General features: G+C 36.0%; 1 protein-coding gene across 5 annotated transcripts; it reads left to right on the forward strand.

Moving 5' to 3' along the window:
• Window positions 1-48,142: 48,142 nt before the first annotated feature.
• Window positions 48,143-87,196, forward strand: CDK5RAP1 (CDK5RAP1 mitochondrial tRNA methylthiotransferase). Of its 5 annotated transcripts, none has more exons than XM_074292720.1 (14): window positions 48,143-48,522; window positions 50,061-50,397; window positions 51,332-51,435; window positions 53,965-53,999; window positions 54,881-54,981; window positions 56,836-57,046; window positions 57,318-57,438; window positions 62,903-63,133; window positions 66,346-66,443; window positions 67,102-67,157; window positions 69,267-69,397; window positions 69,573-69,722; window positions 85,923-86,048; window positions 86,795-87,196. In XM_074292720.1, exons 2-14 carry the CDS (start codon window positions 50,082-50,084, stop codon window positions 86,873-86,875), a joined length of 1,761 nt encoding a protein of 586 aa, XP_074148821.1. In that variant the 5' UTR covers window positions 48,143-48,522; window positions 50,061-50,081; the 3' UTR covers window positions 86,876-87,196. The 5 variants fall into 5 exon arrangements, with proteins under 5 accessions (XP_074148821.1, XP_074148820.1, XP_074148822.1 ...); XM_074292719.1 differs by having other exon boundaries at window positions 48,170-48,840; XM_074292721.1 differs by having other exon boundaries at window positions 48,206-48,493.
• The last annotated feature ends 56,983 nt before the right edge of the window (window positions 87,197-144,179 follow it).

Genomic DNA, 144,179 nt, shown 5'->3' on the forward strand with positions numbered 1-144,179 from the left:
GATTATCATTTCCACCCTAGGCAATACCTTCAGGACAAGTGAGATCTACCCATTTAGTATTAGGCTGGAGATGGGGAGTGTCTATTCAAAATGTTTTCCCTTGTCTTTCCCGAGGGAAAAAAACTTATTTTCCTCATCTTGGGCTCTACTCTGTCCAATAGTCTCCAAGACTGGGGCATCAATCTAGTCTGTATTTGGAACACTGATTCAACCAGGATGAATGGGAATTGGCTGCTTAGATCTTGCTTCCTTAAATAGGTTCAAAACAGTTCCTTGTTGTTCTAGAAAGATAGTTCAAGATAGTAAGTCTTGGGTACTGATGGCTTCTTAGCAGTCACCAAAGGGTGAGTGGGGTCTTTTCCTTTCTATTCCCATGCCTTAAGGAGCATTTATTCAGTATCCTTTCTCAAGAGTTCCACTGAGCAGCCTGCACTGCTTTCTAGAGGTGCTAAAAATCCTGGTCTTAGAAGCACACCAGAGCCAGGTCTACACAAAGTGGTTGGTAATCATGTAGGGCACTGATGATGATGACTGGCTGCTGCACCTTTTAGTTATGTGTGACTCCACAGATTGTCCCTTGAAGGACAAAGTCAATGGTGCATGAAAATGCATGAGGAACTCAATACTCAACAAGTCCCTCTATCCTGAGATTGTGGGTGAGCAGAGGAAGGTCTGGGAGCAGTCAGGCCTTTTGAAGTTGTTGATGAAAAGCAGCTACTATTTGGTGACAGATGATCCACCAATTGTGAGTTAAACTGGAGAAGTGCTGCAATGTTATCCACTCCTGTGATTGACAATGAATACGGGTTCTTAGGCCTTAGGCAATCATATTCCTCCACTTTTGTTTCCTCAAACCCTTTCAAGGCCCTCCCTAGACTTGATGCATTATAATGTGCCTGAGATTCCCAGTAAGGATCAGAATTGCCTATGGGAGAAAAAGAGGAGGAAAAATAAATTTGGAGAATCCAAACAGGCTCTTCAGAGTCTAGGGCAGATAGGAAAAGAGGGGATTTCCTCCCTCTCCCATTCAGATTGTACCCATGCTGACCATTTTTTAAATTAATTTCAACCTTTATAGGGTTGTTAAAAGCTTGCCTTTTTTTAAAATTTTTTTATTTTTTCGAGGTGAGGGGACTTTTGTATTGTCATTATTTTTAAAAATCTGCGATAAAGAGAAACTAAGGCACAACGTTCTAATCATGATAAATTTATTAGCAAGGTTAGCAATTGGCAATAAAAGAAGATTCAAGGTCCCTCAATAGCCAAGGATTTGCTTGACAGCCACAACAGATCTTTTGTATAGTTGTACATAAAGTCTAGTCATGTAAACTAAGTTAAGACTATTATTGATCTGACACAGAGATAAGGAAAAAAACACTCATCTAATTTCATTGAACTTCCAATTCTCTAAGTAAGGAGGGGCTTTAGGAGGCTTTTAGGATTGCCTCTACCATAAGGAGAATCTCCCCTACATGATCTCTGACGAGTAGTCACCCAAACTCTGCTTAAAGTGTGTCAGTGATGGGCAACTCCCCACTCCCTGAGATGGCCTTGTGACTTATGGACAACTTTGTTTTGGGTCAATTTAATTTTTTTAGCTTTCCTTTAACTTCTACCCATTGCTTTTAATTCTGTTCTCTGGATCTAAGCAGCACCTAGCTAATTCTTCTTCCACATGGTAACTCTCCAAATGCTTAAGGATAGCTATCATGACATCTTCTTTCTGAAATCCATGGCTAAGTCTTCTCCTCTTCAGTCTAAACATCCTCAGTTCCCATAATCAACCCAATAAAGAATACTTTCTAATAAAGGCAAGCACTTTACTTTTATAGAGATAAAAACCAGCTATATTCACAGAGTGACTTTTGTGAAGATCCTGACCAGGAACTCTGATTTCCTGATTGAGCCCAGTGTTGTATCAATCAACTTGATAAAATGGAAATAGAAATCCCACAAAACTGAGACTCAGGAAAGCTAGTTCTAATCCTGACTCTGCTACCACCTCATCTTTTGACAAGATACTTCCCCTTTCTGAGCTTCAGTTCTATTTTCTGCAAAAGGAAGAAATTGGATGTAACTTGAAAATTCCTTTGACCTTAGGACCAATTTAGCAAAGAGATTTTAGCCATTCCCTAAGGCAAGAGTCCTTCTGGAGGGTAGAGAAACTACTGTGTCTGCCCCAAGGTCTGGCTTGAACAGTAGCATACTGGTGTCCTAGAGGTCAGGGAAGCATCTTTGACCTGGTTCCATACTTGTCATCATACTGGCTATCTGATCTAGGAAGTTCGTATTCAGGGTATTAGGAAACTGCCATTTTTTATTTCAGAAGAGATTTTGCCTGCTTTGGCAAAATCTAGTAGCCCTAGTTTACCAGTTCTGGGATGTACCCAATTCTATTAATGTTTCATTAATTCATTTCACATTATTGATCATACCTTAGCTCTATGCTAATGGTTGGCAGGCTAATCATATAGCTGCCCAAACTTCTTATTCTTGAGAATAAGTTCATAAGGGTGGATGTTTATATCAAACATAAAATAGAGCTATTTATATAAACCCAGGCTTATGGATTAGTTCTAGGAAGCAAAATTAAACTCAGTATTTTTGAGTGTTATAGAGAGGCTTTGATTCAGGTCCTACTATATCTGGAGGACATGATTTTGAATGCTGCCTCAGATTCTTTTTAACTGTGAGAGAAATACACAGGGAAACCATTTAACTTGTCCAAGCCTACATTTCTTACCTGTGAAATGAAGAAGTTAGACTTGATCACCTCTAAGGTCATTCAACACTTAGCACAGTACCTGATACATAATAAATAATGTTTATTGATTATAGATTGATTGAGCCATCTCAAATACATAATCCTATGACTTTTTGACCCTATGATTGAAGTGAGGCATAAAAGAAGAATTGTCAGAGGTATTTGCCTTGTTATGAAGGAAGTCTAGTGTGTAATTCAAATAAAGGAATCATTTCTTATGGTTAGTGAGGTAAGAAACTTCTGCTTTAAGATGATATTGAACTGATCACATGAATCCCCAGAGCATTTCAGAGTGTCCTAAATGAGATTTATGACTGCTCAAAAAGTTAAACCTAATTCCTCACAGGAAAACCCAAGTGAATGAGAGGCAGCATCATAAAACAAATACAACAATGGATTTAGAACTAGGGAAACTGGGTTCAGATCCCATCTATTACACTTAATTGCTGTGTCACCATATAACCTTTCTAAGCCTCAGTTTCCTCATCAGCAAAACTAGAAAACTAGTACTGATAGTACCTGATACTATCAGATATTAAACTGATAGTATATGAAATTTAAATGAAATATGTGTATCTCAAATATTTTGCAAACTTTAAAAATACTACCTAAATATGAATTATGGTTTCTTGAGGTTTGATGGACATTAAGCAATTATTTCTCTTGTCCAGACGCTGATCATAGACAATGAAATAGCATCAAGTGAGTTTAATAGCAGGAAGAGAATATGGTAAATGACACTTGGGAAATTGCAGAGCACTTTCAATGGCTCAGAGATTTTTCCTGAAATTATCCTTCTACCCATTCATCTAATGATACTTTAAGGATTAGAATTATGGTAGAGTATAAGCTTGAAAATCAAAATTGTGGGTCACCCACAAAATTGTGGATCAGCTGTATTATGCTCATAAATTGACTATACCACATTATATTACCAATATGGAAATTCACACAAGAAGCAGTGTAAAGTATAATTTAAACAGGATAGAAGACTGGAAAAAGAGGATAAACTAGTCAGAGTGAAGATAACAGTGGAACTATCCAGGTGCTGAACTGGTACTCCATAATGTTGAAAGACAAACAATGATCTCCTGTCAAGTATACATATTGAGAGAGTTGTGAGGGTGAGGGTCAGGGTGAGTAGGAAAATTTGGACAATAGTGGAATAGATTGAGAAGACATAGATAGATTTTAAACTGTGACATTAGAGGAAGTATCCTCAATAATAAGATGACAGAATTTTATTAGTTGCTTTTTAGAAAATCAACTGTTTCATTGATTAATTTCATTGTTCTTTTCTTTTCTTTTTTTTGATTTTCTCATTTCCTCTTTAATTCTGGTGATATGTTTTTCTGAACTAGTTTCTGCTCCATTATTTTCATTGCTATTCCATTTTCTTTTATTATAAACTCTAACTCCTCACTTTTAAAAATTCTTCTTACTGTTCTTACCCATATTTGAACCATTTCCAAGGTTTGCTAATTTTACTTTTGTGACATTTCTCATACTCAAGCCTTTCTCTCCTCTGAATGGCATTCAGGTGTTCATTGCATCATATCTGGACTATTGCAATATCTTACTATTTGGACTGCCTGTCAAAACCTTTTCTCATCTTAGTCTACCCTTCACTTATCTGTCAAAGTGATTTTCCTAAAGCACCATCTTACCCCTTCTCCTCAATAAACTCTAGTGGCTTTGTATCATATCTAAGATTCAATATAAAATCCTCTTTTTACTATACAAAGACCTTTATAACCACCTCCACTTTGAAGTCTCCTTAAAACTTACACCTCTACTCCAACATACTCTGTAATTCCAGGACACTGATCTCCTTGCTGTTAGTCAAGATACTCAATCTCTCAATTCTAGGCATCTTCACTGGCTATCTAGCATACCTAAAATACTGTCCCTGGATTATCTTTGACTCCTGGATGCCCTGACTTCTTTCAAGTTCCAGCTAAAATCCTAATTTTCACAGGAAGCTTTTCCAAATTCCCTTCACTCTAGTGTCTTCCCTCTGTTAATTATTTCCACTTTATCCTATATTTTGTTTGTATATAGTTACTTATATGTTGCTTCTCCATCAACATGAGAACTGCCTTGAAAACAGTGACTTTGTTTTAGCAGTCCCTTAGTGTATGTTAAGCAAACACTTAGTATAGTGTCTGACACATAGGAGATACTTAATAAATGTTTATTGACTGATTATTCTTTAGTGTCACAACTATTGCTATGAATGTCTCAGGAAGGGTTAAGTTACTTGAAGCAGAATAGGAAAGATTCTTGCACAATGTTGAGAGGGATCAAAATAGAGAAGTGTTTGTCAACAATAAATTGACAAGTTAGAGTTAGAAATAAGTTTCATGATCATCAATTTCAAGGAGAGTAACATAAAAATCTATCTTTCCCAACTTCTGGTTAGTTGACTTCATACTCCTTAGAGTCATAACCCTAATATCCCCCCTTCCCCTATAGCTTCTACTTGTTTCTTCTTTAATCATCCTGTTCTTTCCTGAGCCTTTTAAAATTTCTTCATTGTTGTTGCTTTATTTCTATCATTATCACTATCTTTTCTGTTATTTAACAAAATAAGAACCCTTCTCTTGTACAAGTTAAAATAGTCATTCAAAACAGATACATATACTATGTATATCTGCACTTTCCATTTTGCACTTCTGATTCAGCTTTTCTTTGTCAAGAGCTGGAAAGCAAGATGAGAGTGAGATGGAATTTCAGAATTGTTTTAATTGACATACTGTATTATAGGATATTCTCTTCTTTAGATGATTGTAGTGAAGTCTTTATGCAGTCTTCACTGTGATTTTAAGATACTTTGACTCTTTCTTTCTGGCTGCTTTTAATTTTTTTTCTTTTATATGAAAGCTCTGGGAGATTTCATTTTGGGATCTCTTTCAGGTAGTGATCAATAGATTCCATCATTTTCTATTTTGCCCTTTGGTTCTAATATATCAGGGCAGTTGTTTTTTTTTTTTTTTTTTTGATATTTTCTTGAAAGATGCTGTCCAGCATTTTTCTTGTTGTCCTCTTCTGAGTTTATTTCCTAAATCAGTTTTTTTCTAATGAGAAAGTTCATAATTTTGCTGCCTTCTTGTTTTAACATTCATTTTGTTTTATTGAATCCTGATATCACATGTAATTATTAGTTTCTGTTTATTCAATTTTAATTTTTAAAGAATTATTTTCTTCAGTGAGCACTTATAATTTCTTTTTCATTTGGCCAATTTTATATTTTAGGGAGTTATTTTTCTCAGTAAATTTTTGCATATCTTTCCCCATGCTACTGACTTTCTTTTTCATAATTCTGTTGCACTACTCTCAGTTCTTTTATTTCTTTTTTATTTTACATCTCAAATTTGCTTTTTAAAATAATTTTTAAGCCTTTTCAGGAATTCTTTTTATGTCTGATACAAAATTACACTTTTCTCTGAGTCTTCATTTTGTAGGCATTTTAACACTATTGTTTTCATCTAAGTAATTTTCTAAATTTCAACCTCTCTGTGTGTCTGTCTCTGTCTCTTTCTTTTACTTTTTTTTTTGGGGGGGTTGCCCATTTTTTATGATTTTTTTGGTGACTTGGTGTTTTAATGTGAGAGTTGGGTTCTAGCTCTGCATTGTTCTAAGCTTTTTGTTTTTGAGCTCTGGGTCTTATTGCTGGTTTTCAGTGGGCTTCAGGGCTTAGATGATAGCTTTCTCTGGAAGATAGACTTCCCTCCTTCCTTGTACTAGGGGGTTGGACCTCCCTACTGGCTTCCCCTGAGTGTGGTTTTAGCTACTGATGTTCTCCAGCGATGGGGCCTTCTTGCTGGGTTTCTTTTTTGAAATTTATTTAATATTTTCCTGCCAGTTATAGTCAAAACAATTTTTTTGCATTTGTTTCTAAAATTTTTCACCAGGGATACAGTATAAGAGATATACACAAACACAATAACAATGATCAGGAATAGAATTTATTAGAAAAAAAGTAGGACCAGTAATCCTTGATCTCAAAGTCAAACAAAGATGCAATCAAGAGAAAATCTACATTATATGTCAACCACATTAATATTGTTTTAGATGCATGTCTATATATATGTATCTGCATATGTATGTATATTTATATGTATGTGTGTAACTCTAGCCTGCTTGAGGGAGGTAGGGAAAATGAAGGGGAAAAAAAGAATTAAAGTAAAAAGTACACAGCAGAGAACAAATGAATTACCTGTAAGGAAGCAAAGAAAAGATGGATAGTCATGAATATAATGTCTTCTATTATTAAATATGCTTTCTTGAAATGAAAATTTATTGTTATATATTTTGAATTCTCCCTGATGTTCTTTTGGACACATGACAATTTTTTGGTCCTTTTTCTGTCTTTCTTTTTCTACTTTGCTTTTTTAAAAATTTCATATTTAAGTTTTAAATAAATTTAAATTTCTCAGTGAGGGAAGGGAATAGAAGCGAGAGATTTTGGAATTCATAATTAAAAAATAGAAATTAATTTTAATAAATTTTAAGAGAGAAAAAAACAAAATATAGAAATATAAGGGCTTATTGTTCTTAGCTGGCCCCTTTCCTCCTTTTTGGTTTTAAGCTCTTTCAATCAGATAAAACCATATTAATTAGATCAAATGTTTTAGCTCCTTTCCTGGTCTGACCTGAAGTTTACCTTTCAACCACTTTTGAAGAAAGTTTGTTTTATGAGACCTGAGGTGCAACCAAGATTGCAGGGGAGGACCTATAAATTTGTAAAAATAAATTATTTTCTAATTCTGTCCTTTAGGGCATTTGCATGTTATAGACAAACTATGCCACAGACTCCACATGGCTAGCTTCTGAAGTTTAAGTAACTCCACCCTTCTCTTCAAGCCAGAAACAACTCATGAAAGGCTCAAGTTAACTGGTAGAACCTTCTCTTCTCTTTTTTGAAGGAATCACTAGGATCTGGGAGGCATCTACTACCAAGACTTATGGTTTTGTACTTACAAAAACTCCACCCTCCAGTCTGGTAAGTACTTTCATGACAATGAATTATATGACATAATTCCTACCCTCACTATCTACTTTCTTATGACTCCCTAAGATCACTTAAAGTCCAGATGCAGGTCTCCCAGCTGTATATCTCCTCTTGCTCCATATAGCTCACTATTTAAATTTGATGATATTAAGCAACATTCTGTGAGCCTTGGTTTCTATATCTATAAGACAAAAGGTGATCTAAAAGGCTTTTAATAGGTTTTTCTACATTCTAAGGCTTCTTACAGCTCTAACTTTCCATCTCATATTCTAGTGTCCATTTCAGATCTAATAATCTATGTTGAAAGGTCTCTTTCACTTTTGACATCTTGTATTCTATATTCTAATTTCCAAGGGGGTTGTGGATGGATTGGATGGTACAGTAGCAAGTGATGAGGAGTAAACTGAGGTCTAAACCGAGATGGGTCAGTTCCTTTTCTCTCTCTCCTTCCTTCCCCAAAGTAACCAAGGGTGGGGTCAGCAGCAAAGGAATTTGCTACTTAATGCTGTATGGAAACATAGTCTTTATTGATTAGAATGGGAACACCGGAGAGCTGGTAGGCAAAATGGCTGCATGGTACAAGGCCAATTTTGCAAAGAGTAGATTTTTGAGTTCTCTCTTTTATACAAGAGCACAATCATTCAGATGCAGTGATGTAAGGAGGTTCCTGAGAGTGATGTAAATAAGATAAGGATTCTCTTGTTATCTTTTGGGGACAGACAGAAGTCTCTTCCCAAAAAGGAATTTCCTGATGGCATTTGGTCTATCTGAGCAGATTAGAATGGGGAGCTGTAAAACCCTGGCCACCTCAGATAACCCAAACTAGTTTGACCAGATCTTACATCAAAGGTCCAAGTCCCAAAGGAAGTTGGAGATCAAACAAGGAATACCAAGGGGCTACCGCCCTCAACAGCAAGGACTATGGAAATGGTAGATAATGACTTCTAATATTTGAAGGGCTGCCATGTGAAAGAGGGATCAAATTTCTTTTATTTAGCTCATTAAGGAACAACCAGGAATAATGAGTAGAAATTAAAAGGAAAGCAAATTCAAACTTGATGTCCGGAAAAACCTTCTAACAATAAGATCTATCTAAGAGTGGAGTGAGTTACTTTGGGAAGGGGTAGTCATTGAAGGTTTCCATGTCAGGTCTGTTCATCAACCTTCATGTATGCTTAGTAGATTTCTTACTGTAGAGGTGTCTGCTGAATTCCCTTTCAATAATGAAATCCTATTTTTCTATGCTCCTATACTTTGGGGATTCTGCAATTCCATTCAGCTCATTTTCACAAACATTTCTAAAATCTCTGTTATGTACAATTCTACTTTCTTTGTTCTAAGATCATTTAAATTTTTGATATTTTATGTTTTAAGGTCCTTACTCATTTTGACAATTCATGTTTTATGGTTCTTTCTTATTGTAACTTTCTGTCTTGAGTATTCTAAGGTGACTTCCAGTATATGTTCTAGAGTTTCTTCCAACTCCAAAATTGTTTGTGTTCTAGGGTCCCTTTTAAGAAAAATGTTTCATGTTCTTGGTTTTAATAACCTTTCTAGCTTTGAAACACAATTGAAGGTTCTGATATAGTAATTCTTGTTTCTGTCCCAGCCTGTCTACTGAAACTCTTCTTTCCTAAGTTACCAGTAATTTTAAATTGATAGATAAAATGTTCTTTTCTCAACCAACTTCTACAATACCATCCTATACACACACACACACACACACACACACACACACACACACACACAGTGGCAAGAGAGACATTAAAGAGAGTATCCAATTTCCTTTTGCACAAGGAATGTACTGGGGATGAGGATGATGGACAAGATCTGGGCATTCGCATCTCTGCTGCTGCTGATCCTCAGCTCTGGGATTGCCACCACCAACCCAGGACTAGTAGCCAGGATCACTCAGAAGGGCCTGGATTATGGTAAGAGAATACATTCTTTTGCTCAAGGTCTTCTATTTTTAACTTTCAATTGTTCACTTTCCATAAGTAATGCATTAGTTATCAATTGACATCTTTATAAAGTAACAAATTTTATTGGATTTTATTTACCTGACCAAACACTCCTAACATCCTTTAATGTCCAAAAAGACTCAAACATTCAAAAATTTATGCCAATTTTTCCTGTCCTCTCTCTTGGATTTTGCATACACACAATGACTTTTCTTCCTTCATACCTACTTTGCTCATGCCCTAGAATCTGGGAGCTGGAAGTCATCCCAGCAGTCATCTATTCTATTCACACAAAAACCGAATCACTATTCTAAAATATCCAACAAATTGTCTTCTAGTCTCTTTTCAAAGACCTCCAAGAAGGGAGAACCATCACTTCTATAATCAATCCATGTCATGTTAGGAAGTGCTAATTGTTAGGAAGGTTCCCTATCCTCATGCTGCCACCCCCCACTCCCACCCACCCTTCAAGCCTAAGATGGCCTCTTTGCAGCTTCACCTATTATTCATGTTCTGCTCTCCAGGGACAAAAAGATCAAGTCTAATCTTCTCTCCAAAAGTTAAGCTTTCAAATAGTTAAAGACAATCATCAGATCCCTCAGATTCCTCTTTTCTTCAAGCTAAATGTCTTCAATTGATCCTCATATGTTAGGCATTCAAAGATCTTCACCAGCCCAATTATAGTCATCTGGATGCTCTTTTAAAAAGTGATATTTAGAAGTGAAAACAGTATTCCAGAACATTGGAAAATGGTAGAGTATGATGTGAATATCATCTCCCTAATCCGGGGATTATTCCCATTTTAAAGTGGTTCAAGAGTGCATTAGCCTGTTTGGCTACTATATTCATCTGCTAAAATGTTTTGAGATTGCAGTCCACCAACGCCCTAAATCTGTTTGAAAAACAATTACTGTCTGAACATGTCTCCCTCATCTACTTTTGAAGCTTTCTCCCCCTCCATTGCAAGACTTCATATTGATTCCAATTAGATTTGTCAACTGTACTGGAACCAGCCTCTAACCTGGGAATGGCTAGAGCTGGATAGAGCAGGCTAGAGACAAAAGATTCAGGACAAATAGAAGTTTAATTAATTCCAAAGTGAGGAAAGTGCTTGCAAGTGGAAATATATTCAGCTAAGAGGGCAGGCTTACATACATAAAAAACTGCAGTGGGCAGCTTAGGTCTGCTTGCAGGGTCTTAGCTCTGAGAAATAAGATATCTCCAAAATATTTTGATAAATTTCATTTAATTAGACCCAGACTATTGATATAACCTGTCAAGATTATTGGAGGGATGCTGATTATATCACTTTTGTTTTAGCTGTCTCTCAGCTTGTCATTATTTATACATTTAATGAACATATCACGTACGCCTTAATACAAGTCATGAATAAGAAAGTTAGATAGTACAAAGTCTAGTAAGGATCTTCATGTTCCTCCCCTGGAAATGTTCTCCCATATTTACGAGAAAATATTAACAATTGTTCTTTGAATCAGGTCATCTAACCAGTCCTCAATCCATTTGATTATATTATTCTCTAAGCTATCTCTCTCCATCTTCTCTCCATGAAATACTTTACCAAAAGCTTTGTTCAAATTCAGATAAATTATATCTATAGTGTTCTCATCTACTAGCTTAATTATTTCTATACAGATGGTTCCCTTCAAGGGCATTGCTAGCCCTCAATACTTTGGGCGTCACCCTCAATTGCTCACTATCACTCACCCCACACATTCAGTTTCCATTTCATACTGATCTTACCTTCATAACATCGCTTTTATACAATTCTCTCTTGATACTCTTATAGCCACCACTCCTAGTTCAAAATCTTCTTACTTTTCTCTTGCAGTATTGCAGTAGCCTTCAATCTGTTCTCCCTGCCTCAAGTCTTTCTCCATTCCAAACCATCTTCCACTTATCTGCTAAGGCACTTATTTATCTGATTGTTTTGGGGAATAAAGCAATTGTGCTTAAGTGACTTGTCTAGGGTCACCCTGCTAGTAAGTGTTAAGTGTCTGAGGTCATATTTGAACTCAGGTCCTCCTGACTTCAGGATAGAACTGGTGCTCTATCTATCCATCATGCCATCTAGCTGCCTACTAGGGCAATTATTTAAAAAGCATTGATTTGAAGAAGTCACTTACCTGCTCAATGAGTCACAATGGCTCTCAATTATATCTAAAACAAAACATAATGTCTTCTGCTTAACATTTAAAATGCTTCAAAATCTGACGTCTTCTAACTTTTCCAGGCTTTTTATAATTTACTCTTTTCCATGTGTTCTGTATTATAAACAATGATCTACATGCCATTCTTCAAATATGATACTTCATTTGTCATCTCTGTGCCTTTTCATTGGCTGTCTCCCATGCCTGGAATGTTTTGCCTCTGACCCACTTCTTAGCCTCCTTCATTTCCTTTAAGTCTTGTCTCAAAACTCATCTCATCTTTGATGTCTTTGTCAGTCCTCCTATCTGCTGCTAATATCAACCCAGTGAGCACTTTCCATTTTGTACATATCTTGTACCTACCCAATTGTTTACATATTCTCTCCCCTGTTAGAATATAAGAGACTGAATTCTTTCCTTTCTTTGCATCCCTAATACTTAAGCAAAATGTGTGGAACAAAGTAAGTATTTGTTAACTCACAAATCTGGTCCAGAAATCCAAACATTATTCTCAGATTACATTTTCTTAAGCAACCTGTTTACTTCCGAAATTAATTTTTCTTCCCTTTATCCCTTTTCTTTACTAGGCAACAGTGAAGAAAACACAAGCTCTGTCCTCATAGTTCTTAACTCCTTGGCCAATGTTGTTGGTGATATTTTGTAGGTTTATTCTCAAAGGTTCATTTGTGCCCATATGTATCACCAGATGTGAGTAGTTGTTATTTGATTTGATAATTCTTGGAAGGTTCTCTGTTATGTCATGGATACCTACCCTGGGAAGACAAGACAACTCTCATGTGTTATCTAGTTATCTTGCTGTTTCATTACTTCTAATCAAGGAATTGCTAATGACTATTACTCTCTTCTTCTCTTTGTTGGATGGTTACTCATGAGATAGTTTCTATACTTCTACCATACCATTCTCAGGAAGATAAACAACTTCTTTCTCAGAGCAGTCACCTCTCTCATCTTTAGAAGTTTCATATCAGTTTCAGAGGTCCCTTTCCTTGCCTTTCTCCTTTGTGTTAAGATTGTACACTTTTTATTGGTCTAGCAAGGGAACTTTCCCCTCCTCTATCATAGATCTCTTTCTTTAAAGCATTATTTCTACTTCCTTTAGTACCATTTCATTCTTCCTATTAATCTGAAATGTGTAAAAGGGTGCTTTGAGTTCCACCACTCCTTTCAAGAGAAAGCTCAGCTTATAGAGATAATAGAGAATTAAGGTAGCTATGACAGAAACATAAACATGGTACTTTCGATAAGAGTCCCTGCATCGTTTCTATTATCTCCATGCTGGGTGAGATTTTTAGATGTGTCTTGGAACTACTTGTGGGTGTTTATACCTTGACCTTATCAAGCACCTCATTAAAATTTGACATCAAGTTATCATTTCTTAATAACTTGACCAACCCTTTTAAATATTGTCTTCACAGTCAATCATATCCACTTCTCTTTCAGACTTGCATCAACTTTTGCTGTTCTCACCAAGTTTCTCTTTGCACCAATATACTGTATCCATAAGCTTCACCCTTCAATTTTTTTATTTACCTTATCTTCTGGACATTTCTTCATCATGCCAATTACCTTCTATTTACTTTTCTTGAGTAATTCTTCCTGTTCAACTCCCCAATCCTCCTTGATCCCCCTTAATCCTTTGATATTTTCCTAAATTGTTCTTTATCCTGCCTCTTTCAATTCAGAAGTAGAAACTGGACTAAAATCTGCATCTTTAGGTTAGGATTCTTCAAATATTCCTCAAGTTCTCAAATTTTCTTTCTCTAATTCGACCTCTGACTATTTTCAATGATCCAAACTCTTCCAATCACAATTTTCTTCTTTTTATTCTGCTCCAGTCATTTTGCCTTCTCCTGTTTCTTTTCTTCTCCCAGATTATCTGGTATTCTTGACATCTCATATCTCTGAAGTGTTTCTCATATCTATCTTTCAGAGAAGAATTGCAACCACAAACATTTCCATAATGCTTTAAGATTTATGAAATCAATGTAACATACTGTACTTAGGTAAAGAGACCTAAAGTCTATTCTTACCTCCATCACTAAATTGGTATGCAAAGTAGATTGGATAATCTTTTCTGATTTTGACTTCTATTTCCTATTTTCCAAGGTCCTTTCCAGGTAAGATATTACATATTTTATATTGCCAAATCATTTCTAGTTCTAACACTCCATGTCATGTGGAATAGCTTTTAAAATTCATGTTAAATAATTCCTTTTAGTTCTGACATTTTATGGTTCTATTAGATGTTTAATAACAATTTTGTTGAATAAATTGATGATCTCACAGAAAGAGTCAGATCCCATTTCCTTTCTCTGTTACTTCAGCCAACTATCATGGAATGGTCATTTTGCAAAGAGAGCTATCAAATATGAAGCTGCAAGATTTCAATGGAGACTATAAAGTTGGAATTTTTGGAAAGGTGAACTATAGTTTTTACAGGTAATTACAATACATTCAAGCAAACATATATTAAACTTTTGCTTTATCTCCTAAAAAGATGCTATGGTAGCCTAAAGATAGTCTCGAAGAAATGATTGGGATATTAATGTTCACAGAAAAAGGGGATCAGAGGGGAAAAAATACAAGTTAGATTCATACTTTGCTGTGACAGCCAGAAAATTATCAAGAAATTAATTTGTTGTCTGTAGAATGAACTTTAAAAGTATGTATAGGCACATTCTCCCTGAGAGACCAATTTCCAAATTGTGAAAGTGGTATTTTAAGGGAAGAATATAAGAATATGAAGAGATCCCTCCATTCTGGTTTCACAGATAAATAATTCCTTCAGTTCAGTATGCTCTCTTTATCAGGTGATAGAGATGGTTTGGCAGAAGCCATCATTGTCATTCTACGTGGATGACTTTTAAAAATTAGGAAATCATTGTAATCGTGGCTGAAGTTTTTTCACCAAATAAGCCTTAGCTTCTTTTTTTTAATGTGGAAATAATACAATGATATTAGTACTTCACATAGATGCTGCAAGTAAAATACTTTATAGCACTTTCCATACAAATATGAACTTTTTTTTTGGTGCAGTCCCAGAGGCTACAAGTCCAAACACCTCAAGACTTCTCTAATTCCTGGTAAGACCCAGACACACTCTGCATGTACTTCCTAAATCCATATCCATGCTCCAGATGTAACTTCTCTTGAGGTTCCACATGTATTTATCCACAAAATAGAAGCTTTTCCGTTCTTGTCTTTCTAGGGTGTTTTATGACTCGATTCCCCACCAGATAATAACAATGCATTTCTCCCTTTTTTCCTTTCTGTTGGATAGTTGTTATTATTATTATTATTATTAATAGTAGTAGTAGTGATGGTGGTGGTGGGGTGATAGTGAAGAAGGAAGAAGAGGAGAAGGAGGAGAAGGAAGAGGAGAAGAAAAGAAGGAGAAGGAAGAAGAGGAAGAAAAGGAAGAGGAGGAGATAGAGAAGGAGAAGGAGAAGGCCTCTCTGACCTGGTTTTAACTGTGTCTTTCTTTATCAGGCTCATAAACAAGGAAATTCACCTTGGTGACTCCTACTTGGACCTGCTTCCTGGGGAAGGTGTCAAAGCCTCCATCTCTAATTCTACTATCTTGATTAGAGGACACTGGAAACTAGAAAAGTTGTTCATGTAAGTTGAACTTTAGTCAGAACTCTGAGTGATTTGCCATATCTATAAGGCTTTCCTTTTCTTACAACAGAAACTAATTCTGTCCTTGACACTAAATCAAAGAATACTACTGTGTCATAGTCAGTGTGAAAGGAATCTTAGAAGACAGGACATACACTATTTAAAACTGAAAGGACGAAAAAAGAATAGAGCTGGATATAAACAATCCATAAATTGTTTGGACTAAGAGAGACCTTTCAACAGAGAACATGTACTTGATAGAAGGAATCTTAAAACATAGAATCCACAGCTCTAGAACAGCAAAAACCCTTAGGCATTGAATATAAATTTATGAAATAGAAGAAACTTTAGAAAACAAAACTTCAGAAGCAAAGTGATTTTAGACACCATCTAATACAATTCACTGCTTTTAGAGCTAAGAATCCAAGGGCCAGAGAGAGGAGGAAATTTAAAGTCTGAACTCACACTTTAACTCAGGCTTCCTTCCTTCCTTGTGGCTCAGGGCTAGACTATACAACCTATAAACGCTCTATGGTATTAATATTCCATGATCCTATAATACAATTGTATTGCCTTGGCCTTTTCAATTAAGTAGGAGATAAGTTATTAACTGAAATTAAGAAGGGAAGGGTGACTTGAAGAGAAAATATTAGGAATAGTCCTGTGCAAATGCAGTAGAGGTGAATAAGAATAACCCAAAGGAGTGAAAGGTTAGAATCAGTCACTATAACATGTTGCAGTTTATATGGGAATTGGGGGGAAGAGGAAGTTCTTGAGGCTTCACTCACATCATAAGCAGGTGGCCACTTACTCTGCTACATAAAAGGCCAGTATTTTATATAGGTGGACTTCAATTGCCAAGATCTCCCATGAGCTAGTCTATGTTGAGGGATGATCAATTAATTCCTGTTGCTGTTTTGATTTGATAGAGTTATAGGAAAGTCTTCCAAGTATATGGCTTTCAATTGTAGTGTTCAACATTCCTATTTTTGTTGTTTAAAGAAGTGACAATCATGATAGAAATTCTAAGTTATTTAGGAGTATTAGGCTCAGTTTCAGATAGGCTGGGCCTTGAGTAGCCCTCCAATAGCATAACGCTTCTCTTTTTCTTTGCCAGCACTCTTCTTGGAACCTTTGATATAAATATTAGGCATATCTCCATTTCAGTATCTCTGAGGTTGGGCAGTGATCATTCAGGAAAACCCATGGTCACCATTGATCACTGTAGAAGCCATATTGGCCATGTGGGGATCAACATTTATGGAGACCTTAGGTAGGTGCCTTTTTGTAATGCCTAGAATTGTCTTCCCATTAAGTGTACCCTGTGATCCACTCATCCAAGTATTTTGTTTCTTATGGGGACATAAGTATGTATATATATATATATATATATATATATATATATATATATATATATATATATATATATATATATATATATATATATCATCCACAGTGTACATAGTAAGCACTTAATAAATGTTTATTGACTGACTGACTGCTACCTTATTTTTTTAGAGCTTGACCCTTGATCTCAACTCTGGGTGAATTTATTGAGAAGGTAAACAAAACCCAGAAATTCTTAATCCCATGAATATAATATTTACAATAAAGTTCACATTACTCCCAAAAAAGTGAAAAATGAATGGTCCTCTTAGGTTGAGCCATAACATTTGCTGGGCTTAACCTCCTATAAGTTTATCTTTCCAGCTGGCTGCTGAACCTGTTTCAGGATAAAATTGGGTCCAGATTGAGTAGTGCTTTGGATGAAAAGGTAAATGAATGAATGAAAGAATGAATTAGTATTACTTTTAATTAGTTAATCAACTGTGCTTACCTAAAATGATATTCATAAAATTCTTGAAAATAGTTTGTTCTCTAAATCGACTTAAAGATTCTCCAAGAAAATTTTGTTCATACTATCCTTTGAAAGATTTATTTACCCCTGGGGAGTGAGGGGTTGCAGGCATGAGTAACAAGAAATAGGAAACCATGTGTTACTCATTCCCCTTGTAGTTACCTATGGGTCTAAGACTGAGTTACTCCCTATATGGATGTCATGCTTCTATCCTCCAGTTTTAGATATAGTATGAGAGGGAGGTGGATGAGTTGCACAAGTTGTTAATTTTATTATCATCTTTACTTCATTTAATCTTTGAAATAGACATTTCCTATAGAGTACAGCAAATTATCTACCCCCCCCCCCAAATGTAATACTAATGTGACAATCATCTGAGGACTGTCTCTGGGCTAGAATAATAATCCAACTTCATGATAACTCAGGATGTGGGCTAGAGTGGCAGGAGCTGGGGCTAGGGCTAAGGCTATTAATGTGGGTGGCAACAATGCCTTGGTCACATTTTTAATAAAGACAAGCCTATTAAACATATTTTATTGATACTTTATTTTTATCATTTTATTTTCCCTATGTATCCCTTTTCCTTTAAAACAAAGAACTTTTTTTTTCTAAAAAAGAAAGAAGAGAATAATTATTCTATAAAACTAATCAATATATTGAAAAGAATCTCACCTCATATGAAATGTTGCATACTTGTGGATCTCTTTTGTAAAGGAGTGAAGAAGGTATAATTTTGCAATATTTGTTTTCAGAATTTAATGTTGTTATTCTTTCCATTTACATCCAATTACATAATGTAATTACATACATTATAAATAGTTTTCTTGGTTCTAAAATACTTCACTGTATCATTTCATTTAAATCTATACTTCTCTATACTTGTCATTTTTGTTATTTCATATAGCATAGTAATGTTGCATTACATTTATTTGCAATTTCCTCGATTGATGAGCATTTACTTTGTTTCTAGTTCTCCACTACCCACAAAAAGGGCCTCTATAAATATTTTGGTGTATAAGGAGACTTTTCTTTTTGTCAATAATTCCCATGGGATAAATACCTAGAATTTTTATATAATTTTCAATAGTTGTAATTCTTCTTTTGAGATTTGTTTATATTATTAACTCAATTAACAAACACCTCCTCCTTAGACATAACAGAGGTAAACTTCAACCCAGATTGAGTCAGGATTATCACCAATTTAGAATCAACCAGTCAATCAGTAAGCATTTATTAAAGATTTACTTTGTACCAAATACTTCTAAAAGCCTGACAAATAAAAACAAAAGCCTCATCTCAGAAGTCCCTTTTCTCAAGAAGCTTCCATTCCAACTGGGGAGACAACATGCAAAAAATGGTACTCAAGATATATATAGTATAAGGGAAGGGAATCTCAAAGAGAAGGCACTAGCATTGAAGGGGGGAGAGAGAACAGGAAAGCTCCTGGAGAAAAATGGGTTTTAGCTTTTCTTGACATAATACAGGTAAACCAAGAGACAGAGTTTAAAGAGAGCAGTCTAGACATAGTGAATAGTTAGTGAATGGAAATAGAACAGAGTGTGTCTTGCATAAGAAATAGTAAGAAGGTGAGTGTCACTGGTTCATACAATACATGAAAAAATAATAAAACTAAATATAGGAAGAAGCTGAGCATAAAGGTTTGAAAAGCCAAAGAGAAGATTTTGTAATTAATCTTGGAAATATTAAGGAGACACAGGACATGATGAGTTGGGGTGTAACTTGGTTATACTAGTGCTTTAAAAAAGCAGCTTGGCAGCTGAATGGAAGGTGGATTTATGTTAGGATTACTAAGTGAGAACTGAGGTTGTCTGGATAGTTACAAGGTGAGAACTCAGGTTTTCTGGACAATTACAAGGTGAGAACTCAGGTTGACTTGATAGAAGGAGCAAGCCCATTGGCTGAAGTGGTTCTTCCCAGAAGCCCTTGCATTATTCCACGCCCATTCTCTGGGATGATAAAGAGGACAGCACTCCAGGAAGAGAGGAAGACTCCAAATGTTGCTGTTAACTCTTGTCCAAAGAAGTGACTTCCCTTCCTGCAGAGAGCCCCGTCAAGCCTGATGCAATTCAGAGTCCTCTCCTCTTCCTGGATTGCTGTCCTCTTTATCCTCCCAGAGAATGGGCGTGGGATAATGCAAGGGCTTCTGGGAAGAACCACTTCAGCCAATGGGCTTGCTCCTTCTACCAAGTCAACCTGAGTTCTCACCTTGTAACTATCCAGACAACCTCAGTTCTCACTTAGTAATCCTAACAGATTTAAGTGGCAAAGATTTTGAGACAAGGAGACCAATTAGAAGGCTATTGGAATAGCCAGGCAAGAGATGATGAGGGTCTGCACCAGGATGGCAACTATGTGAGTAGAAAGAGAGAAACATATAAAAGAGATATCATGAAGGTAGACACTCTGAGATTTGGCAAACAACTGGGTATGTGAATTGTGTAAGAGGAAGGGATTGAAGAAGACACCAAAGTTGTAAGCCTGGATATTACCAATAGCTGAGATTCCTATAAGGAATTTGAATATCCAGGTCCTTTCATATATGATATATGATATATAGTTCTTTCTCATCTGATCTATAGCCCCTCCCTGAAGTTCTCCTATTATGCTATTCCCAGGTATAAAAATCACTCATGTCTCTCCAATATTTTGAAACTCAAACTTTGGACAGTCTAATTGAGATGGGAATTCTTTGATTATAAGTTCAATGACTGAGCATTTATTTGTCTGTCATTTGAGCAGTAACTTAAAATGAATGTACAGAGGCTTATATTCAGAGGGTTAGACATGGGATGTTTTTTCTTTTAGTTTTTTTGTCCACTAAAACTCACTTCTAATCTTTAAAGGAATCAAGTACCAATCTTTAAAAACACCTGTAGAAGGAGGGCAGGGTACTGATAGTTTTGCCCATTTTATGGGAAGATTGGGGCAGCTAGATGGCACAATGGATAGAGCACTGGGTCTGGAGTCAGGAGGACCTGAGTTCAAAGCTGATTTATTCATTTATCACTTACTAGTTATGTGACACCAGGCAAGTCACAATCACAATTGTGGGAGAGAGAGGGGGGGGAGAGAGAGAGAGACAGAGAGAGAGAGAGAGAGAGAGACAGAGAGAGAGAGAGAGAGAGAGAGAGAGAGAGAGAGAGAGAGAGAGACAGAGACAGAGACAGAGACAGAGACAGAGACAGAGAGAGAGAGAGAGAGAGAGAGAGAGAGAGAGAGAGAGAGAGATACAGACAGACACTCAGAGATCACATAACTAATTGAAGGGAACATCTAATCTAGGATTAAATCCAAATCTTCTAAATCTAAGCCAAAGTTATTTGCAATGCAGCATATTAATCTTTGCCAAGACAATTGGCAGACTGTGTAGAATGAGAGGTTGTAATCAGGGAATTTGAGTGGTCTGTAACTCAATTGTCAGATCTCTATGCTACTAAAAAATAGCATGCTGAATTAAAGCCAGATAAGATAACTTAGTCTCAGGATGGCTCTCTGAAATCACTCTTCCAGGCAGCTTTGGGCTATAAAATGAAACAGGTGGGAAACAGGCTGTCCTACATGAGTTCTATGCTAGGGTCCCATTCTGGAAAAAAGCATAAACAGAAACAAAAACCCACAATAAAAATAAAACAGAACTAAAAACTCTAGGGAAAATGAAGGCCTGAAGAAATCTTATTATCCTCCTCTGATTTAATTTTTCCAGATATGTAAGCTGGTCAGAAGTTCAATGGCCTCTTACCTTCAGCCCTATCTCCAGACACTCCAAGGTATGGAACCAATTTGGTATATGTATGGAAAATGCATGCAATCATGCCAGATCTTCAAACCACTCCTTTTTTTTTAATTTTAGCCACATCTGGGGCTAGTCAATAGCAAATTATGATACAGTCATAAATACTCCTAACCCTCATCTGTAATCATCTTTGGAAGACAATCTTTTATTTAATTTTTAGCACTGATTTTACTTTTTTATTTGCTGTTTTCTTGGATCTTGCAATTGATTCTGATTGTGGATATGCAGGTCAGGGGGAATTGTTATGAGATTATAGTGGGAAGGATGTGGGTAAGACTGAAGAATCAAACACCCAGAGCTTCCTGCAATAAGTGTAGCCAATATCATCTTTTTCTCATATGGATTTAGAAGGAAGGCTAATGTCCTTCTGAATTGCGTCTGGAAAATCAAACATTCTTCTTGCTGGCTGGACAAACATGGAAGGGATTTGGGAAAATAAAGAAAGAGGATAGTTATAAAATTGCTGAAGAGAGCCCACAGAGTAGGATGGAGAATTTGCTGAATATTGACAATTTATGCAAGCAGGAGTCAAGCTGAGACGCAGGTAGGGCTAGTAGAGAAGCTTCCCTCAGGGAAGCTCTCCACGGATTAGATTTGGTCTATTCAAGAAACTGGACTAGATCCTAACTCTGCTTCTTTCTTGGTTTGCAGTCACTGTAAAGGTTGATGAGATTTCCAGTTTGGATTACAGTCTATTGGGGCCACCCCACATAACCTGGCAGAATCTGGATGTGATGTTCAAGGTGAAATATTCCTGCCTCAGAGACTATTCTTCCCCTTTGCATACTAACAAATTATGTAGCTAGGGAAGATCAACATAGCCTCTTCTACTCAAGTTATACTTCATTGCCATGCACAAGTAAAGCTTCAGAAGTCTGCAAATGTAGGGATTCAGCCTTAGACTTCAGAAACCTGATCCCAAAGAGGCAGAAGGGAGAGGCTTTTTTTAATGTTTGGTTTTGCCTCATGGTGCTTCTCTCCATCCACAGGGGGAATTCTTCAGTAATATCCACCGTTCTCCTATTCCTTTTGATGCTCCAGTCCTGAATCTTCCTCAGGAAAACAGCCACATGATTTATTTTGGAATCTCAGATTATCTCTTCAATTCAGGCAGCAGGGTTTATCAAGAAGCTGGTCTCATGAACTTCTCCATCACTGATGACATGGTAAGGGAAACCCAAAGGAACCTATTTCTGTTTATGCCTTTTAATAACATTAATAATAGCTTAATATTAAAAATATTGCATACTGAACTTCTGAATATCAGATCTTATTACTATGAGCTTCCAGCAACTGTTCAAATGTTCTTGCTATAATGCAATTTTGCTCTTTTAAAAAATAAATGGATGATAATGTAAGTAGTTAGAAGTATTTTACTATAAAGAGATTTTCTTATAGTGATTTATCTAATAAGTGGTAGGAATGGCCACAAAACCAAGCAGAATGAATTACCATAAATTAGAAATCACAGTCTAACCATTTCATTTTTATTGTTGAGGAAACTGAGAGTTAGAAACATAGATTCTTGCCTAAGTCATCTCTATTTTGATGATAATAAGGATTCCCCAAAGTTATTGATTGATAGAGCTGGAACTTCAGTCTAGCTCTTCAAAATTGAAACCCACAATAGAGGCTTTTTCCATATCGCTTCATTTTCCAAAAGAAGGATGGGAGAATAATAAGATTGTGATATAAAATCCTGTTGGTAGATCAATCATGAAGGATAATAATTTTTAATTTAAGTAAAAAATGTGGGAAAAGTTATCTAAATGTGACATTAGTTTATGTGGCCAAACCTTGTGAATTTGATGCATGATTTGAAATTCAAATCTAGTCCTTGATAGATGAGAGGTCATAGGATCCATAGAACTCTAGAAGTAAGAGAGATCTTACTGACACTGATCCCACCCCACTTATTTTAAAGATAGGGAAACTGAGGGCCAGAAAAGGGAAATGGTTTGGCCAAGTTCATTCACCCAGACAATTACTGGAAGAACTAGGACTTGACTAAGTATCTCCAGACGAGAATTAGCTAAGAGATAGAACAATTTAGTGGAGATAGAACCTTTAGTGATAATTTGGACTCTTACCATTAATTTATCTTGTGTCTCTGAGCAAATTCCTTTTCTATTCTAGGTCTTAGCTTCTTCCTCTATAAAATAGGGCCTTGCCTGAACCTAGCTTACATATTTTACTATTGCTTTCGCTGGTCACAAGAGCAATGCTCAGAATCCAGTGATGATTCCTGCCTTAGTAATCCTGTTCCCATAGTCTTATCCTCATGGTCCCTAACCATCTAGGTTCTGAGTGTGTTTCTCTTACTACAGATTCTCACAGACTTTGGTATCCATCTGAGCACCAAGTTACTCAAAAATCTGATTCCCAGGCTGGCTATAGACTATCCCAATATGCAGATGGAGCTTCAAGTATTTCCTGCTGCATTCCCGATCCTGATCTTCAGTCCTGGGAACGTGACAATTATACTAAAGATACATGTGGAGTTCTTCGTCATTTTACCTGGTGATCTCCTCAAATCTGTCTTCTGGCTTAGTGTGGTCAGTCTGGATCTATCTGGGAAGGATTGCATCATAAATCCAACATGTATAAAACCATAGAATCTATAATTGAAACAAATGTCTCAGTCTAACCCCATAATTTTACAAATGAGCAATTAAGCCCTGAAGTAAGAAGGACCTGAGTTCAAATTGGGTCTCAGACACTTAACACTTCCTAACTGTGTGATCCTGGGCAAGTCACTTAACCCGAATTGTCTCAGCAAAAAACAAAACAAACAAACAAACAAAAAAACATGCATAGTTCCTTATCTCAGTGAGCTTTAATTCATATCAAGCAGAACCTTTCTATGAAGAGCAAATGGGATAAGGGAACAAAACCTGAGCTTTTGTTGTTGTTGTTGTTTTTGTTTTTGTTGTTGCTGTTGTGTTGCTATTTTTACCCAGAAGTCAATTCTTAATGATCAGTCTAGAAGTTGGTGACTTGAGTCACCAATTCTTTCTATCTAAACTATTAAAAATATATGATAGTTGATTTGTTTTCCTTTTTAAAATTTTTCAATAGTATTTTATTTTTGCAGTTACATATAAAGATAGTTTTCAACATTCATTTTTGTTAGATTTTGATTCCAAATTTTTTCTCCCTTCTCCCCTCCTTTACCTCCTCCTTCTCCAAGACATCAAGCAATCTGGTATAGGTTATACATGTGTAATCATTTAAAACATATTTTTACATTAGTTATGTTGTGAAAGAAAAATCAGAGCAAAGGGGAAAACCACAAGGAAAAAAAGCAAGCAAACAGCAAAAAGGGTAAAATAGTATGCTTCAATCAATATTCAGTTTCCAAAATTCTTTCTCTGGATGCATATGACATTTTCTATCCCAAGTGTATCAAATTGTCTTTAATTACTATAGTACTGATAAGAGCTAAGTCTGTTATAGTTGACTATTACATAATCTTGCTGTTTCTGTGTACAATGTTCTCCTGGTTCTGCTCACTTCATTCAGAATCAGTCTGTGTAAGTCTTTCCAGGCTTTTCTGAAATGAGCCTGCTCATGATTTCTAATAGAACAATAATATTCCATTATATTTCTATACTATCACTTACTCAGCCATTCCTCAACTGATGAGCATCCACTCAATTTTCAATTCCATGACATCACAAAAAAGAAAAAAAGTTACTATAAATACTTTTGCATATGTTGCTCCTTTCCCCTCTTTTTTGATCTCCTTGGGATACAGACCCAATAGTGACATTGCTGGATCAAAAGGTATGCATAGTTTTATAGCCCTTTGGACATGGTTTCTAATTGTATTCCAGAATGGCTGGATAAGATCAGAACTCCATTAACAATTAATAATATTTCAATTTTCCCACATTACCTCCAACATTTATCATCTTTTTCTGCCATCTTAGTCAGTCTTATAGGTATAAGGCAATACCTAAAAGTTGTCTTAATCTGCTTTTTGCTAACCAATAGTGTCTTAGTGCATTTTTTTTCATATGAGTAAAAATTACTTTCTTCATCTGAAAACTGTTCATATCCTTTGGCCATTTATTGGGGAAATTGACTTGTATTCTTATAAATTTGACTCAGTTCTTTATATATTTTAGAAATGAAGTCTTTAACACAAACACTGGTTATAAAAATTTGTTTCCTAGCTTTCTGTTTCCCTTTTAAACTTGGCTGCATTGGTTTTGTCTTTACAAACCCTTTTTAATTTAATGTAACGTTGATGCATTTTCTCGAAATCTCCAGGTTCAGAAATTGTTTAGAATATTACTTGGTAACTTCTTGGTGTATTTAATTATTATTAATAGCATATATTAATTATGTAAGTTCTTCCTTACATTTAATCAGATGCTTCTTACAAAAGTGACATTTCCTCTTGCTAATTTAGCTTCCCATACCCAGAAACTGTGATTTTTATGTCTCTGGGCATGGTGTTGAGTGACATGCTCACTTAGTAGGCTACTTCTAAATTCAAATCTAAGTTGCTCCTTCTTATTCCCAGGTACAAATTGCACAAAACATTGAAATGTATGAATTTGGCCCCTGGCTCCTTCAATTCTATTCCTAATCTTGTCAATAAGTAGCTATATGTTCTTGGACCAATTTCCCCAGGCTCCCCCCACTTGGCTCTCTATTTTTTATACTATGTAGAAATAAGGGGATTGGGCCTCTCCAAGTCCAGTTCTGATATTATAGCCCAATATGTTAAGTTGTGTTTTACTCATTGGTGCATCTCCACCCTTTGATTTTCCATGCTCCATTTCTAGGGCAAACATAACAGCTCTCTGTGCCACCATTCCCTGATTCACATGAACCCTGGGTTTCCCTTTCTTTTTCCAGACCACTAACGTCTCAGCCACTGTGAGACTGACATCTGGCAGGATCACTGGATCCATACATTCGAAAATGTAAGAGAGAAAAGCAAGTATTCTCACAGTCCTCCCCATTTAATGTATTTGTCGCTCCCACAACTTTTTATTTAAAAATTGAATCAAACTTTTCAAAAAGGATGCTAGAGAAGCCGATTTTATACTTCCATTTAGGAATTTAACTGAATGTGGAAAGGAATGCTACTCCAGGAAAGCATAGGCTAAAAATGGCCTTAGGTGTCAGACACAATAGCCAGGACTAAAGCTTACTTTTCCTACCATTCTTCCTTCTAATGATGTTGTCCCCCTACAGATGCCCAATCAATTATGCAATAAGGCTTCAGTAAGAGTCCTTGATGGAGCAGGCTCGATGTTAATAGGAATAGACATGGGTATAAAAACCAGAAGTGCAGTAATCTTAAACAAGAGATCTAATTTCCAATCCTGACAACAATATTTACAATGCCAATCCTGTGGCATCATGTTATTTTTTCATGCTGTGGCTGCCTTAAATACTTTGCTATCTAAAACAAAGGATTATGATAGGGAAAGTATTTTATAAACTTTAAAGGGCTACACAAATATGTTTTTTATTATTATCTTTTTATTATTTTTATTTCAATAAATATTTATTTATTATTATAAAAATAAATATATTATTTATAATAATTTTATTATTATCTTTTGTCAGAGGAAGAAATTCTTTAGACCTTTAGGGTTTCCTAGGACACTGAAAGATTAAACGACTTGGTCATGGTCACAGAGTCAGCTCGAATTTAGGGTTCAGAGGCAGGACTTTTATTCTTGTTACTGACTCTGGGATTCATTTTATCACTATTCTTATTATTATTTAAAATGATCAAAGACTGAGTCCAGAAGTAGAGGTCAAGATAATCTTGGAAAGCTTCCCGAAAGAACTGAAACTGGCACTCAAAAAATGGAATAGGATTCAGATAGAAAAGTAGGCAAGGGGAAAGCTCTCTCTTTGCACACTAGTTATTCTGGTGCCAGTACCATCCCATAAATCCTCTGCTGCTTTGATAGTCTCACTATGTCTCCACCCTTCTTGCTCACCCATCCTTTACCAGATCTTTTGAGCATCTTCTCATTTCCAAGACCCACAAACACTATAAGCCTATGAGTTAAAACTCTCTCTTCTTTGTTTCTTTGCATAGTCGGTTGGCTGTGGAACTGAAACACTCTGAAATTGGCCAGTTTGATGTAAGTTTTTTTTTTTTAATCCCTGTGATTCATTCTATTTGTCTTGGCTCTAATTCATCCCTGTTCTGGGCTATGCTATGAGGAAAACAGGAGAAAGAAGGGAAATGGTCACTGTTCTTAGGGAGCTGATAATCTGGTTAGGGAGAAGGGACACATGCAGCAAAGAAAATATGATGTGATTTAGCTCTAAGATAAGTAGAAATTTCTGAATGAAATCCATCTAGATCAGGGGTGGTCTGGGACAATAGTCTCCAAAGTAACATGACCCCAATATTATGTTCTCTCTCTCCCTCCCCGCCCCCAGGCAATTGGGGTTAAGTGACTTGCCCAGGGTCACACAGCCAGGAAGTGTTAAGTGTCTGATTTCATAATTGAACTCGGGTCCTCCTGACTCCAGGTGTGGTGCTCTATCCACTTTGCCACCTAGCTGCCCCCATCTCTCTCTTAAAAAAAAAAACTCCTAGCATATTTTTATTTCTTTAATATTTTCCAGTTACATATAAAAACATTTTTAACAATTGTTTTTAAAACCTTGAACTTATATTGATCAGAAAAATGCAAATTAAGACAATTCTGAGGTACCACTACACATCTCTCAGATTGGCTAAGATGATAAGAAAAGATAATGATGAATGTTGGAGGAGATGTAGGAAATCCGAGATACTAATGCTTTGTTGGTGGAGTTGTGAACTGATCCAACCATTTTGGAGAGCAATTTGGAACTATGCCCAAAGGGCTATCAAACAGTGCATATTCTTTGATCCAGCAATGTTACTACGGGGCTGTATCCCAAGGAGATCATAAAAAAAGTAAAGGACCCATATGTACAAAAATGTTTATAGCATTTCTCTTTATACTGGCAAGGAACTGGAAACTGAGTGGGTGCCCATCAGTTGGAGAATGGCTAACTAAATTGTGGTATATGAATGTTATGGAATATTATTGTTCTTTAAGATTTTAGAAAGGCCTAGAGAGACTTACATGAGCTGATGCTAAGTGAAATGAATAGAACCAGGAGAACATTATACACAGCAACAACAAGAATTTACAATAATCAATTCTGATAGATATGGCTCTTTTCAACAATGAGATGATTGAGACCAGTTCCAATGATCTTGTAATGGAGAGAGCCATCTGTTCCCATAGAGGGGACTGTTGGAACTAAGTGTGGATCACAACATAGTATTTTCACTTTTTTGTTATTGTTTGCTTGCTTTTTGTTTTATTTCTCATTTTTTTCTTTTTGATCAATTTTTCTTGTGCAGCATAATTGTAGAAATATATAGAGAAGCACTGAATATGTTTAACATGTATTGGATTACTTGCTATTTAGGGGAGGATGTGAAGGGAAGGGAGGGAAAATTATTAACAAAAGTTATAAAAAATAACAAAGGTGAATTTTGAAATATCTATGTATATGCTTTGAAAATAAAAAGCTTTAATAGAGTACTAAAAATGAAAAAAACCATTGAGAAGACAAGCAATCCAATATATATTACACATGTATAATCACACACAACATTTCCATAATAATCATGTTGTAAAAGAAAATACAGACCAAAAATATCAAGAAAAATTTAAAAAGTAAAAAAAAAAAAATGCTCAATCTGTATTCAGGCACCGTCAGTCCTTTCTCTGGGGATGTATAGAATTTTTCTTTATAACTTCTTCAGAGTTCTTGGATCATTGTTCTGCTGAGAATAACTAAGTCATTCACAGCTGATCATCCTACAATATTGCTATTACTTTGTGCACAATACATTTCACTTTGTATTTACTCATGGCAGTCTTTCCAGGATTTTCTGAATGCATCCTGCTCATTCTTTCTTATAATATAATAGAATTCCATCATAAATCATATACTACAATATTTTTAGACAATCCCCAATTGATGGGAATTCCCTCAGTTTTCAATTCTTTGTCCTCAGAAAACAGCTGCTATAAATATTTTGGCATATATATGTCCTTTTCCTTTTTTTTTTCTGAGACAATTGAGGTTGTGACTTGCCCAGGATTACACAGCTAGGATTATCTGACCTGTCTGAGGTCAGATTTGAATTCAGGTCCTCCTGACTTCAGGGCTGGTGCTCTATCCACTACATCCATAGCTGTAGCTGCCCCTGTCATTTTTCTTTTTCTTTTTAAGCTTTTGGGATACAGACACACTAGTGGTAGTGGTAGGTCAAAGGGTATGCAAGGTTTTATGGCCCATTAGGCATAGTTTCAAATTATTCTACATAATGGTTGAATCAGTTCGAAATTCCATCAATAATATATTTAATATCATTTTCCTCATATCATCTCCACTATTTGTCATTTCCTTTTCTGTTCTACTGGCCAATCTAATAGGTATGAGGTAGTACCTCAGAATTGTTTTAACTTGCATTTCTCTAATCAATAATGATTTAAAGCATTTTTCACAGGTCTATAAATAACTTTGATTAATCCATTGAAAACTATTCATGATCATTTATCCAACTGGGGAATGGCTCTTTTTAAACATTTGACTCAGTTCTCTAACTATTTGAGAAATGAGACCTATCAGAGAAATTTCCTTCAAAATTCTTTTCACCTACTTCTGCTAATTGTATTGTTTATCTTTCCATATAATAATAAGATAATATGTATCCTAAAAGAACCTCCCCATTATTAGAATAATTAGGAGTTTACACACACACACACACACACACACACACACACACACACACACGCACAGGGCACAGGTATTAGTTGAATGTGATAATTCATAATAATTATGATATGATAATTGATAAATATATAATGATAATAAAGATAATATCTTCAAAAAATAAAGTTAAGAGGTGAAGGAGGAATGTACTAGGAGAAAGGGAAAGAGAAATAGAGTGGGGTAAATTATCTCATATAAAAAGAAGCAAAAAAGCTTTTACAGAAGAGGGGAAGAAGAGAGAGTGAAGGGGGAGTGAGTGAACCTTAACCTCATCAGAATTGGCTCAAAGAGGAAATAACATATATATTTAGTTGGGTGTGGAAATTTATCTTATCTTTCAGGAAAGGGGAAGGGGATAATATAAGGGAGGCAAATGATAGAAAAGAGGGAAGATCAGAAGAGGGTAGTAGAAGCAAAATATTTTTGAGGAGGGATAGGGTGAAAAAAGAAAGAGAATAGAATAAATGGTGTGTGTGGGGGAATAAAATGGAGGGAATGGTGGTTCTTGATTGTAATCCGAGCTCATCTGCCTTCTGGAATATCATATTCCAAGTCTCTGATCCTTTAATGTAGCAATTACTCAATATTGTGTTATCCTGACTGTGAGGTCTATGACACTTGGATTGTTTCTTCCTGGCTGCTTGCAATATTTCCTTCTTGATCTGGGAATATTTCTAAGAGTTTTCATCTGGGGATCTCTTTCAGGGTGTGATCAGTGGATTATTCCAATTTTTATTTTATTCCCTGGTTATAGAATATCAGGGCAGTTTTTTTTTTATAATTAATTGAAAGATGGTTTTTTTGATCATGGCTTTCAAGTAGTCTAATAATCTTAAAATTATCTCTCCGAATTTTTTTCCAGGTTAGTTTTTTTCTCAATAAAATATTTTACATTGTTGTCTATTTTTTCATTCTCTGATTTTGTTTTTTGATGTCTCATAAAGTCATTAGCTTCCACTTATTTAGTTCTAACTTTTTTTAATAATGACTTCTTATTTTCATAATATATGCAAAGACAATTTTCAGCATTCATCCTTGCAAAACTTTATGTTCCAAATTTTTCCCTCTCTTCCATATATCCCTCCCCTATACAGCAAATAATTCAATAAATGTTAGACATATGTAATTCTCTATATTTTTCCACATTTATCATGATGTACAAAAAAATAGATTAAAAAAGGGGGGGAAATGAGAAAAAACAAGCAAACAAGCAACAAGAACAACAAAAAATAGTGAAAATAACTATGTTGTGATATACATTCAGTCTCTATAGTCTTCTTTCTGCATGCAGAAGGCTTTCTTCATTACATGTTTATTGGAATTGGCCTGAATCACTTCAGTGTTGAAAAGAGCCAATTCTATCACAGTTGATCATCACATAACCTTGTTGCTGGGAAAATGTTCTCTTGGTACTACTTTACTTAGCATCACTTCATGTAAGTCTCTCCAAGCCTTTCTGAAATTATCCTTCTGATTGTTTCTCATAGAACAATAATATTCCATATTAGTTCTAACTTTTAAGGAATTATTTTCTTCATTGAGCTTTTGCAATTCCTTTTCCATTTGTCCTATTCTACTTATTAAGGAGTTTTTTCTTTAGTGAATTTTTATACTTCTCTTTCCATTTGTCCAATTCTACTTTTTTATTTTTTTATTTTTAAGTTAAATTAATTTTTTTTACTTTTTATTTTTAAAAATATTTTTAATTAAAGCTTTTTTATTTACAAAGCATATGTATGGGTAATTTTTCAACAGTGACCCTTGCAAAACCTTCTGTTCCAAATTTTCCCCTCATTCCCCTTCCCCCTTCCCCTAAATGGCAGGTAGGTCCAGTACATTAAATATGTTAAAATATATGTTAAATCCAATATATGTATACATATTTATACAGTTATCTTGCTGCACAAGAAAAATCAGATCAAAAAGGAAGAAAAATAACTGCAAAAGAAAACAAAATGCAAGCAAACAACAACAAAGAGAATAAGAATTCTGTATTGTGGTTCACTGTCCTTTCTCTGGGTGTAGATGGCTCTCTTCATCACTGAGCAAGTGGAACTGGTTTGAATCATCTCATTGTTGAAGAGAGCCATGTACTTCTACCCATTAACTTGCTATTACCTTGCTTTACCTAATCTCCCTACTGCCCCCCAACTCCCCATAGATCCCTCTCTTTTCCTCTAACCCTTTCATTCTCTCTTAATTTCATTAATTTACACAGCAATTAACTCTTTTGTGTTATGTAATTTTCATTTATGATTTCTTAAAATATAGCTCTAGGATTCAAGCCTTTTAAACAAAACCATTCTTGCTTTCACTGTTTGGTCAATAATAGACACCATCCCAAGCCTATTTTGCTCATTGTTTGGGTTTTGATGACTCAGAATGAGTGTAAATAGAAATCATTTTGTTCTAGTCAGAAACTCTGAGAGTCTTACTCTTCCTGACTGATTCTTTTATGAAGGTCATCTTTTGCCCTAATTCTTAACTAGTCTTTAATCACTGTACAGATTACCTCAGACAAACTGAGACCTGGGAAAGACTTGAGTTTTAAAAGACCAAGTTCTCCCACTGCATTCTGGGCCATCTCCAGTTGTCCTGACCTATGTCTCACCATTAGGCTCTAAAGACTTTGAAGGAGGCTGATAATTTTATACTGCCCTGCTTCACTTAAATCTAATTCACTTATAAGTCAAACATTCTCCTCCTGATGTCATTAGTCCTCTCTGAAAACAGAGGGATGACAACAACAATAACAACAGAAATTGGGAGAAGTGTCCCCAGAGCCCTTCACTCCTAATTTTCATCTCTCCAGAGATCTTTCTAAGGGGTTAATGTTAAAACAATTTTCATAATAATATTGAGAAATAATTATCAATTAAATAATATTTCTTTCTTTTGTCATTATTTATGTTCTATAGTATTTTAAAATTTTTGTAAAATATTTATCAATTGATTTTTTTTAAATTTAGAAAAAAATTTATTCTCAACTCCAAATTCTCTCCCTCCTTCCCTGCCCATTAAGAAGACAAGAAATACAACATATATTATGCAAATGTATTTCCCCATTAGCCATGTTGAAAAAAACAAATAAAAAAAAAGTGAAGAAGAATATGGTTCATTCTGAACTCAGATTCATCAGTTCTCTCTCTGGAGCTAGATAGTACTTTTTTTTTTTTATCATAAGTCCTTTGGAATTGTCATGCATAATTGTATTGATCAAAGTAATTAAACTTTTTATAGTTAATTATCATTACAATATTGGGGTTTTTTTCTCTCTAATTTCTTTGGGATACAGATCTGGTAGCAGTATTGCTGAGTCCAAAGGTATACACAGTTTTATAGTTTTATGTTTATAGTTGCAAATTGTTCTCCAGAATGATTGGACCAGTTCACAGTGATTAGTGAAACACAGTGTATTAGTGTCTCTATTTTCTACATTCTCTTCAGTATTTATCATTTTCCTTTTCTGCCATGTTAGTCAAGTCAGTAGGTATAAAGTGGTACCTCAGAGTTGTTTTCATTTGCATTTCTCTAATTATTAGTGACTTAAAGTACTTTTTCATGACTATTGATAACTTTGATTTATTCCTCTCAAAGTTGTCTGTTCACATCCTTTGACTATTTCTCAATTAAATAATTGCTGTAAATTTTATAAATTTGGTTTCATTTTCTATATATTTGATAAATAGGGCATTTATCAGAGAAACTTGCTATCAAATTATTTGCCTCCAGTTTTCCCCTTTCCTTTCTCCTTTCCTTCTAATTTTGGTTATTTTGGTTTGATTTTTGCAAATCTGTTTTCATTTAATATAATCAAGGTTATCCATTTTACTTCCTGTTTATCCCTTCTCTCTCTTATTTGTTCATGAATTCTGCTTCCCTTATCTATAGATCTGACAGGTAAAATTTTCCATGCAACCCTAATTTGTTTATCATATCATCCTCTAACTTAATTATGATTTTGACCTTAGCTTAGTATATGATATGAGGTGTTGATTTACACCTGATTCCTACTGCTTTCCCAGTTTTCTCAGCCATTTTTGTTGAATAGTGAGTTCTTGCCCAAATATCTTGGATCTTTGGATTTATCCAACTAGGTTACTGTGGTTATTTACTTCTGTATATTGTGTATGTAATTTATTCCATTGATCAATCACTCTATCTCTTATCTTAAAGCCTCTCAGTTCTAACTATACATCTGTGTGAAGGCAGTTTTTTTTTTTTTGCTGAGGCAATTGGAGTTAAGTGACTGGTCCAGGGTCACACAGCTAGGAATTGTTAAGTGTTTAAGGCCAGATTTGAATTCAGATCCTCCTGACTTCAGGGCTGGTGCTCTATTCACTGCACCACCTAGTTGATAGATAGATATTCTTCATATATTTCAAACAAAATACTTTTCATAATAGAGCGAATGCATAAGCAGACATAAAAATCCATTTACCTCCTATTAAGCTGTATACCAAAGAGATTTGTGACAATAGGTAAAAACAATAGCACTTTTCTCATTTTGGTGGAGAATATATAGTTATTTTCATTGATATATCTTATTTCTAAAAATATATGGTAGGTTTGTTATTTTTAAGTGGATTAATATTTTTAATTATGAGCTTTAAATTCTAATGTGATGAATTTCAGTAAATATAACCCATATAACCAAGCTCTTTCAGGTTATCAATAAATTTTAAGAGTGTAAATCGTGAGACCAAAAAGTTGGAGAACTGCTGCCTTATACCCACCTACATACTTCCTGTACTTTAGTGGAGCTCTGTGAGAGCTCTTTATATAGAGAAGAGAAACCGAAAGATGAGTACTTTCCCCCAAGTGTGAATTTTTTCAGTAGAAGTTTTAAGAATTCTCTGTATGATTTTTCATTATTTTTCAACCTTTCCTGTTAAAAGGCACTTTGTATTCCTTGATTCCTTCTAGGTGATGAGAATAGAGAAAATCCTGAATTTCTTGACAGCTACTCTCTTGATACCATCTGTCAATGGTAAGATGGAATTGCCATCAATGCTTATCAAAGTATAAATAAGCTTATAAAGAAATTTAACAATGTATAATATATAGCAAGTCCTGGTACCATAATCAAAAATCCCAATTCTAGCTCCTTAATATAGTACTCTCTAATCTTGAGCAAGTCATGTCCCTTCAGTGTGCCTCAGTTTCCACTTCTATAAAGTGAAAATCAGAATCTGGTCCATCTTTGTCATAGGGCTGCTTTGAGGGATCAAATGATATTGGATGAGAAAGTTCTTTGAAAAAACATGAAGCTCTGCACAGTCTTGTGTAAGGCAATGGTGGATCCAATGGCTGACAAGCTTGGGCACAGGATCATCTTGCACTTAGTCTCTTTACCTTGGCCTAATGGGAAACAGCCTAATGCAAAGTCAAAGCATCTAGTAGGGTTCCTTCCCAAATCAGCACTGCCTTAATTCTGAGATTTACCTCCAAACTCCAACTGACAAAAGGCAACCTCAGTAATCTAAGGGACAGGAAAATACAATTTGAGCTTTTGGTAATATTTTGATTCCCTGTACAATGATTTTCTCTCTCTCTCTCCTCTCTCCATCTAGAGAAGTTTCAGACAGGCTTACCCCTCCCTCTGCCAAAAGATATTTATTTCTACGATCTTGTTTTACAGCCTTATAAGGTCAGTGAGAAGCCCTGCTCCAAGGAGAAGTATGTGGTGATAGGATGGTTGAGATTACCTGTTACTTTGGTTGGGAGTGACTTTTCATGGATGTGGGAGGGGGGTAGAAGAATTTCTTTGATGGAGGATTAAGCTCAGATTTCATTATGAGAGTGGGAGTAGAGAAAAATGATTGGTAATGGGTAAGAATGAATGAGTTTCCATTATATACAGCTCCAGGGCTGTCTGCCAGTCACTAACAAATGCTGCATCTGCGTTGACCCTGGCAGGTGTATATAAAACAAGATAAATTGATCCTAGCTCCCTCCTCCCCACATATACTTCCCCCCCAAACCAGGAAACTAGACTAGATAGAACTTGTGAACTAGTCCAAGTTTCCAAAACTGATTTGGAGATTCAGGGAGTAAAGGAGAGAGTGGCCTTATAGCTCTCCTAAAGATGGTTTCAAGACAGGAATCCTGTATACTTGCACAAGGAGAGTAAGATTCAAGATGGATGGAGAAAGTCATGCCTTATAAATGGAAATTTCTATATCTAACATTCCAAAAGGGACCTCACCAAATACTGCTCAATTTTTTATTTTGCAAACATCAATGGAGAGAGGCAATAAAAACACATTAAAGACTGGATCATTTGAAAGTCATTTGCAGAAGTCTGGGTACCTAGTGTCAATATGAGACTCAGGAAGCAAACAAAAATAGCCTCAGAGTCTCTATAATAAATGGGATAAAGTTTATAATTTTAAGCTACTTCTCAGGTACTCAATCCTAGAAAATTCACTCTTAATTTTTATATAATTCTAATGAGTTAGACTCTAATTTAATCTTCCAGCATATAGGACATTAGGAAGAAAAAAAATTATAAGGAGTGAAAGAATAAGAAACAACAGCTTATAGTTGGGGAAAAGACAGTATCATTATGAATATAGAACTTATTTTAAAAATCAAAAGTCTACCTCTGAATTTTATTTTTTTTCTCATTTTTTCCAGTTTGATTTGATTTTTCTTGTGTAGCAAGAAAATGTGTAAATATATATGCATATATTGGAATTTAACATATATTTCTACCATGTTTAACTTATATTGGACTACTTGCCATCTAGGGGAGGGGATAGGGAAAGTAGAGGGAAAATTGGAACACAAGATTTTGCAAGGGTTAATGTCTCAGAATTATCCATGCATATGCTTTGAAAAATAAAAAGCTTTAATAAAAAATTAAATTTTAAAAAGTCTAAGCTCATTAATAAAGAAGTTAAATCACATTCCTTAGTCACAAAAGGCACAAAATGTATAATATAATTTAGGTTTTCCTACCAAAATAATTCAAAAGGAGAGAAAAAGAATGTTTTACTTATGTGTTTCACTTTGTATGAAAAGAAGAGGACTAAGTGTTTTAGAAGCTAGAAACTCTAGGTTCAAATCCCAACTCTATTATTAACCTGTTTTTTGAGGATGAGAAAAAATTTTCCCCTTCCCTAGGCCCCAGTTCACATCTCTTTATAGGCAATTACCTGACATAATGAATGGAGTGCTGGGCCTAGAGTCAGAAGGCTTGATTTCAAATCAGGCCTCAGACATTTTACTGCTCCTGGGGAAGTCAATTAACTTCTGTTTGCCTCAGTTTCCTAATCTGTAAAATGGCTATAACAATAGCACCTCCCCTTCAGAGTTGTTGTGAGTTTCAAATGAGATCATTGTAAAGCACTCAGCACAGTGCCTGGTACCTGGCAAGTGCTCTATAAATACTAGCTGTCATTATTCATCTCTGTGTTATGAAAAGATTGAATTATATGACCTCTAAGATCCCCTCTTTAAGAACAGTTTGCTCCAACTCACGAGATGAATGAAGTGCTTCTTTCTGTTCCAAACTAAGGGCAAACTTGCTGCAATGGTGATGATGGTAGAGATCTCCATTTGCTGTTTATCCTTCCTCAGTAGAATCCTCTGTCTGTTCTTCAGTGAGAAGCAATGAGAAAGGATCTGGCATTTCCTGAAGCTTTGGAAATATCTTCTTTGGCTGATAGGAAATATAACATGGGGCAGAAGAGTAGCACAAGGTAGCCATAGTGTTCTTTTTATTATTATTAAAGCTTTTTATTTACAAGATATATGCATGGTTAATTTTTCTTTTTTTATTAATTTTATAATTAATAAAATTTTTTGACAGTATATATGCATGAGTAATTTTTTTTATAACATTATCCCTTGTATTCATTTTTCCAAGTTTTCCCCTCCCTCTACTCTCTCCCCTAGATGACAGGCAATCCCATACATTTTACATGTGTTACAGTATAACCTAGATACAATATATGTGTGTAAATCCACTTTTCTTGTTGCATGTTAAGTATTGGATTCTGAAGGCATAAGTAACCTGGGTAAATAGACAGTAGTGCTAACAATTTACATTCACTTCCCAGTGTTCCTTCTCTGGGTGTAGTTGTTTCTGTCCATCATTGATCAAAGGGAAGTGAGTTGGATCTTCTTTATGTTGAAGATTTCCACTTCCATCATAATATATCTTCATACAGCATTGTTGTTGAAGTGTACAGTGATCTTCTGGTTCTATTCATTTCACTCAGCTTCAGTTCATGTAAGTCTCTCCAGGCCTCTCTGTATTCCTCCTTACAGAGCAATAATATTCCATAACATTCACATACCATAATTTACCCAACCATTCTTCAATTGATGGACATCCATTCATTTTCCAGTTTCTAGCTACAACAAAAAGAGCTGCCACAAACATTTTGGCATATACATGTCCCTTTCCCTTCTTTAGTATTTCCTTGGGATATAAGCCCAGTAGTAGCACTGCTGGATCAAAGGGTATGCACAGTTTGATAACTTTTTGGGCATAGTTCCAGATTGCTCTCCAGAATGGCCAGATTATTTCACAACTCCACATGGTTAATTTTTCAACACTAATCCTTGTAAAACCTTCTATTCCCACTTTTCCTCTCCTCCCCACCCCTCCCCTAGATGGCAGGTAGTCCAGTACATGTTAAATATGTTAAAGTATATGTTAAATCCAATATATCTATACATGTCCATACAGTTATCTTGCTGCACAAGAGAAATTGGATCTAGAAAAAAAAAGATGAAAAAAAACAACCTGAGAAGGAAAACGCAAACAATAACAGGAAGAGTGGAAATGTTATGTGCCACAGCTTTCTTGCATGCACTCAACACACAGAATTTACAAGGAATTTTTCTGTGTCTTCTAGAAAATAAACTATCAATTTAGATGATTTAGAAATTATAGATGGGGCTCAAGAATCAAGCTCAGGTTGATATTGTTTCAGGTCATTTCCATGAAAGATGTCTCTTCCTAGTCCCACCTCCCCAAATTAGAGAGATGCCTTTTGTGAAGAAAAGATGACCTTTCTTGTTTGTCCTCTTCTGACCCTCCCCTAGAATTTTCTGCTGTTAGGAGTCAACATGCAGTAGACCAGAGTGAAGACTGGCTGTGGAACATTGAAGACATGTCTGGAAATGAAAAGGTCACATCCCCATTTCTGTGGAATTGAGTAGTGTTTCTTCTTTCATCTGCTTTGGTGGATACTGAACACTGTAATTCCTGCTAAATAGCTTTTGAATATAGCACAGGATAACTTTCCAGAGTATACTTTTTCTTTCTCATCCCACCTTTTCCTTTCCTCAAGGTCTAAACCACCCATCAACATCCCTGAAAGGGGAGCTCACGAGGTTTAAAGAGGTTGTTAAAGAGGTTAAAGAGGTTGCTTATTATTTCCAGATAAAAACCATTAAATATTTGTTGCATCAACTTTGGTGTCAATTGATTTTGATAAGAAATATTTTTTGCATATTTGCTCAAACTTTGGAAGATTTCATAGAATTATAACTACTAAATTATAATTAAATAAATTCAGTTTGGTAAAGTTCATAGGGGAAATCTGCCCAGGTCATGTTCTCACTAGGCAATGGGCAGGAGAGATAGGACCATAATGACATGGTACGAGACCAGTGAAATATCATGATATATGTGGATGCTGGGTCAGATGAATGCTATAGAGGTATGTTCACACTAAGATATTGGCACACTGGGAGATATCGATTTTTTTTTTCCAAGAGTGTGCTAGAGCCAGATCAAATTAGCTTATAAGCTAATTATTAAATTTTAATTGACTTATTTATTTTTAATACACATTGCTTTATGAATCATATTGTGAGAGAAAAATCAAGAACAAAAAGGAAAAAAACATGGGAGAGGAAAAAAAAAACATAGAAAAAAAGAGGTGAATACATCATGTGCTGACTTACATTCAATCTCCATAGTTTTTTTCCTGTACGTGGATGGCATTTTCTGTCCAAAGTCTACAAGGATTGCCTTGGATCACTGAACTACTGAGAAGAACCAAGTCTTTCATAGTTGATCATCACACATTCTTGTTGTTATTGTGTACAATGTATTCCTGGCTCCGCTTGTTTTATTCAGCATTGATTTGTGTATATCTTTCTAGATCTTTCTAAAAACATCTTGTTCATCATTTTATAGAATAATAACATTCCATTACCTTCAATTACCACAACTTATTAAGCCATTCTCCAATTGATGGGCATCTATTCATTTTCCAATTCTTTGTTACCACAAGATCTGCTACAAACATTTTTGCACATCTGGGTCCTTTCTCCTCCTTTATGATTTCCTTGGGATACAGACCCAGTACTAGTATTGCTTGGTCTAAGGGTGTGCAAACTGTGCATTTTGAGCATAATTCCAAATTGCTCTCCAGAATGATTGAATCATTGTCACAACTTCACCAAAAATGCATTAGTGTCCAAATTTTCCCACATCCCCTCCAACATTTATCATTATCTTTTCCTGTTAGAGGAGTGTGAGGTACTAACACAGAGTTATTTTAATTTGTATTTCTCTAATCCATAATGATTTAAAGCATTTTTACATGATTATAGATGGCTTTAATTTCATCATTTGAAAATTAACTTTTCATATCCTTTGACCATCATTTACTCTTCAGAACTCATCAAGCCACAAATCAGGGCTTGAATTATTCTTTTGTTTTTTGTCTAGTCTTAAGAATATGATGGAAAAAGGGTGTAGTCATCTTTGCTATTGGGATACCAGCTTTCTTGCATGCATTTTTTGCATGCATTATTCTAAATTGTCTAAACATATTAGGATTGAAATATTGCCATAAAAGTAGCTTCAGGGATCATTCAGGGACCAGGGAATGAGTTTTCATTCATTTATTCAACATTTACTGAGTTCTCACTTTACAGTGGGGTTGGCTTTGCTATGGGGAAAATAAAGATACAGAGGTGAGTAAGGCAAAGCCTTTCCCTTCAAGCAATTCACAGTTCATTCAGAGGTGTAGTATATAATATTTCTTCCAAGGAACCCTACCCTCACAGTCCTATGTCTTCCTTTACTTTTGTCATATTTGTTATTACATCCTTCATTTTCATCATTTGGTTAATAAATTAAAAAATTAGAGCTAGAAGAGACCTTAGAAATCATCTAATTCAATCCGTCCTTTAATACAAAGATTCAGAGATGCTAAGTTATTTGCCTGAGTTCTGAAAGATAATTAATGATATTTATTCCAGGGAACAGCTGGACATAGTCACCTAACCACAAACACAGAATTCTCCTTGAAGGCAAAGTCTTTGTCATCTTCATCTCTGCTTCCCTTACAGCATAGCTTTTCATAGAACATAAAGAGAAATCAACAATTTTTTCTTGAATGAATTATTTCATATCCAACTAAATATCAGGACATAAGTGATTGAATATGTCATAGGACATAAGTCCCACAGCCAATTAAATTACAAGATATAGGTCATGAGGTTTTAAATGTCCAATGAAGGGTGTACATAATAAAGGATATTGGGGAAAGCAAGGTCAAAAAATATATTGATAATAGCTGCAGTAGCTAATGGAGCTCTCATGGAGGAGAATAGACTACAAACTAAGTTTTGAAGTATGCATAGATTATTTAGAAAAAGTCAGAATCTTGGAAGATTTGGCTTCTATCTTCCCATTTATAACTCAGATTTTATGCCATAGAGAAAGTAAACTATGTAGACTTTTCTTTTCCTAACACTCCATTTTGGTAAGGCTAGGGGAAAAAGTGGCTCTAAGTTCCCCATTATGATTTCCCCTTGTATTTCTGTTTGGATGGTGATAACTATTCACATGGGTAACATTGATCTCTGTTCAACACATAAAATTATTAGATTTGAAGAGGATCTTCAGAATTTATCTAGTACTCTAGTTCCTCATTTTATGGAGAAGGCAGTTGAGACCCATAAATGGAAGATAGAAAGTAGCCATTCTCCTTTCTTCTAACAACTATATACATTGTATACATATATGTATAAAACTAAATATACATTTGTTATATATATGTGTGTAAATGTACATAGACAAGTATATATATATATATATATGTCTTGTTTCAAGTAAATTTATATGTGACTATCTACATTTTTATGGATGCTAATCATTATCTCATATCTTCATCTCATTTTAGACTGGGAATTATATTACCTAATTGAGATAATAATGTTAGAAGGGCTAAAAGAATTCAAACACATTTTAAAATGTTGTTGGTTTTAAAATTGCATATAATCTGTGAAACAATGAGATGTTATCCTGAGAAAGTAACTAAGACTTCCTTAGTAATGGTGAAGATCCCAATCTATATATGTATCCCAAAGAAGTCAAAGATAGAAAGATAGATTCTCCCTACCCTCACCATATATCCAGAGTAGCACTATTGTGGTACCTAAGGAATGGGAAAAAAGTAGATGTCCATCAATTGAGAAATGACTCAACAAATTGTGTATGTGAAAAAAATGTTTAAAAAAATACTGTGACATAAGGAATGATTAGCATGAAGAATTCAGAAAACATGGAAATACATGATCTAATGCAGAATGAAGTAAATATAAATCAGGAACATTATGCAAATGATGGCTACAGTAATGTAAATAGAAAGAACAAAAAAATCCCAAATCAAATATTATATAATTATAATAACAAAGCTCAATGGGGACTTTGAGATTATGTCATCCAAACATCATTTTACAGATGACAAAACAGAAACACAGAGAGTCCTTTTTCACTTTATAGGTGAATTTATCCAAGTCATATTCTTATTTAGTTCTTTCCACTTACTTAAGTGTATTTACTTTTTTTATATGTCTCTTGGTTTCTATGGTTTCATTTCATTTTCTATTCAGTTAAAGGTTTTTCAAGAATATTTATATAATGGGATACTATTGGATAGTAAAAGTCTAACCTTTATTAGGATATTCATATGAACACATTTTCATATAAATTAGACTAGTATATAGTAGAAGCTCTGCCAAATTCTTCCCTCTTGCAGCTTTCTCTGCCCTTGTTTTCATTTTTCCTCTCTCAACATTCCCCACCCTAGTGCTTATGTGTGCTTGGGAGAACAGAAAGCAAAGGCACCCATAAGGATTAGTTCATGGGTTCTCCTACCACACTGGATTGCTTGTTGCCTCTGAGGATCCATATAGTCCTTCTTGTGAGTAGGATTAAGTTATGAGAATTTTTTTTCTTACATTTCCAAGTTTATTTCCCTGGCAAGGACCTCCTAGAGATTGAGGCAAACCTGAAAATCTGTATTCTCTAGTATAAATTATTCTCCTAATTCTCTTCACTCTGCTTTATATAAATCTTCCTAAGTTTATCTGAATCTGTCCTTTTATCACTTCTTAAAGCACATCTCATAATTTCTTCAGCTACTTTTCCAATTACTGGACACTTACTTTGTTTCTCTTTCTTTGCTACAACAAAAATTGTTGGAATAAATATTTTTGCACATTGGTATCATTTATGTCTGCCTTTGATCTCTTTGAGGGTGTATATCTTATTAGTGGAATGGTAATCAGAGGTTATGCATATTTCAGTGAATTTTTGTTATAATTACAAGTTGCTTTCCAGAAAATTTAAACTACTTCATAGTTCCACTATGAATTACATACATTAATATGATTATCATTCCGAAGTCCTGCTAATAATTATTTTCCTTTTTAAAAATCAAATCATTTTTTGTCAATTTGATGGAGATGAGGAAGAATCTCAGAGTTGTTTCAATTTTAACTTCTTTTGTTAGCATTTTGAAGCATTTTCCCACATGGCTATTAATAGCTTGCTTCTTTTCTTTTGAGAACTAAAATTATTTAGTAACCAGATCTCTAATAAATACAACATACTTGTAAATTTAATCTGCATTATTAACTTTTTTCCATCATTTTCTTAAGTCTAGAGTAAATTAAGGCCTAATTCATCGATTTTGGAGGAGTAAATGTTCATGCTGAAGATTTAGAGATTCGCTCTGGCCAGTTGATATGAGCTGGTTCCAACATATATCTTATTCTACATTACATTATTTGTAGCTATAGCCCACCTCAAGGTTCTGCTTTCAGCAAATCCACAGAAAAGAGTGTAGTATGCATATTGGTCACCAGATGGCTCCATCTTCAAATCTCAAACCTTAAACCACTAGTTAAATTCAGAGGGTTCTCTTGCACATGATTTTATCAAAGGAAGAATTCTTGATCTCAACAGAGACCATTCATCTATAAACTCATAGACTACTCTCTTTCACATCATAAAGATAGCTGGGCAGTTTTAGTCACATTCACTTACTAGCTAGCTTTGAATTTTAGTTTAGGGGAAAGAAAAGCAATATTCTGAATCTGAAATATTAAAATCATGAATTCTCTCATCCCACATCAACTCTGGGAAATCTACTGCTTTTTGTTGATCAGTCTCATTCACAAGATAATTGGTTTGTCAAAAGACACTTGGTTTGTTAAACCTGTAAAATAATACAAGTAAAGTTATATATGAGCATATAGCAAAACTAAAAATAATTCCTTCTCCAATAATCTCTGCTTTCCAAATCTCAATCGATGATAGAGACTAAAGAAAAAATTGGAATTTGAAACTTGCAAAAACTAGATTTGCCAAAAAAAAATATAGAGGGTTAGAGGATGGAATAAGATTAGTCTACCACCCTGATCTTGCCAACAACTTAAAGCAAATTTTAAAAAGTTTTTTTCTTAAGGTTTTTTTTTTGAGGGGGGAGGGGAATCTTTTCTTTTGCTACATGACTTTTATGGAAATGTTTTGCATAACTTCACATCTGTCTTCTCAATAGGGGCAAGGGAGGAAGAGAGGAAGGGAGAGAATCTGGAAGTCAAAGTTTTAAAAACAAATGTAAAAAAAAAAGTCTTACATAAAAAACTGGAAATATATACACACATATATGTATCAAAAAATGAAAGAATTTCTATTTTTCCTTATTGGGTATTTGTCCTTTCTGTAGTTTCTACAAAGTATATTCAAATCACAATTTAAAGATATTCCTTTCCAATAAATTAGGCGGTACTTCCTGAGACCTGACCGAAATTGTCTCTATTGCTTGCCTCAGGGCAAATCTTGCAGCCTAAGCCCATATCTCTGTTAGGACAAGGTCATTGTAGGGTAGGACACCATCCTCTTTGTTCATCTAGGAATCCTGGCAGCCACAGGATACATATCATGTCTGTTCCTACACTGAGGTGTCCTTATGGTAATATAGTTTTCCTGTTCTCTTTGTCTCAGAGGATTGGTAGTTTTACTTCGAGGTATCTTACAAATTATGGTTCAGCTGTCTGTCTCTTTGGAAATTTCCAGGCACTGTCAGCGGATAAAAATACAGAGGTTATTTCTCTGCTCAAAAGTCTCTGATGGCTCCCATTTTCTTCTAAGGAAACATGCAAATCCTCAGTTTGACATCAAATTCCTTAAAAATCTCTCTTCCACTTTTAGATTATTTTTGCTTTGTGCCCTGAAAAATTCTAATCATACTAGCCACACTTGCCATTCTGTCTCCCATCTCTGAGCCTTTGCTCAGACTATCTTTTGAACCTGTAACATATTCCAATCCTAAAATTCATGGAGTAACATCTTTGTGAAGCTTTCCCTGATCTTCCTGTGGCAATGCTCTTTCCATCCTCAAATCAGCTTTAATTTACTCATCTGCATATGTGACATATCATCCCCTCATAAATATAAGGCTCTGTTTTTGTCTCTAAACCCTTTGGTTTTTAGCACTAAATCCTTCAGATTATGGGTACTTAACAAATGTTTGGGCAGTGGATAGAGTGGATAGAGTACTGAGCTTGGAATCAGGAAAACTCATCTTCCTGAGCTGAAATCTGGTTGCAGACTCTTACTAGCTATGTGTCCCTGGACAAATCATTAATACCATTTGCCTCAGTTTCCTCATCTGTAAAATGAGCTAGATAAGGAAATAGCAAACTACTCCAATATATTTGCTAAGAAAACCCCAAATGAGGCCACGAAGTCTGACATAACTGAAACTATTGAACAAAAATAATGAAATGTTTGCAACAAAATGTTGCAGAGTGCTGTCATAATTCATTGCCCCAGTCTGTTGGTGTAGCTCTTTCAAAGGCTACTTCAGACTGTCTAATAAATCTAAAAACAATAAACCTTCTTTATTTTAGTTCCCAGAGGAAAACACATAAGATTCAAAATAAGATATACAGGGCAGCTAGGCGGCATAGTGGATAGAGAGCACCAGCCCTGAAGTCAGGAGGAACTGAGTTCAAATGTGACCTCAGACACTTAACACTTCCTGGGTGTGTGACCCTGGGCAAGTCATTTAACCCCAATTGCCTCAGCAAAAAATTAAGCCCCAGATCTTAGTTAATTAGACAAAGATGCAAATAGGTGAGATACACATCAGAGTACAGTTTATCATATCATTGTCTCAAGTATCTTTCTCCCAATGCTTTTAGTCTCTATTGTGGGCCCTTTTTCCTGTCCTAAGTTCAAAGGTTTGCCTTTAATCCAAAAAATGGTGTTTGTAATTTGCTTCAGTCACTAGATTATTAATTTATTATATTGACAAGCAGTCTCTGCTACTTCAATAAGAAAAGGGAGTTTTGGTGAGACAAGTTATTATAAGATTCAAGACCTGGAATGGATTCTTACCTCCTGGCCCTTTGCAGATTCATTCATTCATTCAGTGATAATTATTAAGCCCTTACAATATGCTAGATACTATGATAAATGCTAAAGATGCAAAAACCCTAGAAAAAGATGACTCTATTATTCATTCCATCCTCTGGAATGCTGATAGTGTCTTCTCTTTGTTTATATGTATACATCCTGTTTGTACATATTTCTTTGTAAATTGTCTCCATTAGACTGTGAGGTCCTTGATGAAGGGAATGGCTTTATATCCCTAGCAATTAGCTCAGTGCCTAACACATATTGGATGCTTAAAGTATGTTTTTTGAGTGACCACTTTCTCACTTTACTCTAACTTCTCAATCCCTTACAATCCAGTTTTCCTCACCATTCAAGTGGGAGTGCTCCAAAAAGGTTACCAATGATCTCTTGATTGCCAAACCTTGTCCATTCTGCCTCCATAATGTATTTTGCATCTGTTATTCATACTACAATCACCCTGATTCAGGCTTTTTATCACTTCTCACTTCTAGTACTTCAGTAGCTTCCTAATTGAGCTCCCTGATCTTTCCTCTCTGGATCCAGAGAAATGACAAATTGATATTGCTAAAGTCCAAGTCTAATTATTTCACTTCCTTACTCAAGAAGCCCTAGTGTTTCAATCTTACCTCTTGGAATATTTCTGTGGTATTTAAAGCTCTTTCATATAACTCTGTCTTCCTTCTCTAGTCTTTTTACTCACATTATTCCTTTTCATGTACTCTATGTGGTAAATGCTTAACAACCTGCTCACAAAAAAATTAATACCCGTGGGATATTAAAAATTTATTCTTAACATTTTCTCCATTCCTTTCTTAAGTTTCTCCAACAACAACAAAAATAATAAATCAAGGCCTAATTGGTAGTGTTTGCTCATTTAGGAAGAGTAAGCTCTATTGATCCAGTTGTCGTAAACTATAACTCCCAACCCCATGTCTTTATATACTATATGATCCTTACTTGAAATGTACCCTTTCCTACATTTAGTTTCCTTCAAATTTCAGCTCAATTATTATTCCCTACATGAGAGTTGAGCCTGATCTTCCCAGTTTTTCATGCCCTTGAATCTGGAAATTATTTTTATTCTTTTCATTTATAATTTGAATCTAATTTTCTATTTTTCCTCCAATAAAAAACAGAAATGCCTTGAGGTCAGAAATTGGTACTTTTTCAAATCCTTTTGCAATTTGGAACTGTCCTGCCACAGTTTCCCTAATTATCCTATTCAGTCCCGCCTCGGTTTTCCCGATTCTCAGTTGTGCTAAACCTCCCCTCACTCTTTATCTAAATGCTTGGTAGAGCATCAGAATACTTCTCATCCCAACTGTAAACTATCAGATACTGTCTTCTCCAGACGCCCCTCCCCATGTCCGGGGCTCCGCCCCCTCAGTGGCTCGCCCCACCCTGTCAGAGTCCCGCGGCCTCTCTCAGCACCGGACTCCGCCCCTGCCTCAGTGCGCCCTCTGCGGCTGAGCCACCGTGTAGAAGACATTGAGAACTCTGTTGGATGGATTCTCAGAGATGACGTCTCCTTCAGCCCTGGGACCAAACCGTGGCTCCATTAGTCCCAGGAAATCTCTCCATTTAGTATATTATGAAATACTACCTGACCTCTGTCTCGCTCAATTTCTCGGGCATTACACGCCCATTGCTTCTAACTCTGACTAAACTAACTCACGAACTAACTAAAGTTCGGGGACAAGCGGGGCAAACCTATTCTGCTTCCACATCAGACTGCCGCAGAATGGGGCCTTCTGTTTCCCACGAGGCGCTTCTCTAGGTTCGTGACCCCCAATTCTTTAGAGAAAGGTCAGTTCGGGGAGAGTCCCTAATATAACAAGCCATAGGATTCCTTCCCCGCCCCAGGGCCTCCATACTTCCTCATCATTATTTTCTTGGGGAGAGAACGACTATCAATCATAGTTGGGAAAGGAAGACTTTTACTGTTGTCAGGAAGCCGGGACGGAACCCATCCCAAGGGCCTTGTTTCCGGGAGGACTGCTTGCACTACGGGACTAGCGCGCATGCGCAGCCACCTGGAGCTTGTGGAGTGATCTAGTTTACTGCTGGCTGCCTTGACGTTAGTTTCCACCGCGTCCTTGCCAAAGTCGGGAGGTGCACGGACTGGTAGGTAGGGAAGAGCGACATTTTCAGCGGATTAAGGACCCTGACCCCGCTTGATGGGCCGAGTTGTATTAGTGGGCATCCCGCGCATGCTCTCAGACTCTCTGTTCCACTCATCCCCCTCCCCGTGCGATCTTGAGTGTTCCAGGCGGGTTTTCCCGGGTTGAGGCGTGACCTCTAAACTTCGGGCGCAGATGGAGGATGTAGCGGGCCTAGCGGGCAGTCAGTACTGTGCCGGCGGAGAGGGACGGGTGGCTGCAAGAGCGCGTCCCGGAGTAACTACCCCGGGCGGGGGCAGGGACATCCCTGGAGAAAGCGTGTCCCGATTCCGACTTCTGCGCTGACCCCGCCCCGGCGTGAAGTCGGAGGCTGGGATCTGACCTGTGCGGAGGAGGAGAGCCCGGTAAAAGCGAGCGCTCCGCCCACTACTCCATGTGACCGAACTTGGGACTTCTCCTCTCTGTTAAAAGCACCTACAGTGGAGGGGAAACTGATCTTCCTTAATTTTGATGGAAATATGCAAATTATTTGGCAATAAATCACCACGAGGTATAAGCTCTGAGATGAACTTTAGATGTCTTTTTCCTGCCCTGACGTCTGTCACAGTCCTGGAATAAGGGGAGGTTAATTGGGAAATTTCTTGCAAAAATGGCAGTTTTTCATGCAGTTTTGGAATGGGAAGGTGTCAGTGGGTAGGTGAGGAGAATGAGGAATCCCTTTGCTAGATATAATGACGTGTACCTGACAGGAGTTGGAGAGGAATGCCGTAAAAAGTTTGTGATTTGAGGGGATTTGTGCGAGGAAATGTGTATGTCAGACTTCACTTTAAATGGCCTGAGGTGAGAGAATTACAAAGGAAATATCTCCAGTTTCAAGTATTTATTATTTTTCAAAATTTTGTTTTCATTGATCATACTTTGAAACCTGAGATCAATAATTTTGTAGATGTGAACACTCCTTTTTAATCTGATGGATGCCTCTTCAGAGATGCTTTCCTTAAAAAAATCATCTTCTGTTACCATTCTGACCCTTTATGAGCTCGGGCACATCTGCTGAGTAGCGGACATGGAGTTGGTCACTAAGGAGAACCAGAATCTGTGCCCTCCCTGCGTGGGCTCAGTGCTATCTTCGTGTCATAAGGAGGGCATCGAAGCGGACTTAAGTAGAGATTATTCATTGAATGTAATTTGATTAGAATATGTCATTTTTTAATCTTTGTACAGTTGGGATCTCTTCCTCTGGACATGCAACCTTTAAAATATGCCTTGAAAGCCAGTCGGAGGCAGAGTCTGCTGTCCATGGTGATCTGGCAGATCTTCAGGACTTACAGAACAACAAGTAATTTCAAGACGAAAGCATATCCAGAGTTAGAAAAAGAGCAAGATAAGGGAGTCCGGAGAGATTTCAGCGCCAGGCTGGCCACAGGACCGACATTTCAGCACTTTTTAAGAAATGTCTCAACGCCTCAAGAGGAATCAGAAAAATCTGGTTCCTCCTCAGCAGTAGAGGATCTGCCCCCTTACCTTCCTGCAGAAGCCCTTGTAGGAAAAAGGAGAAAAGGTCTGTGTTTACTCCTTTCTGTCTCTGTGGTCTGCCTCAGAGTTAACAGTTTTCATGTCCCAGGTCTTAACTATTGATTACTGATTACTGTTCATTACTGTTACATTACTGATGATATTGATTACTGTTACATTTAATTTTTTCTCTCTTTTGTTTTATTTTGTATGTCTGTGACATTTAATTATTAAGATAAAGATCATCCATTTTTATTTTCTGTTAATTAGAACCCCTAGTTTTAACTTAATAATGTTTAGTATCTGTCATACTGCTTCATAATGGTCCTGAGCCTGAAGGGTTCAGAAGATTTGGCTCCACTTGAGGTTCATTATACAATTAGATATTTCCATGGAAGAAACGTTGAAATATTGCAGATATTAAATTTTATAGACTTGCATATTAACAAAAGTAAATTTATGTTCAGCTTGCCTATGGTTTGAATTCTTGGAAATTTATTCTTTTAGTATGCCTCTGTCTTGCTATATGATCTTTGCATAGTCTCTGCTTTTTTAATTGTTGAAATGATTGCTAAAAGGTATAAAAGAATAAAGAATCATTTACTTATGATGTTAAATAAATTCACTGTTCATTTTTGAACTGGGGAGTCAGCAAAACCTTAGTCACACTTTTTAGCTTTATGGAGAGTTTTGTAAAATTGCTATTGTTATTTCAGAGTAGCAGGATTACAGATTCCATAGCTGGTAGCTACTTTAATAAATTATCTGGCCCAACTCCTTTCCTTATTTTATAGATGAGATAGCTGATATGTGATGATATGACTCAGTTAATGCTTATGTAAAGCCATTACTAGTAAACCTGATATATCAGTGTAGTTTCAGGTGTTGTCAGGGCATTTTAAAAAGTATTCTTATGTATGACCCTTTCTTTGTTTTCCCTCTGTTGCATACTGTGTACTTATATGATTTTCTTTTTCTAGTCTATCTGGAAACATATGGCTGCCAAATGAATGTTAATGATGCAGAGATTGCTTGGTCCATTCTGGAGAAGAATGGCTACCTGAGAACTAACAGCCTTCATGAGGTACGATGTCATTTTAATTTTTCTTATACCATGGGCCTAGAAGTTCCTAAATATGGTTTGGAATATTGGTTTTATAAAATAAATGATGAAATATACTTCCCTTCTCTTGGTAGAAAGGTGGAAAATTGTGAGAACAAAATATTGCTTAAGCTATCAGCCATAATTGTTTTGTCAGTTGGTTTTATTTAACTTTTACTTTGTTATGTGAAGAAAAATTCATTGGTTTAGGAAGATGGCGTTTATTAGGAAATAATTTATGGATAAAGAATGAGTAAATTTTTTTTTAAATATCAAAAAAATGTTGTAGGGGATGTACATTGTAGTCTTTTTTGTTAAAGGAAAAAAAAATCTCTTATGTATGAGATGTTTTATTAAGCTCATTAGCCGTTAAATATCTTTTATTAGTTAGGTAGTCTACATATAAATGTTCTCATGGAACCAAAGGAAAAATATTAAAAACTAGGAGATGGTAAATAGTGTGATTACTGCAAACATGGCAGAGAATAAAGAGTTGGAGGCTACTAGGTTTTGCAATTTGGAGGTAATTGGTTATCTGGAGAGAATATCTTTCATTATAACACTGGGGTCAGAAACTGATTCACCAGGGTTGGAGGAATGAGTGGGTAGTGAGGAAATTAGTGGAATCATTGGAGTGATTATTCTTTTTTAGAGGTTAAGCAGTTAAGGTGTTGAGCCATTGGCTAGTAGTTTAAGGGAATGTCAGATTCAAGGTTTGGTCTTTAATTGTAGATTTGTAAGTGATGGGGGTAGGGAAAGCTGATAGGGAGGAATTAAAGATGATGAGAGAGAGGTTGAGAATGATTTTTGGAACAAAATCCCAGAGAAGAGGAGAGGGGATGAGATGTACATAATTTAGCATTTGCAAGTCCACCTTATCCTCCCACACCATTCTCCCAGAAGTTACCAGCGACCTTTTAATTATTAGATGTCCTGGCCTTTTCTTAATTTTTGTCCTTCTTGACTTCCCTGAAAATATTGACACCAATGACAGTCCTCTCCTCCTATATAATCTCTAAATTTTCAAGATACAATTCTCTTTTGGTTTTCCTCTTATTTATTATATTTTTGATTTCCTTTGCTTAGTTATCCCTCATTATCACATAACTGTGGGTGTGCTCTAAAACTTTATTTTCCACCTGCTTCTCTCTTTATTGGGTTTAATGATCAGGTGCATATAGTTCATTCAATAAATCAGCAAATATTTAAGTGCCTGCTATGTGCCAGACACTATACTATGTGTTGATGATACAAAAAAAAAGAAAAAAGAAAAACCCAAAAAACCCAAAATACAATTCCACCCTTGAAGGAGCTCACAATATGATAGGGAGACAACAAGCAAACAGATAGCTACAAAACAAAGTATATATAGGATCAGTAGGAAATTAGCACACAGAGAAGACAAGATGTTCTGTTAAAGATGAGATTTTAGTTGGTACTTGAAAAGCCAATAACTAGAGATGATGAGGGAGAATCTTCCAGACATGGGGGACAGTTACTTGGAGAAAATACTTGGGACAGAGAAATGGAGTATCTTGCTTGTGGAACACCAAGAAAGTCAGGGTCATTGGCTTGAAGAGTAATTTCATGGTAGGGAGTAAAGATTAAGAAGACTAGAAAGATAGAAGGGGGATAGCTTATGACTCTAGTTATATCTTGCTCTATTCTCCTTTCTGAATGAAACTGCTGCATCATCTGTTGGACATTTTAAACTTCATGCCCTATGTGCATCTTCAATTTAATGTTAAATGTTAAAAACAGAACTCAATGTTTTTGTCTCAAATCACGAAACCCAATCCTCTTCTGAATTTTTATTACTGTTAAGAATATTATCATCCTTCCAGTTACACAGGTTTGAACCCTCAATATCCTTATTTCCTTATTTTATTATTCCATAAATCCCTTCATATCCACCTCTATACTATTTCTTAAATCCATTTACTTTTTGTCTGCTTACACATCCACCACCTTCCCCTGTCCTTTATTCCTTTCCTGTGGTAGCATTCTAATTGGTTTCATCCTCTATATAACTGCCAAAGTGATTTTCTTTGTCCTTGTCATTCCCCTAACTCAGTGAACTTTACTTGTTCTCTGTTATCTCTAGGATCTTCCTTTGTCATTCAAAGTTCTTTATAACCTGATTACTAAAAGTTTACCTTCCCAGCCTTATTTCACATTACTCTCTACAATCCAGCCAAATTGACTTACTGTTTCTCATACCTAATATTTCATCTTCTTTCTCTGTCTTTGTGTACTGGTTGCCACTAGGATTGGAGTTTTGAGTGATAGAATAATGATTCAGAAGATTCAAGGGTAGAGTCCTGAATTTAAGATGTTGAAAGGATTCCAGAGAAGGCAGACCTGAAGGAGATCAGGGCAGGGCAGAATGACCAGAGATTGTCATGAGGATAGAGAGGCATAGGTGGAATTTGTACTAATAATTCTTCAAGGAATTCCTTGACTTCAAAAATGATCATTTTTCTTTTCTTTTTTTTCCTGCTTTCATCTCAGGCTGATGTGATTCTTCTTGTCACATGTTCAATCAGGTGAGGATTTGTCCATATTAGCAGATAAGAATAATTCACTGTCATTCATATTATGGAGTGTTGACCTGTCATCTGTAGGATATATGGTACTAGGCACTTAAAAACTTCTTAATAAATGTTTATCGAGTAACTATAAGTTGTAATGCTTTTTCTAAGAGTGGGCAAGGGGATTGATTTATGCTCAGTTTTTTTCACCCTTTGGATAGTTCTTTTTATTCTAGGACTAAGAATATACTGTATGTTCAGAGGACCTAATTTTCCCCCATTTGAAGTTAGGTATCTAGGTCTTACTAGCATTCTTTTCTAGTTAAATATAGGTGTTTTTGAGTTAAATACCTTGTTTTCCTTTCTAAATACAGCTGTATGTTTTATTAATGCTCCTTTTAGAAAATTGTCAGTTTCCAATGTTTCTCTCTCCCTACTCATAGAACATCCAATAATAAAATTCAGCTATGCAAAACAAACTGATGTTAGCCATGTCTGAACATGTATGCTACATTCCATATCTGTCATCCAAATCTTCTCTACAAATGGCCAAAGGTTTGATTGCTTGTCAGACTTCTCAAGTCATTATTAGTTACTGCATTGAACAGAGTTCTGAAGCAAAACAGAGTTCTGAAGGAAAACAATATATTACTGTGTAAAATGTTTCTTCTGCTTACTTTGCTTAACATCAGTTCATGCATATTTTTCATAGTTATTTTTCTACTAGTAATTACATTAAAATTGCATTACATGAATGATCCCTCTCTGCAAGGCTACTGAGAGGACCAAAGTGATTTATAACATTATTTTCTCTTCCTCCACTTATTTAAAAGGTTGGTACTTTTAAATGTGCTGATCATTTTAATTCTAACTTGGTCTGTTGTTTTATGCTACAGGGAGAAGGCTGAACAGGCTATCTGGCATCGTTTAAAACGACTTAAATCTGTAAAGGCTAGACGTCCCAAATCACAGGTTCCTCTTCGAATTGGGATTCTAGGTATCCTAAAGTTTGGAAGTGACAGTTATTTTGGTGGATTGAGCTTTATATTGCTGGAATTTAGATTTTTCCTTGGAGATGGCCACTTGTGAACTCTCGAGCAGACCCAACAGGACATCATTGTATCTTAGCTTTACTATACCAAAGTCTCCCATAGAGCAAAGTCTTGTATATTACAGTGTTGGGAAAAAAAATACAGAATAAAGAAAATGTAGTTTCTGTGAGCAACTTGCAGTCTGAAGGAAACACATGGCCCTATGTACCTAGGGAGTATGTGTAATAAAAGAAGGCTCAGTAGGGCAATGTTTTAGTTACCCCAAAAGAGCTACCATTTTATTAATGTGAGTTCTTTCTCCACGTAGATCACAATTCTTCATATTATAGTTAAAGACATTCGTAATTGCTATGGCCAAAAAGTCATCATCTGGTGGCTGACCCCATAGTTATGAGCCTTTTTTGAGCTTAAGTAGACTCTCCTTAGGATTTAGAGCTAAAAGGAACCTTGGAGAATATCTTCTCCTCTCCCCTTCTTTAGTAGGTGAAAAAATTGAAGCCTAGTTTTTCAAACAACAATCACAACATAAAGCTGGTTCCTAAGACCTTACTCTACAACAGTTCTTATCATGTGATATGACCTTCCCAGAGTTTGTGGTCACCTCTATGTCATGACTTATCAGAGTAGCACTTTAATGAAGACTTTCTCTTCCTAAACCTTTAAAGAAGGGGCTGAGATTTCCCTGAGCTAGTCTTTGATAATTTCAAAGAGAATGAGGAATGGGGCAAACATCTATGATTACTTCTCATGCTTTTGACCTAAAGCACATTATTGGAAAAGATAGATCATACAGTGGTAGTAGAGTCTTTGCTAGTGTAATATTGTGGCACGAGCACTGACTCTGGAGTCATAGGACTTGGTTTAAGGTCCACTTCTTATATTTACTACTTGTGAAAGGCCCTTAATCTCTCTGGGTCTCATTTTCCTCAACTAAAGCCTTGTCCAGTCCTAAGTTTATAATCTTTTGGTTTCTCATGCTATTATGAACTTCTTGGGAATTTTCCTTAAGAATTGTATATCAAGATACATTTTAAAACTTCCTCAAATATTTCATTAATCTCCATTGGTAGTCAATTCTTCTACCAATGTGGATAACTCCTCTGGTTTAGCAAAAATATTTTGAGAATTATTGTGTTTGAAAATCTTATCACATTGCAGACAATAGTAATAAATCTTTCTGAATTGAATTTATCTTTGTGTAAGAAAAACATAAATCTATCAATAAGTCCCTTTTAGCATGGTATCATAGCCAGAGTTTATGCATCCTGGCCTGGCCTTTGAGAACCCAGAGTAGTCTCTATAATATTATCAGCTCATTGTCAAATGCTCCAGGTTTTTTGCTAATAGTTAAATATGTCTTAGATACCATCCAAGAGTATTTGTTCCTGGAAACTTGAGACACATCCTCCTTACAGCCAAGCACTGTGGAGGTGGGGGGGTGAGGGGGGAATGGGACTCTCAAACATAGATCATATATTTCCCATATTTTTAAAAGCACCCACTGGGAAAGGGGTTGGGAGGAGAAAAGGCATTGACATAGGTATAGAAAAAAAAAACAAACCTCTCCTATTACTGCATTATTTTTGGCCTATAAATCTTTACAGATAATGGTCAGTTCAATTTAAGGCTCATGCATTTAAAAGGTTTCTGAATAGGTGGCTGTTTTCTTTTCCTCAGGCAGTTTGATGATCAGATGACCATTTATTTGTGCAGAAAAATACTCATAGGAAATGTAGGTTTATGTGTTTAGCATGAGCTATGAGAAACACTACTGCATTGCTATATTTTCCCTTTCCCAGGATGTATGGCTGAGAGGTTGAAGGAAGAGATCCTGCAGAGGGAGCAATTGGTGGACATTATAGCTGGGCCAGACTCTTACCGGGATCTTCCTCGACTGCTGACTTTAGCTGACTCTGGCCAGCGATCTGCTAACGTTTTGCTTTCTCTGGAAGAGACCTATGCAGACATCATGCCTGTTCAGACAAGTCCAAATGCCACGTCAGCATTTGTGTGAGTATTTCCTCAGTGATTGGTTTGAAGTTCTCCTTTTGATGATTCTTGTATTAGTTCAGATACAAATGATACAGAATCTTGTGTTTTATGCCTTAATTCTTAAAGAGGACAAGTTTCTACATGTCTCTGAGATCTGAATGTAATCTTGAGTGGCTATGTACCCTAAAAGAAACTCAGAACAATGAAAGATGTCAATGTTGAGAACCTTTTAATTATTTTTTGGATCTCAAAGAATATCCTTTGATAATTTCTTATGCTTTTATCCCAGGTCGATTATGCGAGGTTGTGACAACATGTGTAGTTACTGCATCGTTCCTTTCACGCGGGGTCGTGAAAGGAGCCGGCCAATTGCCTCCATTCTGGAGGAAGTGAAGAAACTCTCTGAGCAGGTGATATATTATCTGTGCTTTATTCCTTTTTAGTACTGGGGGGAAAGTAAGAGACTGATGTGGTCTGCTAATGCCATAAATGAAGGACCTAAAGTTGGAAGAGGGAACTTCTCAACTGGTGTTAAGTAAAAGATCTCTAGGTCGTTGATAAGTATCTCTATTTTTGTATGTATCTTTAACTTCTTGTCATCAACTGATAATTTCTCTTTTGTCTTCAAATATACCCAACTCTTTTTAATCCTTAAAAATCCTTTAGGATCTTCTTATTTCCTTAAAATATTAACCTATATATGTATACATATATTGTATTTAATATTGTATTTAACTTTAACACATTTAACATGTATTGGTCTACCTGCCAACTAGGGGAGGGGGAGGGGAAAAGTTGAAACAGAAAGTTTTGCAAAGGTTAATGCTGAAAAATTACCCATGCATATATTTTGTAAATAAAAAGCTATAAGAAAAAAATATCCTATAGCCTATCTCCTTCCTTTCTTGACCAAACTTCCAAAAGATAGTTTTCACTCACTTCTTGGAACTTTAAAATCTGTCTTCTAAACTAAATTGAAACTGCTCTTTCCAAAGTTATCAATTATCTTTTAATTAAATTAAATTAAAATTTAATTGTCAGATTTGAAAATCTTTTCTCAGACATCATCTTTGGAAGTTATCATGAGATTTGAAGAACAAGAATGTTTTATAGCTCATTCTTGTTCAAGCCAGTAACTGAACTAATGAGCATTATTTATACTCATTCTTCATAGTTTCGTATTCACCTAGCTTGGTCAGATATAGTTCATTTAGTGCTGTCAAATTGGAAAGAACATTATTTGAAAATCATGTTGCTTTGCAAAGCTGGGATCTTTACCAACATTTCAGCAGAGGCTATTTCCAATTGTTATATAGATAATATTTGATAATGATATAACAGTTTATTAGTATCTTTTGTGCTCATCTCTTTTGAATATCAGAAACAAATATTTAGCAATGTCACTAAAGAAAGAGTGCTGGTGCCATTCTTTCAACATTTTTAAAGTTTATACTTTTTTAAAAAGTTGAAGTAGTTAAATTAGGATTGTCTTGTTAGTATTTATTCAATCACAGAATGCTAAACTTAGAAGATACTTCAAAAGTTGCCTCAGTTCCTTCTCTTCATCCTTATGTGATGTTCAGTGCCATCATCATCTTGATCACTACAGCTTATTAGTGTCAACTCAAAAGTGTCATATGCAGGACTAAGTGTAGTACTCTAAATGTCATCAGATTAGAGCAGAGTCCAGGGAGATCATCTCTTCCCTCATTATAAACAGTATATCAGTACATCTTAAGATCGAATTTTTTTCCCCTTATTAAAATTTCACACTGAATTTATAGTCCACTCTAGTCCTGAAAAATAAATTTGATTATGTTGAAGTTATGATTAATTTAAAAAAAAATTTTTATTAAAAAATGAACAGAAAAGGAATACAAAAACAAAAGAAAACATTGTCATGTGCCTAGCAGAACATCAGGCAAGATTCAAAATATATAACAACAAATTTCCAATTCAAGAAAGTGTATATATATATATATATATATATATATATATATATATATATATATATATATATAGTTTCTCTTTCTTTTTTTTATTAATTTTATAATTATAAATTTTTTGACAGTATATATGCATGAGTAATTTTTTTATAACATGTATCCCTTGTATTCATTTTTCCAAATTTTCTCCTCCCTCCCTCTACTCTCTCTCCTAGATGATAGGCAATCCCATACATTTTACATGTGTTACAGTATAACCTAGATACAATGTATGTGTGTAAATCCAATTTTCTTGTTGCATGTTAAGTATTGGATCCTGAAGGTATAAGTAACCTGGGTAGATAGACAGTAGTGCAAACAGTTTACATTCACTTTCCAGTGTTCCTTCTCTGGGTGTAGTTGTTTTTGTCCATCATTGATCAAAGGGAAGTGAGTTGGATCTTCTTTATGTTGAAGATATCCACTTCTATCAGAATATGTCCTCATACAGTATTGCTGTTGAAGTGTATAGTGATCTTCTAGTTCTGCTCATTTCACTCAGCATCAGTTCATGCAAGTCTTTCCAGACCTTTCTGAATTCATCCTGCTGGTCATTTCTTACAGAGCAATAATATTCCATAACCTTCATATACCATAATTTACCCAACCATTCTCCAATTGATGGACATCCATTCATCTTCCAGTTTCTAGCCACTACGAAAAGAGCTGCTACAAAAATTTTGGCACACACAGGTCCCTTTCCCCTCTTTAGTATTTCTTTCGGGTATAAGCCCAGTAGTAGCACTGCTGGATCAAAGGATATGCACAGTTTGATAACTTTTTTGGGCATAGTTCCAAATTGCTCTCCAGAATGGCCGGATTCTTTCACAGCATCACCAACAATGTATTAGTGTCCCAGTTTTCCCACATCCCCTCTAACATTCATCATTATTTGTTCCTGTCATCTTAGCCAATCTGACAGGTGTGTAGTGGTATCTCAGAGTTGTCTTAATTTGCATTTCTCTGATCAGTAATTTATCTATCTGTGTATATATATAGGTGTGTGTTTGGCACATACAGCTCCCTTTCCCCTCTTTAGTATTTCTTTGGGGTATAAGCCCCGTAGTAGCACTGCTGGATCAAAGGGCATGCACAGTTTGATAACTTTTTGGGCATAGTTCCAAATTGCTCTCCAGCAAGAAAGTATGTATATTAGAGGAAGAAATTATACTCATGAATTTCCAAATTTACTTTACATCCATATAAATTGTTTTTTGGGGGTTTTTTTGCTGTGCAACTTTTGTCCCTGCCTTTATTTCCTCATCATGCCCAAGCAAACCATAGTTAAGGAAAGATATATTTATGTATAGTTGTGTATATATATACACAGATAGATAAATATACACATCTCACCCCTTCTTCTCCCCCCCCCCCCCCCAAACACATATCTTTCCTATCCCTGCAGAGTCTTTGCTTTAATTCTCTTCCTAACTTGCCATGCTATTACTTAACTTTCCCCCACTCCAGGATCCCTCCCTTGCCTTTTTTCCTCACTCTTTGCTTCCCCCTCTGCCCATTCCTCCCCCCTTATTTCTTTATAGATTTTGGAGGATGCTATACTTTCATGTTATGTATATAGTGTTTCCTATTTAACACAATTCTGATGTGAGTAGATTTTCAGAACTAATAGCCCTCCTCCCTTTAATGCCTCTGCCTATTATGTGTTTTCCACAAAGGATTTTGTTGCGGTGTGGTGATCAGTAGATTGTTTTTTATTTCTACTTTCCCCTCATGTTCCATTGTTCCAGGACAATTTTCTTGGATTACCTTCCTGCATTATTGTGTCAAGATTCTTTTTTTGTTCACAACTTTTAGGCAGTCCAGTTATTCTTATATTTTCTCTTCTTGATCTGTTCTCTATATCTCTCTCTTTTTTTTTTTTAATGTTTCACATTCTGTTCTATTTTTTTCATTCTTTATAATCTGTTTTGTTATTTCTTAGTCTCGTAGTTTCATTGGCTTCCCCTTGTTGAATTCTAATTTTCAAAGAATTATTTTCATCTTTGAGACTGTATCTCCTTTCTAGTTGGTTAACTTTTCTTTCATAACCTTCTTGTTTTTCTTGGATTATTATTATTATTATTATTATTATTATTTTAGTTTTTCCTCAATGTCTCTCATTTGATTTTTAAATTCTTTTTTGAATTCTTCTATAAATTCTCTCTGGGTAGGGAGCCATTTAATGTTATTTTTTGAGGTAGAAGTTTTTTTTACTTTCAGTGTCCTCCTCTGAAAATGAATCCCAAGTCTTCCCTTTTCCTGTAGTAAGTTTCTATGATTGGATTCTTTCTTTTTTGCCAGTTTATTTTTTTTAATAAGGGATATTAGTATAAGTATCTCTAATCATGGGGTGAGGTAAAGGTGACCTGGTACCTCCAACCAAAAGCTCCCCTCTTCTGCAAGTGCCTGCAGTCTGCCCCACTACCTCTGCACTTGCCAAGTATGCTGGTTCCTCCTCGAGTCAGGCAAACTGCTGGGCCTAGGGTCCCTCATCAGTCGAGGTTCACCCAGTTTTCCCAGGCTCAGACTCCTGATTCTTCAAGCAGTGGAGGAGGTGAAAGTTTCTGTGGTTCTTGCTGAGGCTCCCACCATACCCAGCTAGCCCCAGACTCCCTATTTGTTTAGGTGCTGCTAATCTGGAGGTATTTGCTCTTTATATATGTTAATCCCCAGTCTAAGGACTTTCTTCAAATCTTCTTGACTTGTACCAGAGGACTTCTGTTCTACCCCAAACCTTGATTTTTCACCAGCTTATGTTCAAATCATGAGGATCAAATTTTTTCTATTTGTGGAAGAAATCTAAAGAGCTTGAAATTTACCAATCTATTCTGCTATCTTCCCAGAATCCTCCCTCCGAAATTATGATTAATAAGGAACTTCTCATATACTTCAATGACAAAGGAAGTGGAGGGTGCAAATTTAATTTGTTTTCCTTTTTCTGTTGATCCTAAAATTCTTTTATTTTCATTCAAAGTTCCTTTGTTTGTTTATCTATCTATCTATCTATCTATCTATCTATCTATCTATCTCTCCATCCATTCATCTCTCTCTGGATGCAGATGAGGGGAAAACCAGGAAAAAAAGGGTGAAAATAGTATGTGTTAATCTACATTCAATCTCCATAGTTCTCTCTCTGGATGCAGATGCCAGTTTCCATACAAAGTTTATTTGAATTGCTGAGAAAAACCAGAATTATTATGGTTGATCATCAATACAGTCTTCTTGTTGTGTACAATGTTTTCCTGGTTCTTTTTGCTTTACTCAGCATCAATTTGTGTAACTCTTTGCAGAATCTAAGATTTTTAATCCCATTAAGAAGAGAGAAATTGGATGTCCTGAGATTCTGGAACGTAGATGTCTTTTTAATATTACATATGATGTTTAACATATTTGGATTGCCATCTAGGGGAAGGTGGGGGGGGGGAAGGATGAGAAAATCTGAAACACAAGGCTATGCAAAGATCAATGTTGTCAAATTATCCATGCATATGTTTTAAAAATGAAAAGCTTTTTTTTTTTTTAATAAAAACAAATAAATTTGCAATAAAAAAAGAAAAGAAAATAATATTACATCTAAATAAAGGTTCTCTTTAGAACAGGCAGAAGCAGGAGGAATATGGCTCCTTTAATCTTGCTCAAAAGCATAGAATAATGTAGTCAAGTTTTGGATCATCTGGATGGTTACAGTTTGTGGGAGTGTTTTGGTAAATCTGAATGGCAGTTATACCAAATTAGTTTTAGTCACATCTTATCTAGTGCTTAATATGATATAATTGCTTAAAATTTAAACTTCTGTTTTTTTTATCCACTTTATTTCCAAAATAGTGGTTTGGTATGAAGGTAAAGTATTTCCTAATTCCTCTTGTTATGTATTTATGCCATTATGCAGGGTCTGAAAGAAGTGACACTCCTTGGTCAGAATGTCAATAGCTACCGAGACAACTCAGAAATCCAATTCAATAATGCAGCACCTACTAATCTGAGTCGAGGATTTAGTGAAAATTATAAGATGAAGAAAGGAGGTCTTCGATTTGCTGATCTTCTGGATCAGGTCTCCAGAATCGATCCTGAAATGAGGATTCGCTTCACATCTCCCCACCCCAAGGATTTTCCAGATGAGGCAAGTATTGAATCTATGAGGAAGTGATTTTATTTTGATGGAAACCTTTCCTACCTTTAGAAAGCACAGCTTCAGGACCAAGCAAAAGGCTGGCATAATTTATTCCCTGTCTTTGAAATCTATTGTTCTTTTGTAGGAATGTAAAATGCTTCTGTGGATAAAGATGGAAGGTTGAGCCTAAGGTTGGGGTCAGTTGTTGGCTAAGTGAATCTTGAGAGAAGTGGCAAGTCTGAAAAGAGGATTGGTCATTAGGATTTTTATATTATTCTTGTTATTGTATTACTCAAGGAAATAAATTTTCCTCAATTTCATATAAAATAATTTTTTACATTTGGTATTAAAACTTTGAGTTTCATAATTTTATCCTTCTCTGCTCCTTTCTCATTGAGAAGGTACATGTGAAATTATGCAAAACATTTCCATAAAAATTATAAAAGAAAGCAGATTCTCCCCTTCTTCCCACAAAAAAACTAAAGAAGAGCAATGTTTAAAAAGAAAAGTATGCTTCAGTCTGGATTCAGACACAATCAGTTTTTTCTCTGGGTATGGATAGTATTTTTCATCTTAAGTTCTTCAAAGTGGTCTTGGATCATTATATTGCTGAGAATAGCAAAGTCATTAAGAGTTGATCATCACATAACATTGCTGTTACTCTGTAAACAGTACACTTCACTTTGCTTGAGTTCATGAAGGAGCATCTTCCTTCTCATTTCTTATAGAACAATAATATTCCAATCACAATCATAAACCACAATTTATTCAGTCATTCCCTAATTGATGGGCATTCCCTCAGTTTCCAATTCTTTGCCCTGAGAACAAAGTTGATATAAATATTTTTATACATATAAGCCCTTTTCCTTTTTTTAAATTTAATCTCTTTTAGGATTCATGCCTAGTAGTGGTATTGATAGGTCAAAAGATATGCATGATGTTACGGCTCTTTGGGCATAGTTCATATCTTTTGATAATTTATCAATTGGGGAAAGGAATTTATATATTTAAAATTTTACTCAGTTTCCTATATATTTGAGAAATGAGGCCTTCATCAGAAAAATTTGCTTCAAAATTTTTTTCACAATTACTATTTCTAACTATTTCCTTCTGCTTATTTTATTCTTTCTCTCCTTTCATTCTCTTCATTCTCAAAATAGTTTTGATTCTTACCAGGCCCTCCCCTGATATGCCCTATCTTCTTTTACCCTCCCCCCCTTCTCATATCCTTTTCTCCTACTTTCCTGCAGGGTAAAATAGATTTCTATATCCATATTGAGTGTATATGTTATTTCCTCTTTGAGCCAATTCTAATGAGAGTAAGATTAAAAATCCCCTTCTCCTTTCCCTTCCTCCTCTTCCTCTCCATTGTAAGAGCTTTTTCTTGCTTCTTTTATGGCAGATAATTTACATCATTTCATCTCTTCCTTTCCCTTTCTCTTAATACATTCCTGTCTCATCCCTTAATTTTCTTTTTAAAAATATTATCCCTTCATAGTTACCTCAATCAGTACTCTTTTTTATCTACATTCCTTCTAACTGCCATAATGAGAAAGTTCTTAAGAGTTAAGTATCTTAAGAGTTACAAGTATCATTTCCCCATGCAGGAATGTAAAACAGATGAAACCTTGTATAAACCTTGTTAAGTCCCTTATGATTTCTTTTTCCTGATTACCTCTGTATGCTTCTCCCGAGTCTTGTATTTGAAAATCAAATTTTCTATTTAGCTCAGATCTTTTCATCACAAATGCTGAAAGTCCTCAATTTCATTGAATATCTACCTTCTCTCCTGAAGAATTATACTTAGTTTTGTTGGGTGTAATCACCTGATTCTTGGTTCTAGCTCTATTGATCTCTAGAGTATATCCCAAGCCTTCTGATCCTTTACTGTAAAAACTTCTAAATCTTGTATTATTCTGACTATGACTCCACTATATTTAAATTTGTGTGTTTCTTGATGCTTGCTATATTTTCTCCTTGACCTGGAAGATCCAGAATTTGGCTGTAATATTCCTGGGAGTTTTCAATAAAAATTAATACAGCCATCCGTATAAGCAGGTATTGTCATTGTTCTGTGACAGTAACATTCTGTGGGTATTCTTCTATTTTCAGAAGGTTTTATGTTGTTATGCCAGTAACTGGTGGGGGTGGGAGAATCAATCAGCAGATGTTAGAGTTTAGTCAGTCAATCAGAATTTATTAAGATGTTCCTGGCTTGGGGGCAGCTAGGTGGTGCAGTGGATAGAGCACCAGCCCTGAATTCAGGAGGATCCGAGTTCAAATCTGGTCTCAGACACTTAACACTTCCTAGTTATGTGACCCTGGGCAAGTCACTTAACCCCAGCCTCAGGAAAAAAAAAAAAAAAAAAAAGATGTTCCTGGCTAAGTAGAATGGTGTGTGACGTCAGAACCAATTTAGTTTGAAAGGAAATTGAACTGTAGCCAGATACAAATTTGAAGCCATATGAAAAGAGCAACAATTAATGCCTTTTGTTACTTTTGATATTCTTGACTTCAATACTGATAGGTAATAGTGTAGAGGAGAGCCTGGAATCCAGGTCCCAAACTTTTGAGGCCATTATTGTTTCTACACTATATAACTCATTTTGAGTTCTAAGAAAATAACTGTATATTTATTTAAGAAAATTCAGCCAGATCTTAGATCTGTTATTAGTGGATGGTTAGGAATTCATGAATAATTTTCTAAATCTCAATTTAGCCTTTAGTTTCAGCATCTTCCTTCATTGAACTTTTTGCCTATGCACTAATAGCTTGTAAATCTTTTATTTTTTCTTCCCCTTTCATTTTTGTGGGAGTGCTATGGCATACTAGAAAGGAGGAAGAATAAAGTTATGGTTTGGACCAGGGCTTCTTAAACTTTTTCCACTTACAGCCCCTTTTCCCTGAGAAATTTTTACATGATCCTGTGCACCTATGTATATAAAATAGGTATCCAAACCAAATACTTACTGATAATAAATCATAATTTCATGATTCCCCCCACATTCAGTTATGAGACCCCATGTGGGGTCATGACTCACAGTTTAAGAAGCTGTGGTCTAGGCAACCCAAGCTAATACTATCCCTACTTCTCTATGGCCAATTCTCACTTATTCAGTAATTGACTATGAAGAGTAAGAATTGTTAGCTGTTAGTCATAGAAGAAGCAGTACCATTTGTTGAAACTTTAATGACTCTTTCAATTGTCCTTTTTGGTCCAGGTTCTACAATTGATCCAGGAGCGGAATAATATTTGTAAACAGATCCATTTGCCAGCTCAGAGTGGAAGCAGCCGGATCTTGGAAATCATGAGAAGAGGGTCAGTTTTTTTGGGGACTATTGACTTAACACCATAAATTGCTATGTATTTTTGCTTGTCTTAGTTTCATCTATTGCTCATGAATCTGTAGGCTTTGGAATTTAGCATATGTTTGACAAAGCAAAAACCTGAAAAGCAGATATACTTTTATTGTTTTTAACATTAACAGCCCTTGTTTACTTATCTTTTCTCATGGAAATTAACACTGTAGAGTTAATAGAGACTAAGAAAAATAATTCAGTACATAGCAAGCTTAAACTATACCATTTGGCTGGTTTGTTACATTGGTATAGGCTTTTGGAAATGACTTTAAATGTTTACTTATTCTTTTCTTTATTAAGAAAGAAGTAAAAATAATTAACACTACTATCCCAAGTCCCTGGTTAGTCTAAAGCACAGATTTTTAGTTACAGCAGGATTTTCCTGGACTTTTACTTAAACAATACTATAAAAACACAAAACCTTTGGGATGTGATATTTTGGTGAAATGGAAGCAAATTTTGGCAATTCACAATATTTAAGATCCCTTACATAATATAATTTAGTTCATAGGATTATAGATTTAGATATGCAAGGGAGCCTAGAACCTAGAGGGAAAAGGGACACTTAGTCTGAACCTCTCAGATTGAGTTAATCTTTTCCTTACCTCTCATTGTAGATATACAAGGGAAGCTTATTTGGACTTGATTTATCATATCAGAGAATCCATTCCAGGTAAACTTTTTTTAAGCAATATCTTTTGTTTTTTACACCTCAAATTCCCTAATGTGCCTCCTATTTCCAAACTTCCCCTCATTATAAAGAAAAATAGTTAAGTCAGGCTTTCTTAATCTTTTTTGTGTTTATAAACTCCTTTGGCAATCTAGTAAAGCCTATGGATCCCTTCTTAAAATGTTTTTAAATGTGTAAAATAGAATATATAAGGAAACCAATTATGTTGATACATAATTATCAAAATATAAAACAAAGGAAAAAAGTTCACAGGTTAAGAACCTTGAATTAAGCAAGACCAAATAACACAAGTACATCCTGTACTTGTGGTCTCCCTTCTTCCTTTTTGGAGGAGGGAGATTTTCATTTATTAATATTTTCCTGCCTAATCTATAGCATTTTTATTCTAGGTTAATATTCATTAACCTTTTTTACTGGTCATATTTCCCCTAAGATCACAAGTTCCTTTAGTCCAAACATAGGCAATTCTGGGCCCCTAAAACAATCATTAGTAGCTGCCCACTTCACCATACTCACCTTTTATTCCTTTTACTTTTCTGATTTTCTTAGTAAACATTATTAAACCCTTGTCTTGTATGTTGTGCTCTGCCAGATATTGGGAATATAAAGATAGAGTGCCATTTTTCTTGCTCTGTAAGATCATTCAATCAGTTGTACTTGAGTCCCTTTCTCCTTATTTTGTTTTTAGCCCTAAAAAGATCATAATTTAAGAATACTGTAAGGAACTAAGCTGCATCAGTTGAAATAGCAGTGTATTTTATCTATAAAGAAAATAGAGATCAGATGCAAAGTTTTATTTCAAAGTTACATTTGTGTCACTTATCACATTTGATCTTTCTAGAGTTGGTCCTGCTTCACCCATATATTTGTTAGCAAATTGCTTCACTTTAGTGCTATAGAGATTATCAGGCCCAGTTCTACATTAGGTTCATATCAGATAGAAGATAGTTTATGCTCTCTAAATGCATAAACAAGGAAGAATTAATCTTAGATTCAAATTTTATGTAGCTAATATGTGTTAAGACACATTATTTTATGTAATGTATCATTTTAAATTCTGAGTTTTGAGATTATAAAAATTATTTGCTTGACAATTGTCATTGATTGTTGTTTATATTTTTGTTTTAATTCATGAGACAAATTGTAATTGCTTTATTGACACATTATGTGAAACCTTCTTTGGTGTAGATCACAAAGAGATTGTCAAACTTTCATTCTCTTTAGAACGAACAATATTAAACTGAAATTCCAGAGTCATACATCAGTGAATGAGAATTAAAAGTAGACCAATTTGGAAATGTGGACTTGAATTTAAGTCTAAAGGCAGCATTTGGAATGAAATTGATTTTTCAACCAGGTAGAATGACAATGGTAACTATAACATAGCTAATTAGGTTTAATCTTGATTTCTAAACATTAGTCATTCTTACTGGAAATGGAATTTATATGTGATAAGTTCAGAAAAATTGAAGTAGGCACTTTATCTGTGTTGCACTTAGTAAGAAAGAGTTCTTACTTTGTGTGTACATGGATTATCATCAGAATAGATTCGCCTTTCTGAAGTCCTGTGCTTTATTGGCAGGGGACACATTTCTGGGATGAATGCAATGAAGTGAGAGCATGTTCAGAGAGGAGTGACCATTATGGTAAAATAACTGGAGACCATGTCCTTGGAGGTTCAGGAGAAGGAACTGGGCCTTAATTGCTTGCCTACTTAGAATGTTTTTTGAAAAGTTGTTGCTTAGGAGTTTTACTTGATTAGATTTCAGCTTAGTCCAGTGAAGAGAAAGTATAGGGAAAGCATGGCTTCAAGTATATGAAAAGCAATCATGTAGAGGAACAAGTAGAAGTATTCTTGTCCCCAAAGAACAGAATTAAAAGTAATATGTAGAAGTTGCAGAGAGGAGAACACAATTACAGTTACCTGGAAAGAATGGACTGCCTTGGGAAGTTAATGGATCCTCCTCCATGGGGGGCTTCAGGCAGAGGCTAGATAACTTCTTGTCAGCTGTGTTAGAGTTAGGTATAACTTAGACTGAATGTCCTGTGAGGTCCCTTTCATTGTTAGTTTCTGTGAACTTTGTATGGCAGGAGTGAGCCTCAGCAGTGATTTTATTGCTGGCTTCTGTGGAGAAACGGAAGAAGATCACCTCCAAACTCTGTCCTTGCTTCGGGAAGTCCGCTACAATATAGGTTTCCTTTTTGCCTATAGTATGAGACAGGTGAGTTCTGGGTATGGCAAGCTTCCAGGTGGGAAACAATGGCAGAAAAGTGGCTTTAGCTAGCTTCCACAGTGCATTGTGCATAAAAGGACTGTACTCTGCTGTGCATGTGCTGCATTAGAAGCTGAATTAATTCAGGTCTTTCTTACTCCTTCTCTGTCCTGTCTTACTGTAGAAAACGCGAGCATATCACAGGCTTCAGGATGATGTTCCAGAGGAGTTGAAACAAAGGAGGCTTGCAGAGCTGATTACAGCTTTCCGAGAAGGAGCTGCAGAAGCCAACATGGCTGTGGTTGGCCACACTCAGCTTATCCTTGTGGAAGGGGTAAGGGTAGTGGGATGCTTTTCTTCAGTCTTATCTTTACTTAGAAGTATATCATGAACTTCCCCCTGTTCACTGCTCTCCCACCATAGACATGGACTTGCAAATTTTCCATAATGATGTTTGTGTCAGATTGGCTTTTGGCAGGTAACCGAACATTCATGTGAATCACAGGGATTTTCAATCTAATCTGACAAATGCATCTCCCAGGTACAAGGTGTTAGTTATCTAAGTACCAAAACAAGGAGAGGGGTTCTAACCCGAAGCCCTAGGTAATGCTCTAGGTAATGACTTACAGATGAATCTATTTGCTTGGCACAGGGAGGATAGAGGGTAAGCTATGGTTCCCTGGACAAGTCCCTCTAAGTACAGAGCAGGTGCATTGATCTGCACCAATAGAGATTCTTCTTTGGGAATTCCCAAAGACATCTCAGATCCAGTGCTTTCTCTGCACCAAAATAAAAATGAAACTACTTAATAGTAGGAAGAAGGAATTTTAAGATTTAGCGCTGAAGATAATATTTCCTATGTTTCTAATCACTTAGGATAATAAGAGCTAATCTTGATTACCTGTGGCAATTTATCTAGCATCTTGATTAAAATGTCAGCTATTATTACTATTAATCTTAATCAGTATTTTATCCTGGGCTGTTTTCACTTGATCACCTAATACATTCCTAGATGACTTGTTCCTGAGTTTTTAGGTGCTGAGTGCCCAAGGAGTAAAAATTTAATTAAAATTGGCCAAACATAGGATGGTAATTCTTTCCCCAATAAAATTGTATATTCTTATCTTTTGGGTAAGGAAGCTTTTTTGGTAATGAAGTATCTTGCTGAAAAATCTATATCCATCGTGATATGAAGTTGTTTTTGTTGTGGCTACATGGCAAAAAAAAAATTATTAATTTTAAAATTATAACTTTTTTTTTGACAGTACATATGCATAGGTAATTTTTATTTATTTATTTATTTTTTACAACATTATCCCTTGTACTCCCTTCTGTTCCGAGTTTTTCCCCTCCTTCCCTCCATCTCCTCCCCTAGATGGCAGTCATTCCCATACATATTAAATATCTTATAGTATATCCTAGGTACAATATATATGTGCAGAACCAAATTTTGTTGTTGTTGTTTTGCAAAGGAAGAATTGTATTCGGAAGGTAAAAATAATCTGGGAAGAAAAATGAAAAACAAACAAACAAACAAAATGCTCACAGTTTACACTCATTTCCCAGTGTTCCTTTTCTGGGTGTAGCTGATTCTGCCCATCATTGATCAATTGGAATTGGATTAGCTCTTCTCTATGTTGAAGATATCCACTTCCATCAGAATACATCCTCATACAGTATCATTCTTGAAGTGTATAATGATCTCCTAGTTCTGCTCGTTTCATTCAGCATCAGTTGATGTAAGTCTCTCCAAGTCTCTCTGTATTCCTCTTGTTGGTCATTTCTTACAGAACAATAATATTCCATAACATTCATATACCATAATTTATCCAACTATTCTCCAATTGATGGGCATCCATTCATTTTCCAGTTTCTAGCCACTACAAAAAGGGCTGCCACAAACATTTTGGCACATACAGGTCCCTTTCCCTTCTTTAGTATTTCCTTGGGATATAAGCCCAGTAGTAGCACTCCTGGGTCAAAGGGTATGCACATTTTGATAACTTTTTGGGCATAATTCCAGATTGCTCTCCAGAATGTTTGGATTCTTTCACAACTCCACCAACAATGCATCAGTGTCCCGGTTTTCCCACAGCCTCTCCAACAGTCATCATTATTTGTTCCTGTCATGTTAGCCAATCTGACAGGTGTGTAGTGGTATCTCAGAATTGTCTTAATTTGCATTTTTCTGATCAATAGTGATTTGGGACACTCTTTTGTATGAGTGGAAATAGTTTTAATTTTATCATCTGAAAATTGTTCATATCCTTTGACCATTTATCAATTGGAGAATGGCTTGATTTCTTATAAATTAAAGTCAGTTCTCTGTATATTTTGGAGATGAGGCCTTTATCAGAACCTTTAACTGTAAAAATGTTTTCCCAATTTGTTACTTCCCTTCTAATCTTGTTTGCATTAGTTTTGTTTGTGCAAAAACTTTTTAATATGATGTAATCAAAATCTTCTATTTTGTGATCAATAATGATCTCTAGTTCTCCTTTGGACACAAATTCCTTCCTCCTCCACAAGTCTGAGAGGTAAACTATCCTATGTTCCTCTAATTTATTTATGATCTCATTCTTTATGCCTAAGTCTTGGACCCATTTTGATCTTATCTTAGTATGTAGTGTTAAATGTGGGTCCATGCCTAGTTTCTGCCATAATTTTTTTTTTAATAGCTTTTTATTTACAAGATAGGTGCATGGGCAATTTTTCAGCATTGACAATTGCAAAACTTTTTGTTCCAACTTTCCCCCTCCTTCCCCCTACCCCTTTCTCCAGATGGCAGGTTGACCAATACATGTTAAATATGTTAAAGTATAGGTTAAATACAATATATGTATATGTGTCCATACAGTTATTTTGCTATAAGAATCGGACTTTGAAACAGTGTACAATTAATTAGCCTGTGAAGGTAGACAAAAATGCAGGTAGACAAAAATAGAGGGATTGGGAATTCTATGTTCATAGTCATCTCCCAGAGTTCTTTCGCTGGGTGTAGCTGGTTCAGTTCATTACTGTTCTATTGGAGCTGATTTGTTTCATCTCATTGTTGAAGAGGGCCATGTCCATCAGAATTAATCATCATATAGTGTTGTTGAAGTATATAATGATCTCCTGGTCCTGCTCAATTCACTCAGCATCAGTTCATGTAAATCTCTCAAGACCTTTCTGAAATCATCCCACTGGTCATTTCTTACAGAACAATAATATTCCATAATCTTCATATACCACAATTTATTCAGCCATTCTCCAATTGATGGGCATCCAGTTTCCAGTTTCTGGCCACTACAAAGAGGGCTGCATGGCAAAAATTCTTACTGCATTTATTTTATCTGTGATTATTTCAAGATAAATAGGCCTATTTCTGGGATAGGTTTAGGAAACTTACAATTTGTCTTTCAATTAACAAGCATTTATTTTTTCTTAATTTTCCATGCATATATCCAATTTAAAAGGGAAAAAAAAAGAAATAAAACATTTGTAACAAGTACAAATGGTAAAGCAAATTCCTACATTTATATCTATCTGTCAATATCTCTTTGAATTTAACAGCTTTCTGTCAGGATGTGAGTAACCTTTTTAGATTGTCTATGCAAATTCATAGCTCCACCAATATTGTATTAATATACCTGTTTTGCAGCTCCGCCAACATTCTTCATTTTCCATTTTAATCATCATTGTCAATATGATAGCTATGAGATAGAAGAACCTCAAAGTTACTTTAATATAAATTTCTTTAACTATTAGTGATTTATAGCTTTTTTTTTTTTTTTTTTTTTAATGATAGCTTGGGTATCTTTATTTGAGAAATATCTGTTAATTTGTTTTTTTTTTTGTTGTTGTTGTTGTTTTTTTTTTGTTTTGTTTTTAAAACTTGGGTCTCTCTATTGTACTTAGACCCAGTTCACTATTGATCAGCACGGGAGCTTGAGCCAGCTCTTTTTCAGACCTGGACTAATCTTGTCCTCCTTAGGCATCCTGGTGACTGCCTTGCTATTTCCAGGAGCCTACCAACTTAATTGCAGATTTAGCATGGAAACCTGGTAAGCTTTAGTCTTTCTACTGAAGTTTAGAACTCCTGATCATGCAGTCCACTAATCTCAGTATTGTCAGGCAGTACAGGCATGTACTACCACCCTCACCTATTCCTAAATGCTTATAAATTTGAATCAATTCCACCTACATTTTGGAAATAAAACTTTTATGAGAATAACTTGCTTCAATTTTTTTCCTCATTTAATTGTTTCCTTCTAATTTTAGCTACATTAGTTTTATGCAAAACCTTTTCAATTTTATTTAATTGAAATTATTCATTTTATCTTTTGTGATCCTCTCTATCCTTTGTTGGATCATGAATTCCATGAATTCTTCTTTGCTCATCTAAATTGTTCATGGTGTAATTTTTTTCTTTTAAGTTTTTTATTCACTTGGAGTTAATCTCACTATGTAGTGTAAGGTATTATCAAAGATGGGTAGTGTTTTTTGTCAGAAGTTTTTTCTATTAATGTATTTATATAGTTATCACTGATATCATATAACTTTTTTTTTACTTGTTAATATGATTTATGATATTAATGGTTTCCCTAATACTGAATCCATTTTTCATTCCTAGTATAAATGCAAAGTTCTGTATCCTCTTTTCTACTATTTTATTTAGAATTTTAATATCATTATGTTCTAGGGATATTGGTCTTTTGTTTTCTTTCTCTCTCTCTCTCTCCTTTTTTTTTTTTTTTTAATTGTTCTTGATTTAGGGATCAAGACCATGTGATATGAGTTTACATGAAAACATAGTTCTTTATTGAAGGAATTTGGTAGGATTACTTCTTTTCCAACTTTTTTCAAACAATTTGATCAAATTAATTTGTGGGTGTTTTGATGTCAGTTTTTTCTTTAAAGTTCATTTATGGCTTAATTTTTTAATTTATGTCTTATTCTTTTGAGTTGGGTTATTTAAATTCTTTACTTCTTTTCCTATTAATCTGGACATTTTGTATTTTTGTAAACCTTAATTCATTTTATTTAAAGTTAGTGGTTTATTGGCATATACTTAGGTAATATAATTTTCTACAATCCTAGTTTGTTCACTTGTCGCCAACATTTTTTCCTCTTTTTTTAACTTTCCCCCTTCATCCCTTTTCTACTATAATTATCATAATAAAAAAGAATAGCATTCATTTACATTTTTTATTAATTAGTTATGCTTTAACATGGCCAAGTTACAATATATTATTTTTCTCACTCAAAAACAGGTATTTGGTAAGCAGTTGTTAAATACCTGTGCTGAGAGATTGAGATACAAATAAAAGTAAAACCAATACTGGTTGCCTTCAATGTGCAGCCTTCAAAGAGCTCACATTTCAATGGGGATAATGATATATATATATATATATATATATATATATATATATATATATATATATATATTACTAGGCAGACTTAAGATAGCTATGTATCTGTCAGTTTAGATAAATTGAAAGAAAGAGAGACAGAGAGAGAGAAAGTATGAGTGCAACCATGAGTGCATGTGTAAATGGAAAGTAATCTCAGAGAGGAGACCACTGGCATCTGGGAAAGGTCTCCTTAAAAAGATGAAATTTGAACATTTGTAAATACTTTTTAAAAATTTTGTCTTTCAGAAGGGGATTGGAGCCTTTGAGTGGCTATTTTGCCCTCTGATTCTGGGACATCAGGGCAGTTGCTGTGATGATTTCTTGAAAGATATTGTCTAGGCTCTTTTTTTCATCATAGTTTTCAGGTAGTCCAATAAATAATTCTTAAGATTGCCTTTCCTTGATCTATTTTTTAGGGTTTTTTTTTTTTTTTTTCTGGTAAGGAATTTTATATTCTTTTATTTTATTTTTTTCATTTTTTTGGTTTTGTTTGACTTATTTTTGATATCTCATTGAGTCATTCACTTTCATTTGTTCAATTCTAATTTTTAGTGAATTATTTTCTTCAGTTAGCTTTTTTATCTCTTTTTGCATCTGGCCAATTGAACTCTTAAATAAGTTGTTTTTGTTTATTGGAATTATTTCCCATTTCACAGATTCTGTTTTTAAAGGAATTTTCTTTTTCTATTTCATAAAATCTATTTTTTAAGGAGTTTTTTCCAGATAATTTCTGTATTTCCTTTTCTTAACTCTCCTATAAAGCTCTCATTTCCTTTCCCCATTTTTCTTCTAACTCTCCTATAATATCCTTTATGAATTCTTTCAAGAGAACCTTGTGAGATGGAGACCAATTCATAGCACTCTTCGAAGCTTCATCTGGAGATGTTTTGCCTTTAGTGTCCTCAGGGTTTGAGGTCTGTTCTTCTCTTTCTCTATAAAAGCTATCTATGGTCAGAGCTCTTTTTTGCTCATTTTAAAACATTGAGATCTGCTCTTAAGGTAAAGGGGAGATTGTCCCAAGCTTCTTTTACAGGCATCAGTGGCTTCACGCAATGTCCTGGGGTCACCACTGCTGTTGGCTTCCTTGCTGGGTATGGCTAAGTCCCACTTATTGTGCTGGGATTCAGGGGCTCACTATTTGCCTTCTGTAGTTATTTTGGTGGTCTCATAGCTAGTCTGTTTCCAAACTGGTTTCTGCATCAGGATAGAGTAGCCAAGGCTGCTGTATGTTGGCTAAAGCCTCCTTCTAGATTCCACTCTGTCCTTGGTCTCTGCACTCTGCCTTCCACCCCTCATCCCCGCAGTGAAACAGACCTTTTCTGAAGTTCTTCCAAAATATTTTCTGCTGGACATTATTTACACTTGAAATATTTGGGGGTTCTGTCACTCTAAGACCAATTCAGAGGCTTGATCTGGTGTTGATCTCAGGGAAGCCAGGAAGAGCTCAGACAAAAACCTTTCTCCTCTCCTGCCATCTTGGCTCTGCCCTGGTGGATTTTTTCAATGGCTATTTAACTTTCTGGTTTTAGGATGTCAGGGCAGGTTTCCTTGATGATTTCTTGAAATCTTGAAAGATGTTGTCCAGGCTTTTTCTTTCTTTTTTTTTTTTTTAAATCATGGTTTTCAGATAATCCAATAATTCTTAGATTGTCTCTCCTAGGTCTATTTTACAGGTCAGTTGTTTTGCCAGTGAGGTTTATATTTTCTTCTGTTCTTTCATTTCTTTGGTTTTATTTGACTAATTTTTGATGTCTCATTGAGTTGTTCACTTTCATTTATCCAATTCCAATTTTTAATAAATTATTTTCTTCAGTTAATTTTTTTAACCTCATTTTGCATTTGTTTTGTTCATTGGATTTGTTTTTCTGTTTCACCAGTTCTATTTTTCAAGGAGTTATTCTCTTTTTCCATTTTGCCAAATCTATTTTTTAAAAAGTTGTTTTCCTCAGCATATATTTTTTCTATTTCACCAAATTTATTTTTTAAGGTTTTTTCTTCAGTCAATATCTGTGTTTCTTTTTCCAAACTCTCCTGCAAAGCTCTCATTTCCTTTCCCCATTTTCTTTAATTCAACTAAATTCATCTGAATTTATCTAAAAGAGCCTTTTGAGTTGGAGACCAGCCCCTTTGAAGCTTTATCTGGAAGCTTTGGATATAAGTGCTTTGTCTTTAGTGTTCTCAGGGTTTGGGTTCTGTTCTTATCTGTCTCTATAATAGCTATCTGTGATCAGAGTTCTTTTTTGATTTTTTGCTCATTTTTAAAGGTTGAGGCTTTAGGGCAGAGGAGATTGTCCTGAGCTTCATCTACAGAAAGACAGGGCTTCTCACTGCTTTCCCACTGTTCTAGGTGGGCCTAGTCAAGTCATGCCTATTATGTTGGGATTCAGGGTTCACTATTTGCCTTCTCTAGTTGCATTGGAGGTCTCACAATTAGTCTGCTAATCTACTGGCCTTCTGAACCAGGGCAGAGTAGCTAAAGCTGCTGCATTTTGGCTAAGAACCTTCCATTAGATTTCCCATTGGGGGGTTGGGGGGAAGGAGGCCTGGGCTGCGCTTGCACTGGGCCACTTCCTCTCCTTTTCAATTAAGATAGACCTTTCCTGAAGTCCTTCCAAGATATCTTATGTTGGAAATTTATTACACTTCAAATATTTGTGAATTCTGTCACCCCAAAATCTGTTCAGAGGCTTGATCTGCTGTTGATACTGAGGGAAGTCTTGTCTGCTCTCTTCCATCTTGGCTCTGCCTCTCCAGTTTTAACTTTTAAGGAATTATTTTCTTCAGTGAGTTTCTGTACTCCCTTTGTCCAATTCCACTTTTTGTGAAGATTTTTTTTCTTCGGTGATTTTTTTTTTTTTTTGATTTTTTTTTTTTTTTTTTTTTTTTTTGGTGCCTCTCTGGCCAATTTTGCTTTTTAGGGCATTTTTCTCCTCATTGGCTTTTTGTTGTTCCTTACCATTTAGCCTAGTCTGTTTTTTAAGATATTTTAGTATTTTTTTGTATCTTCTTTACCAAACTGTTGACTTGTTTTTCTTGATTTTCTTGCATCACTTTCATTTCTCTTCCCAATTTTTTCTCTATCTCTTGTAATTGATTTTCAAAGTCTTTTTGAACTCTTCCATAGCCTGAGAACAATTCTTATTTTTCTCAGAAGCTTTGGATATAGGTGCTTTGACTTTGTCATTTTCTTCTGCATGTGTGTTTTGATTTTCCTTGTCACTGTAGTATGGTCACAATGTTTTTCCATTGTTTGCTCATTTAACCAGCCTATTACTTGACTTTTTAACCTTTTTTAGAGTAAGGCTTTATTTCCAATGGAAAGTACACTGTTCTAAGTTTTAGGAATTTTGTGCAGCTGTTTTCAGAGATCCTTTTAGGAACCTTCCTAGGAGTTCTTCCAATGTGCTATGATCTAAAGAGAGATGTGTTGACTCCTCTCCTGGTCTGTGCTCTGGTCTGAGTGATCACAAGCATTCTTTTCTGCCCTGATAAGGTCCGTGCTCCATTGTGGCCACAAGCTCTAGTGTCCTAGCCTTTGACCTGAATATGGGTGAAGCAACAGAATCCTGCCTTAGTACTAGCAAAGAAATCCTGTAACCTCCTTCTGACCAGTTGTTTGACCCCCTTACTATCTGTGGGCTGAGAGCTCGAAAAGCAGATATTGTCCCTGTTGCTTCAGTGACTCCCCAGCCTGCTCCTGCTTGGCTGGGGCTGGGACTGTGTTAGACTGTTCTCTGCTCCCTTGCAGGTGAGATGGACCTTTGCTGCTGACCTTTTAAATTGTCTTTGGTATCTGAGAGGTCTGGAAACCATCCCTGCTGCCACTGATCCAGTCACCCTAAATGAAACCTGCTGCTGATTTGCTGCAGTTGGGGCCATGCTGGTGCAGGCCGAATTGGATTGTCTTTCCCACTGATCCTGGGGCAACAGGCTAACTACCTAAATTGTCTGGGGCTGGAGAATTGTTTGACTTTTTTTGTGGGTTTTACTGCGCTAGAATTTGCTCAGTCATTCATTATTTAAAGATATTTGGGCCATATTGGGGGAGACCTCGGGTGAATCCCTGACTTTACTCCACCATCTTTGCTCTGCCTTTTGTATATTATTTCTAACTGTGGCAATGGAGTTTCTGACAAACAAATGTGTCCCTGGAACAAGTCGTCATCTCTTTGAATTATTTTGCCATTTAGATCAGCTACAGCGCTGATTCTTTCATTGTGTCTAATAGCTTATATTTCTATTTTATGTTATACTTAACTAAGCCCTTGTGTCATGTCTTTATAGATAGCACAAGGGTTGTCATTTTAATGAAAGGAAAAGATCTTTGGCAAGTGGTGGATTCCTCTTTCCTGAAGATCTTCTGGCAGAGAATGAATGACTTTTTGTTAAATATGTTGGTAGAGGGGATTCTTGATAGCTATTGATCGAACTATACTTCTTCTTGAGGCCTTGAAAATTTAAGTGACTTCAGGGTCACACTTTTCCACTAGTACATTCAGTGAGCTGTGTGGTAGAGTGGGTAGAGAGCTAACGTTGGAATCTGGAAGATCCTAGCTTTAAATTCTGTCTGTGCCATATATCAATTGTCATTTTGTCACTTAATCTCTCAGTGCCTTAGATAATTATGTAAGACTCTCAGTCACATAACAATTGTTGATTTGCATTATTAAAAAGGGAGTTCCTTATTAAGATTTGCCAGTACAATGAAATCACAGATCTAATATTTCCTTCCCTCCCCCCCCCCAAAAAAAATCCTACCAGCCATATTTCTCACCTTTATATTTTATTTATTCACACAGGAGAATCCACTGTTTTTATTAGATATTTTCCATTTGTTGGCAGTACAACAGAAGACTTTGATTCTTCTTCTACTTCCCCATTTCTCTCTCACCTTCCTCACTGAATCTGAGATTCTGTTATATGGAGTGTCATTCTGCCACACGAAAAGATTTTTTTTCTTTTTTAATTATTTTTTTGTTTTTGTTTTTGTGAATATAATTAATTTTTTGTGTAATACATACTTTAAGTAGGGCCCCTGAATTTGAGAGTTGTACCTCAGAATTCATCTGGTACAATCAGTAACTGGAGGAAAAAGTGCCTTCATAATATACCTGGCAAGTATACCATACCTAGTCTTTACTCAGAGACTTTAAGTGAAGGGGAATTGATTGCCTTCTGGGATGGTTCCCTTCATATTTAAATAGCTCTGATTATTAGGAAGTTTTATCAAATCTAAACCTGCCTTTCTTTTACCTCTTAATTCTGGGTTTTGCCTTCTGAGACCAAATAAAGCAATTCTAATCTTTCTTCCCTAGCTTGGCCCTTCACATACTTGAAGTTATAATGCTTTCCCTTTAGCCTTATCTCATCTCCAGGTTCAACATCCCTAAGTCTTTTTCCTCAGATAATTTGAATTCAAAGTGTTTAAGCATCCTAATTATCCTTTATATATTTTCCAGCTCATCAGTGTCTTTCCCAAAATGTAGTGTCAAAAGCTAAATACATTTCTACTTGACCAGGATATTATACCGACTTATTTCTAGAACAGCTGTCTCATATTACTTGTTAATATGATTGCAACAATTTATGGCTTCTACTTCATACTTCTGATTCATAGTGAGTATGTTGTCCGCTAAATTCCCCAGAGCTTGATAAACTTTAAAAAATAATTTTGCAGCTAAAATTCCTCATTAGAGAATCCATCCTTCTCTGGCTGAGGGTGCTGTATAACTATCATGTGATAAAAATCGACAATTTCCAGAATAGAATTGTATTCTGCTTTTCAAGGATCTTAGAGTCCTTGGTAGTAATGTCTGAAAATGGAAATAAATCTTCTGTAATGTAATGAGTATTCAACAAGTATTCACAGAAATGCTTAATATTCTCTGACTGAGAGCATTACAGTAAATTAGGGGGTTTCATGAGGAATTGGACCTGGGTTTCTGCTAGGACTAGGCATTTGTGATCTTACATATCCTGCATGGAAATAAAAATCCTAAGCATCTTTCTCCTTGATACTTTTCTTGTCATGTCAAATCCTGTGTTACCCTCTGAACTCTTAAGGTCATTTATTATCCTTTGTGCATTCATTCACCAGTCCTGTCTCATAGAACTTACAAGATTGTTTTTAGAACAAATGCAATAGTTTTATAAGAAGCTTTGGAAGAGGACAAACCACTATGCCAGTATGATGAAAATTTTAATCTGGGCAGCCATAAAAGTGGCTTTTCTCTTACCATTCTCTGTCTTCACTTTGGCTTATGAATCACTCACTAGTCAGTGATGTTTAGCATCAAGAGATGCTAAATTTGCTTTTAATCTTCATGTTACTGAGATTAACCTTGTCCTAAAATTACTCTGTGTTATTCCCTCTTCATAAATGACCTTATTTATTCTTCCTGCTTATCCTAATCTGTCCATTATTGGGCCCAACTTAAGTTCTCTTTCTTTTGTGAAATTTCTATAATCTCTGCAGCTTCACCAGTCTTTCAACTCCTCTGATCATTGACTTGAAAACCATAGGAAATCTTAGGGCTTATGTAGTCAAGCTTCCCTTGTTTTGAAGGAACTACAGTGATTAAAGTCTTAAAGATAATTTAGTAGCAGAGCAGAAATTTGAATTCACATCTTCTGACTCCCAATTTAATGTCTCATTCCACTTCACAGTTTAACACTGCTTATCTATTGTTGTTTTCTGCTATTCACTTTTGCTACATGTGATTTAATTTTATTTCTTCAACTAGATATTAAGCTCCTTGCTGTCTAATGTTCTTTTCCTTTGCTTCCTGTCATCTTAGCCAATCTGAGAGGTGTGTAATGGTGTCTCAGAGTTATCTTAATTTGCATTTCTCTGATCAATAGTGATTTAGAGCACCTTTTCATACAACTAGAAAATGTTCATATCCTTTTGACCATTTATCAATTGGAGAATGGCTTGAATTCTTATAAATTTGAGTCAATTCTCTATATGTTTTAGAAATGTGCCTTTGAATGTAAAAATGTTTTCCCAGTTTCCCTTCTAATCTTGTCTGCATTAGTTTTGTTTGTACAAAAACTTTTTAACTTAATATAATCAGAATTATCTATTTTGTGATCAATAGTGATCTTTCATTCTTATTCAGTCACAAATTCCTTCCTCCTCCACAGATCTGAGAGGTAAATTATCCCATGTTCTTCTAATTTGTTTATAACATCATTCTTTATGTCTAGATCATGAACCCATTTTGACCTTATCTTGGTATATGGTGTTAGGTGTGGGTCAATGTCTAGTTTCTGCCATACTAGTTTCCAATTTTCCCAGTAGTTTTTGTCAAATAGTGAATTCTTATCCCAAAAGCTGGGGTCTTTGGGTATGTCAAACACTAGATTGATATAGTCATTGACTATTTTGTTCTGTGAGTCTAACCTATTCCACTGATCAACTGCTCTATTTCTTAGCCAATACCAAATGGTTTTGATAAGTGCTGCTTTATAATATAGTTTTAGATCTGGTACAGCTAGGCCACTTTCATTTGATTCTTCTTTTTTTTTTTTTTTTTTTTTCCCATTAGTTCCCTTGAAATTCTTGACCTTTTGTTCTTCCATATGAATTGTGTTGTTATTTTTTCTAGGTCAGTAAAATGGTTTCTTGGGAGTTTGATAGGTATAGCACTAAATAAATAGATTAGATAGTATTGTCATCTTTATTATATTTGCTCAACCTATCCAAGAGTGCTTGATATTTTTCCAGTTGTTTAGATCTGACTTTATTTGTGTAAAGTGTTTTGTAGTTTTGCTCATATGGTTCCTGACTTTCCCTTGGCAGATAGATTCCCAAATATTTTATACTATCGACAGTCATTTTAAATGGAATTTCTCTTTGTATCTCTTGTAGTTGGATTTTGTTAGTGTTGTATAAGAATGCTGATGATGTGGGTTTATTTTGTATCCTGCAACTTTGCTAAAGTTGTGGATTACTTCTGATAGCTTTTTAGTTGTTTCTCTGGGGTTCTCTAAGTATACTATCATATCATCTGCAAAGAGTGATAATTTGATTTCCTCATTACCTACTCTAATTCTTTTAAATCTCTTTTTCTTATTGCCAAAGCTAGCATTTCTAATACAATATTGAATAGTAATGGTGATAGTGGGCAACCTTGTTTCACCCTTGATCTTATTGGGAATGGTTCCAGTTTATCCTCATTACATATGATGCTGAATCTATTGAGGTAATCATATGTTTTTTATTAATTTAGTTATTGATATAGTCAATTATGCTAATAGTTTTCCTAATATTGAACCAGCCCTGCAGTCCTGGTATAAATCATACTTGGTCACAGTGTATTATCCTGGGGATGATTTTTTGTAATCTCTTTGCTAATATTTTATTTAAGATTTTTGCATCTATGTTCATTAGGGAGATTGGTCTATAATTTTCTTTCTCTGTTTTCATCCTACTTGGTTTAGGTATCAGTACCATGTCTGTGTCATAAAAGAAATTTGGTAGGATTCCTTCATTCCCTTTTTTTTTCAAATAGTTTATATAGTATTAGAGTTAATTGTTCTTTGAATGTTTGGTAGAATTCACATGTAAATCCATCTGGTCTTGGGGATTGTTAATTAGTAGCTTATTTTATATCTTTTTCTAAAATGGGATTATTTAAATAATTTATTTCCTGTTCTGTTAATCTGGGCAATCTATATTTTTGTAAGTATTCCTCCATTTCACTTAGGTTGTCAAATTTATTGGCATAAAGTTGGGCAAAATAACTCCTAATTATTGCTCTAATTTCCTTTTCATTGGTGGAGAGTTCTCCCTTTTCATTTTTGAGATTAACAATTTGATTTTTCTCTTTCCTTTTTCAAATCAAATTAACTAAAGGTTTATCTATTTTGTTGGTTTTTTCATAAAACCAACTCTCAGTTTTATATATTAATTCAGTAGTTTTTTTTTTTTAATTTCAATTTTATTGATCTCTCCTTTTATTTTTAAATTCAAGTTTAGGTGTTTGAAGGTTTCAAATTTGCTCTTTTTCTAGCTTTTTTAGTTGCAAGCCCAATTTATTGATCTTTTTTTTTTCTCTATTTTATGCAAATAAGTATCTAGAGATATAAAATTTCCCCTTATTACCACATTGGCTGCATCCCACAAATTTTGGTATGTTGTTAAATTATTGTCACTCTCTTGACAAAATTATTGATTGTGTCTATGATTTGATGTTTACCCATTCATTCTTTAAAATGAGATTATTTAGTTTCCAATTACTTTTTAGTCTATTTTCCCTATTCCTGCTTTTCTGCATTTGATTTTGAAGTCTTTATGTCCTAATATATGGTCAGTTTTTGTATAGGTTCCATGAACTGCTGAGAAGAAAGTGTACTCCTTTCTATCTCCATTCAGTTTTCTCCAAAGATATGTCATATCTACTTTTTCTAGTATTCTATTTACCTTTTTAACTTCTTCCGTATTTATTTTGTGTTTGATTTATCTAGTACTGAGAGAACAAGGTTGAGATCTCCCACTATTATAGTTTTGTTGTCTATTTCTTCTTGCAACTCTCTTAACTTCTCCTTTAGGAATTTAGATGCTACACCACTTGGTGCATATATGTTTAGTTTTGATATTGCTTCATTATCTATTGTACCCTTTAGCAAGATATAGTTTCCTTCCTTATCTCTTTTAATTAGATCAATTTTTGCTTTTGTTTTTTTCTGAGATCAGGATGGCTACCTCTGCTTTTTTAATTTCACCTGAAACATAATGTATTCTACTCCAGCCTTTTACCTTTACTCTGTATGTATTGCTCTGCTTTAAATGTGTTTCTTGTAAACAACATATTGTAGGATTCTAGCTTTTAATCGTCTGCTATCCATTGCTTTACGGGAAAGTTCATCCTAGTCACATTTACAGTTAAAACTACTAATTCTGTATTTCCTACCATCTTATTAACCCCAAATTATACTTTATTCTTTCCTTTTCCCCTTTCCCTCCTCCCCAGTATTTTACTTATGAGCACTACTTGCCTCAAGCAGCCCTCCCCCTTTAGAGTTCCTTCCCTTTTCTTATACCTTTTCCCTACTATTTCTGTTTTCCCTTCTGTTTAGCCTGCCCCTTCCCTTTTCCCCTTTTCCTTCTCACTTTTCTATAGGGTGAGAGAAGTTTCTCGGTGAAACCAAATATATCTAATATTCCTTCTTTGAGCCCATCCCCCTCCCCCTCCACCTGTGTGGTGAGATCTCTGGAAGCTTCCTGTTTACTGTCATGGTCCCAGATGCCGCTATTGCAATGCTGGTGCTGTAGCTGTTGACTCATTGGCCCCTAAAACCCAGTCCTGAGCAAGGGCTCCCCTCATATCCTGATATATCAAACCTTTCTTGCTGAGTTGTCTTTGGCCTCTGGACTGAGAGGTCTGGAGATTACTGTTACTGATGCCAATGGAGATGTCCCACAGCCTGTTCCTGGTTTCCTGGAGTTTGTGCTATGCTGACTTGGCCTATGCCAAGATTGTGATCCAGATCCACCCTGATGCTGACTTTACAAGCTACCTTCCACTGGAAAATTGTTCAACTTCATTTTGTAGTGGGTTCTGACGCTATACAATTTGCTTAGAGTCATAATTTCAAGATATTTGCAAGGATTGGGGGAGAACTTGACAAATATCTACCTTTACCATCTTGGCTCTGTCCTCTTGTAATAAATCTTTTTTAAAAAGTTCATTGATATCATTTGTTTTTACATCATCTTTTATATCACCTTAATTTTCAAATGTAAAACCAATCTCTTGTAACAAAGCACTTTTTTTTCAAGCAGAAAAGCAGTTCAGCAAAGCTAATCAGAAAATCAACCCTGTGTATAGTATTCCATACTCATGCTTTTCATCTCTGAAAAGAAACATTTTCTGACAAGTTGGACCATTATAATTACAAAATGTTCAATGTAGTTATTTTTGTTCTTTCCATTTACATTTTTGTAGTCATCATGTATATTGTTTCTCTAATTCTGCTTCAGTTTTCATCAGTTCATAGAAGTTTCTGCTTCTTTATATACTTCATGTATATCACTTCTTATATTATTCCATTAATGTAATTGAATTTTTTTCAGCCATTCACTAATCCCAAGTGATTATTCTAAATATAATTATTTTTTTTTCTCTCTTCAGCCCAGTAAGCGCTCTACCACTGAGTTATATGGAAGGAATGATGGAAACATCAAAGTGATCTTTCCTGACATAGAGTTGGAAGATGGCTTAACCCGAGCTCAGCCAGGAGATTATGTGTTAGTGAAGGTATGGCTCCATTTTTAGTTTTAAGTTTGCTTTAGATGATTTACATTTTATTTTTCTATTAAATATGTTTCAATAATCATTTCAACAATTTCTGACTTCACATTTGTATTATGGAAATCCTACTTACTCTAAAATGTGCTTCTTGGTTCTTATCTTGACTCAGTATTATTTGATGCTAAGTCAAGAGAAAGGGAGAGTGGCAAAGGCTTCTCACTATTGCCTCAGTACTTTTCTTGACAAAGAGCATGAGATATGAAAATGAAAGGAGGAATAGAAGAGAAAAGCAATTTTTGTGCTTCTATTTCTCCTCTCCCCCACTTTAAAGGAAACGGGAGAATCAACTCTGTCCTGTTCTTTCTTCTTACTACTCTTCATTTCTTTTTTTATTCCTCACCAGAGTCATCACTCCTCTCTCTTCTCTCCAGGCCTTATTCAATTCTTCTTTGACTTGCATCGCAATTCTGTACTTCCTGTCATATTGTTCTTCCTTTCCCTTAACTACTTCTCTACCTTCTTTTCCCCTTTCTGCAAACCCTTACTCTCCAGAGGACCACGAGAATATTTTTTTCTATAGGTCCTCTTGTATGGATTGTCTGGTACTATTGAAACTTGGAATTCTTTAATAGCTACCATACCTCTTTTCCACAGTAGCCCTTTCCCCAAAGAGCTATATATGAATTCTTTACAAATTGATGTTTTTGGCTCTGTTGACTTTGTTTTTTGTCTTGGATGGCTTTTTTTCCCAGATCACCTCTTCCAACTCCCAGAGCCTGAAAGGAGTTGCTCTCTGCCGAACATCTCTGCAAGACTTCTCAGCACGTATTTGACCTGAATTGACATCCCCAAAGTTCTTTGGTATGCCCTGTTATAGTGATATTGTGAGAAGATTCTTGTGGCTATAGATTGTATTACATACAAATCTGGGGTCACTTCCAACTCTGAAATTCTGTGATAAAATGGCACTGAATAAGTTTTGTCAAAGACAAATTGAGAAGTGACGGGTTGAATAGTAGTATTTCTCTGACAAGGAATCATCATCAGTTAGGGAAGGAATTTTATGTCCGATGGAAAAAGAATCTTCTGGATGCACCTGCTACATGGAAGTATCTCCAAGAATCACTATTAAATGATTTATCCTACAGCTAAAATGTTTCTTGGTTTTTTTTGTTTGTTTGTTTGTTTGTTTTTTGTTTTTTTAATGCTGTGAAATTCAGTCAGTTATTTGTTTTATCTTCTGAACATCAGGTTTTCTAATTTAGTTGATGGCTGATAGATGGGTTAGTAGATGATCTTTCATTTCATCTTTTATGGCACCTGGATATCTCTACCTCATGTTGCCACAAATGTTCTTTTTCCTTCTCCCTACCTTATCCCCGTGTGCCCTTTCTTTTGTGTGTTGACTTCTCATGATTGAATATATATTCTTTGAGGGAATTTGTCTTACATTTGTATCCCCAGTGCTTATTCCAGTGCCTAGTCCATAACACTTGCACTCTCCCCTCCTCCTCCTGTCTCTGTGTCCTCTCCCTCCCCCTTTTTCTGAGCTTAACCACTGAGGGAACAATTAAGAGTTGAAGTGAACTTTAGAGGTTCATGAGCATGAATACCTACAGTGTTCCTATCAAGTGTTTTTTCAATCTCTGTTTTAATATTTTCAGTGGTAGAAAATTCACTACTTCCAGAAACAGTCCATTATATTTTTGGATACTTCTAATTTTAAAGGAATTTAAAATTTTTAAATAAAAGGTGTTTTGCTATAATTTTCATCCAACCCTCATTAGTCCTAATTCAACCTCCTGAGACCAACCAAGAATAAATCTAATCCTTTTCCTTCATGATCATGTTTTAAATAGTTGAAGGCTACTTCAGTTTTATACCTCCCCATTAAATCTTTTCAGGTTTAATTTTTCTAGTTTCTTCAAGTAATCCAGATGGCTTACTCTCAAATCCCCTTCCCTCCTGATATGCCTCCTAAAGCTTGTTATGGAAAATTGAATGTTTTTTTTTTTTTTTTTTTAAATTCAGATATGGCTTGTTCAGGGCAGAACTCCAGAAGACTATCTTCTCATTCATTCTGAAAATTAAACTTCCATAGATAAAGCCCAAGACTTTCCTAGTGTTAGGTTTGGTTACTCTGCCACACTACTGATTTATAATTGAGCTTACTGTCATTCCACATTTCTTACATATGAATGGTTTTATCAAGCTTCCCTAATCCTATACTTAAGCAGTAGGTCTATGGCTTACTCCATTTCCTAGTCTATGGTATACTAAAGTTATCTGTTTAAATCAGTATAGTTGATTACCCAGATCTATAGCAACTCATACTTTTATCAATAATTAGCTATATAATGAAATCCCACTATTTTTGGAAAATTAAGTGAAACAAGTTACTTTTTTTTTTTTTTTTGCAAAGAAATGAGGTCATTTATTGAAGAAACAGTGACAGAAATTTAAAATGTATGTATTACCAAGATGTAGAACTTTTTGCATATTTGATTAAAAATGATTGGTTAGATTAAAATACCAGGAATCAGTTGTGCTTTGGCACGCCAAAATGCCTACAATCATGTGGATGCTCTTGGCTCAAAATATCAGGAAAAAAAGGTATGCCAGTCAGGACTTGGTAGTCTTGCTGAGCTCTTCTGGTGAAGGCTGAAAAAACTCCTCCTGGCTTAAAGTTGGTTTTATTGACTTGTTATGAGATTACCCTGAGGAGGTGAGAGAAGAGAATAATCATTGTTCACAGGGTAATTTCTTAGGGTTACAAAGTACTTAATGTGCATTGGTTTATTTGTTCCTTAACATTCCTATGAGTTAATTGCATCAGAGCTAGTATTGTTTTATATGTGAAAAAACCCAAGCCTCTAGAGGTAGAGATTCTTTGAGGTCATCCAGTTGGTAAAAGGGGAAACTGTGAACCTGGGTGTCCATTGTTTTTCCCCCTACACCATGCTAAACATGGATCTTCATGAAACCAAGAAATAGATACTGTTAGGAGTTTGTTAATAATTCCTTCCATGAAAAACAATTAAGATGATGAAATGAAAGAACCAGGGAATTAGATCGTGATTATCCTAACAAAGAAGAGTGATGGATGCCTGCTTTTGGAGACCTTCCACTATCTGGCCCTGGCCTATCTCAGATTCAGGTCCTCCTCCCATCCAAACTCCCAGCACCTAATTGAAGTCTTCTTCCTACTTCTTTTCAAAGCCCATTGATTTCCATGGGTATCCCAACCTGTCCTGAGCTCACCTTCCTCTCTGAACACCTCTTGAATTGATGCTAGCTTCCCTAGCATAATATCTCATTTAGTGTCCCTTGTGCAGGATTTGAGTAAAAGGATTTATATCCTCTACAATGTAAGGCACATCAGGCTTACAGAGTTTTAAGGGATCTTAGATGATATCTGATCAGTTAACAAGCATTTATGAAGCACCTACTAGATGCCAGACACTAATTAGCCAATGGAAATGCTCTCAAAAGAGAACTCAGATGGGATAGAAAACATGCACAAGTATATATACAACAAACAATATAACTTGGTGGGGGATGAGAGTAAGAAGGGTCTGTGTAGCCAAGGGGACCATGAAAACTTATCCAGAAGATGGGATTTGAACTTGGTCATAAAGGAAGCCAGGAATTCCAAGAGATGGAGTTGAGGAATGAGGGAATTCCAGGCACAGAGGGTGGAGTGTTATGTAATGGTAAGAGTTCCTGTTTGATTAGGCAGTAGAGTAAATGGAGGGAAGAGATACCTAATAAAGCTGGAAAAGTAATTGGTACCAAGTTGTAGGAAGCCACAGGGTTAGGGAGTGCCTTGGTCAGACCTAACTTTGGGAAAGTTACCCTCCCAGCTGTGTGAAGGGCTCATAGACAGTGGGATACTTGGGGCAGGGATGCTAATTAATTAGGAGCCTATTACAGTAGTCCACACCTGATGTGATGAGAGCCTGTGGTAACATACTGAAGCGACGGATTTGAGAGAAATGAGAGGATTTTGCAACTAGTTGCTTATATGGGAAGGACACTCACTCAGACTAAGTATGTCCTTGCCAGTAGTGACAGTAGAAATAGGGAAATTGAGCACAGGGATAGTTTGAGGGGGAAAAAGATGAGTTGTATCATGGACATGTTAAATTTAATACATAGATTTCCAGTTTAAAATATGCTATAGATAATCAATGATGTGAGACTGAAGATCCAGGATGGAGGCTAGGGTTGTATTGACAGCATCATGATAGGTATAATTAAGTTTAGGGAAGCAGATAAGATCACAATAAGAGTGTGGAGAGAATAGAGAAGAGAAGCCAGGATGATGACTCTAGGGGATACAGAATCCTGATTTTACTAGGAAGAGAAATAGTTTTTAAGAAGGAGACAGAAGGAGGGTTCTTGGTCTTCCTGAAAAAATCCCCAAGGATTCCTAAAAAGATAAAAGAAGCTTTCTTACCTGAGCATCAGCATGAACAGCGCTACCTTTTAAAGAGTCAGACATTGGACTGATTGGTATATTCATGTGATTCAAATCGTCTGCAGTGAAAGAAAACACTAGTGAGATGTAAAAGTTAAAGGAAATTGGGTTAAACTTTCATGGGATTTGAGGAGCTGTCATCTTAAGCAAGGCCAACTTCATAAACAGCCTTTGTATCCCATTTTGCACATGCAAAATGATTTCCTGTGAAGAACTTAAAAGTTCTTGGCTCTCTCCCAATCTTTCTATATCTGAATGAAAGTGTCTCTGGATTTTCACACTAAGTCTCAGTATACATAGAATCAAGATTTAAAGCAAGAGGGGACCTTAGAAATGTTGAATCTAGCACCTTCATTTTATAGAAGAGAAGTCAAGGTCCAGACAAGTTAAGTGAATAGCCCAAATTCATATAAGCATTAGGGTTGAGAAACTTGATTTTAAGATCTAATGGGGTATGAAGATGGAGAAAGAGGGCAGACATGTGGGCATAGTTACGTGACAGTAGATTGTGCAAACTTTTTTGCTAGTGACTGACTATCAGAAGGCCATGTGCTCTAAGTTGTTTCTCCAGCAGTAGGGATGGTGTGCATCCAAGCATTCGCACATTCCTTCCAGCCCTCTGGTGTGTGATGATGTGGGGAATGATTTTTCTCTCAATACGAACTGACCATAGGGAAATAGAAATTTCTCATTTGTCTTCATTTGAGCCACACTTTTGCGGCCTGTGCTAATGGATCAGATGCACAAATTAGTCATTTTTTGGTGTAGGTTACTAGAGTTTTTATTTAACTTTTGGAGTTTCTGAAGAACTCAGTTTATATAAAATCATAGAATGGAAAGCATTTAGACAAATCCCTGCAGTTCACAGCTCACTGGCTTGGCCAAGTTCACACAAATAATACCAGAATAGGGCTGAACAAAACAGATTTTAAAATGCCAAATTCACTGTTGTTTTCTGCTCTCCGCTCTGCCTTCAGTGCTGCTGATTGAATTTGGCCTGAGCCCTCTTTCAACAGTGCAATGGAACACTTCACATCTTCAAAGATTTAAGACCTGAGTCTTGGCCACTGTGAAGATTATGCCTTCAAATGGCAGGTTATATAAAACAAAAAATGACCTTACAATAATAGAATTAAATATGTACTTGGAAGCCGTGGTATCTCCAGTGACTTAGACTATGTAGTTTATCATTACTGATCAAACATTATGTTATTTAATCCTCTAAATTTAAAGAGAGACAATTTAACATACCATTTAATTGAGCCACCACTTTCATTATCATCTGTTTTGCCAATTCTTTGGCAGTATCATTCTGCAAGAAAAGCAAGAATATTTATTTTTATGATTTTATTTTTTAAAGTTATGAATTTCACAAATATCAAGCAAAGAATAATTTCACATAGAGAAAAGAAAAAGGATTATATAAAAATACAAGTTTCAGGTATAGTTTCATATATATGTACATATATGTATAATACAATGTGATGTCACATATATACTAAAATATACATATGTATAAGATATATATCATGACCACATATAAAGGAGAGATACACACACTACATATGACTATAAAGACAGATATATAGATAGATATGTAAGTTCAGCATATTAGTTCCAAAGTTGTCCTTTTCAATGCTGTCTCTTTTGAATTGCCCTCTGTACTGTTTCATACATTTAAACAAAATATTTCATTAATGCTCTTTTTTTCTTTTCTTTTTGACATCTTCATCACTAATTCTCCTGTGCAAAGAAAACCCCCATAAAAAGCATAATCTAGCCAAATTAATCTTCACTTTAGTTTTGTCTGAAAAAAATATATTATTCTACACATCTAGTCTATCACTGCTCTGCCTAGGGGCAGAAATAATACTTCATCATCACCCTTTGGGGGTAGCAGTTGGTCACAGCATTTATGAGAGTATAAAAATTCATTTTTCTAAGTGTTGTGATGGATATTCCCATGCTACCACTTGATTACTAAAGGTGGTATAAAGAACTCGATATACAGCTCAATTCATTTGATTTTCATCTCCTGATCAGTCCAAAGGGCCTCAGATTGGGAAGGAACCTCAGAGGTCCCCAAATGCAGCCTCTGCTTATGCTGGGGCCTCCTCTGTGACATTCCCAGAGTGCTCCATTGAAAGACCTTGAGGAATGGGATTCTAGAGAGACCCTTCTCCACACATTGACAGCTCCCTTCATAAGAAAACTTTTCTTTCTATTGCTCTGTGTGCTTCTCTATAATCGTTTTCTGTTGTTCCTTGTTCTTCCCTCTAAGGCTAATAGTCCCTGGCATTTATACAAGCACTTGAAGGTTTGCAAAGCACATGGTCCTCACAACAACCCTATGAGTAGGTGATGTTAGTATGTTTATTTTACATACAGGGAAACTGAGGCAAGTAGACATTAAATGACTTGCCCAGGATTACATAGTTATTAATCATCTGAGCTGAGCTGCTCCTGCCCTCAAGTCCAGCACTGTACTCCATTCTCACTGACTCCTAGGGCCAAGCTGAACAAACCTAATTCCTCCACATGACAACCCCAGATACTTGAAGTCAATGTTCACATCCTTTTCTCCTCTCTACCCTAACCCTCAAATTTTCTCTTCCCTAGCTTACCCAATTCCTTAAACTGATGTTTCTCCTCCCATTCCCTCTCATTATCTTTCTTTAGATATGCTCCAAATTATTGATGTCTCTGCTAACTCTACTCTCCACTATAATTGATGAAAAGAGTTTAAAATGGTTTATAATGAGTTCCTGTATATGCTATATGTGGATTATCATTTTCAGGGAACTGAAACATGTTAAAGTGCATTTAAATCCAACATGATAGACTAACTGCAACTTTCAGAGATTCAGAATGTGCCGGGAAAGTGGTAAGGATTTATGAGCATTAGTTCACAGGTCCAGAGGATTTAGAGATGGTCTACTTTAACTCCCTCATTTAATGGATTTTTAAACTGAGATTTAGAGAAATCAAGTCATGTGCTCCAGCTCATACAGTAAAATGGCAGAGCTGGAATTCATTCACATTTTGACTGAGTCCTCTGAGTTAAAACCTTTATTCATTCTAGTAAAAGGTTAAGAAGTGAGAAGAAGCATTTACTAAGCTCCTCTTATGTTCCAGTCATTGTGCTAAATGCTTTACAATTATTGTCTCAATAGATCCTCACAACAATCCTGTGAGGTAGATATTGGTATTATCCCTAGTTTATATTTAAGGAAACTGAAGCACACAGAAGTTGGGACCTGGCCAAGATCATATAGCTAGTACGTGTCTGAGACCGAATTTTAACTCAGATCTTCTCTAATCCAGACCCAAGACACCATATTATTTCTTTTTTATTGCATTTAAATTGAAATTGGCCCCAGCCCATGCCATACATTGGAAACTAACTGCCTTTTTGATAAATCCCTACTAGATAGATACATAGGTGGTTAATAAATGTTTGTATTGACTTAGCTGGTTTCCTTATAGTTTCTCTCTTCCAGCTAAAAATTATCTACTAAATATGCAATTTTACCAGATAAATGAGCTTTATTCATTTATTTAACTCAACCTTGCATATATATCTATGTATATATCTATATCTATATCTATGTATATATATATATATATTTATATATATAAAATATTCCCTGAGATCAGAACTGTCTTATATGATTTCTATATTCAGCAGAGTTGGATGAATGAACTCTGCAAGCCATTGGGGTGAATAAGTCTAAGAAAGTTGAGAGAGTTGAAATAAAGCATTTCATAGCAGTCAGAGTTCTCAATCTTTAGCTGGAAGTCAACTGTCCTCTATGAATTATGTTGCTCAGGATTCATGCCTGATGTAGGGTATAGAGACTGACTAGCAATTTTGAAAGGTCATTTTAAATGTGAAAATTGCATGATCCTATAAATTTGATTGATATATAAGTTGGCCATTATTACATTTTAAAATAATTTTTCATTTTTAAATTAAATTTTAAATTTTCAAATAAATATATTGAAATGGAAATTACTAATGAAAGTAAGGAATTATGCTAATGATCAGGGCTAAGAAATGTTTTCTGATGCTCACTCTTCTGCCTTATAGGGAGACAATCATGATGAGAAAATATAGAGGCATGAATCCTTTCCCATAATTCCACAAAACTATGTTTAGCCTTGAGCAAGATACATCCCCAGAAGAGAAAGCATTGTTCTAAGAATGCAATATTAGAATTATCCTCAGGCTTTCTTTGAAAATGTTATCATGTTAGCACTGGAAGAGAATCTTAAAATATGTAGTGTTATAGCTGAGAGGTACCTTAGAACATGAGTGGTTAGAGGAATCTAAGAATATAGGATGTCAGAACTAGAAAGGACATTAAGAGGCATTTAGTCATGACCTCACCTAATTTTAGAACTATAAAGGACCTCAGTGGTTCTCTAGTTGAACTCATACTCTAAAAAGAATTCTTATTTACTTGATAAGTGGTCACTTAGCCTCTCATCGAAGATTGCCAAGCAGGAAGAACTTGCTGCTTCCCAAGGCAGCCTATTCTACCTTTAGATATCTCTATTAGGTAGCTTTTCCTAATATCAAGCCTAAATTGACTTCATTATAACTTCCACATCTGGCAGGACATGACTAATCCTAGTTCAACACTGAAGCCTTTTCAAATACTTGAACAGAGCTAGCTACCGTGCAATTCTGAATTCAGCCATGCTAAATTTTCTCTGCATGAAACATCCTCAGTTCCTTCAACTGCTCCTGTAAGGGCATATGTTCAACTGCTTCATTTTAAGACCAGGAAGAAGAGGGTGAGAAATAGCTTGTCTCTGGTCACTCACTATTAGTGAAAAACCTAGAGCTAAAGCCTAATTCTTCTGACTAGTTTTACTTTTGATTCACCCTGCTTTCTGTTTTCTCTATTTTGAACCATATTAATTCTTCCTTCTGAGCTCCTATAGTGTACATAGCATGCATTTAGGTCATGATTTTAGACACAAAACTACTTGACTTACCTCAGGTTCTATCTTGTTCTCAGAACTGTTAGGAAAAAAATATGAGAAAAGTTAGATTTTATTTGGTGTTTTTCATCCCTCTATTAAACAAGATTTTTTCTTTTTTAGATTTTTGTTAGTAGTTCCCTTTCATTTTACGCAGTCTACAATAAGCTTCAAAGTTGAGGAGTTCCAGTACACATTGGGAAATAGTTAATGAAATAACTAGATGACTGGATAAGAGCAGATGATTTTTAGGACTTCTGGGTTAATCACTTACTGACTCATCTGCCATCCCTGACCAGTCAAAAATCTTCCAACTGATATATAATAATTCAACCTGGATACAGGAAGGATCTATGATTTTATCAGCATGGGAAACTCCTGTTTGGGAATTCTCTGCACCACCAGCAGATTAAGTCCTCTCTGATTTAGCAGGTTTGTCTTGTCTAGTTGACAAAGGTGAGGGTGATTTCAATTGTGCTTAACTCTTCATGATCCCTTTTAGGGTTTTCCTGGCAGACATTGGAAAGGTTTGCCATTTCCTTTTCCAGCTCATATTACAGGAGAGGAAACCAAGGTAAACAGGGTGAAGTGATTTGCCAAGTGTCGCATAGCTAGTAAGTTCTGAAGCTGGCTTTGAACTCGGGTCTCCCTGATTCTGGGCCCAGCGCTGTATCATAGTACACATTGCTAATAAGCATGAGCAAACTCAGGTCTTCCTGACTTCAAGCCCAGAACCATAGCCATTATATCATGATTGTTGATGTTGATGATGATGGTAACAATAATAGTAACAATAGATTTCTATAGCTTTCCAAGGTTTATAAAAAGTTTCCTCACAATCTTTGAAATAGGAAGTGCAAATATTTTCCCTATTTTAGAGATAAGGAATACAAAGCTCAGAGGTGGACTGACTTAGCAGAAGCCACACAACCACTAAGTCAGACTCTATTACATCAGTCTATATTTCCTTCTTGTGCCTCTTATCACAGGTCTCTCTAAACATGGCCTGAAATTCTACTAAGTACTAGATAGGTAATGCAATTTATATAATACCTTTGAAGGCTCATACTGCCACTCAAATGGTGACGATCATCAATCACACCATTAACTAAAAACATGAGCGTCTAAATTGAGAGAAAAAATAAAGTGAATTAGAAATGATAATTGGCTCTGCAGTTCTCTTGACTCTACAGATTACAAAGTAGTTTCATAAGACATCTTGAGCAAGAACCTTTCTTCTCTACACTACACTTCTCTTCACATGGTCCCATGCCACTGAATCTAGCCCATTTCACCCTCAAACTGACCCTCCTCATTCTCTCCATCAACCAATTGCCTTCCTTACTTCAATGTCCAACTTAAATGATAGAATTTGGAACTGGTCTGGATTTCATAGATGAGGTCCTTAGGACCCAGGCAAGATTAAGTAATCTTCTCAAGATCATACAGAAAATAAGCTACAGAGCTGTATTCAAACCATGTTCTTTCCACTGCTGCACAAGTCTCCTTTGACCTCTCCCAATGATTCATCTGTCTAACTTTCAGAGTCATTGAATCCAAACTCTCTTCTCAGTACTCACAGATTGTATTTCAGCAATCTTGATGCCATTCTGTTTCACATCTTCATATAAATATAAGTCCAATTTTGGGTCGTTTAGTTTATATTTCACTGCCATTATTTGAAGTGCCGTATCATTTGTCTGTTCATGAAAAGAAAATAACAGGATATGAAGATAAAAAAAGGATTGTTAGTATATATTTTTTAAAAAAATCTTATTGGTATCTTCTGTTTTTATTTAAATTACATCTATATTTTTGATTGTATCCTTTCCCAAAACCCCTTCCACAAGGCAATACCTTATAACAAATAATAAGAGAGAGGGGGAAAAAACAGTTCAATTAAACTAATGTATACAAAGAAAAAGTCTGTATTGAATTCTGTCTTTAAACCCATAACCTCCCACCTCTACCAAGAAGGGGGTGTGGATTCCACTTATATGAAGGGCCTACGTAATGTAGTGGATAGGAAGATCTGAATTTAAGCACTGCCTTAGTTGTCCCTAGTTCTATGACCATGGGAAATTCATTTCTCTCAATCTGTTTTCTCACCGTGAAACTGAGACAAAAGCTCCTTCCATCTTGGGTTTGTAGTGAGACTCAAATGATATGATATATGTAAAGTACTGTATGCACTATTATTCCGATATCCTTTGGAGCCAAATTTGGGGGGAAGAAGGACGCGAAGGAAGCAGGAAGTAGATACTATTATTATTATTCCAGGTTTATAGCTGAAGCTGAGAGAGAGGTTTACCAGCTTGCCAAAGATCACATAGCTAAAGCAAATGAGAAGAGATTTGAAGCCGGGTTTTCCTGTCTCCAGACCCAGTATTTTCTCCACTATGCCACCTAACTTAGTAAATATAGCACTCAGGCCTTTGACATCTGATTGCAGGCCCTTTTCTCCTACACTACTCCACCTTGAAAGATTTAAAAACAAAGGTTTTTCAAATGAGTTCAGAATGAAAGGGGCCCAGACCAAGGATATTTCCTTTCTTTTTTACTTTTTTTGTTTGTTTGTTGAGGCAACTGGGGTCAAGTGACTTGCCCAGTGTCACACAGCCAGGAATTGTTAAGTGTCTGAGGTGAGATTTGAACTTGGGGTCGACCTGACTTCAGGGTAGGTGCTCTATCCACTGTACCACCCAGCTGTCCCAAGGATATTTTCTTGACAATGCTTACCTTTACAGAGATTTTCTTCATAGTATGAGTAATTGCTGCCTTTACCAGGTGGTGATGGAATGCCAAGACCATAGCAGCATCTGCAGGTAATTTAGGAGCCTGCCCACCTGCCACAGGGACTGATTTTTCGTTATAATTTATCTCAGCCTAGAGAGAAAGTCAGAGAGTCAGTATTTCATGTTCTAAGCAACACGTCCATCTTAAGTCTATGCTGATTCTCTTATTCTACACAATCTTGCTCAGCATTATACTTGAGGCTCTTTGGGAACTCAGGGAAAACTCAGCTACCAGTCTTAGGTAAAGACTTGAAATGCATTTTAGATGCACTGCACTTCTTGGCTCAAAAGCCCATTTCCAAGGGCTTAGCAGGGGTGTAATTCTAAATTTCCTCAACAGTCTCATGCAAAGAAGGCTTGGAAAGTGCCAACCAAAGGCTCAGGGTGGAGTAAAATAAACACTGCAAAGTCAGGTCCCAAGCTGTCTTTGTGGTATTGGTGAATTATAGTTGTCTAGCTTTGTCTTGTCTCTCCCAAAGATCAGTTTGAATCTCTGCTTGGAATCTAGGAAAATCAAGGAGATTGGTTCAGTGTCCCAGGTCCTAAGCCTGTTCCCGGAAGTTCTGTCCCTCAAATATCATCATGCTTTGTCCCTTTTCTGGGCCTTTACTTAGACTCTGTCTGTCCATCCAGCCACTCCATCCCCTCCCACTGAAAAAATTGTCCCCTTCCTGTCTACTTTTCCACATCTTGCCTGACTCCAGTTATTCATCCTCCATGCATTCCTGCCATATTGCCCTGGGCTCCCTTAGTTTCTGCTACTCTTAACTCCCTGTGAAAACAGAGCTCATAAGATTTGATGCTGGAAGGGACCAGTACAAATTGTACATCCTCAATGTACCCAGCAACCAGACTTGGGATTTTCCACAGATGGGATCAATTTCAAATAATCTACCTAATTCTATGTGAGTATCTTCCTCTCAGTCATTTTTCAAATAAAAGATTCAGCACAATTGAATTTTTAAAAAAATATTTGTAAGATTTCTTAAAAATAAATGTGCACATTAAAGAAAAGAGTTTTTATTTGGGAAATATAGTCATATTGAATATAAGAACTGCAAAATTTGGTAGTTATTGGTTTCTATTAGTTTTTATGAATAAGACATTTCTTTAGCCATATTGTAAATTCCCAGATTCACAGCTGCATCTACCCTCTTCTCTTTGCTTATGTCCCCCTTCACCCTCCCTACAACTTGGCACTGATCTGGGGGCATCATCAGTATAAACTTGTTGGTTCATTTCCATCCCAGCCACTTGTTTAACCTATCATGGAGGAAAATGAATAAGAAATCTCATTTAGCTGCTGCTGACGTTTGCCCAGTGCCCCAGAATTGGAGCCAGATGGACCCATATTAAAGGAACAGGGATCAGACAAGAGATGGATCTAGCTTCCTATTCTACTAGAAAATATTTTAATTCAGAAGTACATCCAATTTTAGTCTCACCATTGTATGAAAAATAGCACTTACACAATAGGCACACACAAGGCCCGCAGAGGTGAAATTGCAGCTTTTTAAAGTGTATTTAAATAAATCTTGTTTATCAGGTACAGTTGCTGATGGCAGACACAGAAAGAAAATGTTAGAACCATGTCAACAAAAGTTAAACAGTCACTGAGTTCAGACCATGGGGTTTACATTCAAAATCGTTTTGCTGAAGGATAAACCATCTCAGTAGCTGATATATATATGTAACAAGGTTAATTTATGGGGCCTGATTCCGAAGATCACCAAAGATCATACATTTTATAGCACACACACACACACACACACACACACACACACACACACACGAAACATTATGGAGTTGTGATAATAATACTTTAAGGTTTACAGTGAGTTTTTACATATCTCATTTGATCTTCACAAAAACTCTAAGTTGTTATTTGGTTGTTTCAGTTGTACTCAACTCTTCAGGACTATATTTGGCATTTTCTTGATGAAGATACTGGAGTGGTTTGCCATTTCCTTCTCCAGTTCATTTTACAGATGGGGTAACTGAGGCAATCAGGATTTGGTAATCTGCCCAGAGGCTATGGTCAGTGAGTGTCTGGTTAGATATTTGATCTCAGGAAGATGAGTCTCTTTAATTCTAGCCCCAGCATTTTATCCATTGTTTACCTAGCTATCTACAGGTATTATTATCCTCAATTTACAGATGAGGAAATTGAGGTTGAGAAAGACTAAATGACTTGTCTAGAATCACATTCAAACCCAGGTGATCCTGGTTTAGATCCAATGCCATAACAACACTACACCGACTAGGTGCCCATCACCTATTCCAATGCCCTTATTCTGGTAAGGAGGAAACAAAGACTCAGAAAACTCCTTAAACAGGTAGTAAGTTATTTCACATTGACCCAGGACACAGTTTAGGAAGGAAAGATTTTGAACTACAACAGTTCCAGAAAATGTTTGGCAGTTCTCTGATGCTATAATTTCCTGACCAAAGTGATGATATCATAAGATTGATGAGCCTCAGAAATCTATTAGTCCAATTTTGTTCAGGCTTTTTTTCACTTGTGTCTGATTTTTTTTTAACCCCATTTGGGCTTTCCTTGGCAAAGATATTGGACAGATTTGCCATTTCCTTCTCTCATTGACAGATGAGAAAATGAAAGCAAATAAGGTTCAATGACTTGCTAATTTAGGTATCTGAGACTACACTCCAGGACCAGCATTCATTCACTGCACCACCTAGCTGCCCAATCAGTTTAATACCCTCATTTTACAGATGAAGAAGCAAAACTTGAGAGAGTGGAAGAAACTTGTCCAGAGTCTCAAAGTAGTATAATAGCAACCTGTTGCCCATAAAATAAAACTCTGGACTCTTTGATCTAGCAATCAAACCCTTCTTTGACCTTGTACCAATGAACTTCCCATTCATTCATTCATTCATTATTCAACAAACACTTGAATAATTCCTGTGTTTTAGGTGCTATATCACCTTTGGGAGATTTCCTTTCATAAATCTTTCATTGCAGCCAAGGTGATGGACTCTCTTGTCCTTTTGTTCAGACCGTTTTTTCACACCATATGCTTCCCTCACCCCTAAAACCTTCCATCCAAATAGTTGATTGAATAATTGATTTCAGTGCATTTTGGGGCAGAACACAACTTCTGTCCGGGTGATCTGGCACATGTGCATGATTGTATTCATACATTATGCCAACTATTTATTAAAGTTATATTGTGTGCAATATATTAATCAATCAAAAAATCTCAGCATCAGTCCCAATAATTTGCAAATGGGAATGACTAAGACAATAGAAACCATGATCTAGGTGGCCATTTATGTAGATCACAGAAACATGGAATCGGGATCTTTAGAATCTTCTAATCTAGAGATATCAAGCACAAGACCAGCAGGCTGCAAAGTACTAAGTACAAATTGAGCCAGATTGAAATATCATTGGGAAATATTAATAAAATGAATAAAAGCACAATAAAAACATGGATGATACTAACTTATGGTTTTCTAAGTCAACATATGGCCTACCAGTCTCCTCATATATGGCTGAATGGCCCCCATTTCTTTTTGGGTCTGACACCACTGATTTAGTCCAACCCCTACCTTTTACAGAGAAAGCTCTTGCTCTATGCAGAGAGGGAAAGAGCTCTTTCTTAGCCATGTGGTTCATTAAGTGGCAGAGCTGACCTGAAGGCTGATTTACTCTGACCCAAGAAAGTGCTTTTCCTGTCCACTAGGATGAAGGGGACTTTAGAAAATTTACAAAACCTTAGAAAAGAATATTTTAGTTTAGAAGAGGGGTTCTTCACCTGAGGTCAACGAATCCCCAAATAATACATGAATAAATTTCCCTTTTCACTAACGTCTAGCTGAAATCTAATATTGCCTTCAATAACACAATTCTGAGGAAGAGTACAAAGACTTGACCAGATTAACAAAGGAATCTGATAGAAGAAAAGAATTAAGGGCCCCTGGTTTAAAGCATCTCTAAGGCACCAGCTTTTGAACTTGCTAGTTGGAGTAGCATTGAATCCTATCTCTTGTACTTCTTGGGAGGACAACTCACCTAAGCTTTCTAAGCCTCAGTTTCTTCCCCTGCAAAATGGGAATAATGATGCTCATACTACCTGACACGGTTGGGAAGAAAGGGCTTCGTAAACCTGAAAGCCTTGTAGGAATGACAGAACTCAGACTCTTAGAACCCCTTTTGTTTTTGTATTGATTTCATAACCATTATCTTTAGTCTGTGTAATGAGGACTCAGAGTAATCAGAGGCATTTCATCATTTAAAATCGGTCATCCAGTGTGTTTGAGTTTGTAGCACTCACCATTTTTGCACCAAGGATTTGGTAAATCAATAGGGCATTCTTCTTTCTGTAACATAGACACAGTGGGGTTATAGGGAGGACAGACTGAGAATTTCAGAGTTGAAAGAGACTTCAGAGGACAACCTAGTCCAGTTCCCATCTGAACAAGCATCCCTTCCACAATGTGCCTGATAAGAGGTCCCCCAGCCTTTGCTTGAAGAATTTCATTGAGGGAGAATCTATCATCTCCCAAACTAGGAAGCACACTGAGGAAACTGTATTCCTGAAACCCACCTAAAGCTACCCCTTTGCACTGTATCCATTGCTCCTCGAGAGGGCCAAGCAGAGCTAGTCTAATTCCCCTTTCATGGGACAAGCCTTCAAAGACAGCTAACCAGGTCCAGTTCCTTTATCCATGCCTCTTTTGGTATAAATTCAAGGCCCCTGACATCACTAAGGGTACAGTTCTCACAGGCTGCTCATTCCCAAATGAGGCCCTTGGCTTCTTAACCTGAAAAGGGGGGGGTGTAATTTGTTGTTGTTCTGTTTTGTTTTAGTAGAATGAAAGTTTAGTAAAAGTCACCAGTGTTACAGAGCATGCAAGTCCCATAAACTCATCATAACTTAGACTGAATTAAGAGAAGAATGGTATCCAGAATGGAGAAGATCATCATACTGCTCTGAAAAAGCTGCTTTAGATTCAGGTTAAGAAGCCAAATGCCTCATTTGGGAATGGGCAGACTGTGAGAACTGTACCCTTAGTGATGTTTAAGCCAGTAATCATTACCTGAAAATTTGAATCTCTTTTTTTCTTTAGATCTTCCATCCTATTTTATTTCTCCTTCAGCTTGCCAGTACCTGCTTCCAAATCAGTATGCTTAGGGGTGATCCCCAGGTTTAAAGAAGCTTTTGACCTTTAACCTAGCATCCTATATGAGGTTTGGTCACTAAATTCAGGTTGTTAATGGCCAGACCTGAAGAGCACCAGATGCATGTCCTTCCCCAGCCAAGTACCATGCCCAACACTGAGGTGGTACCTTGTAACTTACCGAAAATTTCATTTCTAATGTTACCAGGCCGGAAACAAGTGGAGACAATGGAAGTGGAATACATTTTTCTTCATTTTTGATCCTGGAAAAGCAAAGGGATGGGTTCTTTTTTAAGTACAAGCACTTAGAAACCTAATGAATAAGGAAATGTCCTTCTGGGTCATTCTGCTTTTTTGAATGCTCTAACATTCAAATATCCTAGTTGACCTCCTCACTTTCTGCAACTCTCCATATGTAGAAAGAACATCGTACTTGGGGTTAGAGGACCTTGATTTTGAAATCTGTTTCTGTTCCTTATTAGCTATGTGAACTTGCATGTGGCTTGGCTTCAGTTTTCTCTTCCAAATGAAAGGGTTGGGCTAGATCAATAGGTCTCAAAGTATGATAACAAGGACTCCTGGGGAGGCTTGAAACCCTTTCAGGGGCTTTATGAAATCAAAATTATTTTTATATTGATGCTAATCAGATCCTTTCCCCTACAATTCTATTATGAGGAAAGCCCCTTGTAAACTGAAAACCTATGGATGTTATTCTCTTGACATTCTATGTTCCATATTTTAATATTGCTTCCTACCATAACATTGTATTTTCTTAACTCCTGGTCTGACCTTCTGTAAAGTCCCTTCCAGATTAGCCATCCTATAGTTCTGTGATTCAGTTCTGATTAACCTCAAGAGAAACAAAGAGGGTGCTACAAATAAGTGAAAGTTTCTCCTACTTACACATCAAGTAGTTTCACGTTCATTTTTTCAACCTGTATACTTTTTTCTTCAGAAACAAATTTGGCACATATACTATCATTTGCAGCCACACCAACTTTTATTTTTGCTATACCGTCCATTTGGAAACCCATTATTTGTACGAGAAGACCTGTCAAGCTAAAGAAGAAGCAACGTTTAGCAGTTAGTAAGGGACTAGTTGTTACTCCAAAATATAGCCAACCTATGAATCTTCCTGTAAAATTTATATGTCTTCCTAGAACATTTTCAGCCACATATAAACATTGTCTGCCTTTATCATAAAAGAAAAACAAAAACAGGCAAAGTTAAAACCTTGAGTTTTTAAAGGGAAATGTGAACAAGAGTGAGCTACATGAACATGAAAGGACAAGGCTCTTATTGTCTCTCACATGAATACTAATGCTAAGGAATTAATCTTTATGTATAATATTTCAATTTTTGGCATAACATTTATGCTTTGTGACCCTTTAAGTATTGCCATATTCTTTTTTTCTAGAAAGGGGCCATTTTTTCTCCAAGGTATGATTTTAAAAATCATTTTAGGCACAATTTTCATTATATTATTGATCTGCCTTTTAAAAAATCCTCAGAGGAATAAATTATAACTTATTATAGAAATCCATTAAAAATTAGAACCATTAAGAACAAGAACATTTGTATGTGCAAGAGGGGTTTATCTTTGCTCATAGTGAATGTAACATTCTTCATGTTAGTAGTGGCGTCAAAACAATCTCCCAATACTGATAGTCTCACTTGGGGAGATTATTCCATGCCTTGAGCTACAGGTATGATAACATCTTTGCATACTGAGTCCAATAGTCTATTTTCCCCTCTTAATAGTATTTTTTCCAATTACATGTAAAGATAATTTTCAATATTCATTTTTTGTTAGGTTTTGAGTTTCAAAGTTTTTTCTCTGTCCCCCTCTTACCTCCTTTCTTCCTAAGTCAGTAAGTGCTCTGATATAGGTTATACATGTACAATCATTTTGAACATATTTTCATATAAGTCATGTTGTAAAAGAAAATAAGAACCCAAAGGGAAAAAACTATGAGACTAAAAAGAAACAAAAACCAAAAAAGGCGAAAATAGTATGCTTTAATCTGCATTCAGTTTCTATAGTTTTTTCTCTGGATGTACATGGCATTTTCCATTCCAAGACTCCATTATTAATATCAATTATTTAAAAGACCATTGGAAACCTTTAAGGGTTTAAGGTGGGAAAACCTTCGAGATTAAAATATTTAAAGGGAAAAAATAGTATGAATAGGACAATAGGATGGAAGATAATACAACATATTTACCTCCTAAAGCAGCACTATATGAATGTTACTGTCCAAACACTCCGTTCAATGAATTTTGCTTAAATGCTTGCAATATGAGAGGCACTAGGAACATAGAGAACAGGAAAAAAAAGATTTCTCTGCTCTTTGGGGTTTACATTTTCCTACTTGAAGCTGGAAAGGGTGAGTACATAAAATAAGTACGGGTAAGGTAATCTGAGGAAGGAAGGAGTTTTTTGACCTTTGGCCAGGTCAAAAAAAGCTTTAGTGGAAAGGGGCACTAGACATTGAGGATTCTAAGAGGTCAAGGTGAGTTGAGGCCTTCCAGGCCTATGCACATGCAGGGATGAATGGAGAATGGAATGGTGACTTCAGGAAACAAAAACTCTCAGATCCTAAGTTGTTATGGGGTAAAGACAATGATTATGGTGAGCAATTAAGGAACGATTTAGGGTATGTCAGAAGAAGTTGACTGCCATTGCTAAATTTCATTAACAGAGATTTAGCCTGGAGGACTGTAAGGAGAGTAAGGTAGAAAGGAGCTTACCTAGGGGGTCCACTGATGTCTGCACTAACATAGGCTGTGACATCCATGAAGCTGCCTTCCATTTTTGTAGTTATATTCTTTATAACGATATTAGTGGCATGAAGTCTGTAAGGCACAAGACAGAGAGAGTCAGATAAAACTCAGGGAAATGGATTCTCTAAGTGGGGGAAGGCACCTTTACAATACACTTGATAAATATTTTCTTAACCCAACTCCACAGGGCATAAAGTTTTGTAGAAGGGAATCCTCTCTTACTTCCCTCCCTCCTCTCAATTAACAGACAATTCCTGATTCCTGATCAGATTTCCAGCTAGGCAACCGATTTTGGAGTTGAGTAGATTGTAATTTGGGGGAGTAGAGAGCAGAGAGAGAGAAGTCCAAGCCTTCTATTTCCTCATTGCAAATTAGCAACTGATTTATAGCTGATTGTCTTAGAAAGTTATTTGTGGTCTCAGAGGTTGTGTGAGAGGTAAAGTGCTTTATTCATGGTGATAGAGCTACTTTGCATCAAAATAGAACTGAAAACCCATTTCTTCCCATGTCCAAGGCCAACTCTCTATCCATTCTACTAAGCTGATTTTCTATGTAAACTCAGCAATGATGAAGACCATGTTTTACAGAGTGACAGATTCTCAGAGCCTGAAGGACCTAAGGGGCCATTGTAGCTGAGAAGAAAATCTCTCTATAAGTGGTGATCAACCTATATGCATAACTTCTATGACTGAGAGATCATGGTATCTCAGGGTAGTTCTTTTTGGTTTTAGTCTTATCTACACTCAGAATATGCATCTCAGGAACTTCTCTCCATGGTTTTTAGTTATTCTTTCTGAGAACAAGCAGTTTCTGCAACATCCTGTGTTCTGTAACATCCTTTCTAACACCTAAAGATATCAGTCAGATTCCTCTCCCCCAAATACCTTCTTTTCCAAGTTAATTATCATTTGTTCCTTCTACTAGCACAGTTGCTAGTCCCTTCTGCCACTTGCTGTGGCCCATGCCATTTCTCATCTTCACCCTATCTCACCACATACCAGTCTCTACATCTGAAGAGAAAGGAACGGGACCTGATGATCCCAAGGTACTCTTTAGTTTCAAAAGTAAATTATTTTATAACTTGAAACCGTCATCTGAAAATTCAACCCATTGCTGGATAGTTCTGGATAGATATTACAAACCTTTCCTTCCTTATATCTAGTTTCAAATCTACCTGCCTGGAGCCTGTTATCCAAGGTGTGTCCTCACTGAAGCTGTCCAACCCAAGTCTAGAACAGCATCATTGTCCTTCCCATAGTGTGGTATTCTATATATAATTAATATTTAATAAATGGCTGTTGAAGGAATAAATGATTGAATGTGAACATTAGTTTGTTGGAAAAACAGCTTTGCCTTTAAATGTATACACTGTCCCCTTTGTAAAAGTAATGTAGATGGCCTCAAAAGTATCTTCTGGCTCTGTTATTCAACTACTCTCTGCTTTTAGGGAATTTTTAGTTTTAGAAAAATGTCAACCTGGTGCCCAGAGGGACTTTTTCCAAGCTACAAAAGCAAATGTTTATATAAATAAAGACAAATGTGAAATTCAAGTTGAGACCCAATTCTACCCATACTTTCTTCTGCACCTAAACATTTTTCTTATTCACCTCTCCCTATTCCCCTCTAAAATTCACTGCCTCCTTGATCTTGAGGAAAATCCAAGAATCTCTTCAATGCATCATTCTCCCCATCTAGGTACTGACTTCAGAAGATCCATTTGCCTCCATGTTAAGTTGCTAAATATTTACAAAAATGGGACCTACTTTTTCTGTTCCTTAGTCAAAAACTTATGATTACAGACTCTCAGACTTTCTGTTCAATATGTACTTGAACAAGAATGCTTTCCAGAATACAGATGGCACAAGTGGGTTATTCATCTTCTACTTTGATTAACTGGGGAGTCCCCACCCATTTAGATGGTATAAATCCTCCTTTGTGTGGCCAGATCCAACAAATCTAATCCCTCTTCTACATATCAGATCTTTATATACTATAGATAGCTGTCACATACCCCAGTCATCTCTTCTCCAGGCTAAACCCACTGGCTTCATTCATCAATCAGCATGCTTTCAGACTAAGTTATTGACTTACTTTAGATCCTCCAACTTGTCTTTCATGACATCCAGGCCTTTACCAGCTATTTCCTTTGCACCTGAAGAGGCTGGATCTCCACTTTTGTCTGACTCTTTGCTCTCCTTTGCATTTTTATTACCAGTCAAAGATAATGGCACCAAATTTTCAGCACTCTTGTCTTTCAGTGAAAGTCCATTTTCAGAAGCTACATTGCTTAGTTCTCCATTATTAAGCATCTGTCCATTTCCCTTTAGAAAGGAGCTAGAAGTAGAATCAGCCATATCACCTGAAGACTGCAATTTAAGAAGATCTAACAAAGTACCAGTGGGAACAGGTAAACTCGAAGTCGGGTTGTTGAGAAGCCCAGACAAAGCATCAGTGGGAAGAGGTAAACTCGAAGTGGGTTTGTTGAGAAGCCCAGACAAACCATCAGTGGGAAGAGGTAAAGAACCCATCCCAGGAGGCCCATCTTTCTTTAAAATACTTTCCAAATCCACCAGGGACAAAACTGGTTTTAACAGTCCTCCTAATGATATTTCACTGCACTTAAACAAGCCTTTTATAGCTTCTGTGATACTGCTGTTCAAATCTGAAAAAAATAAAAGAAAACAGTTTACACATGATAAGTCACAAATCCTTTGTGTTGTCCTCAGCTTCACATAGAAGTATGATCAACCAAATCACTTGAAGTTGGCATATTCAAAGATTGTGCTTTGAAGACATCAAGCAAAGTATCAGTGGGAAGAGGGAAAGAACCCATTGCAGCAGGCATAAAATTGCCATCTTCCCCTACACTACTTTGCAGATCCATCATGGACATAATCAGTTTTAACAAACCTCCCATTGTTATTTCAACACATTGAAGCATGTCTTTTATAACAACTGGTATACTGTCATTCACAGCTGAAAAGAATTTAAAAAAAAAACAGGTTTACATATGACAAGTCATGAATCCCTTGTGGTGTCCTCAGCTTCACTTAGTGAGCATTCTCACCATTTGGGGGCAAGACTCAAGGTAGAGAGAGGAATTAGTTATTTAGTGATTATGGCTAAGAATCACTAAAGAGAGAATGACTCAGCAAGTAAGGTGGTATGAAGAATGAAAATCTCCTCTCTCATGTCTCCGACAACACACTCCCTCTGCAGGCATTCCCTATGTGAAGGACAGTTCTCATTGGGAGAGATTTTTTTCTGGATATCCAACTAAAACCTTCCCTTCTGCAACTTCTCTCCTTTGTTTTTTCATTTTTATTGCAGTACTAACCAGAATTTGCCTAATCCCTCATCCCCATGAAAACCTCTTAAATACTCTTATGGGGTTCCCTCTTAGAAAAGCTATTTGTTTATATTGTTGGAAATCAAGAAGGCAGAGAAGCTAGAACAGTATTTTATTGTCTATCATTATTTACTGCATATTATCATGGCTTGCTGGGGTGCTCGTAAGCAAGTTCTGGAAAATTCTACCAGCTGGATAGACTTTGAGTAGGGTCTTGCTAATAGACTATTGGTCTGAATGCAGTGTGGAGACCCTTATCATCAGAAGTTGCTTCTCAATTAGTCAACAAGACTTATACAGTGCCTACTATGTGCCAAGCAGTGTGTTGGGTGCTAAGATTTAAAGGCCAAAGATGAAATAATTCCTACTCATAAGGAATTTTTATTCGAATGGGAGAAGCAATAAATACTTATGTAAAACATGCAACATAAATATAAAGTAAACAAATAACTGGAGTTTGGGGGAGAGAGTACTAGTGGTTGGAGGATCATGAAAGTTTTCATGTAGTAAAGGGGCTTGAGTTTGCATCTTAAAGGAAGAGAGGGAGGATTTTGTGAAGATGGTGGAGTAGGTCAGAAAAGTTCAAGTTCTCCAGATCTCCCCACAAACAGAACGATTTTGCACCTCAGTGCAAACATAGACTAGTGAAAAATCAGGAAGATTTGGGGAAGAAAAGGGAACTTCTTGGTACAACCCAAGAAAATGTCAAGAAAGACCCCAGATTGGAGGATTAGAAAGTGTGCAATGAGTATTTCCAGGCTAGCAAGTAGGTACCCCAAGGGCTGGATGTGGCTGGAGCTTCAGGGGGAATCATAGAATCTTTCATCTCCCAGACAGTATGTGGAGTCCAAGGTCTGAGTCTGGGAAAACAGACAGAACCTCCTAGACCAACTGTGTTACAGAGACCTGGCCCTGGGTGAGAAAGAATCAGCACACCAAATGAATGAAAAAGCAGGGAGGCAGGGACACTGCTGGCTGCTGGCACTTGCAATAGAGTGGAGCTTTTGATTTGGGTTCCAGGTCAGAAGGGAGAGCTGAAGTGAAGCTAGAGGCATGACCCCCTCCCACCCCATGATTAGAGGTGCTTACACTAATACTTCTCATTAAAAAAAAATGAACCAGCAAAGAAGAACCAGTGTAGAAACTTACCATGAGAACAGGGAAGATTGAGATTCATCTTCAGAGAAGGACATTGAAGTAAAAAAAAAAGCTTTAAATGGCTCACTGCCCAAGGAGAATTTATAAAAGAACTCAAAAATGAATTTAAAAATCAAATGAGAGACATTGAGGAAAAAACTAAATAACAACAATAATAATAACACAAATCATCCAAGAAGTAAAAGAAAATTATGAAAAAAAACAGTTAACCAACTAGAAAAAGAAATAGAGTCTTAAAGATGAAAATAACTCTTTGAAAATTAGAATAAAAAAAAGAACAGGATGTGAAATATCTATTAAGAAAAACAAAAGATCTGGAGAACATATCAAAAAAAGAAATATATAGATAATTGGACTACCTGAAAGCTGTGACCAAAAAAAGAACTTAGATATAACAATGCAAAAATAATCCAAGAAAACTTTCCTTTAGTGATAGAACATGAGGGGAAAGAAGAAATAGAAAAAACCCCCACCAATCTCCACCTCAAAGAGATTATTTATTTAAAAAAAACATAGAAATATTATTGCCAAATTTTGAAACCCCCAGATCAAAGATAAAATTTTGTAAGAAATAAGGAAAAAAGAATTCAAGTACGCTGAAGCTTCAAACAAAATTTATCAGCAGCCACAATAAAAGGCCACAAATCTAGCAACAACAACAACAACAACAACAACAAAAAACCAAAAAACTAAGCCTTGGCCAAATATATCATGTCCAGCAAAAGTATCCATAATATTGAATGAACAAAAAAGCACATTTGACAAACTTTCAGATTTTCAGAACTTTCTTTCAACTAAATCCAAACTAAATAGAAAATGTAACACAAAAGAGTGAATATCAAAGATCAATTTCAAGGAACTTAACAGAACAAATTCTTTACATAGAAATGCATAGCATATGTTTAAGACTGACATCAGCAACTGGGTAACTCAAAAGAAAGATTGAGCAGAGTTAAATATGATCTGAATCTAAAAAGCAAAACCACCTCGGAAAAGGTAAAAATAGAAATTATATTTTACAGAGGAGGGGCAGAGAAAGAATGGATACAGAGGCATTAAAAGGGAAGGGGGGGGAGGAGGGCTCATAGTTTTGAAAACCCACTCCATCAGGAATGTGTGATGTCTATTTGACAATAGACAACACTACATGTATACCATGAAGGTACAGCACCCTGCAAAACCTATAAAGATAAAGGGGGGAGGAATGGGCAGAGGAACAAGCAAAGGATGGGGGAAGAAGACAAGGGAAGGATCCATAGGTAGAGGGACGTTAAGTAATAGCAAGGCAAATTAAGGATCATAATTAAAGCAGAAAAGTTTGCAGGAAGAAGAAAGAAGAAATATGCATAAATTTTGCAACAAGGCTCAGGAGTACAATTTATTAGAAAAAAAATATGGCGAGTAATCATTGATCTCAGACAAAGCCAAATTTAAAGATTCAATCAAGGGAGAATCTATATTATATATCAGCTATACTAGTGTTTATGTTTATTCATGTTTAAAAAATTTTGTTTAAAGGAATATAGGGGCTCTATTAGGTAAAAATGAGAGAGGACATTCCAGACATAGTGGATGGTCAGAGCCAAAATACAGAGGTAGGAGATGGATTGTTGTAAGGAACAGAAAGAACACTTGGACAGAATTAGAAAGTACAGGAAATGTCCAGTGAGACTGAAAAGTTAGGTTGAGACCAGGTTGTGTAAAACTTTAAAATCCAAAGAGTAGAATAATACCAGAATTTAAAACATATCACAAAGCAGTAATTATCAAAATAATCTGGTACTCACTAAAAAAATAGAATGTTGGAAATAATGGAATAGATTAGCAAGCAGAAAACCAGGGAATATTTTTTTGGACAGTAAGTTTCTATGAAAAAGGGTTCTTTTCTCAAATACAGGGAACTGAGACAAATTTATAAAAATAAGAGCCATTTCACAATTGATAAATGGTCAATTTTCAGAAACAGAAATCAAAGTTATCAATAGTCATATTAAAAAAAATGCTCTAAAGCACTCGACTAGGGAAATGCAAGTTAAAAACAACTCTGAGGTACATTCCATACCTTTCAGGTTTGCTAACATGACAGAAAAGGAAAATGACTAATGATGGGAACAATGGGAAAAGAGGTACACTAATGCACTTTTGATAGAGTTGTGAACTGATCCAATCATTATGGAGAACAATTTGCAACTATGCACAATTGGTTACCAAATTGTACATATGCTTTGACCCACCAATCTCACTACTAGATCTGTAATGCAAAGAAACCCTTCTCTCCCTACAAAAGAAAGGACCTATGTGTACAAAAATATTTTGATGAATTCTTTTTGAGAAAACAAAAAATTGGAAATTGAGTTGAAGAATGGATAAAATACCATAGGAGATTTTCTTTTCTTTCCACAATGGAGGAAACTTTAGAGGCTGGGCTGTCCAAACAAAGGCAGCTTTTTGTCATATTGGATAGAGTGCTAGGTCTGGAGTCAGGAAGATTTGAGTTCAAATCTGGCTCCAAACACTTACTGGTTAGCCTCTGTTTGCCTCAGTTTCCTCCATTATAAAATGGGAATAACAGTAGCACTTCCCTATCAGGATTTTGAGGATCAAATGAGACATTTTTAAAAAGCACTTAGTATAGTGCTAGGCACATAGCAGACAACATGTAAATACTAATTACTCTTCCTGCCCTTTATATTCAAGCTATATCTTTGACACTGGTTGTATGATGCTTGAAAAATTATTTTGCCTCCTTCTACTCTAGGTAACTCTCTAGGATTCTCAAACTGTACTTTCATTGATTAAATGTGGAAAATTGTCCATGTCAGTGAAATCACAACCATCCCTGTCCTACATAGCTGGTGAGCAGCAGTGCATAGATTTGAAGCTGAGGGCCTCTTATACCAAAGCAATCCATGTCTAACTCTCCAGATCCTTTGGATTGTAATCCTAGCTCTGATCCCTCCTTAGCTGTTTCATATTTTTCAGGTTGCTTCACCTTTCTACTCCTTGATTCCCACTTTCTGATATGAGGATATGATGAACAAGGATAATCATCTATATTCATAGTTACATAGATATTGAAGTGCTGGAGGCAAAACCTGAGGCCAGGACACCATCTGGTGTCAATCCCCGGTGCTCTGCCTTACATTGAAAGAACCACAATGGTGGTCCCTGATTGTATGGGGCAGACTGACTATTGAAATCCAGCTGTTTGAATGGTTATATTCTAGTAATGGTAATGGTTAAACATCTATCTATAGAACTACTTCCACTCAAGTAGAAGATAAACATTGGGAATGTGTATTGAATAGAGACCATTCATCTCAAAGTCAGTAATGTGATTACATCAAAAATTTGGCTAAATCTCCTGGGTAAGAATTACAAGTCTTGGGTGAGTCAAAAGTACTTATAGCAGTATAGACACTTTTTCATTTAGTGAGGTATTTATACAAGGCAGAAATCTGCCCATTGATAAGACAGTTGTGAGAGTAGATGTCTAAAGAGAGGAACAACATATGCATCTTCTAATTGTTCTCTCACAATGACATTGGCTAATGTTTATTGTTCCCTGTGGTCTAAGCATTATAATAAGTAGCAGTATTTGCTTGGCCCCCCACTTTCTACACCTTTGGGGATATAGAGAATCCAATAAGGTTGTAAAATATCCCTTCCTTATGTTTTGAGTTTCACAAAATCAATGATTCACATCTTAACTAAATTTTACATTTACCCTTACAGGCACAGTGCTCTACACATAATAGGTGCCTAATAAATATAGAATGCTCTGACATTAACACATTGATTCCTTCTTGAGAAACAAAAGTTGGAGGGGTCCTTAGATAGGTTATTGGGAGCAATTTGAATTCAGAAATCAGTAGGGGTTGTGGTCTACCCAATATGATGAACTCCAAAAAAAAAAGAAAAGTTTTAAAACTTTCAACTTACAGTTATTCATTTTCTCCTCAGACGTAGAACTCCATACTGAAGCAGCACAATGCGGTTCACTTGTTTCAGTTGTGTCTTTGTTAGACTTTTTCATAGGAAGTAATGGAACTTTAGGAACAGCAAGAGGAACTAATGGATTTAGGAGCTTTTGATTACTTCGAGGAAGGCTTAGAATGTTTGATCTTTCAGATTGAAGAAACTCAGGTACAAGTGGATTACTGCTTAAGAACAGGCTTGGAGTACCATCAACACCTCCAATATGGATGGATACTAGGGCAACGAAGGCCCAGAGCACTGACATCTTTGATCTTGGTCCCTGAAAAAAGCATTTCCTTTTAGTACTGACCATACTCCTTCCCTCTTTAGAAAGCACACAATGATTCTCCATTGCCTACTTTAAAAAGTCACCAGACTCCTCAGGCTCTGAAAATGCATTTTCAATGTAGCCCCAATATGCCTTATTGGTCTTTTCATTCACTAGGTTTCCTCCTTATACACTAGGCTCCAAGCAAACTATGCCCTTAGTTATTTCCTGAAAATATCCCATGCTTTCTCCCTCTCTGCACATTTTTACTCATCCTATCCTTTACATCCATCTCTCTCACCTTCTTCCCCTGTCTCTTGCTAAAATTTACTTATCCTTCAATCATGGTATAGTGAAAAGGGTGATATAATTGGGGTCAGAAGATATGAGTTCAAATACTAGTTCTGACCTTGGTTGTGTCTAGCCAATTGCATTTTCTAGACATTTTTTGGGGGGGGGAGGGCCATATTTGGTCAGTCTTTTGAGGTATTCCTATGCTAGAACTAGAAGTGAAGAAAGACGGAAACTGTTCCCTTTAAGATTATCACTCTGAAACTGTGTTCCCTTTTGATCTGTGATCCCTTTTGGAGTCTCCCCCCAGATAAGTTATCTTTTGGGAATGCCAGACCCTTTGATTCAATTAGAAATCTTGGTCAAAAATCAGCACTTGGAAGTGTTATTAATTCCAATAGGAGATCTGGGCCGAATACTGATAAGCATCTAGGCCTGGAAACTTTGGCTTCTTTCTCAACCTGAATCCTCACAATTCCTTTTAAAGGGCAGTTTCTAAACTCACTCTTTGCAGAAGGTCCAAAGCAGTTTGCTAGGACCCTGCCTGCAGAGAAGACATTCTCTCCTCAGTGTCAGCTTCCATTTCCCTAATAGGACTTTGCCACTAAAGAAGTCAGTCTCTTAGAAGAACTGGCTTCCTGTCCAACAATAAACTTTCATTTTTGCCAATTAATGTTTTGGGTTTCATGAATTCTTTCATGAAGAACCTGTGCGCCGACTATAAAGGGATTTTAACAACTCTCTGACTGCCACTAACCCATCAGAAGGAACCTTAATGCATAGATGATAACCTGTTTTTAATAATTAATTTTAAATGATATTTCATTAATTACTATCAAGATGTTGGGAAGATTTCTCTCAGGCCAACATTATGTGGTCTAAGATCCCTCCTAGTTCTGATATTACTATTATCTACAATTCTAGCAGTCTGTGTTCTAAGATCTTCAGTTCTGATATCCTAAATTCTATCTTTTAAGGACCCTTTCTCTTTTAACATTCTTCTGTGTTTGGTATTTTTTAAGTTTTAATGCTGTTATAGAATCATTTTCAAGTTGTTTTCACTTCTTAGCTACTGTAAAGGGTTAGTAACTTTGTTGGTATGTTTGATATTTTTCTTTTTGTCTTCATCTGGTATATAATAGTAAGTGACAAAACCAGAATTTGAACTTGGATCTTATGAGGACCAAGTTCGATTTCACTATACCAAAAAAGCTATTTTTTATATTCCAAGGTCCCTTACATCTGTGACTTCCAAATTCTTTGTTCTAAGGCTATTTTATAGCTCTGATGTTTCATCTAAGCTCAAAATTTTATGATCCTAGACAAGTCACTTAATTCTGTGTGCTTCAGTTGCTTCATCTGTAAAATTAGCTGGAGAATGGGCAGCGAGGTGGCTCAGTGGATAGAGCACCAGCCCTGAAGTCAGGAAGACCAGAGTTCAAATCTGACCTTAGACACTTAACATTTCCTAGCTGGGTGACTCTGGACAAATCACTTAACCCCAATTGCCTCAGGAAAAAAAATAGCTGGAGAAGTAAATGGCCAATACTGTCCAGTCTTTGCCGAGAAAAGGCCAAACGAGGTCACAAAGAAATGGACATGAATTAAACAAAAACAACAACAAAAATGTTTTCATTTTACTATTAAGAGCATTATTTGAAAAGCCAACCTGAATGGAAAGATCCCTAGACTAGTAATCAAGAGATATGAATTCTAATTTGTTTTGCTTTACTGCTAATTTGTTTGTGATGCTATAGACAAGTCACACTCTCTTTTTGAACCTGAATTTCCTCACCTACAAAGTTAAAGAATGTTGGCCTGATGTTCTCTCAGGTAACTTCGCATTCTAGATTTCTATGCTCTATGTTCTAAGGCCCCTTTGTATTTTTATGAGAAAAAAATAGTTTTGAAACCAATTAATTAAAAAAAAGGTAGTTCAGTAGTCACAAGATAACAGAATATTAATAGACCAAGTCCACTGTTTGAATCCCAGCTTTGATACCTCTTAGATGTGTGGTCCTGTGCAATCCCCTTCTCCCTGACAGATACCTGTCTTATTAACTATAAAATAAGATTGATAAAGTCTATGTAGCTAATCTCTCAGAGTATGTTTTACTTTACAAAGTGCTAGAGAGATATGTAGGCTTCTTTTTATGTAAAACAACACAAAATAACCACCCACTATTCAAGGCAGCGTAAAATAACCCACCAGGTTTCTTTTAATAGATATTTTATGCTCCCTGACACTCCCTTTTTATATTTTTGTTTAATATTCACCAACCAAAGATTTCTTACCTTGCTCAGCTGCACAGAGACTCTTCAGGAGTGAATTCTTCCCTTCCCTCTGGTGAACTATTGGTATGGAAGGAGCAACCTCATTTTATACTCTCCACCTATCATGGAGAAGAGTGGAAAAGACAAAGAAGTAAGTGTGAACCAACCATCTTGATAAGGGATGTCACAAGAAGCAGTTCTGAGACCTCCAGTCCAACATCAACAATAGATAATGATGTAACCTTGGCCACCTTGCTTCCAAGAAGATGCCACATCCCACAGCACATGGTAGTCAGATGGAGCTCCTGCTGTTGCCTGCCATAGAGAGAACCATGCTTCTCTACAATGTCTTTCAATTGTTTGGAATCTGATGGAGGAAAACAGTTGAATGCATATTGGGAAGCAATGTGTTATAGGAGTTGGTTTGGCCCCCAAAGATTATCCTGGGAGAGATTTTTTTACTATTATGGAATCAGGTCAGCCTCAAAGTATGTTCTAAGTATTCACTATGAATCTAACATTCTATAAGTTTTTTGTAAATCAATAAGGAAAAGTTGAGAGTCTGTACATTGCACAGAGAGGACAAGTCAGGATGGGGTTAGCACTCTAGTGCTGGCTCTTGGTATCTAAAGAGCATCTTGAAGGATGAGTTTAAGGACATAACGTGTAGGAGGGACCCCAAACAAACTGTTTATTTCACCATTGTCTCAGAAAGTGGAATTACAGAAAGTTATCTGAGTTTGAGTCCCTTCTCTGCCACTTCCTTCCTTCCTTCCTTCCTTCCTTCCTTCCTTCCTTCCTTCCTTCCTTCCTTCCTTCCTTCCTTCCTTCCTTCCTTCCTTCCTTCCTTCCTTCCTTCCTTCTTTCCTTCCTTCCTTCCTTCCTTCCTTCCTTCCTTCCTTCCTTCCTTCCTTCCTTCCTTCCTTCCTTCCTTCCTTCCTTCCTTCCTTCCTTCCTTCCTTCCTTCCTTCCTTCCTTCCTTCCTTCCTTCCTTCCTTCCTTCCTTCCTTCCTTCCTTCCTTCCTTCCTTCCTTCCTTCCTTCCTTCCTTCCTTCCTTCCTTCTTTCCCTTTCCTTCTCTTCCCTCCCTCCCTCCCTCTTTCCTTCCTTCCTTCCTTCCTTTGTACCTACCTTCCTTCCTTCTTTCTTTCTCTTTCTTCCTTCCTTTCTTCCCACCCTCCCTTTCTTTCCATCCTCCCTTTCTTCACTGCTTCCTTCCTTGCTTTTTTTTTTTTTTTATTGAAACATGCATTGAGCACTGATTATGTGCAAAACCTTGTTGATACCATGTAGGGAAGATACAAATATGTGTAAGACACAAAACAGTAAAGTGGTAAATGTTTTTAAATAATTTGAATAGCGTTCAAGATAGTTTTAAATGATTTAACAGGTAGTTCATCCGTTTCATAATTTGTCAATGATGGTTTTAGATTTTAAATAATATTATCTCTATGTTTTGAGAAAATGTGCTGGCAAAATAAAGTCTGGGTTCTAAAGATATAACTCATGGATTTTCTATATCACCTTAATGTCAAGCAGGGTGTTTTTAAAAAAAAAATGGACAATAAAATTTTAAAGGAACTAGCTTTCAATAATCTTTCTTCCTTAAAAAAAACAAACAAACAAAAAAACTTTTGCTTTAAAAAATGAAATTTTGAATACTTCCAACTGTTAGAAATTTTGCTCTAGTTTCTTTTTTTTATTTGAATGTTTTTGAAAATCCTGTTTCTGCAAGAAGAATTGAATAAGCACAAATGGAAATATTCCTTTTTTGTTAATTTCTTAAATATTTACATTAATGTTCTGTATTATGAGCATTAGTACAAAAGAAAAACTTGCAAAGCATTTTATCTTATTTAAGGCTTACAATAACCCTGTGAATAGTTAGTAGGTTGTCTGTTTTGTAATAGTAATATATTCTGAGGGGCTAGAAATTTAGTAGTTTTGACCTTCAATTCTGCCACTGAGTTTCTATATAACATTGGTCAAGTCATTTTACATTTCTACTCCTCAATTTCCTTATCTATAAAAGGAGGACATTGAGTTAGTTGGTTTCTAAAGTCTATTCTAGTCCTGACCTTCTAGATGCTATGTTGATAAGGATGAGTTTAAAGGGCAGAAATGGGAAGGAAGAGAAAGGGAATATATAGGATAAAATGCAAAGGTTCCAAGCAGTGGGCAAGCACTGTAGTATCCCTGAGCAAATGTTGACACCCTGTCTTGGCTATATGAGGAGATATCTAGTAGGAAAATGGAGGGGCTCTTGAGGCAGGCCCCCACTTCATCATTTTCTTATGATCTGACCTTCTATCTATCTATTTTTATCTGGCAGATAAAAGAAAAATGTATCACCAGTTAAGGTCAGAAGACTGGTCTTGAATTCAGCTCTTTGGAAGCTTCACTATCTATGTTGTTTCTTTATTTCAAGGGAAAACCCCTGGCCTCTTATTTCCCAAGACAGAAGGTTCCTAATATTTTTCTGTGGCATGGGTCACTCCTTCTCAGAATCATGTTTTTAAATGCAGTAAATGAAATACATAGGAGGACAAAGGAAACAGATTATATTGAAATATACTTATACAAATATTAAAGAAACAGATTCCCAGACCCCTAGTTTGAAGCGCAGCATCTAAGATAAGGTCAATTTTCCCTTAGCCTTTCTTTGAAAGGCTAACTTTCTTTCTCAACATATACAGACTTCATTGGCATTTTGCCACTACACAATGGCATTACCACAATTTCAATGATATAAAAGAAAGAAAGTATGATCTTTTCCTAGGGGAAAAGGCCTAGATCATTATATATGATAAAAGGCAAAAAGACAAACCCTGTTAGTTTGGAGCCTTATTTTTCTTGGAAATTTGAGAGGGATCTAATGCTTGAGTCTTAGAAAACTATGCCAAGTCCGGGTATAGTTTCTTCTTTCCAATTGGCACAGTGACTAATTTAAGGACTGTAGGTGAGTCATAGGATATGGAAGGGGCTGAACCCATCTTCAAAAGAAGAAATGGGTTGGCCTTCATGTCTAAGGTTAATCCCTCTGCCCTTCTGTTCTCTGTTGTTATCAAGCAGTAGGAGGGAAACAGGAATTCATTGAGCTAAAAGTCACCTGGTACATGTCACCTAAAATTATGAAAGTTATGTACAGGGTCTTGCACAGAAGGAGGTTCATCTTTGCTAAGTGATTCGACTTTTTGGATTCATAGCTGTGAGTTCTCTTTTAGGAAATTATTGTCATGCTTCATGAGTGTCAACCCTTGAGGTCAGAGTTGCTGTGCCTGACAGCACAATGAGGAACGGGATGAGGCTGAGTGGAAGCTGGGAAGAATGGTAGGTTTCCTCAATACAAATTCTACTTGACTTTAGCTTTTCACTTGATAATAAGGTAACACAAATACACATGCTATGAAAAGCCTAAATGCTTCAGAATCCGCAAAGTACTATCACATTCATGAGTTCCTTGATCCTGATGGAGAACCCTGGGAGAAGGATTGAGTAGTACCCCAGAAAAACACATGTGGTTAGAGCAATTCTTTTTTTAAATTTTTACTTTTTTTTGGGAACATTTTTCCCCTGAGGCAATTGGGGTGAAGTGACTTGCCCAAGGTTGCACAGCTAGAAAATGTTAAGTGTCTGAGGCAAGATTTGAACTCAGGTCCTCTTGACTTCAGAGTTGGTGCTCTATCCCCTGCGCCACCTAGCTGTCCCAGAACAATTTTTAAGACATTGTCAGTCAGTCAGTCAACAAACATTTAGAAGACACTTACTATGTACCAGACACTATACTAAGTGTTGGAGATTTGAAGAAAGACAACATCCTTTTCTTCAAGGAGCTCACATTCTAAAGGGGGAGATAACACACAAGCAATTATTTGCCTACCAGCTCTATGCATTGTAAATGAAAGTTAGTCCCAGAGGGAAGGCACTAGCAGTGGTAGGAAATAGCAATAAGTAGGGAAGTGGGACAGTACAAACCTCCTGGAGACAATGGGATTTGCACTGAGTCATAAAGGAAGCCCAGGAAGCCAGTAGGCTGCATCATGGAAGGAGAACATCTCTGGCAGGAGGAACAGACAATGCAAAAGCACAGTCTCAAGATGGAGTGATGTATTCTAGGAACTTTAAGAAGCTCAGTATAGTCAGGTAGGTGAGTAGGTGGAGGGGAAATGAAATGGAAGAAGACCAGAAAGGTAGGAAGAAGACAGGTTGTAAAAGGCTTTAAATGCCACGCGGAAAATTTTATATTAGGTCATGGAGGTAATAGGGAGACACTGGGCTTTATTGTGATAGGGGTGGACATGATATGGGCAGAGATGCACTTTAATAAAATCACATTGGCAGCTGAGTGGAAGATGGATTGGAATTAGGGGAGACTGGAAGCTGGAAGACCAGCCAATAAGCTATCGTAATGATCCAGGCACAAGACAATTAATTAGGGTTTGTGTCAGTGTTGGCAGTGTTGAGTCAAGAGAAGGGGAAAGTTCATATTATAAAAGATGATGTGAAGGCAGACGTGATAACACTGAATAAAAGAATGGATACATGTGTTGAATGTGAGAATGACACTATGGCTGTGAGCTGCATATTTGCTGGTACTATTGACAATAATATGGAGATGGGAAGAGGGAAGAACCTGACAAGGAAAGACAATGAGTTCTCTTTTGGAGAGATTGAATTTGGGAAGCCTATAAAACTTTTAGTTCTAGTTACTCCAAAAGTGATTGATGAAGTAGTTAGATAGATATATAGACAGACGGACAGATAGAAATGATAATCATTTGCCTAGAAATGATCATTTAACCCCTGGGAGTCAATCACCAAGTGAGACAGTGTCTAGAAGAGAAGAAATGCTTTGAAAAGAGAAGATTCTAGACTTACAGACTTGTAAGTAAGACAATGGCAGCTGGCCCATCCCACTACAGTGCTGGATGGGTTCAAGAAATATTATCTTACTAGTAAATGAATGTTCTGAGAGGTACCTGAGGAACTCCCTTTTGGATGACACGAGTGTGTGTGAATATGTACATGTGTGAGAGTGTTTGTGTGGGGGGTTATACACAGGATTGAAAAGAGATTTTTTTTTATACTCAGGGAAAGAGGAGGCAGTATGGGATAGGGGGAAAGAACACTAGATTTAGAATCAGAGGATTTGAGAAAAGGTTGTTTACCATCCAGATGAATCTGAACAAGTCACTTACTTTCTTGGACTATTTTGTTATCTGTAAAATCAGGAGTTTGGACTAGGCAATCTTCTAAGGTCCATTCCAGCTCTACATTCTATGATTCTGTATAAGTAGGCAGCATTTGAGTTGTCATAAAAAATAGGCAGAATATTGGGTACATAGGAATTAGGAAAAAACAGGAACAAAGTATTGCTCCAGCAACACATTAATGCATTGGGAGCTATTCCTATAAAGTTTCTGTGTGTTTCTCTGTGCACACATAGGACTAGAGAGAAAGATTGTATGAATTGTGGTAGTTGGGGAAAGATTCACAAAGGAAATAGATATTGAGATGTTCTTTGAAGGTACAATAATTGATTCAGAGATGGAAAGGATCATAGAAATTATCGAGTCTGCAGCAAATTCCTCCAGTACCTTTGCCAAGAAAACCCCAAAAGGAGACTCCCAAAATTTGGACATGACCAAGACAACTGAACAACATTTTTTATATAGAATTAACATCTGGGAGTGGAGCACTGGGGAAAATTTAAACAATATAAAAGCAGAGATATCAACAAAATATATTTTATTTTATTTGTGGAATGTAAAACTTTTTCCCACTTAATAGTCTTTTACTTTATTTTTCCAATAATTTCAAAGATAGTTTTCAGCATTCATTTTTGATACATTTTGAGTGCCAAATTTCTCTGTCTTCCCTCTGCCCTTCCCAAGATAGCAAACAATCTGATATAGATCATACATGTACAATTATATTGACTATATTTCCACCTTATTCACATTATGAAAAAAGAAACAGAGCAAATGAGAACACCCCCAAAGAAAACAAAAAACAACCACAAAGAGAAAAATGAAAATAGAACATTTTAATCTGCATTCCATAGGTCTTTCTTTGCATGCCGCCAACATTTTTCAACATGAATTTTTTTGAATTGTTTTGGATCATTGCATTGTAAATTGTAAAGAGCCAATTCCATCATAGTTGTTTACCACACAATGTTAATGTTACTATGTACAATGTTTTTTTGGTTCTGCTCAATTCACTCAGTAACAGTTTATCTTAAGTCTTTTCAAGTTTTTTTTTCCTGAAATCCACCTGCTCATTATTTGTTATAGAATAATATAAAATTCCATTACATTGATACACCTTGTTCAGCCATCCTTCAATTGATGGGATGGATGCCCCTCCCCACAATGCCCAGTTCTTTGACAAAAGAAAAAAGCTTCTAGAAAAGTTTTTGTACATGTGGATCTTTTTCCACTCTTTATGATCTCTTTGGGATAGAAGTATTGCTGGATCAAAAGATATGCTCAGCTTGTTAGCTCTTTGGACATAGTTTCAAATTGTGCTCCAGAATGGTTGGATCAGTTCACAATTCCACCAACAATGTATTAGTGATCCAATTTTGTATATTTTCTCTAATATTTATTGTTTTCCTTCCTGTCATATTAACCAACCTAAAATATGTTTTAACCAAAAGCTAGCTGATTTCCCCAGTAGGATAATGTTAATGGAGTAGAATGTACTAAATGGGGGATTATGAGTAATAGTATTATAATATTCCAGTCTATCTGGCTTACTTCAAGTTAATAAGAAATCAGTTGTTTTCTGGGAATCCAACCTGTTTGTGAGAATTGGGGAGAGAGGGTTGCCCCAGGTGGTGGCCTTCAGCAGTACAAAATAGTTGGAAATTTAAGGAAGTTTTGTGAAGATCCCTAAATGTCAATTTAAAAAAAAATAGACATTTCGTCCTGGAGTACTGAGTAATTGCTGAAATTTTTTGCTCAAAGTCATAAAGTTGTTCTTATAGCTTATTTTTTGGCAATAGTATAAACAATATAGTGGGCAGAGAAGAGACAAGAGGCAAGGAAACCATTTAGGTGGCTATCATAGTAAAGTTTAGTGAAGAAGTAATTGAGGAAAATGGACATGCCATTGGAAAGAAGGGAACAGATGAGAAAGGTACTCTGGAGGAAAAATCAGCAAAACTTAGCAACTGATTCAATATAGGGATGAGGGAGAAGAGAAAGGCAAAAGATTACAAAACTAATGGGGAGCAGTATGTTGCTTACACAAGAAGAGAAAAGTTTAGAAGAGAAGATTCTGTTACAGTTGTTTTAAGACACATTGACTTTGAAGTAGTAACAATGATAGCTGCAAACATCTTAAAAAGAAGGCACATATTCCTACATGTAGCAGATTGGAAAGAATGTATACATGACCACATGTAGCAAATTTATAGGGTCTGGGGTCTGACCACACTTGTTTGCAAGCCAACCACCTAAGCCTAGTACTTGACTCTTTACTTTGTGTTTCATTTCATCCTCCTAAGATCTTTATTGATTATGAGTATTCTGTGATTATTTATTTTTCATCAATACAGTCTTCATCTGAATTCTTCATTGTTAACTTAAAATCACATTTTAATTCCATTAACATTATTAATAAACTAGGGAAACTTCCCAATAAGTTTTATTTTATTCAATGAGTTGCAGTGGCTTCTTATTACATCCACAAGCCAAATATATACTTTTTTTTTAAAATTAGTATTTAAAGCACTGTATAAACTAGTCCATTTTTATCTTTCCATTTGCATATTTTATTACCTATCACTTTCTTCCTTTTTATAATTTGACTACATCAGCCAATATGCAATTCCTCAAATATTATACTCCATCTCCTCTCTCTGTCCCTTTGCATTTACTATACCCCATACTTGGAATTCCTTGCCCCTTCATGTCTACCTCCTGCTTTTCCTGGATTACTTTAAGATACAGTTCAAATTTCTTGATTGTCTACCCCTTCCCCTTCCCTCATTAGCTGCTAAAATTTTCTCCTTTGAAGGTAACTTCTATTTACACTGTATAAATCTTATAAATACCTATTTACATGTCAGAATGTAACCTCCTTGAAGGCAGGATCTATTATTGCCTTTTTTTTTTTTTTTTTGGTATTTTAATGGATCAATAAAGTGTCTATCACATAGTTAATGCTTGTTAACTGACTGTTATTAAGTAAATGATTGGACTTCGAGATAGCAAAATGAATAGAGCAGAGATTCAGGAACATATATTCCTGAGTCCAAATCTGGACACAGATACTTACTAGCTGTGTAACCTCAGAGAAATAAGAATTCAGTTCCTCATCTTTAAAAAGATCTGGAGAAGAAAATGGCAAACTCCTCCAGTATCTGTGCCAAGAAAATTCAAATGGAATCACAAAGAGTCTGAAGGGACTGAACAAAAATGAAAATTAAGTAAACATTAAAATTATTTAATAAATGTAATTTATTGTAAAATAAAACAAATATTAAGATAAAATATATAAAGAATATAAAATATGGAGATAATAACATTTTGACTATGATTAATATCCCAGACTGACTTATCTAAGGCTTTACTGTTGACTCAATCAATAAAAGTTTATTTAGCACTTATTGTGTACCAGATAATGTGATAACAGCTAAGGATACAAAGAAAGATGAAAACCAGTTCTTGCTTTCAAGGAGCTTACAATCTAATGGGGGAAACAACATGCAAACCATTATATACAGATAAAATATATAGGGTCACAGTCTTAGTGTTTTTAGCTTTAATAACTTAGACAGTAGGAACTATACTAGATTTTTGGGACATGGTCTATACAGGATAAATTAGTGATTATAAATAGAGGAAAGGAACTAGCATGAAAAGAAGGAATAGGGAAAAGCTTCTTGTAGAATGTGACATTTTAGCTAGGTCATGAAGGAAGCCAGGGAAGCCAGGAGGTAGCAGGAGAGAGAGAATTCTTGGGGTGGAAGTCAGTTATTGAAAATGTAAGGAATTGGGAGATGGCATATCTTATAAAAACCACAGTAAGAATGTCAATGTCACTGGATCCCAGAGTATTTGGAGATCAGTGAACTTTAATAAAACTTGAAAGGCAGGAGCTAGCCATAAAATTCCAAACAGGGTTTTATAACTGATCCGGAGGTGATAAGGAGCCACTGAAGTTGACTGAATAGGAGTCACATGGTTCAGATCTGTGTTTTAGAAAAATCAATTTTATAACTAAAGTTTCTTAAGTAACTTTTAAATATTTTTCTTCAGGATTAGGAAATTGTTCTTTATACAATAAAGAGTCACTAATTCCATTGTATGCTCTATCACTTCTCTCTCTGTCAAGATCCATTTAGATAGAACTATTTCCTTCTCTATAAACTTTAGTTTCTTCCTGTAATAAGTCTCTAAACAATCAAGGCCCAAATGCTAGAATTATTCTTTTTTTAATTTAAAAAATTTTTAATTTAAAAAAGAATAATTCTTTTGTACAACCCTTCCTCCATCTATTATGAAAATACGATACCTATTGAAGTCATGCAAAACATATTTCTATATTAGCTTTTACTAAAACAAGGCAAGCAAAATAAGGAGAATGGAAAAATATACTTTTATCTGCAGAGTCAATCACTTCTATCTCGGAAGATTTTTTTTGACTTTAGTATTTTGGAATTGTCTTGGATTATTGTACTGATCAAAGAAGTTAATTCTTTTATAATTGATCACTGTTACAATATATTGCTGTTACTGTGCTGACTGTTTTGCTTACTTCGTATTGCATCAGTTCATATAAATTTCCCAGGATTTTCTGAATGTACCCCTCTTATCATTTCTTGCAGCACAATAGTATTTCATCACAATCACATACCATAACTGATAGGCATTCCCTCAATTTTTCAATTCTTTGTCATCACAAAAAGAGAGGCCATAAATACTTTTGTACATATATGTTCTTTCCATTTTCTTTGATTCTTTGAGCAATGGACCTAATAGTGGTAGTGCTGGATATTCAGTTTTATAACTTTTTAAATAAATTTTTTTTAGATAAATTCATAATTACACCAACCAAATTTCATCAAAGTACCTATTTTTCCACATGTTTTTAAATTTGTCATTTTCCTTTTTGTGTCATGTTAACCAATCTTATAAGTGTGAAGTGATTCTTCAAAGTTATTTTGGTTTGCATTTCTCTAATTATTAATGATTTAGGGCATTTTTATATGTCTACTGATAGTTTTGATTTCTTCTTCTAAAAACTGACTATTCATAGCCTTTGATCATTTATTAATTGGAAAATGGATTTTATTTTTTACATATTTGATTCTTTCCCTATATTGTTGATATATGTTTCATTAGAGAAACTTAATGTAAATTTTCTCTCTTTACTCCTAGTTTTCTGTTTCTTTTCTTTTCATTTTTTTTTTTTTTTTTTTTTTTGCTGAGGCAATTGGGATGAAGTGACTTGCTCAGGGTTACACAGCCAGAAAATATTAAGTGTCTGAGATAGATTTGAATTCAGGTCCTCCTGACTTCTGGGCTGGTGCTCTACCCACTACACCATCTAGCTGCCCTTTCTGTTTCTTTCTAATTTTAGCTGCATTGATTTTGTTTGCACAGAATATTTTAAATTTTATATAATCAAAATTGTCAATTTTATCTCCCATCTTCCTCTCTATTTCTTGTTGGTAACAAACTCTTCTTTTATCTATTGATCTGATAGGTAATTTTTCCCCATATTTTCCTAATATCCTAATTTCTTAATTTGCTTATGATAAATATCACTCTTTATGTCTTAATTATAAGTCCATTTTGAGCTTCTCAAGATAATATATATACATATATATATATATAATCCATAATGTATAATATAGTGTATAGTGTGAGATGTTAGTCAATGTCTAATTTCTGCCAGATTATTTTCTAGTTTTCTAGAAAATTGTTCCTGTTTTGTGAAATAGTGAAATAGTTTGCACCTAAGCTTGGTTCACTGAGTTTACCAAACACAAGATTTTCGTGGTCATTTATTTCCTTATACTACATACATAATCTATTTCACTGATCAACCATCCTATTTTTAAGCAAGTTCTCTTGATGATTTATTACTTTAAAAAAAAGTTTGAAGTGTAGTACAGTAGCTAAGCTGTCTTTTGTCATATTTTCTTTCATTGAAAAATTCCTTTGATAGTCTTAACTTTTTTGTTCTTCCAGATGAATCTTACTATTTATTTATTATTTATTTCAATATATATATAAAACTATTCTTTGGTATTATGGTATTGACTAAACAAATTAATTTGAGTCAAAATGTCATTTGTATTGTATTGCCTTGGTCTAATAATATTTTAGTTTATTTAATATTTTAATAATAATATTATTGTCATTTAACATCAATGTTAATTTAATTGATTTCCCTAATTCTTCAGGTTTATCTTTATTTATGTAAAATATTTATGACTGCATAGATCCTGTGTATGTATTGGCAGATAGATTATATATGTGATTATAAAATCCTAGAACATCTTGAATTATATTCTGAATAATCCTGGTATAATATTTTTTCCCTTCAAAATATGAAATTGTTCATTTGTCCACTTTTCAAATAATTCTAATAAATAATGCTAATTCAGTGGAATTGATGAAACAATGGTTATCTAGTTTAGCATGGTGATTAATAGTTCTCTAAATATGATTGACTTAATCTTATAACAAATAGTGGTTTCTCAGTGATATAATGATTGGTTGGTTTATACTCAGTGTAGAGCATATAAACTGAGCTTCAGACTCAGAGCCAGATTCATTCACTTCATCTTACAGTACTGTGGTGGCTGGCCTCTTGCATTTCTCCACTGAGACCAAGCCAAGGCCTCAAGAAAACTAGATTATGAAGGAGATAATAAAAGATTTGGACTTTAACACCTGGCTATTCTCGTGGTGATTACTCTACTGAAACAAAGACTGGTCAGAGACTTCCAGAAAACCAAACAAGAACATTACAGAACATGACAGAATATGAAATAAATATAATGAAGGAATATGAGATAAGATGAAGAAGAAATTATATAAAACACCTATTTCAATATTTTAATTTATAATCAATAAACATTTATTAAGTGCCTATTCCAGACACTACTGTACTAAGAACCAAAGATGATATTCCCCCCAAATTTAAACCATGTTCCTATTGTATACTATATAATTAATAAATAAATATTATAGCATATTCCTAATTATGTTATACAATTACAATATGTATTATATAGTATACCATTGTGTAGAGAGCCAGAACTCTGGAGAAGTATACTTGAAACAAGTTGTTAACTCAGTGGAAATGATGAGATGATGATTCTCTAGTTTACATATACTTAGTATTTAGCATGGTGATATAATGGTTCTCTAGTTCACACATACTCAGTATGCTGTAATGATGTAATTATAATAGGATATTTGAACTGGGGACAAAGTCAGACTCAGGGGGAGACTGTTTGAGACTGGGTCAGACTATGACAGACACAGACTGTGTAAGAGACAATAAAGACTTTGTGCTCTATTCCTGTCCATTCTCCTGGTGTCTATCCTCTTGAGACAAAAGCCCTTCTGGAGGACCTCCAGAAAGCTATCCCGGACATTACACAATTGCATAGCACCTATGGGGATAATTTTTCTTATACTATCTACCTCACAGGGTAATTGTGAAGAAAGTTCTTTGGAAATCTTGACTTCAGCATTTAGAATTGTTATTAATAATGATAGGGATTATTATTACAACTATTTATCTCTGATCATACCAGCAGAGCCTCTCCTTCAGTTTGAGTAGCAATCACTATGGATGGAGAGAAAGAGAGGGACATTAAGATAGAACAAGGCAAAGTCACCAGGAGGTAGATGTTGGCTCAGCATAAGTAGGAATGACTTAAATTTGAAGGCTATCCAATAATAGCTGTCCTAGGAGGCAGCAAATGGTCTGGCAAGCTTTCTAATTGAGCAAAGGTGTTATTGAAAACATATCCAACTGTAAGATTCATATATAAATCAGTTCTGATATTTAGAACAGGCAGGAGGGAAGTATCCACTTTGATGAAATGAGGGATATAGTATAGCACTGAAGGAGGATCACCAGTTTGCACTTAATAAGTGCCTCCTCCAGAGGCCTTCTTTGGAAGCAATGCTGCAGAAAGAATGAAGGGAGTTCTTGGACTTGTAGTAAGGAGATCTAGCTCCATGTCCAAGCTCTAGGACTCCTCTGCTGTGTGACATGCTGCGTAAGTTGCACCGCCTTTCTGGGTCTTCATCTGTAACATGGGGAAAGGTCAACACTTGGACTCTGTTGTCATGTGGCTGTTGGGAAGAAGGTGATTTTTAAATCTCAGTAGATGCGATAAAAGTGGTCTTTGGCCACCTCTGGATTCAGAGCCATGCAGGTGAGCTCATCACTTTCCTGTGTTGGTTCCCCCTAACTATACAGTGAGGTCCTTAGCGTCAGAAGTATGCTGCATATCTTTTCTAAGTCTGGTGACATCACACCTATGGTTTAGCATAACATTAAGTACATTGTAGGAGCTCAGTGAGGACTTGTAAACAACTTACTGAGGTGAGGTCTTTAGTCTGCTCTCAGTAAAATGTGCTGTTTGACTTGTGCTTTTAAGAATGTTAATCATGATCTTGTTTGGTCATGTGGACCAGTCATAGGGCTTAGAACTCAAAAGGAGCTTAGAGAAAACTGCTTCCAAAATAGGGCAAGGCTTTTTTTTTTTTTTCCCAATGAAGGTTTTTATTAAACACACACACACACACACACACACACACACACACACACACACATTTTTAAAAGCTTTTTATTTTCAAAATATATGCATGGATAGTTTTTCAACATTGATCCTTGCAAAATCTTGTATTCCAAATTTCCCTTCCTTTTCTCCACCTCCTCCCCTCGATGCAAAGTAATCCAATATTTGTTAAATATGTTAAAAGTCTATGTTAAATCTAATATACCATATTTATACAATTATCTTGCTGCCCAAGAAAAAAAATATCCCAAAAAGGAAAAAAAATGAGACAGAAAACAAAATGCAAGCAAACAAAAAAAAGAGTGAAAATATTATATTGTGATCCACACTCAGTTCCTAGGGTCTTCTTTTTGGGTATAGATGGCTCTCTTCAACACAAGATCATTGGAACTGGCATCAATTATCTTCTTGTTGGAAAGAGTCCCGTCCATCAGAATTGATCATTGTATAACCTTGTCGTCATGTACAATTACCTCTTGGTTCAAGCAGTGCATCTTGAACTTTTTTTCACTTGTGGATGCCCATCAGAAGGGAAATGGCTGAATAAGTTGTAGAATATGAATGTAAAACTATTGTGCTGTAAGAAATGATGATCATGCTAATCTCTGAAAACCCTGCAAAGACTTAGATGAATTGACACTGAGTGAAGTAAGCAGAACCAGGAGAATCTTGTACCCACTAACAACAAGATTATGTGATAATCAACTATAATAAACTTAGCTCTTCTCAGCAATTCAGGGATCCAAGAAATTCCAATAGACCTAGGATAGAAAATACTATCCTCTTCCAGAGAAAGAACCATAGAGACTGGATATGGTTTGAAGCATACTATTTTCATTTTTTTTCTTTTCTCTGGATTTTCCCCTTTTGTTATGATTTTTCTTTCACAACATAGCTTATAAGGAAATATGTTTAAAATGATTATACATATGTAACCTATATCAGATTATTTCTGTCTTGAGGAGAAGAGAGGAAAGAGAGGAAGGGAGAAAATAATTTGGAACTTATAAGCTTACAAAAATGAGTATTGAAAACTATCTTTACATGCAATTCAATAAAATGAAACACTATTAAATAGGGGGAAAAAAACCTTTACCCACACTTGATCTCTTATGTGACCCCAATTATATAGTTATATTAAATATGTATGCAAATAAAGCATTTGCTGATTAATAAATATTAATTTTATGACCCTTACACTCAGTTATAAGACCCTAGATGGGGTCACAACCCACAGTTTAAAAAATTGTGTTACAGACAATTAAGCTAATCAGTGCCCACAGAGAAGTATTATATTCACAAGTACTAAGTCACAGGACCAGAGTTCAGACTCAAGGTCCTATTGAAGAGATTTTGCTCCCCTCAATTCTTGGCCAGGGAGCTAAATGATGAGGTTTGGGGCAGGGCAGGGAGTTGTGGGAACCCCTTTGGTCAGCGCAGAGGTCCTTTGTAAAGGAATTTATGAACCTGAAAAGCTAGACTGGCAAAAAGAAGTTTTGTAGTTAGCTTTTGCTAGAAAGACTGACTTCCTTAGTGGCAAGGTCCTAACAGAGGGACATAAGTTTTCTAGCAGAGAAATCCCAACAGAGAGGTGAATAAGGTCTTGTAAGGGAAATAGGTGAGAAAGAGATAAAGGAGTAACACTGAAAGAGAATATCATTTCAGTGGGCAGCGGGTTGCAGCTATGCCAAGGGGAGAGAGAGGTTCCTTGGCATGGCATGTTAAGTCCTCTGCAAGGAGATTGTTCGAAGGAAACTTGTTTTATGAGCAGCTCTTGGTGGAGGCTGGGAGCAGTTTGAGCTGGAGTCAGAATAGAAAATCTTGGAAGTGAATGAGTGTCTCATGGTTAATATTCAACTCAATAGGGTTAGAAATCTCCAGCTCGGGCTAAATAGGAATGGTCCTGAACTCAACCATTCCCATCCAGGTAAAGGAATCAAACCACTTTATCTTGATTCCCTGGGGCGGGTCTCTCAGGGGGAGAGCTTAGTGTTCCCCACAAAGTCAGAGAGAGAGAAAGAGAAAGAGTTTGGGGGCTCCCCTTGTCACTATTACTTCAAATCTAGTGATCTTTCCATCACATTCCCATTCCAAGGATGTGGGGCTTAAAGGGAAGGGGAGGCTTATTCACTCATTCAACTAAGCCTAGTTTTTCCAAGGAAAAGATTCCTGTCTAGTTGACTTTCTTATCTTCCTCCAGTGGATATCAGGGGGACTTGAAGCTCTGATGTTTAATCCCAAATTTGCTTCTAATTGGATATTTACCATTCATTTACTCATGCAACAAACAATATAACAATAAAAAGGAAACTAGGTTAATCCAACTCAATAAGTTCTGATGTGGCCTAGTGCAAATTACTTTTAGCTTTTCTGGTCCTGAGTTTCTTCTTGAAAATGGTAGATGAGTTTCATATTCTTTAAAATTGGGGTAAAAGGTGGGGAATCAATTTCATTCACCTCTTTTGATATTTTTCTAAATGGAGCTCTTGTGAGTTATTTTTCTGCATGAAGACAACTAACTGACAAGGCCCCCAAACCATTTAGATTTAAAAACAAAAGATTTAAGAATGCCAAAGAGATTTATTAATTTTTTTATTACATCTTGAGGCCACTGGTTTACAACATAAAAGAGCAAATGATGATTCCTGGGGCAATCCAACTAAAACAAAACGAACAAATAAAAAATCTATTAAGTTTCTTCTTACTAAGGGGGATGCTGCTGCTTAGTAACTTAATGCCAGAAGATGGTAGCAGAGAGCAAGAGTAGCCCCATTACAGATACCTCAAAATGAGCAATAGCCATAACAGAGATGCTGAGAACAAAGCAGCACTGGAGAGCAGAAGAGATGCAGCTCAGCAGAGGCATTCAGCCACAATCAGGTTGTAAAGAGAATGGAGTAATAGAGGATGCCAACTTACAGAGGGGTAACTGGACTTTGGGAGGATTATGATAATTCTCCATCAGGAGAAAGGTCATTTCAAGATCTAAAAGATGAGTATTGATGGTTGGACTGGTAATTCCCTACTGAAAGCTATTAAGAAAGTTACTTTTGACAATCACATTTGTAACACAAAGACTACTATTTTCTTGGAATAGATGTACATGGTGATGTCTGTATCTGTCTCTTATGTGTATCTCCCTTTCCTCTTTCTTTCTCTCTATTCCCCTCTTTCTCTCCTTAAAACTTTTAATGAAATCAATTGTAATTTTCTATGACAATTCCTATATCTATATATGCTACTATTGTCTCTGTCCTGAATTCCCTTCTGTTTCAACATCTCTAGTTGTAAGTCCCATAGGTATCTCAAACTTTCATGTCTAAGACAGGACTCCATTTTTTTTCTTCTTAAACTTTCATACTTCCTATTAAGGGTATTACATTCTTCCAGTCCCCTAAGTACACAACCTCAAAATAAACCTTGGCTTTTCTCTTTCTCAATAAGTTGCCAAAGATTGCCAACATTATTTCTATAAAATAATCTCACATTCATTCCTTTTTATCTATTTATATGACCACCATCCTGGTTCAAACCCTTATCACTTCTCATTTATATGATAATGCTTCCTGATTGGTCTTCTTGCATCCAATTTCCTTCCTTTTCTGATCCATTTTCCACATAGATATCAAGTTAATATTCTTAAAACGTTAGTTGGATCATGTCACTCCCTTCATCAAGTAATACCTAATTTTTGCCTATAAAAGACAAATTTTTCTGAAAGAGAGGGAAAGAAGAAGGGGAGGGGAAGATTTAGGAACAGGGAGACATGGACAGGGACAGGGAGGGGGAAAGCAGAAAACAAAGACAGAGTCTTTCCTCCCTCAGTGGCCTTGCTTTTCTGATTCTCCTTCTTAGCTGTCTAACTATTTCTCAGAACCATTTGCTTCATCCATTTCCCACCTCCTAAAATAAGTGTTCTTCAAGGCTCTGTCTTAAGCCTCTTCTCTTTCTATGATCTCCCTCTTGGTAATCTCATAGTCTATTTTTTACTGTGTAGATAACTTATGGATCTATTTATACAGGTCATCTGAAATTTGTCTGTTCATATGCTTTGACCATTCATCAATTGGAGAATTGCTGATATTATTATAAATTTGAGTCAAATATATATTTTAGAAATGAGGGCTTTGTCAGAATCCTTGGAGGTAAAAAATTTCCCTAGCTTTCTGCTTCCCTTCTAATCTAGTCTGTATTTGTTTTGTTTATATAAAAATCTTTTTAACTTAATATAATCAAAATGATCTATTTTGCATTTTATAATGCACTCTAATTCTTCTTTGGCCACAAATTCCTTCCTTCTCCACAGATCTGAGAGGTGGACTATCCTTTGTTCTTCAGATTTGCTTATAGCATCACTCTTTTTGTCTAAATCACGAACCCATTTTGACCTTCTCTTGGTATAGGGTGTTAGTTGTTAGACAATGCCTACTTTCTGTCATACTATTTTCTGATTTTCCCAGAAATTTTTGTCAAATAATGAGTTTTATCCTAGAAGCTGGGGTATTTGCCATTTTCAATGGTCTGTGATATAACTCCAACTGAATGTACTATAAGCATCTCAGATTTTTTGTGTCTAACTAGCCTTCTCTATGTATCCATACATTATCAATTTTCTGATTTCTATTAAGAGATAAAACTATGCTTTTAGGCACACAGGTTTAAAATCTCAGAATCATCCTTATATTTTATTTCTCAGTTACCCCCAGTACATGCTAAATCTTGTTGATATCTCTTCCACAACATCTTTCTCTTTTGTCCCCCTCTTTCCACTTAACAAATTACTACCTAATTCAGGCCTTCATTGACTTTTTCCTTTATTCTGTAATTGCCTACAACTGGTCTCCATATTTCTAGTCTCTCTTCTCTTCAATCCATCTTTCATGTAGCTGGAGAAATAATCTTCCTAATATAAATTTTAAATCACACAACACTATTTAAAAATCTTTAGTGCTTCCTTATTTCCTCAAATATAATATTTGAGCTGATCAGCTTGGCATTTGAAGACTTCCACAGTGGGGCCAGACTACTTTCCAGACTTTTTATTTTTAGTATTCCTTTTTACATTCTAGACAGAGAAGGAGAAGGAGGAAGAGGAGGAAAAAGAAAAGAAAAAGAAAGAAGAGGAGGAGAAATAAAAGGAGAGAAAAGAATGAGGAGAAGAAGAAGAGAGAGAAGAGGAAGAAGAAGAAGAAGAAGAAGAAGAAGAAGAAGAAGAAGAAGAAGAAGAAAGAAAGAAGAAGAAAAGGAGGAAGAAGAAAAAGAAGAAGGAAGAGAAGGAGAAATCAACACATTTGATTCTCATAACAAGCTTGGGAAGTAGCTGCTATCAATCCCATTTTACAGATGAGAAAACTGAGGTAGAGAAAAGTTAAGTCACTTGCCTAGGGTCACACAAATTGTGTGAGGCCACATGTGAAGTCAGCTCTTCCTATTTCCAGAGCTCTATCCAATTTTCCATCCAGCTGCCTAAAAAATCAACTTTCTTCTCCACCTCTGTGTCTTTAGAATCCTTATCTTCCTTCAAGGCTTAGCTCTAGTACTACCACTAATGTGAAGCTTTTCCAAATCTCCCTCACCCCAGATTTTTATCATTCTGCCTTTCTCAAATTATCTATTATCATGTAATGATTTATCCACAGTTTCCCTCAAACATATATAAAATTTTAAAGCATAGAGGCTTATTTATTTTTGGTTTTGTATCTCAAGTGCCTGGTGTCTTGTACACAATAAGTGTTTTTAATGAACATATTTAAATTGGATATTATAGTCACTTGGATTCTTACTCAGGTACCATTTTCACTAGTTGATTTCTGAGATTCCTCATACTTAAAGATATTTGGGTCAGTGACTGAAACTGCTTGCAATCTTCCTTTCCCTAAAGCTGTTATCCTTCCTAATTAGAATAATACTTGTTGGCTGATTTACTGATTGACATAAGTAGGATGAATATTCTTTACCTTTATTTTATAGATGAAGAAATAAAATTCAGATGTTTCCATAGACTCATAATGCAAGAACTATAAAGAAGTCAAAATTTCCTTCTGGCAATATCATTTGTTCCCACTTATATGTCCAGAAATGAGCAGTGGTCTTTAGAATGGACAAATTTTAGAAGTTCTTTTGCTCCTCTAGGATATTTGCTCCAGGAATATGGCAGTCCCCTATATTTTTATTGTGAGATTGACAAATAGTAGCCTCAGAATACTTTAGGAAGGAAACACCAGCTCCTTTGCCACTGTTCAGTCCAATCTCATATCAAGGAGCATTAGAATTATTGGTAGAACAAGACTAGAACCAGACAATCCTAGATCACAGCTCAGTGATATCTCCACTTGACCACAGTTCTTCCTGAAGAGCAGCCAGTCCAAGGTGTTCAGTCACAGCTAATTCCTATTTCTTGGCTCAGATCCTTCTCTGTGGAACAGTATTTCCCCTAAGGTAGGTTTTCCTTTTCTCTCTCTGGATGGAAGATCTTGCTTCAGAGTATGAAAAAAAAGATGGGTGCCATCCTTTATGGGAGGCCATGGATTAGAATCCTGGCTCTGACACTTACTAACTGTGACCTTAAACAAATCATTTTACTTAAATAAAAAGGAATTTCTCCATTTATGAAATGAAGATAACACTTGAACTTCCTATCTAGCACTGTTATGAAGAAAGCACTTTGTAAATTCTGAGCTACTTTAGAAATGCTATTGTTATCATTATTATAATTACTTTCCATGTTCGTTGTATTCACTATCCACAGATGGCAATGGACTTGTGGATATAGAAACAGCACAGAAAGCCCAAGCAGTATTAGGTCAAACATGGTGTGAATAAACATGGGTGGCAGTGACCATGGAGTGAAGAGCACAACATATGAGATACACTGCGTAGTCCTCTGAGGTTTCAAGGAATCAATAAGAGGAATTCAATGGTTCTAACAGCTGCCAGGGGACCTCACCTGCTGTGAGGGACAGGGGCAGGGAATCTGGTTATAGAAATAGCCTTATATTAGGTTTCCAGGATCTTAGGATTCAGAGCTGGATGATACCTTGGAGCTCAACAAATCCAACCCCCTCATATTATAGATGATGAAAATGATACCCAAAGAAGGAAAAGGACTTTTTCAAGATTACATGAGTATAATATCATAGTATGGATTCAAATGTAGTTAGTTCCCCTCACTCCAAAGGCAGAACTCTGTTAAAGGACCCTTTCTGGGCCCTGGTTTCCTTCTCTATAAAACAGGAGTGGGTAAGAATAGATGTTTTTCCTAAGCTCCCAACCAGTCCTAAGACTCTTTGATTCTATTTTGATTCACACTGATATCTCCCTCTTCTGAAGGTCAAAAAAAGTTTATTGGCCATTGTTCTTCAAAGGACATTTGATTCTTTACAATCTTATCTTGTTCTAGGACTTTGATTTTTGACTCCTAAGGGATCCTGGAACACTCATAAGGACAATACTTGGGTTTTATGCTGCTCTATCTTCTCTACATCCTAGCCCAGGATAAGGGTAAGTATTCAGCTTGATGTCTAAACAACAACTTTTGAAAAGCAATTGGATTTAAGGAAGAAAACTGAGTTTGACCTGCACATAGCCCCATTTCCCTAAAGAATTGAAAATAATTTCCTTAGCTGACATTCAAATCCCAGTGATCTTTTGGGGATTAGCTGTACCTTTCTCCAAGGGCAACTGTGCCAGAAAGAATTGAGACAGGATGGTATATTGGAAAGAATGGAAAGTTTGGAGGCTGAGAACCAAGGATCAGATTCCACTTTGCCATGTAGGGCTTTACATGACTTTAGACAAGATCCCTCCCCTCTCTTAGTCTCAGTGCCACGTTTGTAAAAAGAGAGTATTGGTCTAAGTAATCTCCACTTTCCCTTCTCTGTCTAAGAGTCTATGATTCTATGTCTGGGCATAGGGCAGGAGAAGAGATGAGCCTATGTGCCTTTTAAACAATATGGCATACTGGAAGGAATACTTGCATTGGAGGCATGAAAACCTAGCTTCAAATCCAAGCCTTTGAGCCTCAGTTTCTTTATCTGTAAAACAGATAATAATAACATACTGTACAAACTGCATGGGGCTGCTGAGACTGAAAGAAATGATTATTTTACTCTTACATTGATAACCAATTATTGAATTGGGACTCAAGTTTTCCCTTTCCTATTTCCTCATTCAGAAATCAGCCCTTGTAACTTAACTAGTGTTTTAAGTGCAAGGCTGATGATAAGATGAAATCTTGGGCAGATGCATCTGCTCCTCTTCTCCCCCTGGAAAATTCAGATGTGATCAAAAGATAAAAAAAAGTATAGTTTAGATGAATGTGGGGATTTTAAAACAAGTTTTCTTCAGACAGGTCTGGGTAGAAGTAGATTTCCCTGACAGGGTGGTATGGGTATGGATAAGTCTCTTTGGCCAAAACTGAGTGATCAGAGTCATGTCCCTCATACCTTTATTAGAATAAATTAATCTCTTATTATAGTGTTCATTCTCTAGTTACTTGTTAACCACAACTGATTTCCATTCTCAGGAACACCTACTCTTCTAAGCATATAAGTGTTGAGTGGGTTCCATGAGGTATTTTTGGTTTATGAGACATGACCAAATGACCCTGTTGTTAAATATCTGCTGGCAATAATGATTAATTATCCAGAAACTATGTCTTTTGAATTTTTATACATCATTAGAACATTAAATGAGAAAATGTATGTAAATCACTTTGCAAATTTCAAAGTGCTGCATAAATGTCAGTTATTTTATTATTAGTAATTTTTTTTAAATGAGCCTGCTCTTGCTAGTCTCCATTTACAGCAAAACAAAACCAAAAAGAAAACCCAAATCCTGAATAGACCAGGTATTAGTTTGAGGCAGAAACTGACCTATACTGTTGGAAATACCAAGACATACAGAATCTGGGACAGGGTGTTGCTCAAGGTCATATGGAGACAATGAAACCTAAGAGAAAGCTTATGGCATGTCTGACAGCAGGAGGCCGGATAGCATCTAGATAGCATCCTAAGTGAGACTAATGGAGGTGACACAGTTCTTGAAGTCTTCATCACGGAGGAGTTCAGACTTGAAGGTGTAAAAGCACCTAGAGTATCTGCCTATATGTGTTGTCTTTAGACTGTAAGCAACTTGAGCACAGAAACCCTCTCCCTTTTCTATTTATTTCCCTATCACTCAACTTCCTTTTCATTCATTCATTCATGCATGCATGCATGCATTCATTCAGTAGGAGCCTTTAATAGAGCATTCCTACCTCCAAGCTATCCTCCAATTTTTTTTTTTTTCTGAGACAACTGGAGTTAAGTGATTTGTCTTAAGTCACACAGCAAGAAGTGTTAAGTATCCAGGGTCACATTTGAACTCAGGTCCTCCTGACTTCGGGGCTAGTGCTCCATCCACTATACCAACTAGCTGCCCCCAATATGTTTTGTAAAATAAGTTTTGCCCATAATTTTCCTAATGCATATATTCATGTCGCTCCCTTTTGCCTACCATATAAAGTATAAACTTCTTTTTAGCCTTACCTGATATATGTTCATATATTCTATGTTTTGGTACAACTGAATTTACCCACCACCTCCCATTTTCTTTTCCCTCCTCTCCTGTCTCTATGTCTTTCACCAGGTCCAAGATCCAGAATAAACTCACCTCCTCCTTCATCTCTGACTTTCAGAATCTTTCCTTTCTTTCAACATTCAACTAAAGGACCATTTCCTTCACGAATCCTCCATAGGAGAAACTGATGTCTCCGTCCTCAAATTTCTTCTACCATTTTGGCTGGATCTTTCTCCTTTTCAGTTTACATTCTCTTTTATTTGTGACTATCATTTCTTTCCCTCCTCTTACCCTTTCACTTCTCTGTAATCTTATAGAAAACAAGATCTGAGGGTATTCACCATTGCATCTCCAACACTGGGCTCAGGAATTTGCAAAGAACAGGTATTTAATATTAACATAACAGAATGTACAAGATGGTTAATGAATGTTTATTCCTTCCTTCCTACTTAATCAATGTTTCTTAATGCAGATGATCCCCAAACAGAGAAGAAATTTACACATTCATGTTTGCTAAGGACACTAGACATGAAAGAATCATTCTGTAATGTCGGAGAAACTGAGGCAAGATAGATATTAGAGAGTGTTTAATATTTTATTTGAAAGGGAGAAATTTACTGGGACCCAATTGATCCATGGTTTGGTCCCAGGGCTGAATGAGACTATCTCTCCAAGATTCCAGCCAACAATGTGAGTTCTCAATGACATATATACATGTGGCTCAGCTACAGGGGTAGACTGAGGTAGGGACAGAGTCAGAGAGCTGAGATAGGGACCGGGATTATCATCAATCCGGTTCTGACAGGGCATGGGGGGAAGCATGGGGGACATATGATAAATTGGGATTACACAATGGGGAGAGGTGTTATGCCACAGTTCTCTTTTATTGTCCTCTCTCAGTATCCTGACCCAGTTCTGACTCAGTTTCCCTAATTGTTCTGTTTCAGTTTATAATTGTTTGGTCAGTCCTACAAAACCTCCCCTCCCTCTTTATCAGAATATTTGATAAGGATAAAAGATCTTATGTTTTAGAATACCAGAATGCCTCTGCCCATCCTAAGCTATCAGAATGTCAGATACCCTCTTATCAAGATTCCTCTCCCCATCTCTGGGGTTCCTCCTCCCATTAGGTCATCACATCCCTCATGCCCTGTCAGAACCGTATTGTCACAGTCCTGTTCCCGCTCTCAGCACCCTGACTCCGCCCTTGCCTCACTCTACCCTCTGTGACTGAATCACGTGTATATATGACATTGAGAACTCACATTGTTTGCTGGATTCTTGGAGAGGATAGTCTCATTCAGCCATGGGACCAAACCATAAATCTGTTTGGTCCCAGTAAATCTCTCCTTTTAATAAATTATTAAATACTCTCTTACCTCTATCTTGCCTCAGTTTCTCCTGCATTACATTTGGAGGTCCCACCGAGATGTTAGAAAATGAGAGCAGGATTAGAGATTAGAAGACCTTTGGGTCTCCACATTGGGCCTCAGGGTGGTTGGAGATCTGAGTTCTTGGTCTGGAGAGGCTGGCCCCCTGGATTTTTTTCCAGAACCTCTGAGAAAGAGAACAGTTTTCAGCCACAATGCCTGAGGGTGGACACCTCCCTTTGGCCAAGGGAGAATCTGGTCTGAAACCACTGAAGGATACATTTTCTGTCTGGTCTCATTGCTCGAAAATCTGGGGCCCAGAAAAAGTTGGCCTGACGAGCCACACAACTCTGGGAAGTGCCAGTAGGAGGCTACATGGCTACATCTGAAGTACCCTTTGGTACCCGAGTGCCTTTTGGAACTACCTGGTTCTGAGTAACTTTTGGTACTATCTGGTTTTAATCTGGCCATTCTCTGTGAAGGCAGAGAAATGTGCCAAACTGGGAGGGAAGTCTCTTGAGCTGACAACTTCCCTTAGGCCTTTCCTTTCCAGATAGCCTCTGGTCTGTGTGTTAAATGTTATAACTGCTTAGTCTATGTCTGTGTGTTCTGTGTGACTGTTTGTCTGTCCTGTTGGTTCAGAGCTCTTCTAAATTAAGAAATTTGGGAATTGGTTATTTCAATGCTGCAACTGTACTTAGTATAAAATTTGCTTGTGAATTTTGAAAACCTGGCACTCTGGTAGTTTAAAATTCAGGCTTGGCTTGAGTTGATCTAGCCTAAATAAGGACTCTGGAGAACAAAATGAGTTTATGCTAATTTCTTTGAACTCTGGCTAGAGAAACATCTGATTTGGAATTTTAGGATGGTTTTTAAATTGTAAGAAATAATTTTACTGTTGCTTTGCATGCCAGATTTGTTCTGAGTATTCTTTTGGGAAGTTTTAAAATTGTGGGAAATAATTTTACTGTTGCCTATGCAGGCTAGATTTAGTTATCTTTGAATGTAAGATCTTAAGATCTTGTTGGAGGAGGAAAGTTCTGTTAACTTGCCTGAAAGGTGTCACATGCCTCTAATTAGGTAAAGGAAGATCTGACTTTTCTAAAGGCTCCAACTGTGGCCAAAGTTGGAGCTTAGCAGAAGTCCTTTGGGAAGGGTGGCCACATGGAATTCTCACCCCCACACCCCACCCCACTACTCTCTGTTACTTTAAATGTTGGGTGGAGTAGGGATCTTTTGTCTTCAAAGTTGAAGTTTAAACTCACCCCCACTGCTCTCTTTGACTTCAGCTACTGATGGCTTAGTTAAGCTGGGGTGAAGGTTAGCTTGCCTTCCCTCCCCCTTGTCTCTTTAGAAGTGGAGTGGGGGAAAGGGATGCCATGTGGAATTCCCCCCCACACTAATTGTGTTCCAGATTTCAAGAGATAGGCCTGCTTTTAAGTTAACTGATCTATAATTTAGTAGAGCTATTTCTAAAAGTTTAAAGGCTATTTTTAAAGAAACTTTCAGATTCTTTTCTGTAGAACTGGTATTCTGTACGTTTAATTGATTGTATCCTGAGGTTATGCCCATCATTTAAAGGCCTTCTGAAAGTAATAGTTTTTCCTTGTCCTTTTGAAAATGTTTCTTTTAATGGACTCACATTTAACACCACATACTAAGATAAGATCAAAATGGGTCCAAGATTTAGGCATAAAGAACGAAATCATAAATAAATTGGAGGAATATGGGATAGTTTACCTCTCAGACTTGTGGAGGAGGAAGGAGTTTGTGTCCAAGGGAGAACTAGAGACCATTATTGATCACAAAATAGAAAATTTTGATTACACCAAATTAAAAAGTTTCTGTACAAACAAAACTAATGCAGACAAGATTAGAAGGGAAGTAACAAATTGGGAAAACATTTTTACAGTTAA

This window comes from Sminthopsis crassicaudata, chromosome 2, assembly GCF_048593235.1.
Source record: "Sminthopsis crassicaudata isolate SCR6 chromosome 2, ASM4859323v1, whole genome shotgun sequence".
Lineage (NCBI taxonomy): Eukaryota > Metazoa > Chordata > Mammalia > Dasyuromorphia > Dasyuridae > Sminthopsis > Sminthopsis crassicaudata.

Excerpts from the sequence above, each read along its gene's own strand:
- CDK5RAP1 (XM_074292720.1), top strand. The coding sequence starts at position 50,082 with ATGCAACCTTTAAAATATGCCTTGAAAGCCAGTCGGAGGCAGAGTCTG. Across the intron at positions 51,436-53,964 it reads GAACTAACAGCCTTCATGAG|GCTGATGTGATTCTTCTTGT; the intron begins GTACGATGTCAT and ends CTTTCATCTCAG. Across the intron at positions 69,398-69,572 it reads TTGCCTATAGTATGAGACAG|AAAACGCGAGCATATCACAG; the intron begins GTGAGTTCTGGG and ends GTCTTACTGTAG.